The sequence below is a fragment of the Glycine soja genome, chromosome 9 (genome assembly GCF_004193775.1).
Source record: "Glycine soja cultivar W05 chromosome 9, ASM419377v2, whole genome shotgun sequence".
NCBI classification, from domain to species: domain Eukaryota; kingdom Viridiplantae; phylum Streptophyta; class Magnoliopsida; order Fabales; family Fabaceae; genus Glycine; species Glycine soja.
The window spans coordinates 21,100,130-21,244,308 of NC_041010.1; the positions used below are offsets into that span (position 1 = coordinate 21,100,130).

The 144,179-nt window shown below is 32.1% G+C and overlaps 7 protein-coding genes and 1 non-coding gene across 11 annotated transcripts; 5 read left to right on the plus strand and 3 right to left on the minus strand.

Annotated features, from left to right (window-relative positions):
- The first annotated feature begins 4,105 nt into the window (after positions 1-4,105).
- On the plus strand, positions 4,106-7,502 carry LOC114368072 (actin-like). 3 transcript variants are annotated; one of them, XM_028325422.1, is made up of 5 exons: positions 4,106-4,198; positions 4,522-4,594; positions 4,931-5,324; positions 5,964-6,577; positions 7,078-7,502. In XM_028325422.1, exons 2-5 carry the CDS (start codon positions 4,535-4,537, stop codon positions 7,141-7,143), a joined length of 1,134 nt encoding a protein of 377 aa, XP_028181223.1. In that variant the 5' UTR covers positions 4,106-4,198; positions 4,522-4,534; the 3' UTR covers positions 7,144-7,502. The 3 variants fall into 3 exon arrangements, with proteins under 3 accessions (XP_028181223.1, XP_028181224.1, XP_028181225.1); XM_028325423.1 differs by having other exon boundaries at positions 4,187-4,270; XM_028325424.1 differs by lacking the exon at positions 4,106-4,198 and adding an exon at positions 4,291-4,329.
- Positions 7,503-11,824: 4,322 nt separating this feature from the next.
- On the minus strand, positions 11,825-16,447 carry LOC114367923 (probable protein phosphatase 2C 25). The gene is made up of 4 exons (XM_028325184.1): positions 15,280-16,447; positions 13,361-13,725; positions 12,471-12,707; positions 11,825-12,332 (listed from the first exon to the last, which is right to left on the minus strand). The coding sequence occupies exons 1-4, from the start codon at positions 15,584-15,586 to the stop codon at positions 12,084-12,086; spliced, it is 1,158 nt and encodes a 385-aa protein (XP_028180985.1). The 5' UTR covers positions 15,587-16,447; the 3' UTR covers positions 11,825-12,083.
- Positions 16,448-36,383: 19,936 nt separating this feature from the next.
- Positions 36,384-39,691, plus strand: LOC114425653 (MKI67 FHA domain-interacting nucleolar phosphoprotein-like). The gene is made up of 9 exons (XM_028392597.1): positions 36,384-36,584; positions 36,760-36,863; positions 36,976-37,102; positions 37,168-37,223; positions 37,938-37,985; positions 38,093-38,190; positions 38,906-38,975; positions 39,069-39,179; positions 39,304-39,691. The coding sequence occupies exons 2-9, from the start codon at positions 36,777-36,779 to the stop codon at positions 39,349-39,351; spliced, it is 645 nt and encodes a 214-aa protein (XP_028248398.1). The 5' UTR covers positions 36,384-36,584; positions 36,760-36,776; the 3' UTR covers positions 39,352-39,691.
- Positions 39,692-45,268: 5,577 nt separating this feature from the next.
- On the plus strand, positions 45,269-48,366 carry LOC114366913. The gene is made up of 3 exons (XM_028323945.1): positions 45,269-46,595; positions 46,710-47,301; positions 47,370-48,366. The coding sequence occupies exons 1-3, from the start codon at positions 45,333-45,335 to the stop codon at positions 47,957-47,959; spliced, it is 2,445 nt and encodes an 814-aa protein (XP_028179746.1). The 5' UTR covers positions 45,269-45,332; the 3' UTR covers positions 47,960-48,366.
- Positions 48,367-64,325: 15,959 nt separating this feature from the next.
- On the minus strand, positions 64,326-66,333 carry LOC114367481. The gene is made up of 2 exons (XM_028324670.1): positions 65,947-66,333; positions 64,326-64,749 (listed from the first exon to the last, which is right to left on the minus strand). The coding sequence occupies exons 1-2, from the start codon at positions 66,187-66,189 to the stop codon at positions 64,660-64,662; spliced, it is 333 nt and encodes a 110-aa protein (XP_028180471.1). The 5' UTR covers positions 66,190-66,333; the 3' UTR covers positions 64,326-64,659.
- A 7,521-nt stretch (positions 66,334-73,854) lies between these two features.
- TRNAA-UGC lies at positions 73,855-73,927 on the plus strand. Its single transcript has one exon. It is a non-coding gene; the product is annotated as a tRNA-Ala (tRNA).
- Positions 73,928-81,069: 7,142 nt separating this feature from the next.
- Positions 81,070-88,774, plus strand: LOC114367924 (probable plastid-lipid-associated protein 13, chloroplastic). 2 transcript variants are annotated; one of them, XM_028325185.1, is made up of 7 exons: positions 81,074-81,582; positions 82,717-82,838; positions 82,905-82,988; positions 83,165-83,261; positions 86,048-86,264; positions 86,769-86,821; positions 88,383-88,774. In XM_028325185.1, exons 1-7 carry the CDS (start codon positions 81,322-81,324, stop codon positions 88,476-88,478), a joined length of 930 nt encoding a protein of 309 aa, XP_028180986.1. In that variant the 5' UTR covers positions 81,074-81,321; the 3' UTR covers positions 88,479-88,774. The 2 variants fall into 2 exon arrangements, with proteins under 2 accessions (XP_028180987.1, XP_028180986.1); XM_028325186.1 differs by lacking the exon at positions 86,769-86,821 and having other exon boundaries at positions 81,070-81,582.
- A 13,683-nt stretch (positions 88,775-102,457) lies between these two features.
- Positions 102,458-103,454, minus strand: LOC114367333 (VQ motif-containing protein 25-like). The gene has a single exon (XM_028324496.1). The coding sequence runs from the start codon at positions 103,240-103,242 to the stop codon at positions 102,631-102,633; it is 612 nt and encodes a 203-aa protein (XP_028180297.1). The 5' UTR covers positions 103,243-103,454; the 3' UTR covers positions 102,458-102,630.
- Between the last annotated feature and the right edge of the window lie 40,725 nt (positions 103,455-144,179).

Here is a 144,179-nt window from a genome sequence, read left to right on the forward strand (position 1 = left end):
TTGTTGTTATCCTTATCATGTGTTTGGATGGGGGATTTAAAAATTTCTAGAAAATTCAAATATACAACATTTTGATTGTCTTGATTTAAATTCCTTTCATTTTGTAAATATTTTGTTTGGATGAGGCAATTCAAATCAAACGAAATCCATTTCGAGTCCGGGTCGCACAGACAAGTTCCCTCCCCCACTCATGAGGTTTCTCAAAAGCAATGATGCCAGCAGAAGCAATAGAAAATCCAAATCAAGCCCAATGTTCGTAAGGAAAAAAAACACCACCACCATCGAAACCCAAACCCAGGAACCCTCTTCCCCCAAGGTCACGTGCATAGGCCAGGTCCGGGGCAAACGCCCTTCCAAACAAGGCGCCACCACCAAACGTGACTTAGCTCCCATGCGCTACCACTATCGCTCCCGCTGCTCTTGCTGTTGGATTCGAAGCCCCAACAACCACCCTTGTCGCTGCAAGCCCCTCTGACCCAACTGGCCCAACACACTTTCGAGGAACCCCAAACAGAATCCAAATTAAGTTTTCTCAGAGAAAAAATTGCTTCACTCACCAAACCGAAAAAGGTTAAGGAAGTTGAAACAGAGAGAAATTGAAAGATCGAGAGAGAGGAGTGAGTACTGTGGGTCGAGATCAGAGTTCTTGGAACCTTTGAGGAAAGACCGAGAGAGAGGAGTGAGTACGCACAAAGAGAGAAGTGGTACTGGTATGGGGGAGAAATTGAAATTCTTTGGTTTTTAAGAGAATTTCATATTACTTATTTTTTGTTAATTAAAATTCCAGATATTCAATTTCCCTTTAAATTATTATCCAAACACTAAATTTAAAATGACAGATATTCAATATTTCATTTAAAATGAATTACTCTGTTGAAAGTATTCATCCAAACACAGGATTAAAGATAAATTATTGCCTTCAATTTTGGTGTGAGTCATTTGATCCATGTGAGTGATGTTTCTTTTATCATCCTTGCATTCGAGCAAGATGAAAGTTTACAAGGAAGAAATAAAATCATGATAGAATTGTAGTGGTGGGAATACGTCCGGAGCATTCGCACAATCAGGATTCGATTAAGATAATTTTCCCTCCTAATATTATATTTGTTAAAATGTTGTCCAAATTATTTTATCAATCCTCCCTTGCTTTCCATATTGTGAGTTATGAATAGGTATTCTTGAGTGGTTGAAGATTGAAGTCAGAGTTTATAAGACAAGGATTGCATTGGTGATCAAAAGAAGAAAAAGAAGTTTTAAAGGTGTTTTCGTGTTTAGAGTGCATTCGGATGTTAGGCATATAATTGCTATCCTATGTTATTGATGGGTGTTTTCATGAGTTCGGAAGATTGAAACAATGTTTGATGGTTTAAAATTGTTGTAGGATTGATACATTAACCACTAGGATTTGAAATTTTATGTTTCGAGCATAATTTGGAACTAAAATAGTGTAATTTTTTGGTACAGCTATTCAATTGCTATACATTGAGTATAACAATTGCTTTCAAGTGACGTATCCATGATCATATATTAGCTGTTTTGCTCCATTATTTTTAATATTCTTCTAATTTTTTTTTTACTTTCAGTATACTAGCAAGTAGCATTGTGAAAATCGAATCGAACCGCATCGATCCGAGCTGATAATTGAATTGGCTATACATATCGCTTGATTTCACCTATCGCTTGATTTCACCTACATCGACTTGGCCGATTTTGACAAAAATCAATGACCCAAACACAAGTTTTACAAGTGCCTAAATATTACTTTTTGTCATTGAACTTAAATGATTATTTGTAATATGATAAATCTAAATTTAAAATATAGATATAAAGTTGTGTTGTTATGAACTTTATTTGTTATTTGAGATATTCAGTAGTTTACTATATGACAATAGAAGAAAGCCTTGTAGTTTTGAAGATGTTGGTGGTAATGCAATGTACGTCTTTGAGCAACGCAATAACATGCAATATTATTGCCATGGACAACGAAGGATCCAATCAAAGCGAAAAGAATGTGACTATGTGAGGGAGTGGGAACAAACATCCTTGTGTTTGAATGTGACAGCATGCAATCAAACACCGTACCCATCTTCTCTCGACAGCTGCTAACTGAATGATGAGTTGGCGTTTGCATAATTTCTCCCACTTCCCTCCCTCACCAAAAAGTCAAGAATCAGCATTCCAAACTCAACCAACCATGACAACCATTGATACATTGATACAGATGATACGGAGATTTGTGTTTCTTAGTTAAATGGTCATGATTTAAATTTTAATTATTTTTTAAATATAAAATAAATTATCTTTAAAGAAAATATTTATTATTTAAGATTTTTATCAAATATTTTTCATTATTTTTAATAAGAATAACTTTATTCTAATACGATGGTTACAAAAAAATTCCAAACTCAACAAAATCCTTCAAAATAACAACAACCAACATAACTTTTTTTTTCAGTAGCCCCTTGTGTCTAGTCTAAATTAATTATCCTGTTGCATTGTCGATCTATCAATATATTTTCATATATATTGAAAAAGCAAAAATATCTATTTTTTATATTTTTGTTATTAAATAAATTTTAAATAAATCTGGAATAAGACTGACATGATTTAATAAAAAAAATGTATAAAACCTTTATTTAATAATAATAATAATAACATATTGAAGAAAAAAAATAATTCATTCTAAAAGAGTTGTCATGCCAACATTATTCCTACCTCGTTCTTTTTAACAATCAGTTCAGCATCCAGCTGAGCTTGTGATATTTTGCAGTGTTGGCACCGAATCGATGAATAGAGTGTGCCCCATATGAATTTTGATAGGAGCCTTTCACGCTTAAAGCATACCATTAATATGTAAAGAAAGTTATTAAGGAATGGGAATTGTTCAATATTATTTTTCAATGATACATCTGAATCCAATTCTTTTTTTAAGTATTTATTGATTATTTATATTTAACATTTTAAAAACTTATTATAAATTTAATTTCCATCCATTATTATAGTATAAAAATGTCTACATTATCAATTTAAAAATTGCTATAAAAATATTTTTAAATTATTATTACAAAAAATAATAATAATATCATATACAGTAAATTTATAATTAAAAAATAATGTAATAAAATTTAATTGTTCATTGTATTTAAGTACTGTAATTGAATGACACGATAAATCATTTATTGTATTAAGGCACTTTAAAGTTATATTAAATATTATCAATTAATTTTAATTGAATTCATGGTTTTAATTATTAAATATTTTTATAATTGAAACCATGACATTTTTTATCATATATTATGAAATCTAAATTATAATTATATAATTTTTTCTTTTTATATTATAATTTCCCTTTTCATTTTAAATAATAATTACTTATATTTTGAAACTATTTATGTTTTTTAAAAAAATCTTGAACTAAAGCTACTTATTTTTATATTTAAATTAAAAATATACCCACAAAATCATGATACTTTAATATTAATGAAAACTGAAGTTTTCTTTAAATGCACAGTTAAAAAATTCTCATACAAACGAATGGTAGGGAAAAGTAACAATAGAATAGCTCCCACAACTTGGGAGAAAATAATTTGAGTAGAATCACTTTGCTATTTTCAGAAAGAAAATGCCTTTATTTTTCGTACAAAAAAATTTATGTTAGGAGAATAATACTCTAATTTAAAATAGAAAAACTCCAAATTCAAAAAATAATTATATAGAGCTTATAATATGGTTAGATGTAGAGAAAGAAACAATAGATTTAAAAAAAAAAACAATTTATATATTTGATCATAAAAACAAAAGATAAAAAGGAAAGATTAAAAACGAATTTAAAATTTCCCTTTTTCTAACTTAAATTTGATTTAAATTCTTTTATTTTTCTTTCTTCATCCAAATAAATTAAAGTCACGAATTTATGTATTTATTTATAAGCGGGGAAGGAAGAGAAAAAAAAGGTGCCAGCTATTTCCAACAATAAACGTGACCCGCATGGATGAGATAATTCGAAAACGAAATAGACGGCCACGATCTTCCTAAATGGCATTTGCGGTTCATTTGAGGCGCATTTCATTTGCCATAACTTTCCTTTTTTAAACCACACTGCGGGTACCTCAGCCACACAAAGCCACGTTCGTTAAAAATAGAAAGCACAACACATAAGCTACGCACACGTAGCTTCCTTCATTTCGGAAATTCTAAGGTACTCATCACATCACATTCTCCAACTTTCTTCTTTCCTTATTTCACACATTGCATCATCAATTCTTCGCAGGTGACAATTAATTCGTTAACAGTTTGCACTCAATTGTACATTAGCTTAATCTTTTTAATGTGAGACTTCGATCATGTTGAAAATGCAGCATTTTTTTGTGCGATCATCATGAATTGTTATCTTTTGATTAATCTTTTTCCTTATGTGACACATAGAATTGACATTTAATAATCTTATTGACACTAACTCTTGTTTTTAATTAGCTTCATTGTTTATATGAGAATTTTTGTAATGTTTGGTGTGTTTTGCAGCAATCAATAAAAGATGGCAGATGGTGAGGATATCCAACCTCTTGTTTGTGATAATGGAACTGGAATGGTCAAGGTAATGTATATGGATTCATTTTTGTGTTGTTTTGCTTGTTCATCTTAAAGGTATTGGTTTTGGACAAAAAAAATGCATTTCCATAGATTTTTTAGTGTTGTTCTCCAATCAGAATTTGGAGTTTTACCTCATCAATTCGTATTAACATTGATGGAACCTTTATTAGGAGGATAACTAAGCTGAAATTCTAATTCTGATCCACGAACAACATCAAAAGCACAATAGAACTGCATCTAAGTTTTGTCTTTTGGTTTTTGATGATACTAGATTTTGACCCGTGGGATACACAGAGAGAACTAATTGGGTGAGTACTTCAAATTATGTTCAATTTTGCAGGCTGGATTTGCTGGAGATGATGCTCCAAGGGCCGTGTTCCCTAGCATTGTGGGTCGTCCACGCCACACTGGTGTGATGGTTGGAATGGGGCAAAAGGATGCATATGTTGGTGATGAGGCTCAATCCAAGAGGGGTATTTTGACATTGAAATACCCAATTGAGCATGGCATAGTTAACAACTGGGATGACATGGAGAAAATCTGGCATCACACTTTCTACAACGAGCTGCGTGTGGCCCCGGAAGAGCACCCTGTTCTCCTCACAGAAGCACCACTTAATCCTAAGGCCAACCGTGAGAAAATGACACAGATTATGTTTGAGACCTTCAACACTCCAGCTATGTATGTTGCCATCCAAGCAGTGCTTTCTCTTTATGCTAGTGGCCGTACAACTGGTAAAGATTCTTCAATGTCTGTTTTTCCTTTTCTTGGTTTCTGGTAATTTGGGGCATGGTGCATGGTACTTGTATCTTTAGTGTTGTCAATTGTCATGACACTTGTATTTTATTAGAATCTCAAGATGATTTTCAAATAATATAGTTTAAATGTCCATATGAAATTGTGCGTGCTAATCAATTGAGTTTCAGTCTTTTATTTTAAACATTTTGTGGGAATTAATAATGTCATACATTTGAATGGTAGGTGTTGGGATACCAACATTGTTTGGATGTCAATTACCTATTGTGATGCCTTTGCATGCCATATCTTCATAAACAAAATTGCGATACATTCTAAGGGAGTTTCAATACATATTAAAATTGATTTTTCGGCATGGTGCATGGTATTTGGTTAGAATTTCAAGATGATTTTTTAATGAGTATATTTTAAATGGCCATTATGAAATTGTATATACTAATCAATCAAGTTTGATTTTTTTATTTATAAACATTTTGTGGGAATTAATAGAGTCATACATTCTGTTTATTTCAATACTAGTGCAGATTTTCAAGAATGTTAAGTGAGAATGAGATCTGAGGGACAATGAAATGGGTTGAAAACGTAGTTTTTAACTGTTTGAACATGCTTTCATGTAGGTATTGTTCTGGATTCTGGTGATGGTGTCAGCCACACAGTTCCAATCTATGAAGGCTATGCCCTGCCACATGCAATCCTTCGTTTGGATCTTGCGGGGCGTGACCTCACCGATGCCCTCATGAAGATCTTAACCGAGCGCGGCTACTCTTTCACCACCACTGCTGAGAGAGAAATTGTGAGAGATGTTAAGGAAAAATTGGCCTACATTGCTCTTGACTATGAGCAAGAGCTGGAAACAGCAAAGACAAGCTCAGCTGTTGAGAAGAGCTACGAGCTACCTGATGGACAGGTGATCACGATTGGCGCGGAACGGTTCCGTTGCCCTGAAGTGCTCTTCCAGCCATCCATGATTGGGATGGAGTCTCCTGGCATCCATGAGACCACATACAACTCCATCATGAAGTGTGATGTTGACATCAGGAAGGACCTCTATGGTAACATTGTGTTGAGTGGTGGCTCAACAATGTTCCCTGGCATTGCTGATAGGATGAGCAAGGAGATCACAGCATTAGCACCAAGCAGCATGAAAATTAAGGTGGTGGCACCACCAGAGAGGAAGTACAGTGTCTGGATTGGAGGCTCCATTTTGGCATCCCTCAGCACCTTCCAACAGGTACATCACTTGGCTTTGATAACATATGAATGAAATTTGTGTGGTTTTGTATTGTTGATTCTGGAAACTAATCAGGGAACTCTATTTGAAGAATAAGTAGGCACCAATAAAATTAAGGGAAAAGAAAAGGAGGAGGGAATAACCAACATAATACTCAGTTATTAAAGGGAAAGGAAACTGGTTTAAATTAAAATTGATGTGAAACAAATGTAGTTTGCAGAGGTTGATAGTGTATGGTAATTGTACAACCTTTTTTTAGCTTCCCTTCTTAAAACAAGAAGCTTCTCTAATTAACTTTTGTGAAAGCTCCTTTTGTGCTTTCTTCACTAAAAATTTACTATTATTTTCTAGGGTCTTTTTAGAATTATTTTTGGTTCAACTTCTCCTTTTTAAGAAAAGAACCAAAAAGTTGTGCTAACACTATCTTAGTACTGATCTGATGCTTTTTTCTGATAACACTTAAATGTTTTCCTGATAATTTTTTTCTTTCCTGAGAGCAGATGTGGATTGCAAAGGCAGAATATGATGAATCTGGCCCTTCAATTGTTCACAGGAAATGCTTCTAATAATGCAGAGAGTTCAGGAAATTTTAATATATACTCCGTACTACAGAAATACCATAAAGTGGTTGAGGAAGTTTTATTTTCTATTCTTTACCATTTTTTAACCATGTTTTTGTGTTTTCCTCTATTAATATGTTGGGATAAGAAGAGCGTGAAAGCAAAGCGTGATATATAAGATTCTTTTTTTTATTCATTTTCATTTTGTTGTAGAAGAGCTGTGTATTGTTATTGATTTGATTTGGTTGAATCAAATTCTCTTTTAAGTATTTTGATTAGAATAGAGGTATGTATTTTGATTTATTGTTCTGTGAACGAAGGAGTCATTGTTGTTCACGGACCGATCTTTTATTTTTATATAATAATTGATATTTGGCCAACCTTGCATGTGATAACATAATGAAAGTTATTGCAGTGCAATTTTCATTAAAAAAATAGATTATATGAGTTTAATACGATCATTCATTCACAATTCATATGTTAAAGAAATAGATTATATGAGTTTAATACGATCATTAAAAAAATAGATTATATGTGTTAAAGAAATTTTAAAAAAATGGGTCATATGGGCAGCATGAGTTTCCACCATCTTGAGTCACAATGAAGCCGTACAGAAGAATAACAACTTGCCACGTATGAAGATTAGAGAACAAGTTCACCAACCACACAGGATAAGAGATTGAGATCACAAGCCATTGGAGCTCACGATTTAGCTGTAAGAGGTAACAAAGTATAAAAGAAAATTGGTATCAAGAAAGATGAATTCGTGAAAATGAGGGCTAATATATACAATTTAGGAGGAGTAGAGTCTCTTGTTAGGATAAGAACCAAGGATTTGCCCAATGTAACTTACCAGAAATAACAAAAGCAGAACAAACAACTGAATAATGAAGAGTCATTTGCCTAACATTAACCAAAATAAAATGATAAGTTGAGCTTAATCATCCATAAATCCATTCACTATGTGTGGTTGGTATTAATTAGAAGCATGTGTATAAAATTAAAAAAACCGACGTAATCAATTGAACTAAGTGTTAAAACTTTTGTACTTACACCACTTATAATTTAATAAGTGAAGAAAAGATAGACATGTGTCATATTTAAACATATTATATATACTAGTATATTTGCGTCATTTTTATAAATTGGACGTCAAAATGTGATAATACATGTGTTCTTCAAGTCTAACCAGACACGCACTATGTAGAACATGAAATTAAATAATCTAACAATTAAATTGAAAGTTCTTAAAAATAAAAAATAATTGCTATTATTGTACTATTTTATTTTACCAAATAATATATTATTTAAAATATAAGTAAATATTCATCATTACTAAATAACATACCAACAAATATCTTATTTATATGAAATTTAATATATTTAAATACCAAATGATTGAATGTTGAATAACCAACTTGATATAAGTAAAAGTGACTTTTATCTTTTAATTAAATAGTTTAAGGTTTAAATCTTAATTAATTTTGAATATGAAATAAATTATGATAGAAGAGAAAGTTGATCATGTGTACTTAATATTTGCTTTTAACAAGGATAATTTAGTATAATATCATGATTAAAAAATATATTGAATGTTGAACTGATTAATTTATTTTATATTTTACGTAAATTTATTAAATAAGTACCTAGTATCTATTGATTCTCTAACATTAAAGTGGAAGCTTATCTTAGGGAAATGTGATAAGTCACCACCACCGTCATCACCATTTGCCATCTCTCAAATACGAGAATCACATAGATTTTAGATATAGTGACAGCTGACACAAGAAAATTGACAGCAAGGAGTGTGTACGAGAATCACATAAATTTTAGATAGAGTGACAGCTGACACAAGAAAATTGACAGGAAGGAGTGTGTGGTCTTAACAGAATCCTTATATTCATTCACAAATCACAGCATAGTATGATGATAAAAACTTACCATTTGCACGGAAAAGTATTTTGTTTAATTGGTCGATGACAGACAGTGGGCTGGAATGGAATTCCACTAGGATTAAAATGAAGCAGACAATGTACGATACCAAAGTTTCTTTGGGTACAAATGTTCTTGATAAATCATCAAAAGGACTCTAGGAATTACTTTTACAAAAAAATTTGGAGAATCTGTTTTGAAAATAATTATCAAGGGATCTTTTTTTCAAAATTCTTCGTCATTACTATAAGCGAAATAACATGTGGGTTGGCGAAATAGGCATGACAAATTCTTTCCTTTTTAATTACATAATAATTAAATTAATTTTAAATAATTACATAATAAATGAGAGTTAATATTTTTTCTTTCCATTTATGTTCAGGAAAATTAATTCTCATTTATTATGTTAATATTTTAATTTTAGTATATATTTTTTCTTTCCTTTTTAAATTTTTTTTTAATTTTAGTATATATTTTTTCTTGTTTGTCCACTGCATGCGTGCCACGTCAACCGCGAAACTCTCACCCCTATTTCGCTAATACCACCAGCGAAACCCACCGTTGCCGTGACGTGATGGGTGCCTGTTTCGTCAACCCCACTGACGAAATGTCATGTTGTCCCTACCACGTGATGTTTCGCTTCCAGTAATGACGGAAAGCTTTGAAAACAGACCTCCTTAGTAATTACTTTCAAAACAGACTCAGTTTCGAAAAAAGTTTGTAAAAGTGATTCCTTGGGTCAATTTGCCTCATCGAAACATCTTTTTTTTTTTGTTAATACATGCGAAGTTATTGAATATTTTGTGAAAATAACAATACCGGTAATAAATTTGTCACGAATTTATATATTTTTTAAAAAATATTATTTTTATTAATAATTCTTTCTCTTTTAAATGCATATTAATATAATGTCTTTTTTATTTAATTAGTAGTCTTTTTAATCTAAATGAGACAATATGAATTGTATAAATGAGGAAGTTTAAAAAGTTGAATCTTCCAAAGTAGGTAGTATTATTTTTAGAGTTTAATACCTATGCACTTATATTATAAAATAATTTTGTAATTTTATATTATTATTTAATCATAAATCATTATTTGAATTATTTTAAGATAATTATTTGAAGGCTTAAATGATTTTTTCATACTTAAAAAATAGGTTGTTTTCATATTACTACTTAAACGTTCATTTTTTTCAAGTACCTGAAATTTTTTTTGTTTCAAGGTAATATCTACCGTTAGTCTCTTTTTGTTTTATGATAACGTGACATACGAAATGTCATGTCATCAAATCACATCAATGTCACATTATTTTTTATTATTTTTAAAAAAATCTCTTTCTTCCTCTTCCCCTTTTTCTCCTTCTTCCCTTTCTTCTCGATTGCGTCACCGTCGTCCTCTACTGCCAACCGCTCCAACACACCGTCCTCCTCATCATGGAACCCAAATCTCCAACCATCTAAAGTGGATGCGAATATAGCATTCCATTTCTGTGGCTGAAAAACATCCTCGTTATCGTCATAGTCCTCAAGGGTCTCGTTGGTGTGGTGTCGGTGTTAGCGAGGAGGGAATCCCTGTTGGAGGCCTTGTGAACGATTCATAAAAGGCACATGTAGGCCTTTGAGGGAGTGAGTTTGAGTTCGATGATTAAGCGGTCAAGTTTGTTAAGGACGAGGTAGGGGAGAGGCGCTCGATCCAGCACGGGCAAAGGACAACACGGGTCTAGATGTGGATGCCCTCAATGGCGTCGACAAGGAGGAGGGCATTGTCGCTGAGTCGGGCAATGGCGGAGACCTCGTTGCAAAAGTCGATGTGGTCGAGGGAGTCGATGAGGTTCACCATATAGCAGAGGAGGATGGAGGAGCTCTTCATCGTGATAGTGCGGCGTTGCTCCTCATCCAAGTAGTCCATGAACCAAATGCAACCATTGAGCTTCAGGTGGACGACGTCGCCGCCCGTGGCAACGCAAGCAGTTTTATTAATGAAATATAATAATATGATTTTATTTAAAATAATAAATAATGACATGGCCAGATCTACCTACGTGTTTAGTGAAAGGTTTGATGGCATGACATTCAATTTGTCACATCATCATTTAACAAAATGAGACTAATAACAAATATTACTTTGAAACATAATTTTTTTTTAAGTATTTAGTTGAAAAAAATGAATGTTAGGTAATAATCTAAAAACAATCTATTTTTGAAAAACTTATTTAAATCTTATATAAAAAGTCAATAAATTTATCATATATAAATTGATTATAATTGAATGAATACATCAAACTTGTTTACGCAAGTTTTACACACTCAGTGTATAACCCTTTTCTCTCCTATCTTACTAATATCCCTGATAAATATGACTTTAAATTTTCATACAACTTTACTTCTCAATGCTTTGGAAATTGACCGAAGAAAAAAGGCATAGTGTCATGCTTGGTGTTTAGTACCCAAGATAGAAAAAGTACATTTGGAAGTGCTTCAAATTCACAAAGGAAATTTACTTGAATTTAATGTCAAAAAAATTACTTAAAGCAAATTTGACCTTTATTCTAAATCAAACAATAAAACTATAGTTTGGAACCGGGACTACATGCTTCATGCCCAAAAGTGCAAAAAGTAAAGCCATTTGAGAATTTCTTTCAAACCTCGTTATCAAAAGGGGTTCCAAAGTTGTGGACAGAAACAAGTATATTTTAGTAGTAAGAGTTAAAACCATGGTTCACGTTATCGACATTATTCAATCAAACAAGCTATAACGGTATGTAAACAATGAAGAGAAAAACATGACTTCCCTAATTTATCACCACCAGCAAACGTGTTTCCAATAGACAAGGTATAGTTTAAAACTTAAAAAAGTTAAGCAAGGAAAACCCTTGAAAAGTGAGAAGAAATGTTCAAGATAAACAACAATTAGATGTTGCAAAAATGTCTAATGAAGTATTGAATTTCTTTTAGCTTCCTTTTGGACCAATGAAGCAGCCAGTCAAGTTTGTTGGCTACAAATGAACCTTGTGATCATTCCAATCCCCGCAAATTTCTAAAATTTGATGGTCCAACTGTGTCAATAAACCCTTTGATGGACAAATCAGGAACTGTAACATTCTTGCCGCGCAACTCGTGGTCAATGAAGACAACAACCACAGTGATATCATCATGGAAGAAACGCCTAATCCCCTTTCCAATCTTCTGAAGGTCTTTATATCTCATTTCCCTTTTCCTAGCTGCCTCGTTTAAAGCTGCTTTAAGAAGTCTTCTTGCAATACCCTGATGTTCAAAAGAGTGTGTTAAAGAGTGTTATTAGCATTTATCTAAACACCAAGCAATAAGAAAAACTTAATGGCTTTTCATATCCAAGGGCAAAGATGATCGAAGGAAAAAAGACAAGTGGGAAAAGAATCGTACGATTCGTGGATTGTTATGAACAATCTCAGCAGCTTCCTGGTTTGTCAAGTGTTCCCAGAGTCCATCAGATGCAAAGATAATGAACTTATCATTAGGTTTTAACACTCTTGAACATATAGAAGGTTCTGCGGTTAGCACAGGTCGGCGGATAGGTTCAGGCAGGTGGAACCGTGGGAATGACGGATCAAATGAGAACTCTGGCCGCTTCAAATATGCATCTCCTATAGATCTGGATACCTGATCCCAGTCGTGGGGTGTACAAGAAAACTTATGTTACAATGAGCAACCCCAACCAACACAGCAGGCATCTCATTAATTGTTGTAAAATTAATTACATGAGCAAATGCAATAATTAGCAAGGAAGTGAATCAATCATGAATGCAGCTATCCTAAGTGTTTATCATATATAAAACACTTTTTGAATAAGTACTTGTCATAAATGTGCTTGTGTATAAGTTGTTCCTATAATCAAAGGAAAAATGAGATTTAAGTTGTTTTTACACAAGTCATAAGTTGTTCACATAGGATATCCTGGAGAACTTATTGAAATAAAGACGTAAACAGCTTATGGACAGATCATAGGTTATATTCGTAAGTTCTCCCAAACACTTGCAAAAATCTTGATGTCATAAGATAACAGTAAATAAGATCTTCCAAAATATGATTTATATAGACGAAAACAAGGGTATGGAAAAAAATATAAAACCATGTAACGGAAGTTGGGAGACACCTTGCTAAGAAAATCAATTCGCACAAAACCTCTGTATAGACACAAGGGAAGAATATTACATAGAAACAGAAGCAAAGACAAAACAACAAAGGCAACAACAACAACAACAACATAAACCATTAACAAAAATTGATTTCTAAAGAGAAAAGAAAAAGAAAACCTGGATGATGCCTTTAATGCGCCAGGTTCCTTGCTTCATAACTACAATTTGTGAATCTTCTGGATGCAAAGACCTGAGTTCTCGTCTAACCTCCTCTTTGCTAGCGTTGTGCTCTTTGGTCAACTGCTCAGCAATGATCTTGTTAGATCTACCTACAGAACCAATTACAGCGCGAGAGTCTCCAAGATTCGCAATATATAGCGTCCCTTTCCAGACAACACCAACCAGACAACAGGAACCCATTGCTGCTATCAATGGCTTTATTCCATAACTCCTTCGAACAAGAGTCAGAAACCCGTCCTCAGTAGCAGAAACAGCACTTCTGATAATATCTTCAGACATAGAACCATTTTCTTGAGCAACCCCTGCAATTAGATTAAATTTCAACAAAATTAAATAACTTCCAAAAGCAATGCAGTATCCAGAATATGCACAACATAAATAAAAGTAGAGGGGAAATGTGCTAGGATATGTAAAAAGATGCACAAATAAGAGAAAACAGAAACTGAGAATATGGAATTTCATAAACCATATTAATCCAGAATTAGTAGGTAAATCAATAATTCGCATGACCCTTTACTCACATCACATTATGTGTGCCAATTTTTCAAATATGTAACCCTACTCCTAGCACTCCAAATTACAACATATAATGGTCACACTAATTTCAAATGACATACTATGGTAACTTGATCGAGTGTGCGCCTTGATTGTATGAATAAAGTAATAATCTTCATTCCAAATTTTCCATCTTCTCCCATGTCACTTACACAACAAAGCAAACCATATAAAACTGTATTTACTCTGAAGTCAAAAAAAGGCATATCATTGACTGATATAAAAGAGGAAAACTCCCGCTCACACAAAAGCAAAGACAAATTGAGGAATAACTAATTAACTACATGATAATTAAAAAGGTTCAAACTTTAAAGGAAATATTTACCCTGTCCGATCTCTAGGATATGTATATATATACACATAAAATTTTAATAATAATTTCCTTCTAAAAACACCACTCAATTTTTTTTTCTTAAAAAAAGAAAGGAAACCACGTCTCTTAATCCTATCTATGACCTGAAAGCAAATTGAATTTTCCACAGTTTCCGTAGCCGCAAAAGCATGTAAAACTAAGAAACCAACAACAGAATCGGCCAGCCAGAAGAAGCACATAATCCAAATTAATGGTCCATCCAAATAATTCCAAGACCCCAAATCTCATAAGCAACCAAAAAGGTCCAAAATATCAACATTGATCAACCCTCCCCCAAATCAACGACACATCCCCCAAAACAAATCCATAAAATAAAAAATATCCTCCAAACAAACCAATTCCGCACAAGTCAGATAAGACTATTATAGGCAACAAAGTTCACTCACTCCTATTGTATTGAATGGCTCATACTCAATAATACTACTAATTAAGTTGGAATAGCGTTATGTTAGTTAATCCAAACATTCAATGGTACCCACAATATTGGTATTATTATTGTTAAAAAAAAACCTTGTATTTCTGTCCAAATATTGATAGATTTGATCTTTTTGATACAAAGAGTAACTACTTCTACTACTATAGACGATAAAACTCTCCTTCCAAATTTTTAAGAGTTGCTACCGAAGAATCTAATTGTGAGACTATCTAGAACAATCTCGGGCCAGTTGATTCACACTCTAGGAATATAATGAATTCTTAAAAACAAGGAATTAAATCTAAATGTTTATTGAACTTTGAGAACATAGATAAAAAATAAAATAAAAACACATTTTTGGCCTATTATTATTGTTCACTAGAGTTATAAGGTTGGCTTGTGAAAGAAAAAACGAGGTGGTGAGTTCAAAACCTCCGATTAACAAACAAAATACTAATAACTAATGAAAAATGAAGAATTGAGAAAGGGTGGAAAAGGAGAAGGTGGACTCACTGATGAGATTAAGGAAGAGATGATCGTTGATGAAGCGCGAGGCTTCGGCGCCGCCGTGTCCGTCGTAGACGCCGACGAAGACGGCATCGGAGCCGGTCTCGACCTGGCTGTGATCCTCGATGACCTCGTTGGCCTGAACCACCGCGTAGGAGAATTCGCCGCACGAGTGTTTTTCGAGGTCCTTCCCCCACACGAGCGCGTCGCCGATGGTGGACACGTCATCGACATCACCATCCTTGCTCATACGCGCATATCGCCGCACCGGTCTCAAGCACGCCGACACTATCCTTGCCAGCCACGAAAACATCCCACATTTCCCTCTCTCACGGATCCCCAGAATATGAAGCCGGAGAGAGAGGAATGAAGAGGTGGATGATGAAATGCACCCAGATGGGGGAGAGGGAGAAAAACGAGTTTTTTTGGTGATGGGGGGTGAGAAAGATTGGAACTTTGAAAGAAAAAACTGGTGGGTGTGGAGGGAAGAGTGAGAAATGTGACGTGAAGAGAGGAACAAGAAGGTAAATAATGAAATGTACCCAGATGGAGGAGGTGGAGAGGAACAAGATTTTTGGTGATGGGGAGGGAAAAAGATTGGAACTTTGATTGAAAAAATTGGTGGGTGGGGAGGGGAGTGAGGCAGGGTGTGGATTGGGTGTGAATTCTGATGTGAAGAGAGAGAGAGAGAATAAGAATATTTTGAAAATTGTTGGATATGGAGAGAGAGAGAGAGAGAGAGAGAGATGGGGGATTATGCTATTGGAATTTTGAAGAGGGGGAAATAATTGGAATGGGACGATCTGGTCTATTAGAGAGTGAAGAAGAAGAAAGGAGAGAGTTGTTTTTTTTTTCTTTGTCAAGAATAGTGAAGGAGAATGGTTAAATACATGGTGTTGGCGAGTTGTACATGATGAACGGTGTTTTGTTTGTTTGCTATGTCTGAAAGAAGGTTGATTTGAGATAGCGGGATTGTGTGGTAAGTGAAAGTGGGGTTGGTTAATTTTTATTATGGGAGAAAATAAGGGAAATTTGTCTCTGAAAAAGAGTGGAGAGAGGATGAAGAGGAACCTGGGGTGAGAGGAACAAGTTGAATTATGCCTCAGTTTGACTTTAAAAGTATGAATTGAAGAAGAAGAAGAAATGGCGTATCAGCTTTCCTTTTGTTGAATTTGTAGTGGAAAATGTTTTTTTTTTTTTCTTGTTCGCGTCTTAATAGGGGGATGCACAGTGGACACAGATACACGAAGGAAAGAAAGGAAATATAACATAATAAAATAGATAATATATAATGAAGAAAGTGATAAAATAAAGTATAAATTTGCCTTCAGATTTTTCTATATTTGGTCAAATTTAATTTCAATTCTTACATTTTTTAAACAGTAACTTTTATCTTTATATTTTTAAAATGTGATTAATTTTGTCAAGTCAAAGTAAATATAAGATTGTCGACGAAATTTACTACATTTCAAACATATGATTATTACTAAAGTTATTAATTTTAAAATGTAAGAACTAAAGTAAATTTTTATCAAATCTTAAAGGATCTTAAATATATTTTATTCAAAAATTAATTTAATTTAACAATAACTTACATGAGAAAGAAATATGTTTTTTATTGGTTGATAGGATTATAGACGAAATTTACTACATTTCAAAAATATGAATATTAATAAAATTATTGTTTCGAAATGTATGAATTAATGTGAATTTTCAGTAAATCTTAAAAGATCTGAAATATATTTTATTAAAAAATTAATTTAATTTATAATTGAGGAAAGTAACGATAACTTATGTGAGAAACAAGTCTTTATACTAGTTGCAAGAGATCTCTATATATAATTTTTTAAAATAAAAAGTAAAACAGAACAAAAAAAACAGTTGAAGAAAATAATGACAATAATTATATTTTAAATGTTCATAAAAGAAATGTAAAAAGTTATATATTAAAAGATAATTTAGGAATAAAAAATATATACATCCTAAGGAATATATGTCTTTGTTAATAGTTATAAATGCAAGAGTTACATTGTAAATTTATAAAATGAAAAAAAGAAAGAAAAAAATCGTTTGTGAATTGATAATTCAAAAGAAAATTAATTTATTTTATAATTGAAGAAAGTAACGATAACTTATGTGAGAAAGAAGTAATTTATATGCGAGAGTTACATTTTGAATTTATAAAATGAAAAAATAAATAGTTAACAAGAGAAAATCGTTCGTGGATTTATAATATAAAAGAATTTTGTATTCTCATTTAATTATGAATTTAAATATATTATAATTTTTTTTACTCTTATAATAACCATGTTTTTTTAAAATGAGCATAATAATTATCTTAAAAATTATATATTTTTATTGATTAATAATGTAAAATTTCTTACACTAACAATACATAAAATTGAAATTAAAAAATACTAGTAAAATTTATTTATTGAAAATACGAAAACTATTTGACATTTTTTTATTTATTACTAAAATATTTAATAATATATAATTATTTTTCTTAAAATAAAAATATTTGTGAAACTTTTTTTGTAAATTGATATTAATTTCATATTTTTAAGAAATTCAGTGACAAAAAACTCATAAAATAAGTAAACTAAAGACTGAGAATTCGTCAGACTAATATACCTTTCTTTACTCGTGTACCCAAAAAAATACCATTCTTTACTCTCATTCAAATTCTCCTTATTTGATTTTTTCTTTTCTTTCCAATGACCATTACTTTGTTTTTCCTCCTCAAATTGACAAGATTACTGTATTTAACTAATCGCTATCAATTTCATTTGGTTGAATAAAGATATTGCTGGACGGTGACCAGCTTCCAACAATTTGGCCTATTCAGATTTCACTATTCTTATTAAGAACAAGAATTTCAATTGCCAAGTCCCAAGCTCGGTCTATGGTCCATTCAGATTATTTTTTTATTCATTAACATGGAAAATTTATTAGAATATGTTGTGAAATTATATCATCTCCAATGTGAAATTTAAGTAATTTATTTTGACATCTTTATTTTATATTAATTGATTTTTATAATATCATGTCATAATTAAACAACTCAAATATATTTTATTTCATTTAATTTTAAGCCGCTTAACACGACACATAAATCATTTCTAATGATAAAAAAAATTAAAAATAAACAACTTATTATTGAACAACTAGAGTTTCAATATGTTATGAAGAAAACTTTTGCTAACAAATTCACCACGCCTTCTCTAAGTACACCGAATTAAGCACATTATTGCATGTAATAATATCTCTCACGGTATGTTTGTAAAGACAGAAAGATTTTCCGAATTTTCTATGTTGCTTGTATGCTAGCTACAATTTTGTTGCTTAGACAAATGGGTAGGCCAAAAGGGTTCGGATTCATTAAATTTTTCAGTCCAATGATTGCATATATTTTGCATGAATTATAAATTATTTGAGGTGATATTAGCATGGATGAACATTGGCCACAAGTTATGGTATTCGCCCAGTGCAATGAAAAGGGGCTAAGAAGTAAGAATGGGAGGGACACCTGTAATTGAGTAGTTGTGGCTTATAAGTTGTGCAACATGTTTGGATGGATTAAAGGAGGGAAATTGTGCATTGCCGGGGTAGAGGGCAAGTTGTTGTTTTCCAAAGGAGAATGGAAAGTCACACTTGTACACATGTGGCATGTGAAGTGGCCCTTTTTTCTTAATCCACTCCCTAACTCATACAGTTGCATTAAAGGTTTGTGGTTGCTACCTAGGAGGCAGGGACCATTTGATACCCCAAAATAATTATGTCTCTTTCTTTTCCATTGTCACATGGTTGTGGCATCTTACACCTTGTGTGGGCAATTTCACAAGGGAGGGATTGATTCATTGCTCACCCATAATAAGTCAAATTTTCAATTTTTCAACCCCGAAGTAAGGTTCACCTATGTTCTATTCTGTAATCTATACCCAATGCGTGTTTTATGCCTTAACATGCCTAGCTACAAAATAAGTAGTTGTTACTAGGATCTATTTGGTAGGATGGATACAAAATAAAGAAGGGAAAAAATTTGTTTCTATATCCCTTTTATGAATGGATGGTAACAAATTTCTGAAGAGTACTAGGTTTACATTGTATTAGTTTTACATCTTTTTTCTTAAATTTTTTAACTATTGCAGGTCTGCAACAACTTGATATCAATTTTTTTTTTTTGAGTTTTTGACAATTCATTCCGGTCTTCGAAGAATATTAAATGAAGACAAAAAAAGAAATAAAATAAAATATTAAAATTTTAGGTTATGTTTCATAAAACTATCTTATAAATTAGTTGAAAGCTTATAAGTTATAAGTTAAGAGCTGAAAGCTTATAAGTCAGTTTAATTGAAAGCATTTGATAAGACAAACTCATAAATTAACTAATAAATATTCAAATGTTATAAAAGAACATATTCAATTGTGTGTAGAGTTTAGTTAACAAAAAGGGAGATTTTTGCTTTTACAAATTGAATTGATAAAATAAAAATCAAGCAAGAAAATGAATTAATCATATAATTTTAGCCAAAAAAACATAGAATAATTCAGGAAATGATTATAAAGTTGATATAATTCAAACAATTAAAAATAGATATGAAGGTGTTTTCAGATAGCAAACAAAAAAGATAAGATAATTTTTAAATTGAATAAAAGGATAAAATATAATTTCAAATAAAATAGTAAGAATAAAATTGAGAAGAAGAAAAATAGTAACTTATAAGCTAGTTTATTCTCATTTTCCATAAGTTACTTGAAGTACTTTATGAAAAATAAGTAACTAAAATAAGTTTGTGTACCATATTATAAACTAGTTGTTGAAGTAATTAACAAGTATAAAACGACATAAAAATAATAAATTATGATTTATTTAAAAAAGATAACAAGAAAAATAAATAAATATATTGAGGATAAAAGTGGAAGATAATATAAAAAAAAATTAGAAGTCAACATTTTTAAAAAATACTACTTCAATTAGCTTTTAAAAAAACGCTCGAGGTTATGGCTATATTCAGCAAGATATTTCATTTAGTGTCTAACTTTTTTTACTAGTTGAAAAACTCATTTAGTTATTCGATAAACAAGTTTTTTTAGTAGTTTCTTAATATCTTCTAACGTTTTTTGAAACGCTACTTAAAGTTGTATTTTTTAAAATGCTAGCTTCTAACTTTTTATATTTTTTTCTTTTTTATTCTTAGTATATTTATCAAATTTCCTTATTACCTTTTTTTAAATAAATCTTGATTTTATTATTTTTATGTCATGTTATACTTTTTAGCTATTGCAGCTGCTAGTTTTATCGAATATTTATAATTTAATAAGTTAATTTTTCAACTTCTAGCTTCTAGATAATTTTTCAACTAATTTTGTCGAACATAGTCATAATACAAATATGAAAACAAATACTTTAATATAGTCATAAATAGAATAAAAAAGAATGCAAAAAGAAAGATTTTGATATATTTATTTTTCTTTTTTTCATCATCAATCATATGTAGTAAGTTCCACCTTTTTCTTTTAAGAATTTTTCTAGTTCTATTTTTCTTTCACTAGTTAGTCCACCTTTTAGTGGTTGTGTAATTCTGGTTTAATAGTAGTTAGAAAGTCTCTTTCATATTGAGGAATTTTATCTAATGGCATTTGATCACAGAATCCACTGAGAGCTGCATAAATGACTAGAATTTGTCTTTCAATTGGAAGTGGTGCATATTGAGGTCGTTTCAGTATTTCTGTATATTCAAGTTGAAAAATTAGTTTATTAACATGTTCAACAAATTAGCTGGAAGTTGAAAAGTTAATTAATAGTTAGAAACTAGTAGTTGGAAATTAAAAAGTTAACTTATTAAATTAAAAATATTTGGTAAAACTTGCTAGTGAAGTAGCTGAAAAGTATAAAACAACGAAACAAATAATAAATCATGATTTATGTTAAAAAGGTAATAAGGAAAATGAATAAATATACTGAGCATAAAAATGAAAGAAAATATAAAAGCTAGAAACTAGTGTTTTAAAAAATGTTAGACGCTATTGAGAAGCTACTAAAGAAAGCTTGTTGACCCAACAAATAAACGAGTCTTTCAGCTAGTTAAAAAAGGTATAAGTTAGCTAAAATATCTTGTTGGACATAGTCTAAATTAGAAGTGTTCGATAAAATTAACCGTTGAAATAACTGAAAAATATAAAATGACATAAAAATAAGAAAACCATGATTTATTTAAAAAAAAGATAACAAGAAAAGTGAATAAATATATTAAAGATAAAAATGAAAGAAAATATAAAAAGTTAGAAGCTAGCATTTTAGAAAACACTACTTTTTCAGCAAGTAAAAAAAGTTAAATAATATCTTGTCAAACATAACCTTAATAAGCTAGCTTAAAAGCTTTTAGCTTTCAACTAATAGCTAGTTTTGTCGAATATAGTTAGAAACTATTGAGAAGCTGTTAAAAAAAATTATCGAATAGTCAAATGAATTTTTCAACTAATAAAATAAAGCTAAAAATTAACTAAAATGTCTTGTCGAATATAACCTAAATTTTAAGAATTTTAAACCTAATTAAATCTCAACTAATTACTACAACGACTATTTTACTTTTTGCATAATTTACATTCTTATTTGGCTAAAATAAACATATGGTCTCTTAATTTATTTTTTGGTTCTAAATTGGTCATCTAAGTAATCTAACTTTTAAAAATTCTAAAATGGTCCCCTTACTTATTTAATTCATCACAAGTTAGTCCTTTTGAAATATTGATCATTTTTTTATTTTTGAACATTTTTTATTGATTCTAGAAGTGAAATTTATCTTATTAAATTCATCTATATGAAAACTATGAAAATCCACTAAAGTTCATACTAAAAAAAGACATAAGCTAGGTGAAAAATATATGAAAAATGAGTCTCGTAATAAATTGAAAATCTAAAAATCAAACATCAGTTCTTTTCTTATTATTCATGAGACTCATTTTTTATATGATTTTCACTACATTTATGGTCTATTTTGTTTCAAAGATGAGTTGATTCTTATAATTTTCATTGGTGAATCTAATGAAACAAACTCCACATATTGAATCCATCAGAAAAAGGTTTAAAATTGTGTCAAAAATAAAAAAAATGATTGATATTCTTAAAGGAATAACTTGTCATGAATTAAATATATAAAGAGATCCTTTTAGAACTTTTAAAAATTAAGGCATCAATTTAGAAGAAAAAAAATAAGATAACGAAGTATTTCTATATTTTAGCCTTCTTATTTCAAATTTACTAATTATGTTAATTATCTTTTTTAGCAATTAAATGTGGCATCGTAACATTAAAGTAACAAAGGTAATAAGATATGTATCAAAAAAGAAAAATAAAGGCAATAAAGTCGGATAAATAAATGCAGCAACAACAAAGCATGAAGAGTGAAGCTTTAAAATTGAAACACTCTCACCACACATAAAAGACATTATACACAGAATTAGGCCTTGTTATTGGAGCCATTGAATCACTTATCAAGGCATTATGCCAATTGCCATCATTCCATATGTATAGTAAAAAGTTTAGAAAATGTGAAGGCTGGGACAGTGGCCTTAATGGCCCGGTCTTATGCATGGCCTTGGGTTAACTCATTATTTCTCTTTTGAAGATGATTTTGTTCACAACATTATTGAACATCGAATATATAAATACCTTTTTGCTGGGGAATTTGAACATGGATTTGCCAAGTTATGAGGGATTAATCCATTTCCCTATACCTAACTCCTTTTAGTATCAGAAGGGTGGTTTACTGGTTATGCATTAGGAAAGTTTAACCTATTTTTATTCCTAATTCTCACTACAGTTTTTTATATTAAAATATTATTTTTCACCTTAAATCATAAGTAATATTTTAAGGTAAAAATATGTTTTTTTGTCTTGTAAGATTACCAAAATTAGGATTTAGTCTCTACAAAAAATTTCATTCGTTTTTCGTCCTCCTAAAATTAAAATATGTTAAATTTTAGCCTAGAACTAGGTTTGGACAAACCTATGTGTTTGATGAATGACACATAAATTGGTTCATTAATCAGTTGGATGTTGACACTTATTAAAATCCTAACCCTCTTTCTCTCTCCAATCCCTAATAAGTAATTTTATATGCAATGTTTTTGTCCTTCTCAACCTCTCCAATTTCACTTTGTTTCCCTTGTTCATGTTTCCTTCCACCTCTATAGTTACTAAGTGCAGAATTGAGTGTGCAACATCTTTCTTTGGGTGGCTATGCATGGAGAATCATCTAATCGAATCTTCAAACCAAACAAATCACAAAAATAGGTATAACCTCTCTTTCCTTTTCGCCAACTTCTTTTTTGGGGGATTATTACCAAATGGCAAATGTTGCTTTGCCATGTATGTGTTAAGGATGAAATTTGTGTTTGTTTTCGTTAACAAACATAATCTCACAGGTATATTCGAGGAATGCGACAATTCTTCCTTTAAAGGCCTTTTATCCTCCAAGTAGGCCTTGCCATGAGTCTATGTGTTAAACTTTATGTTTAGTTCGATTTAAAATATATGATTGCAAGTACAATCAAACAAACTATGGAAATGTATTAAGTAGGAGAAGATGTTGTCAAAAGAAAAAAAATAATATAAAAATGAGAAAAGAATGAGAAGATGTGCAATAAAGGTAAATGAAAGCAAATAAAGTTATTTGATGAAAAAAGTAAAATGTTGGAATTCAAATGGTAGTTGGAAACATTGTCTTAACCCGTCAATCCGTAAGCGTCACATGAACTTATGAGCGTTGCGTGGACTTAAGAGGATATGAGTTACATGTTTCAATCCTTGTTACTGTGGTACAAACTAGTATTTATAGACAATAATTCCTAACAATCCATAACTTCCCAAATAACTTTCATTAAATCATCATCTTCATCGTCGATGAATTTTGTCTCCAATCTTTATCCTTGATGACTTGTATCTTCAATCTCCACCGTTGATATTTTCTATTATCTTGATGTTTTTCAAATCTTTATTTCTTCTATCAGTGTACAATTATCCAAAACATTAATTTTGACACTTAGTCAAAATAGTTTATTAAAAGACTAATCTCCAATACTTTATCGAAGATCATTTTTTGACTGTCGAAAAATAACGATGTTAACAGTATGACAACTATTATTTATAGGTTTTCCCTCACTCAATATTTTATTTTATTGGGATGGAATTATCACTTCACCAAAGTTTTGCATGAGATGCATGATAAGATTATTTTTAGTGAAATGAAAATTTGTTTTTGATCAAGTGTAAATAATAGAGGAAGGAAAGAAACTATGGATAAGATGAAGAGATGCAGGACAAGGGGAAGGAGAGAGAAAGAAGACCACCACCCACAACTAGTATCGAATTACCAGTGTAATATCCCTATTTTTGTGCCTTGATAAGCTTTTAACTAAAAATAGCAAATGTTTTTGTGATAGTTAATGTTGTAAATTTTTAAATAGTGAAATGATTGTTTTGTGTATGTGATATCCTTGAATGGATACGTACTCTAGGATTTTAATTCTACGATTAACAATATGTATTTTAGGCTTAAAATGTCTTGGGCAACATCCAGTCAACTAGTCAAAGAAAAGTTAAAGTATGAGAATTATCCCATTAATGACAATTTCGTAATTATGTAATTTTTTAGACTAAAAATTATTTTGAGCCTTGAGAAAATAAGTTTAATTATAATTAAGAATTTTGATGTTTTTAGTTCAAGGAAATATTTTGATATGCATTAGTAATTAATTTATTGAGCATAATTATTGTTTTAATCATAAAAAATTCATTTCAAGCTAGATTTGAGTTATTCCAAAGGCTTTCAACTCACAAAATTATTTGTGACAATATGATTTATTTATTAGATTCAAATTAAGAAAATAAGATGGTTAGAGATGCCTAAAATGTATTTTTAATTCCACTTTGGGAATGACCAAATGACCCTTAGACCTAATTTGGATCCCCCTATATACGCTTAAGGGGACTCCCCTCACCTAGGTGTGTTGGCTATGTGAAATGGAGGGGAATGAATTTTCAATATTCTGGAAACTTATAAGGCTACTTCAAGGCAAGTTATAAATTACCAGAAGCTTGATATTTTATTTAGTATGAACACGTCGAATAGCATGCGTCATGGTATCTTGGAGGCTCAAGAAGTATTTGAAATAGGTAAGGGTGTGTTTGGTTTGAATTTTCATTTTCTGTTTTCATTTTCTGAAAACTATTTTCATTTTCAAAAGATTAGAATTCTGAAAACATGTTTGGTTTGACTTCTTGTTTTATGCTTTCAAGAAATAAAAACACTGAAAATGTGTTTTCAAAAGAAAGTGTATTTTTAGATTTGCTTAAAATTACATTCTTTGCCACCGCGTTTTCATTTTATCCAAAATGAGGTTCCTGGTTTCAACTGAAAACAAGATTTTATTGTTTCCAGTTTTTGGTTCGTTTGAAAAAATATTTTCACTGAAAATGTTTTAAAAAATTCAACCAAATGCATTTCCATCACCATTTTCTATTTATAGTGAAAATGAAAACATAAAATAGTCAAATAAAACACCCCTTAAGTATCTTGGATTGCGTTCCCTTATTTGTAGGAATAAGAAGGTTGTGTTTGCTTATGTGAAGGATAGGGTTTGGAGAAAGATTAATAAGTGGACTAGGAAGTTCCTATCAAAGGTGAGAAATGAGGTAATGATTAAATCTCTGCTTCAGGCAATACCTATGTATTGCATGGGTTCTTTCTTATTGTCGTATACCTTGATTGATGAACTACATTGCATGTTGAATGCCTTCTGCTGGGGGACAAGGAATAAATCATGAAAAGGGATAAGGTGACTGAGTTAGAGTAACCTGACAATGAAGAAGGATGAAAGGTGTGTGAGTTTTTGAGATTTGATTACTTCAACCTTGTCTTACTTGTTAAGAATGGATGGAGGCTTCTAGAAAACCTAAAATCTCTAGTTGCACATGTTCTAAAAGTTAGTTGTTTTCCAAATCAAAGTTTCCTAGAAGCCCAATTAGGTCATAGTCCTAGCTATACATGGAGGAGTATTTGGAGCGTGGGGGACTTAATTCAAATTTCCAACATATGGAAGATGGGGAGTGGAGAAAAGATCAAATTGTGGGGAGATGTATGGCTTAGGGAGAAAGGTAATAATTATCTTTGTCCATTGAATCTGAATAGGAAAGATAACCTTTGGGTCGAGGATTTTATTAATGCGGAGGACGAGGGTTGGAATAGAAATCAACTGGAAGCTTTTGTTTCACAAGAAGAGGTTCAAGTTACTCTGTCTGTGATGCTTATCATGAAGCTTGAAGTTTAATGGATATGAGCAACTTGAAGGTATAGGGAGATTGGAAGTCAATTTGGCCTTAAACAACCCCCAAAGGTTAAACGTTTTCTTTGGAGGATAAGCAAAGGTGTGTTGCCTATGAGGTTGAAACTTCAGCAAAAAGGAATCATGTGCCCTAGTGTTTGCCAACAGTGTAAGGCAGTACTAAAAATAGTTGGCACATTGTCATGGATTCTACTAAAGCTAGACAATGATGGGAGTTCGTGGGTTTACACTTGTGGGTTGACTAATTAGTTTCTCATGTGGAAGGGTGAATGACTTTGTCTTTCTCCTGTTATCCTCACAAGGGTCTAGGAAGATGTTTGAGAGTTGCATAATTTTATGGAGTCTCTAGAGGGTGCGAAATAGGTTAATATGGGAATCAATTGAAGTGGAGGGAGCTCAGGTTCTCTTTCAAGCTCACAAATGTTTAACTTAATGGAGGATGGCTTAAGAGTTTCGTGATAAATTAGAGGACCGACGTGAGAAACTCCATAGTGAGACACATTGGAAGAAGCCTAGGAATAGGTTTGTGAAGTGTAACATGGATGTGACCTTTTGCAAAGGGAAGAAGAGTATGGGGATCAACATTTATGTCAGGGATGCAAATGGTGCATTTGATGCCAAGTCAGTTGTTAAGAATTTTTGTCCTCCTACATGATTCGGTCTATAACAAGACCTTTTGGCTCTAGGCAATGACATAGATTTAGCTTTGACCAACAATCTTCATTTTTTGTGCATGTAAAAATTGCATAAATAGTTGTCTCAACTTTAACTGTACATAGTGGTCATACAATGAGACATTACACCCTTCTAGAATTCAAAGTTGTTCTAATTGGAATGCAACATCTACATATTCTCCACATCAAATTTCTTACTCGTGGTGGAACATTAACTTTCCAAATCAAACACTGTGATTTTATAATGTTTATTATAAAAAAACACTTCATGTAGCATTATTGGAATTTTATTTTATTTTATCATATTTATAAAGGATGTTAAAATTATTATCAATACATTGCATATAATACATGATGAGGTTCAAGAACAATGACATCAAAAAACTAATTATCAATATGGGTGAGTTTCAAACTTTTTTTTCTTCATAGTAAATATCACTTAATTTTGTATTATAAATAATAATTGAAATTGTTTGTTCATAACTACCTAGCACATGCAAGGACAAAGCTTTAATTTAATCACTATTATAACACTATGAGAGAGGAGGCACAAACTGAACTAACAATTAATTGGCTTAGGGAGATTCCGCAAGAAAAGTGGACTCTTACATGGGATGGTAACCAACAATGGGGACACATGACTACCAATCTTGTTGAGTCAATTAATTTGATACTTAAGAAAATACGAAATTTTCCAATATGTGCATTGGTAAAATCAACATATATAAGATGTAATACATTGTTCAACCAAAAAGGGAGAGAAGTCGCAACAATGATTACATATGGCCAAGTTTATATGCAAGTACCAGACAAGGCTATGGAAAACGCATAGAAAAAGACAAACTCTCACATTATTCTTGAGTTTGATCTTTACAACATATAATTCTTAGTCTTTAAGACAATTAACTAGATAGAGGTTTGACCCGTTAGAAATTTCATGATTAGACTGGGTAAAAAGTGATGTGACTGTGACATATTATAAAAAATGCACATGTCTTATTTTCATATTGTTGTTGCTTATAAGCATACTCACCACGAGTATAGGAATTACATACATCATGTGTATACGTTGGAAAGTGTCTCAACGTGTACAAATGATTGTTTGGCGAATTACACAATGAAGTGTATTGGTAAAGATGATAAGGAATTCTAAAGGTTGTCATGTCTCCTCTCGTATACATATCGAAATGGATATTTGAGAATCGGGTCAACCAAAACAATGTTTCATGTGTTATATCCTAAACCATTCAAAAAACAAATGCCGCCATTATTTAGGCTCAAGTCAACAACATTAAGTTTATGTCATATTGTTTGTATTTTAAAATTTTTGTTGTATTGTTTCAAACTTAAATATATTTTTTTCTATTTTTTGTAATTTTATATCTATTTTGTAATTTACATATTTATTTAAATTTCAACTTGTTTGATTAAATATGTTTTTTTTTAATTTCAATTAAGTTGTTGATTTATTATGCATTTTATTAATCAAATAAATTGAAAATATAAAGGATTTCAACTCTTGAAAAAATGATAAAACCAAAAATACGAAAAAAATAACAACATATGCAAATAATATTTAAAAAAAACATAAATACAAACAATTAATAACACCAAAAAAATTAAAATGCAAAAACAATTTAAAAACTAAGAAAAAAATACAATAGATAAGAAATCAATTCCTAGGAACCGATTTTTTAACTGGGTTTCTTAACATGCACAGTAAAATATATCAGCTACATAAATAATTATTGGGTTATATTATTTGCATAAATAATTTATTTTATGTTTTTTAAGTAAAAAATCGAATAAATTGACTAAAAGAAATTGATACATAGTTTTGAGATTTATTAAAATCATGTTATTCACTTAATGTAATAAAGCATATCATCTCTTGTCTTATTATTAAAGCAAATAAGTTCTACATAGAAATTTTTTCACTTTTTTTGCATTCAAATCTCACTAAAAAAATTCAGGTAAATCAAATAACAAATTTATATTATTGTTAAAGCAATATGTATTGATTAGTGTCCCATATATATTAAAAGACCCATGTCAATTAATGAATATATTGTTATTTTTATGCATAAATTTAGTTCCTTTTAATGATCAAATTAATTGATATTAAAAATACATCTCAATCCATTGATATATTATTGAGAATCTCTATAGTCATCAAGCACCCCATAATTATCCATCAATATGTAATACACATTGACTGATTTAGGAATTAAATTAGGGAGAAGCCGTTTCATTAATTAATATAGTGCAATAGGAGGCTTTTCACATTTAATAGAAAACACTGAACAAAAATTAGAAAAATAAATTTGAATGAAAAAAATGAAATAGAATTAAAATATAAAATTATATTAAGGGGGTGTATTGGGTTATGATTTTAAAAGATTATCTTGACATAAAAGAAACCTATGGGTTTTAAAAGAGTTTGAAAGAATGTGATGAGATTTTTAAGATTTTTTTAAAAGACTTTTATGGTTAGGATTTTTTTAGTTTGAATTTTAATGAATTTATAAAATATGAATTCATAAGATTTGAATGAAAATTATGAATTTTTAAGATTTGAAAAGACTTCATGAATTCTTAAAAAACATTTAAAATTATTGATAAAGATTCATGATTTTTTTCCATCTATCATTTTAAATAAAACTCAACTTATACAATAAACTCTAAACTTGTTACATAACAAATCAATTTCCTCAAGCATATTTACAAGCACAATAGATTCATTCCCCTTATTCCCACAATAACGATTAGACAAAAAAAAATATCTAACAATTGTTTCATACTTCATTATATATTTATCCACTTATACACACTGAACTTTTCACATTTATTAAAACTATATATTTCTCATGTTGATATATACTGACGTTCATTTATATTAATGTATAAGCATGTAATAAAGATGCCCCAAGTTCAAAGAATTGGAAAGGTATCTCATATCACATGTTCTAGGACATGTTGATTATTGGTTGAAAGAGAAAAAAAAATATATGAATATATATCATTTTCAACAAAGAGACAAGGGATTAAAGAGATTTTGTGTGATTGAAAAAGAAAAGAATGACAATTGATAAGAAAAGAAAGAAACTCTAATGAAATCTTAAGGGATTTGGATGAGATTGATTAATGTGTATTTTCTACTAAAAAGTTTTATGAAATTCATCTTAAAAAAGAATTCATCAAAATTTGTATATTTTTTAATAGCATAAAACTTTTTTTAAGCTATAAAAAATTTCAATTAAATACCAATGGATTTTATTGAATTCCTTAAAAAATCATAATAGTCTTCATTGAATACTACAAAACTTGTTTTTATTATTTAAAAATCTTGATTAAATATTTTAAAAAATTTAACAAAAAAAAGCTTTTTCAAATTGTAATTGAATACACCCCTTAATAACACCACACTTTTTTTAAGCCAATAAATTTTATAATTTTCAGCATGAAATGTAATACACGATTACTTTAAATAATTTATTAAAGTGTATAAATAAATTTTATTAATTTACCTATAAGTTAGACCATTTTATAATTATCCAAATAATAATTATATAGCAAATGTATATAGTTAAGAACTCATTTTTAATAGTTTTTTTATATCACAAATTAATAACCGTGTTAATTACTAATGAATCCAAATATTTATTTAAAGTTATATTGCACCTTTAATTCTTAACATTTGTGGTTTCTAGATCCTAAGTGTAAACGAAATGTACAAATATAATCCGGGATGAAAAATGTACAAATCCATAAAATTCAATTCTTAGATTTAGGTTTGTAGATTTACAGGTTATTAAATTTACAATTTTTTTTTCAAAATTTTGACAGCGATTAAAAATTCATTCAAGAAATTAAAAATATCAATAAATCTCATAATTTAAAATAAATAACCTGACCTTTTCTATCTTACAAAGGGGAAAGAATTTTCAAGATGAATGTCATGAATTTGAATTTTGAGAACGATGTTTAGTTCCAATATACTACAAAATATAATTCGATCTCTATGTAAAAAATTCAAGCATTCTCAAGAAAATGTATCTTTTTCATATGTAATTACTACTATATGATGAATACACATTTTTTTTATTGGTTATAATAACTATTGATAAATTGAAAGTCCCTCATATATATGTTTTTATTAATTTTGATTAATGAAATTTTTCTTTAATTATTTTTTTAAGAAAAATAAATTTTCCATAATAAATATTGTAGTTAGAGTAAGTTAAGAGCAATTCACAAATTTAAGAGAATGGTATGTGCATTGCAGGAGTTACCCAATTAGTTCTAAAAAAATGTTAGAAACATTCTCACTTAGACTTTCTTTCTAACATTTTCTGTTTGATTGACTTGAAGTTATTGAAAAACATCAATTTAGAAAAAGATACCCACTAAAATTAATAAATTTGTGTTATAAATTAATTTCAATTAATCAATTTGAAGGTTGAAATCTTGAAAATATCATATTGATTATATTTTTTTTACCATAATTAGGTCATTTGACTCCTTGATGAGTCCCTCAGGTCTCCTTGCAAACTTCAGCCCTTTGGAGCTGCTACGTGACTACTGACTAATTTTCGGTTTGAGGTTTAGTCACACTTAAAAAGTTTTTCACCTCTTTTTTCAAGAGTGTATTTTGTGGGAATCAAACTTAAGTTCTCCCCCACAAACTTAGTGAGTTATATTGGGTATACTAATTATAATTATCTTAATTAATGTAATTATATATTTTTATGAATTAATAATTATAATAACTATTCAATATATTAAAAAAATATTAATAAGTCATTGGCCTGAGTGGTACCAAACGATTTTCTTAAGAAAAGTTTTGCATTCGAGTCTTATGAATAGAAAAAAAATGATTGAGAAAGAAGATCTATTAAAAATGACCAATCATATTTTTTGACAGAAATTAATCATCCACAAAGTCTATTGATACTTTATAACAATAACATGGTAACAAAAAATATTTTTATTAAAATGTTACAGTTATTATAAAATTACCGCAACGACTTTATAATTTACCGATGTGATTTTTTTTACTAAATAATACTTATCTTATTTCATTATGAATCAAATGCCTGATAAAAAGAATCACATGATGAATAGAGTAGAGGCTAGGGAACAATGAAGCCACCCTTGCTAACTCATAAGCAACTTCATTAGCTTGCCTCTTAACAAATCATATTTCATAGGATGGATGAGTAACTACAATCTTTCTACACTCAACAATAATATTTCCCAATTTTGTCAGGTCCTCACATGCAATAGTTATGTTGTCAATTACCACTTTATAGTCTAATTCATACACCACATGATTAAATTGATTGTATCTACAAAACGAAGCGATTTTAATAGACTTCATGCTTCACCTTCTTGAATGTTCATGCATGGTTGTAAAGCTGTCATTTTGGCCTAACCCACTCGGCCTTGCATTATGGCCCTATGAGGACTTAGCCCCCTTAATGAAGGGCCCTGCAAGGCCCAAACCCACACAACCACACTTAATATGAAGCCAGGGCCAGCCCACGAGCCATGCTATTTTAAAAGTGATTTTTTTCAACTGTCCAAAAAATATATTTTTAAATCAATTTGATAGGATTAATTTCAGTCGACCTCGACTAGGTTTATTCGCAACCGATATCGACCAAAGTTATTTTTGAACAACCTCGATGGAAATTTGTTTTCCTAACTCAGTTAGATTATTTTTGGTTGACCTCAGCCAAAGTATTTTTTATCAACCTTTGTCAAGGTAGTTTTCAACTGACCTTGCTTGGGTTGTTTTTCGTTGACCTCAGTGAGGGCTATTTTCGATCAACCTTAGCCAAGGCTATTTTTGGTTGATCTCGACCAAGATTGTTTTGAAACCAACCTTGGCCATGACTATTTTCAGGCTACCTTTATCGTGGTCGTTTTTGGTTGACCTCAACTAGGGTTATGTTTGACAAACTTTGGCCAGAGTTTTTTCTGTTGACTGACAACTGCAAAATTTGAGTTTAATTGATAGTCAATTTTAGCTAAGAATAATTAAAATTTATTCACTTTTATTTTGTTTTTAATGAAATAATGAAGAATTTAATATCATTGTAATTTTTGACAAGTAGGATTCAAAAGAAGGAAATTTCAAGTGCTTCGGAGGAAACTTTATGCAAAAACTTGAAGAAAAAGTTGAAAAAGGGATAGCTCACTTAGCGCCCAAGTCAGACTCGACGCACATCTTCGCTTAGCGGGCAAGCTCAAGCTTAGCGCGAAGAAGTCCAAAGGCGTGCTTAGCGCGAAATTCCACGCTAAGCGCGTGACCGCCTCGCTAAGCCCAAACGTGTCGCGCTCAGCTTGTGATCACCTTGCTAAGTCCAGAAGGAGTGCATTGAGCACGAGGTCGTGTGGATTTTAAGCTACCTTGGGCCTATAAAAGGAGTAGGAAGAAAAGGAGAAGATACACCGAGACTCAGAGCTCTCTAATGAATACATCCAAAGCCCGAACATCTCTTATGGGGGAAACCCTCTCTTTAGCCATTCTACCATCTTCCTTTATCCACATTAATCCTTAAAGTGTAAAGTCTTTCATGGTCATGAGAGGCTAAACCCCCATTGTTGGGAGCCTAGCAACCAAATACCCTTGTAATGTAATCTTTCCTTATTATTTATTCCAATTTTTATTGTTTTTTCCTGTGCTTTATTGTTATTGTATGACTTGATCATCCTTGCATATTTTTAGAGATTAAGCATTGGGAAGTGTTTCATTTCTAAAGAACTAAGAAATGACATCTAAATAAATCATTGCTAGGGATAGAGTGATCTTGTTTTACCTATGCATACATCTCCAAACTTTATACAATTTATTGTTTTATCTTTGCAAATGGATTTGAGAGAGAGAATAAATAAATTAGGTTCTTCATCGTGAGGGATCAGGGTTGAGTATCTTAATAGATGTTGGTGAAAATTGGAATAACATTAAATAGAGAAACACCTTAGCATTGCATCAAGGGTAGTTAGGCATGCTAGACCCCAACATATCTGAATTTACCTTTAAGCATTCAAACACATTATCACCATCTTTATCTTCTATCTTTATCGTCTTTTACTTTAAGTCTTTATCTTATCTTCTACCTCTCTTTATCCTCTATTTTAAATTCCTTATCTTTCTTATCCCTTACTTTCTTTAAATTTTACATCTACAATTCCTTTCTCTTTTACTATTCTCTTGCTTAAAAATTGGGATATACACCAACTCAAGTACGAATAAAGTCCCTGTGGATTCGACACTCAAACTTTCGAGTAATTTTACTATTTGTGACAATTTGGTGCACTTGCCAATGAGTTAACATTGACCTCAACTAGGATTATTTTCTATCGACTTCGGCCAAGTTTATTTTTGGCTGACCTGGGTTGATATTGTTTTCGATCGACCTCGGCAGAGCTATTTTCGATTGAACTCGACTAGGATTATTTTCTATCAACCTCAACCAAGGTTGTTTTTGGCCAACCTCCACGGGACATTTTTTGGTTGACCGAACTAAAGTTAATTGTGGCCAACCTCGACTAGGGTTATTTTTGGTCGACCTCAGCCAAGACTATTTTCGATCGACCTCGTTTATGGTTAATTTTGGCCAACCTTGATTATGGTTATTTTCGAGCAACCTCGACTAAGGTTAATTTTAACTGAGGTTATTTTTTACCAATCTTGACTACGGTTAATTGTGTCCAATTCCAGCCAACCTCTTTTATACAAAAACAAATAACTATTATACTAAAATAGATATTTGAATTATGGGAATTGAAAAAAAGGTCTAATTTTTTTGCCGATGGATTGGCCCTAGCCCACAAGGCTTTGTGGGCTTTTTGGTCCTATGGGCCATTTATATATGTGACCCATTTGACAGCTCTATTGATGGTTGTCTCCATGATGTCATTGCTGAAATCAATATCCCTTGATCATCACGAACACATAAATAAGTTCTAGTGGTATTACAAATCATATGAAAGCTAGAATGCACATTGTATTTGAGTCATGCATGTTATGGTTTTTGCCAACCTTCATTGATACGGTTTTGAGTGTCAATTCTCCCCAGCTGACCTTTTGTCTTTGCACACTTCCAACTCTCGTGAAATTTCTCTCCTCTTTTAACCACAAACTCACTTGGGACATCCTTGTTTTTCTAGAACGGATCATTTCTTCTTCTCCTCCTCCTCCTCCATACGCTCCATAACAAGATAGTCATTTGATCTTTCCTTTCTTCTTGCAGCTTTGAAAACAAGGTGAAAAAGAATTCCTTACATGATTCAGTCTGTAACAAGACCTCTTGACTCCAGGCAATGACTTAGGTTGAGCTTTGACCAATGATCTTCATTTTTTGTGCATGTAAAAAAAGCGTGAATAGTTGTCTTAACTTTAACTTCACATAGCGGACAAACAATGAGACACTGCACGCCTTTATAATTCAAAGTTATTCTTGTTGGAATGGAGCCTCTACATATTTTTTACATCAAATTAGTCGGGCTAGAATATTTGCTTCCTAGATCAACCTATGTGATTTTATAACGTTTCTTATAAAAACATCTCATGTAACATTATTGGAATTATAATTTTTTTTATCATATTTATAAAGAATATTAAAATTATTAATAATAATTTACTATAATTATAAAATATTCCATAAAATTAAATAAATCACTTACCATATTTAATAAAACCATATTTTGTATATAATAATATATAAAAAAAATTATATACCCAATTAAAAAGAATTTATTGGATGATCATATATGAAGAAATTATGTATTTATAATAAGATTTTATAATTATCAATTTAACTTCAACTATTTCTAAATTCAAAAAGCATTTATAATTTATAATAATTAAAAATTTCAAAAAGTCAGTTACAACAAATTGTAAATAATTATAATATATATATATATATATATATATATATATATATATATTATCTTTAATTCTTTAAAAATAAAAAATAATTCCTTCACAAAATATAATTAATTAATAATGGATATTTTTTTTAGTCTGTAAGAATTATAGATACTAGCGGAACAATCGACTGAGCTAGACATATGTAATAATGATATCATGTATAATTTGATGATAATAGATTTTGTATTCTTCCTCTGAAGCCATAACCTAACCTTAAAAGGCTAAAACCTTTTGTGTTTGCGCCGCTCTAAAGCCAAGCCTGAGACTCGCGACTCACCACCACTGCTCGCCGGCCTCTAATTTTGAAAGCTTCTGCGCCTCCCACGCCATTTTTGATACTCTCTTTGGTATTGTAATTCAAAGTTATTTATTTATGTAAATGAATCAATTGTTTTAATCGTTAGGGTTTTGAGTTTTAACCTTTAACTCACCGCCGCAAAGCGAAGCAGCACAATTTCGTAGTTATATGTGGCAAATCCTTTTCTTTTGCACAATAATCTAATTTGTTCTGTAACGTTATAGTGTTCGCATAGTGAGATATGGGGAAGAAGGCGAAGAAAGCTATGAAGAAGAATTTGAAAAGGGCTTCCTTTAATAAGAATCCATCTGAGGATGCTGATTTCTTGGTACGTGAATCAATGTTGATATCATGTGCTCTCAATTTTCAATTTTCTTTTTTCTTCATTTCTTTTTTTGCGTGTAATTTGTGTGCTTAATTTTGTTGCTCTATTGGTGAAGCCCTTGGAAGGTGGCCCTGCTCGTAAGCTCGCCGGCCAGCAGAAGCCGCCGCCGCCGCCGGAGAACACCGCCACGGTTTTGTACGTCGGTCGGATCCCACATGGGTTCTATGAGAAGGAGATGGAAGGTGCATGTTTTTGGATTTTGTTACATGATTTTTGTGGTGTGTGTGCTTATCTTTGCTTTTTGTAGGTTATTTTGGGCAATTTGGAACCATTAAGAGGTTGAGAATCGCAAGAAATAAAAAGGTTTGTGGCATGCTTGTTTACTTTATATTTGCTTGTGTTTGTTGTTGTTTACATAAATTAATGAAGATCTGCAAGAAATAAAAAGGTTTGTTGCTTGCTTGTTTAATTGTTTCCTTTATATTTGTTTTTGTTGTTGTTTACATAAATTGATGATGATTTGTGGCAATCCTTGGTTATTCTAGTCTATCTACTCATGCGTAGCTGATGGTACTTATGAATTCAGTCGCCTTTTTTCTGTAGCATGTTTCATTCTGGTGTGTGAATCTGCATATGTGTGTATAATGTGTATCAGGGGAAAGAATGCACTTACAAGTGGTTAGTGTGATTAACTTTTTTCTTTCATTCTTATCCAAGCATATGGTTGTATGGTCAAAATTTGTTTTTCTTGTCTCATGCTCTGTTTAGGTGTGTGTTCTTAATTTAAGAAAATGTTCAAATTCAAATGCAAAACCTTCATATATTTATGAGTTCCTCGTCTTCAGCTCTCACTTCCTGGAATATAAAGCACATGTGAATCACTATTTTAGTATTGTTTTTTTGGTTTGGTTCTTAGCATTTGGAAGAAAGTATGTCTTTTGAGCCGTCAAGTTATTTGTTTCATTAAATATTTTGGTTCAGCAGTATTTATTTGTTGTTGAATTACCATTGCAGTGATGATTGATATTTGTTTAAGTTGATTGATACTGATCATATGTGTTTCTTGATGTTTAACAGTCTGGAAAATCAAGACATTTTGGGTTCATAGAATTTGAATCTCCCGAGGTAGGTAGTTGTTTCTGCTGACTGATTGATATGTTGTGACTTGTGGCTACTATTATGTTTGTGAAAAATCCAATTTCCTTGTTCTAATAATATGCCCCGATTTGTAGGTAGCAAAAATTGTGGCTGATACTATGCATAATTATCTCCTTTTTGAACACCTTCTCCAAGTTTATGTGATACCTCCAGAGCATGTTCATCCAAGAATGTAAGTTATTCTTAAATTTTTTTTACATATCAATTTTCTTTTAAAGATTTGTTACATGGTTTTCTTAATCCTAGGCTGTTAGTGTCTAATTGTCTATTTTCTTCTCATTTCATTTCTTTACTTTGGTATGACAAAGAGATATTTATTGAGAGTCTTGAAGAAAACACTATGGACATCAGGAGTTCCCATGAATGATTTGGGGGAGGGGCATTGGCTAGACTCAAAAATTATTTAGCACACTATAGCTTTCCATCCCCTCTGTATATCAGATAAATAGTTTTATTATCAGTTCTGTTCCATAGAACTTCTATCATGTCTTTATATTATATGCCCATTAGTTCGGTGACACTTTTGTTTAAGATGATTGTAGCCAAGATTATTATTCTGACCCCCTCCCAAACAACAAAAGAAAGAAAATAGACCTGAAAAGATGCTATGAGCAGAAACACAATAATAGCTTGGAAAATTATCATATCTCAAAATGTGCAATTACAGCCGGCTAAAAAGCCTAGCATTCATTTTTAACCAAATAACCCCACATGCCTGAAAAATGAGCAGGAATCCTGATCCTGTAAAATGACATATTTTGTAACATTAGATTGAACTATTGGCATATTATGTGTCTTGATTAAAGGTAAAACTAAGAATTAGTTTTGTATGTTGAATATCACCAAGAGTATCAAATGAATATGTGATGTTGCATTTTTGTTTGTAGATGGAGAGGATTCAATTACCATTACAAGCCATTGGATTCTGTCCAAATTGAACGGAAGCGTCATGACAAGGTATCTAGATCAATGAATAAGAAAGTATATCTTCTGGATATTGTCAGTCTGATTCTCAGTATAATGTTCTGTTCGTTGTTGTTGTCATTCCAGGATAGAACATTGGAAGAGCACAAGAAGTTGGTGGAGAAGGTTCTGAAACATGACCAAAAACGACGTAAAAGGATAGAGGCTGCTGGGATTGATTATGAATGCCCTGAGATTGTGAGACTCTTGCTTTTATCAATCTGTATTTTTTCATAAAATTAGAAAAGTCTTCTTTTTTATTTTTGCTCTCAAATTCTGTGGTTTGTTTGCTCCATTCTGAACTATATAATTGCTGTTACAGGTGGGTAACATCCAACCTGCTCCAAAGAAAATAAAGTTTGAAGACTGAGTGGGTAACCTGTCTCATCATCTTTAAAAGATGATTTTTCTGCATATCCTGAAAGGTACTAGAGAACTTAATCAAAGTGAGGTTGTTTTGTTACCTTTCTTCCCTTAGATGTGTTAGAGTAAAACTGCTACTGCTGTTTTAGGACTTAGTATTAGCATTTAACTATTGTCAAGCCTTTGCAATTTTGGGACTTAATTCTGAAACCTTGTGTTCTCAGAAATATTTTATAGAAGCATTATCCGTTTCTTAATATTTTTCCCAGGAGGGTAGATTGTTAAGATTGCCAATCTGTTGAAATTGAATTCTAAAGATAGATAAAATTCCTTGAGGGGTTTGACCACATTGTGAACTCAATTGAATATACCTTAAAATTATTTTGTGATGAAGAGAATTATCCCGCGCTGAAGAGAAGTGAAATGGTTATTGTTTGAGGAAAAACAAAATACACGTGAGAAGTAAAATGATTATTATTCAATAGAAATTTTCTAAATCCCTTATAACAGGATGGGCTTAAATAAAATGATTAATTGTAATTTGAGTTTGGTTTGTTTTCCGGACCAGAGATTTATCTTGAAAATTATCAAGCCATATTCACATCCCTCTTTTTTAATTTCTATTCTGCTTCTCTCCTTACACCCCGTTCGGCACTCAAAGACACCTCATTTTCAAACATCTTACTTTTTCTTTACACGTATTGCTTTTTTTAGTTTTTTTTTTTGTCTTTTATAACATTTTTCATGTGAGTTTGAGCACATTTATTGTTTGTTTTTTTTTTAAAATATCAATTGAATTAAATAAAAAATTCAAATAAAATGAAATTAATAAAAATAGATTCAATTATTCCTTAAACTTTTTCAAATAAAAATGAAATTAATAAAAACAGATTCAAAATTATTTCTTAAACTTTTTCAAATAAAAAATAGAAGGCTTAATTAAATTTTTTATATTTGAAATATAGTTTGTTTTAAATTATTACCTAGCATTCACTTTTTTATAATAAAGTACCTGAAAAAATTTTAGATTTCATTTTATTATCCATCATTAGTCTTAGTCTTATTTTGTTAAGTGATTATGTTGCAAACAAAGTGTCATGTTATCATACCTTGTCATTGACATCTCAGTGTCACGTCATTATTTTCTTCTTCTTCTCCAACGATAATCACCACTACCATGCCACCATCGTCGACCACACTGTGCCACCACTGTCGTCGACTGTCACCATCGCGTCGTCCAACCCCTTCCTCTTCTCCCCTTCTCCAACTGAAAACAACCCACCTCATGTTACCAATAGAAAACAACTCACCTCGTTGATTCATCTTCTCTTTTAATCGACAATGGCAACAACAACAAAATCATCAACAAGATTATCAACACAAGCGGACTCAATCGCGTCGAGGAAGGTGGTGTGAATGTGTGAGGATGCTGGTGCGATAGAGATGTAGCGACTCACTGTTAACTTATTGACAAATGTATTAATTTTATCACAAGTAGTAAAGATTAAAATGGAAGTTCAAGTGTCGAATTCACATGGACTTTGGTTGTACTTAAGTGATGCAAGCCCAATTATTAAGCAATGAGAAAAAGTAGTAGAAGAAAAGATAAGGAATTGGAAGTGTGAAATTTGGAGTAAGACAAAAAAGAAAATAACAAGAAAAATAAATAATAATCTAAATACAAAAAGATGAAGTTAGAATCTGATAATGTTGGGGCCTAATATGCCAAAATTAGTTATAGTGTAATGTAAAAGATTTTCTTTATCTAATGTGATAATGTTAAGGCCTAGCATGTCAAAATTTCTGTTTCCACCAACATCTACTAAGACACTCAACCTTGATCCCTCACGATGAAGAGTCTAATTTATCTATTATCTCCCCTAAATTCCTTTGCAAAGATTGAATAGTAAATCACACTAAGCATGGAGATGTATGCAGAGGCAAAACAAAGTCACTCTATTCCTAGCAATGAATTATTTAGATGCTTTTTCCCAGTTCATTAGAAATTACCATTTCTCAATTTATAATTCCTAAAACTAATGCATGGATGATCAGACCATACAATAACGATGAAGAGCAGAAAAGAAATAATAGAAATAGAAATTGCATTTAATAGATAATAAGAACAGTTACATTACAAGGGTGTTGGCCTGCCAGTAGGGGTGGAAATGAGCCAAGCTAAGCCAAGCTTTACTAGGCTTGAGCTCGGCTTGAGTTGAATGCGCAAGGCTTGAGTTCGGCTTGAGTTGAATGCACAAGGCTTGAGCTTGGCTCATTACTTGTCATAGACTTTTTTTAAAAGCTCGGCTCGACTTACATAAAAGCCTGGCTTGGCCTACAAGCCTATTTAAAAGCCTGCTTAAAGACGTCTTTGACCAATTAATTGTTTTAAAACCTAGTGAAATACTAACTAAAAAAAGAAACTTATAAAATTTCGTATAAGTAATGTACAAATCCAAAAATAATTAACAAAATCATATTGAATTCAAGTTGTTAAAACACAAAGTATATAAAAAGAAAATGAAAAGAAAAAGCATAATATTAAAAAAAATATGGATTAGAGATGATTTATACTAATATAGCCAAATAAAAATATTTAAATTGTCTAAAAATGTCTTTACAAAACATTCTTTTCTTTAGAAGTATTAATCTGATTGCATTATTCTTTTAACTTGAGTCTTTTTCTTTTTGAAAATTTTCCACATGCAAGTGAACTCTCTAAGCACTTTATGTCACTTCATCCTATCATTCATAATGCCACAAAAATGGTATAGATAATAGTTATTATTATTATTATTATTATTATTATTATTATTATTATTATTACTTAAACAAGTTGGCTTGTCAAGCTTAACAAGTTTTTTTTATAGTTTGACTTTGACCTTTTTATCTAAAAAAACTTTTTAAAAAGCTTGAGTTTGGCCTAGTAAACAAGTCAAGCCGAGTCGAGCCGAGCCAAAGGCCCTTAACAAGCGGCTCGACTCATTTCCATCCCTACTTGCTAGGATCCCAACAATGGAGGTTTAGCCTTTCATGGCCATGAGAAATTTTACACTTCAGGGGCTAATGTGGATGGAAGAAAGGGCTAGATGACTAAAAGAAAGAAAGAGAGGAATGACTAAAGAATGAGGGTTTCCCCTAAGGGATAGGCTTAAGCTTTGGATAGCTCTTAGACTCGGTGTTTTTTCCTTCTGCTTCCTACTCCTTTTATAGGCCTAAGGTAGCTTACTTTTCACACTGACTTCGCACTAAGCTTGCCTTTGAGCTTTCTCGTGGGCCTTCTTCGCTCTAAACCTGGATTGCACGTTGAGCGAGATTGCGCACTAAGTCTAAATTTGCCCGCTAAGCAAAAGTGTGCACTGAGCTTAGATTGCGCGCTGAGCGAGTTGTCCAATTCTTCCAACTCTTCTTCAAGGTTTTTTCTTCAATTCTTGCATCAATTTTCCTCTAAAGTACTTGAAATCTTCTTCTTTTGATTCCTGTTAATAAAAATTGAAAATATGTTAATTTCTTCATTAAAAACAATAGTAAAGTGAAGAAATTACAATCATTATTAGCCAAAATTTACTATCAAATTAACTCAAATTTCACAATTATCAACTCCCCTAAATTAAAATATTTGTTTGTTCTCAAGCAAAAGACAGGTTCTGAATGTACCAACACCTGAGATAACTGCGCAACCATTTGAAACCTTTCAATGACTGACCCTGATCTTGCATTTGTCTTGATCTTGTGATGGAAGCATGAAGGAATGCACATAGAGATGAAAAAGGTTAGCAAGTAAAAGCTTTATCAAGACAGACTTACCACACTACATTCCTCACAAGGTTAGTGTTTTCCTCAGCGTACAAGTGTCTCGGTTAAGAGTGTTTTTAATCCAACAATTGAAAATAATATTCTTAACTTTGCACTTCATCTCAGTTAATGTAATCATGCGCGCATATTGTGGATCACTAAGGACTTTTTAGGCTTGTGACGTGGCTGGGCTAACAAGGAACTCATGGTTTTTCTTTGGATTCAAAGTTAGGTTCTAAGAGAGCACACACTCAAATTTTCCTGATAACTCATGACTCATATTTCACAGCCCCAACTTCTATGTTTTCTACTCTTAAAAGCACACAAAATTTATTTGACCCTTAGTTGCTTTCACCTCTTTATTTGAAATACACTTTTTTCTCTTTTTTTTTTGAACTGACAATGACACTGATCACATGCTGCATTTACCTTTGGTTGTGTGCTGTTATTAATGTCCATGCAACAAAAATCACCCAAGAATCCTCACCCAAATTAGGGGAAAATTTGTCTTAACCCATAAGTGCTCTCCTACAACCTAAGATAGGGTAATTATTCAATATCACTTTCATTCAACTTGGGTTTCAATGACAATTTATTCACTTTAGGCTCGACAGGGTGCAAGGGATGTATTAATTCATGACAGGGTGACTATCTAGCTAAGTGACTGAAACAATTTAATACAAACAAGGCCTTGATCATTTTTACATTCTGTATATACTCAAATAGTCTAAGAATCATGCAAAATCAGGAAGTTTGAAGACAATCGTTCTCTCACAATCAAAGGTTCGCACAACTCAATGGACATTTATGAAGTACTTATCTTACCATACCATCATTTCCGTTCAGACATGCTAACATCTTCACTCTTGTGCTTTCGATTCATACTTCATCACTCACAATAACACTTGCTCACACAAGAATCATAATTTTCTCAATCAATACACAATATATCTCATTCATCAATTCATCTAGAACAAGTCGTGGCCAATTACTGATATCCTACGTCTCTATTATGAATTTTTTTATTCAATGACTGAAATTAAACTACTGGAATTAACTATTGAAATTAAAATAAAGAGTGAATAGACAATTTAGTCCCTGAGATTGTAACCACTTTGCATATTAGTCCCTGACTTAAATTTTAATTCATAATAGTCCCTAACTTTACCTCCGTTATGCAAATAAGTCCCTGCTGTTAAAATCTAATTTCCTCCGTTAGTCAAATGTCTATTTGGCAAATGTAAGCATCCAATGTGGCAGGTTTGAGTCCAAGTCAGCAATATTATGTGGCAAGGCAAGGACTGAATTGAAAAATTAGGTTTAAAAGAAATCAAAAATGAAGTAAACCCATTTTCCCTTTCACTGTTGCTCTTCCCTCCCCTGCATTCTCGTGATTGAGGGTTCGCGCTTTTTGTCAGGTTGGTGGTTTCATTCAATTCGTTTGCATTGTTTTGGTGGTTTGATTTGGGGTTTTACATGTTCGAGGGGTTTCATTTGCGGCATTGTCTTCGCGCTTCGTAGGGAGGTTTATGATCGTTTATTATTTTCGTTTATGATGCTCTGTTTTTATAGATGACAATGTTTTTGGTTTTTGATTGTGTCTTCGCGGTTTTTGACAATGTCAATGTCTTCGCGCTTTTTGAGGTAGGTTTTTTTATTTCCTAATATCTGACCATGTTTGCGGTTTCTGATTGTGTAGAATGAATGATAATATAACTTTAGTATTGCACCATGGAGGAAGATTCACTCCACGTGCCAGTGATGGAAAGGTTGAATATATAGGCGGAGAATTTGACGTTTGGGAGGATATATCTGCAGATTGCCTGAATGCATTTATCTTATATGATCTGGTGAAAGCTTGTAAGAAGTATAGTAATATAGGAGAATGTTTTTGGTTGATTGATAAGGACTTAGATTTTAATCATGGGTTAAGGAGTTGTACAACTGATGGAGATATATTACACTTAGTTAGGGATGCTTTTGAAAATGAGAATGAGATAAATGTTTATTTTCATCATGAAGTAGATCCAATTTTAGAAGAAGTCCCACAAATGTTGTACTTGGAATGTTATCCAATTCGAAAAGCTGTTGAGAATGTGGATGATTTAGATGATGTACCTGTTGCTGGCCATGAGGAAGGTAAGTTTTAATTCATCTGTACTTGGTCCGACATGGTTACCATAATTAATTAATATGATTAATTTTTACTTTATGACCATTGATGCAGATGTTGGTGCTGGAGAGCAGACAGATGCTGGTGAGCAGATGGATGCTGGTAAGCAGAGGGATGGTGATGAGCAGAGGGATACTGATGCTGGTGAGCAAAGAGATGGTAGTGAGCAGAGGGATACTGATGCTGGTGAGCAAAGAGATGGTAGTGAGCAGAGGGATGCTGAAGCTGGTGAGGAGAGAGATGCTGATGGTGAAGAGAGAGATGTTGCTGATAGTGAGGAGGAAAGGGAAGTTGACAGTGATGAGACAGATGCTGAGTGGTTTATAAATTTCTCTTGTATGTTGAATGAAGTTGAAGCTGAAGTTGAGACAGATGGTTATCATTCAGAGGAGCTTAATATCCCCATTAGTAGTGATGATGAAGATGAGGATGTTGAAGTTTATCCTCAATATAGTCAAAGTAGTGGAGTTGGTGAACAGAAGTTGGAATTAGGGATGGAGTTTGGTACTCTAGATGAATTTAAATCTGCCTTGAGGGAGTATAGCATATTGATGGGCAGGGAGTTCAAGTGGAAGAAGAATGATAAACAGAGGGCTAGAGCAAAATGCAAGAAGGCATTTTGTGATTGGGAAATCTACTGTGCAAAGAATGAAGTTAGAAACTCTTTTCAGATAAAGACATTTAAGCATAACCATAATTGCTGCAGAGAAGTGAACAACAAACAAGCAAATAGACAGTGGGTGGTCAGTAAACTTGAGGGCAAACTCAGAATGCAGCCAACCCTTAAATGTGTTGAAGCTTTGGAATATTTCAAGCAAGAGTTTGGAGTGCACATTGAAGTTACAAAGATGTGGAGAGCCATGAAAGAAGCAAAGCAATTAGTGGAAGGGAATGAGAGGAAACAATATGCCAAAGTATTTGATTATGCACATGAATTGTTGAGGAGCAATCCTGGATCAACAGTTAAGATCAACACAGTGCCAAGTCCAGAAGGTCCACCACAATTTCAGAGGCTATATATTTGTCTTGCTGGCTGTAAGAAGGGGTTTGTTGCTGGATGTAGACCATTCATAGGTCTAGATGGATGTTTCCTAAAGAGTGCATTTGGAGGAAACTTGCTCTCTGCTGTTGGGCTTGATGGCAATAACCACATCTATGTTATTGCTTATGCTGTTGTGGACATTGAGAACAAAGACAATTGGAAATGGTTTTTAACTTTGTTGCATGAAGATCTTGGGGATTACATACAGAATGGGTGGAATTTCATGTCAGACATGCAAAAGGTATGACATGGTGTGATTTGCAATTGTTATCATAAGTTAGGTATTTAATTGAAGTTAATGACATAAGTTAGGGACTAGTCCATAAGTATTTACTACTTTGCTGCAATTTTTCAGGGACTTATTCCAGCTTTACAGGAAGTCATGCCTGGTGCACCTCATAGATTTTGTGTCTTGCATCTTTGGAAAAATTTTACAAAGCAATGGAAAAGCAAGGAACTTAAAGGAATTGTGTGGCAATGTGCAAAATCCACTACTGTTGCTGAGTTTGAAGGCCATATGGCCCATTTGAAGACAATCAACTGCCAGGCTTGGGAGTATTTGAATAAATGGCCCAAACAAGCATGGACAAAAGCCCACTTCAGTACAACACCCAAGGTGGACAATATATGCAACAACACTTGTGAGGTATTCAATTCCAGAATTCTGCAGTATAGATGCAAGCCTATTATCACAATGCTTGAAGAAATTAGAAGTTATATCATGAGAACCATGGCTGCCCGCAAGGTTAAACTTTCTGGAAAACCTGGACCATTATGTCCAGTGCAGTATAAAAGACTAGAAAAAGAATTCCATTTTGCTAATCAATGGACTCCCATTTGGTGTGGTGATAACATGGGCCTGAGATATGAGGTCCACATGTGGGGGAATAAGGTTGAGGTCAATTTAGGTGAATGGACATGCACTTGTGGAGTATGGCAACTAACAGGTTGTGTTTTTTATAGTTTTTTTTCATTCCTAACCTACATGTGTGCTGATTTTACAACTTTGATGTAGGGATGCCATGCCGACATGCCATTGCAACAATAACTCACAAAGGAGGGAAGCCTGAGGACATGTGTCATGAGTGGCTGTCAATAGAAGCTTATAATAAGACATACCAGCATTTTATTGAACCAGTCCAAGGACCACAATATTGGGCCCAGACACAGTATACACACCCTGTTCCACCACATAAAAAGGTCCAAAGAGGAAGGCCAAAGAAAAATAGAAGGAGATCTGTAGATGAGGACAATGTCACAGGACATAAGCTAAAGAGGAAATTGGCTGAGTTTACATGTGGAAGGTGTGGCCAAACCAATCATAACATTAGAAGCTGTAAAAATATTGGAGTTCCTGTTAGGCCAAAGAAATATGTTGCACCATCAACTTCCAATGAGGATGACCACCTATTATCTCAAGATGAACAAGCTTTGAATGAGGCTGAAGAAGCTGCTGCTCATGTTCAACAAGATCCGGTGGAGATTAATTTATCTCAGCCTCATTTGTCACAAGATAGTGACATGGAGGTCCCTGCAACTATTGTTCCACCAATAGCAAGGAATAAGCTAGCCATAACAAGAGCCAAAAAAAAGGAAGGTTGCTGATAAAGATGATGCAGAAAACTGAAGAACCATTTTTTGTTGCATTTTGAAGGTTGCTGAAGACCCATTTTTTGTTGCGCATTTTGAAGGTTGCTGAGTTTGAAGGTTGCTGATGAAGAAAACTGAAGAAGCATTTTTTGTTGCATTTTGATATTAGGATGTGTAGTTGTATATTTTGAAAGCTTCACTGGCATGTGAAATGATGTCAAATATTAGGATGTGTAGTTGTATAGTTTGAAGGCCTACTGAACAATTGCTTCTAACTACCATGCTTTGGGATGTCAAATATTATGTGAAATTGATCTAAAGTCATGTTTCTTCTCTTTCTTTTATAAATTATACACTGTGTTGGATTTGGAGTTGGAGTAGTACAATCCATCCCAACATACATTATGAGTTGCTTCTTATTACCTAATTCTCTTTCTTTTATTAAATTATATTTAATAAACTGCAAATTTCAGCAACAAATTTCACCAACAAATTATATTTAATTGAAATGGATAATTGACAGTAGCAACAAAAGCTGCTATTACACTACAAAAGCTACTTCCTATTACAAATTCTTCAGCAAAACAACAATTGACAGTAGCAACAAAAGCTGCTATTACACTACAAAAGCTACTTCCTACTACAAATTCTTCAGCAAAACAACAATTACAATATCAAAAGCTGCTATTACACATTTTACCTAAAGTACATTCCCCCTAAAACTAACATTACAATTAAAAATGAAAAACCTAACAACACAATGTTTGTTAAATTTCTCATTTTCTTCTGCAAAGCTTCAATTTGTAGCCTCAAATCAGCCAGTACCATTGTTTCTCTTGAGACAGAAGACGAATTAGAAAGTTGGTTTTCTTCTTCAACCCATTGAAAAAATTGACAGTTATCTGGGTCTGTTTGGGGTAATGCACAAGTATAGAATAACCTTCCTGGGTTTCTCCTTGTTCTTGCAGTTCGAATAGCTGCACGTCTTCCATGGTGGCATTGCCGAATGAAACTACCAGAAAATGCACAACAACTGCCACTTGCAGACATGGACAAATCAAGTGAACAAGCAGCAGGGACTGAGCCTCAGAGTAGAAGAAGAAGAAGCAACTCAGCGTGGGAAGAAGAAGAAGAAGAAGAAGCAACCAGCAGCTTCGTAAACCCTAATTTTTTTGGGGAAGAAGAAGCAACCTTGCATGTGAGAGAGAATTTATAGATGCAGACCTCAGTGCCACGTTGGACAATCTACGTGGCACTGAATTGCCACCTATACACCTCACTAACGCCGTCACCTGAGAAATTAACGACAGGGACTATTTTGCAAAACTTATGTAAAGTTAGGGACTATTATGAATTAAAATTTAAGTCAGGGACTAATATGCAAAGTGGTTACAATCTCAGGGACTAAATTGCCTATTCACTCTTAAAATAAATTAAAATAAAGAAAAAAAAAGTTAACGAAGAAAAATAAAGAAATGAAAAGAAAAAAAAATCCTGGTCCAAATGGGCTTTAATCTTGTGTGGGCCTTGGATCCCAAGCTCTATGAGCATGACTAATGTCCGCAACATAATCATCATCAGCTTCGACATCTGCGACATCATCATCAACAACGCCAGAGGTGTCACCCCCCCTAATAGAAGGAAGTTGGACTCCCAACCAAGCAACCTGGGTAGGAATACCTCTGGTCGTGGTGAAGGCTATGCAGCATAGGGAGGAGTTGCTCCGATTGAGAAAAAGGCAGAGAAGTTTGGCCGGTAGGTGGAGGAGAGACGTCTGGAAGAGGAACCGCTGGTGGAAGAGCTGGAGTGGCTTGGTTCGTGACCTGTTTTGGCCCCAAAAGGACAGTAGAATAGTCTGCAAGATTCACCACTGGCTTGACTTCATCTTCTTCTACAAACACAAAATTCAGGTGCTCCCCAACAAGAGTAGCTTTTTGCTCAATTTCCTCCACTTTAAAACAAGTCTTGCTATGATTGGGGTGCTCAATCGCCTCAAACAAGTTGAAGGTGACTTTCTGGTCCTCCATTCTCATCTCCAAGTTTCCATTCCCTATGTCCACAACACACTTTGAAGTTAGCATGAATAGCCAACCTAGAATCAAGGGAATCTGAACATATTCTTCAATGTCCATGATTACAAAGTCCACCGAAAAAGTGAGTTGGTGGACTTTGACCAGAACGTCTTCAACTACCCCGAATGGTCTTGTGATGAAACGGTCTGCTAGATGGAGCGTCATCCTTGTAGGAGCTATCTTCAGATTTCTGATTCATTGGGACATGGACAAGGGCATCAAGTTGATGCTTGCTCCTAGGTCAATGAGAGCCTTCCCTACGGACACATCCCCAATAGAGCATGGGATGGCCATATTTCCTGGATCTTTGAGCTTACGTGGTAGCTTCCTCTGGATCACTGCACTGCAATTGCCCTCTACCACTATGCTCTCATTGTTGATATATTTCACTTTCTTTGTGAGGAAGTTCTTCAGGAATTGGGTATATGAAGACATCTGATGTAAAGCCTCTCTAAAGGGAATGGTGATCTCTAGCTTATTGAAGATGTCAAGAAAACGAGCAAAGTATCGCTCCTTATCATTCTTAGATGGCACTAAGGGATATGAAACATTCTTCACTAAGACTGAGGGTATCTCATTTCTAGCCTCTCGAGCTAACTAGCTCTTGGTTGGGACCTCATCATCACTCTCCTTAGTCTTATCTTTTTCTCCCTCTTCTCTGTTTTTCTTTTCTCCTTCCTCATCACTCACATCCTCCTCAATTCTCTTTTCCTTCTCAGCACTTTCCCTCCTAGTGAAAATTATCTTGCACTCCTCTTTGGGATTCATCTCAGCATTGGCCCCAAAGGTTCCAGTGGGTCTTTCAGCCATTTGCTTAGCTAATTGACCCATTTGTACCTCCAAATTCCTAATTGCTGAATCAGTACTCTTTTGGTGTGTCAAGGTAGTTTGCATGAACTTCGTCAACATTTCTTCCAGCTTGGTGGTTTTCTCATATAGGCTAGGCTCTTGGCTGGGAGGTTGATGAGATGAACCTCCTTGGTTGAAATTATTCCCTGGATGGGACCTCCAACCTTGGCCCTGAGAGAAATTTCCTCTCTGATTGAATCTTGGTAGTCCTCATTGATGGAATCCTTGATGATTTTGACTGCCCATGTAATTAACTTTGTTAGCTGCATCATCTTAGACCATGCATGAGCCTGACTCGTGAGTGCCACCACAGATGTTGCATCTCCCAATGTGCATGACTGAAGATGGAGAAGGTTGCACTGCACTGTTGAGGGAGATTACTCAGAGTTGCTGTAAGGGTCTCTAAGGTCTTGGCCAGGAGCTTGTTTTGAGCCAACATAGCATCTTGAGAAGTGAGCTCAAGAAGATTTTTCTTTGTAGGTGTGTAGGCTTGATCACGGAGGATGACGTGCTCACTGGCTGCCATATTCTCTATTAGCTTCATGGCTTCTTCTGGCATCGTCAGTTTAATCTTCCCATCGGCGGAGGCATCGAGGAGCTGCTTGGAATGGGGTCGCAAGCCATCAATGAAGATGTTGAGCTGGATTGACTCGCTGAACCCATGTGTAGAAGTCTTTCGGAGTAACCCATGGAAGCGATCTAGTGCTTCACTCAACAATTTGTTAGGGTGTTGGTGGAAGGATGAGATTTCCACCTTCCCCTCAGCGGTCTTGGACTCCAAGAAGTACTTCTTAAGGAACTTCTCCACCACCTTTTCTCATGTCCACAAGCTATTCTCCTTAAACAAGTGAATCCACCTTTTTGATTCACCGACCAAGGAGAAAGAGAATAGGTTGAGGCGGATGACGTCTTCTGGCACTCCTGCTATCTTCACCGTGTTGCAGATCTCAATGTATGTGGCAAAGTGTGTGTACAAATCTTCACTCGACAGACCATGGAATAGATTCCCTTGGATCAGTTGGATGAGAGAATGTGAATAAGTGATGTTGGCCGCTTGAACGTTCAGTCTGGCTATGCTGGTGAAGTACTGAGGTGTAACAGAACTAGAGTAATCTTCTAGCGTCATCCTCTGTGGACGATCTTCTGCCATGATGTGTTCTCCAGAGAAAAGATGTGAATTGGTCACAAGAGAGGGAGAGGATAATTTAGATGAGGGTCCTCTCTCTCCTTGATTAATCTGCACCTCATGTTGCTTTCTCCTTCTTCTTGTAGCGTTGTTCCTTCTGCAAGTCGTTTCGATCTCTAGATTCAAGGGAATAAGGTTTTATCTTGCAGATGTACCTCGCATACAAGAAAAAGAGACACTACCGTGCAGGTTATCATAAAATTAATTTTTTTATTTTTTTTAAAATAGAATAAAATAAGAGTGAATAAAGAAAATTTGAAAATAGTTTTTTTTGAAAAATTAAATAAAAAATTAAAGAATAAAGAATGATTGCTCTCAAATTGGGATTTGTAACAACCAAGTATGAAAATCAAAGTCCCCGACAACGATGCCAAAAACTTGTTAACTTATTGACAAATATACAATTTTATCACAAGTAGTAAAGATTAAAATGAAAGTTCAAGTATCGAATCCACAGTGACTTTGGTTGTACTTAAGTGATGCAAGTCCAATTATTAAGCAATGAGAAAAAGTAGAAAAAGAAAAGATAAGGAATTGGAAGTGTGAAATTTGAAGTAAGGCAAAGAAAAAGATAACAAGAAAAATAAATAATAATTTAAATGCGAAAAGATGAAGTCAAAATGTGATAATGTTAGGGCTTAGCATGCCAAAATTAGTTATAATGTAACGTAAAAGATTTTCTCTATATAATGAAATCCCTGTTTCCACCCACATCTACTAAGACACTCAACCCTAATCCTTCACGATGAAGAGTCTAATTTATCTATTATTTCTCCCAAATCCCTTTGCAAATATTGAATAGTAAATCATATTAAGCATGGGGATGTATGCAAAGGCAAAACAAAGTCATTATATCCCTAGCAATGAATTGTTTAGATACTCTTTCCAAGTTCTTTAGAAATTACCATTTCCCATTGTATAATCCCTAAAACTAATGGATGGATGATCAGACCATACAATAAAGATGAAGAGGAGAAAAAAAGCAATAGAAATAGAAATTGCATTTAATAGATAATAAGAATAGTTACATTGCAAGAGTATTGATCTGCTAGGCTCCCAACAATGGAGGTTTAGCCTCTCATGACCATGAGAGACTTTACACTTTAGGGGCTAATCTGAATGAAAGAATGGGTTGGATGACTAAAAGAAAGAGAAGGGAGGAATGAATAAAGAAGGAGGGTTTCCCCTAAGGGATAGGCTCAAGCTTTGGATAGCTTTAAGACTCAATGTCTTTTTCTTCTGTTTCCTACTCCTTTTATAGGCCTAAGGTAGCTTACTTTTCATGCTGACTTCGCGCTAAGCTCGCCTTTGGGCTTCCTCGTGGGCCTTCTTTGCGCTAAGACTGGGTTGCGCGCTGAGCTAGACTACGTGCTAAGCTTGAACTTGCCCACTAAGCGAGAGTGCGTGTTGAGCCTAGATTGCGCGTTGAGTGAGCAGTCCAATTCCTCCAACTCTTCTTCATGGCTTTTTCTTCAATTCTTGCATCAATTTTTCTCTAAAGTACTTGAAATCTTCTTCTTTTGACTTCTGCTAATAAAAAATTGCAAATATATTAATTTCTTCATTATTTCTTTAAAAACAATAGTAAAGTGAAGAAATTACAATCATTATCAGTCAAAATTGACTATCAAATTAACTCAGATTTAACAGTTATCACTCACATCCAAGCCCAGTCACTGTGCATGCTCACCATCACCAACCAGATCCATCTCTATGCGCACGCAACAACAACAACCCAGTCACCATCAACCACTGAATCGTCGTGCACAACTCCACCCTCACCACTTCTGTGTGGTCATCGGTGACAACAAGTGCGACGATTTTTATGGGTCTGGCGTGGGTGAGACGGGTGGAGACGACGTCATTTTGGAGGTGCTGGGTGATGTCATTGAGCATTGCAGCGAGGTTCGAGGTGTTGGGTGCTGGTTGACGACAACCTCTTGGGCGCGACAGACCATGATGACATGACATGAAGAAGGGGAGAAGTGGAGAAAGGGAAGAAGGTGATGACGTGACGTTGATGTGTGAGTGACAAGGCGTGATGACGTGACACTCTGTCTACCATGTCTTCATTTAAGAGAAGGGGACTAACGATAGATAATAAAATGAAACGTAAAACTTTTTTAGGCACTTGGAAAAAAAATATTAGATAGTAATCTGAAAACAATCTATATTTCAAATATAAAAAACTTAATTCAGCCAAAATAAAAATACACATGATTTATTATATCTTAAGAAAATTTTATTAAAAAAAGTATTTGTAAACAACATTGTCTTAACCATGAAAAAACTTAAGGTTTAGTAAATATTAAAATATTATAGATCTTAATTTACTTTTAAAAAAATTAAGATATTTCTACAAACCCAAGAAATTCATAATCTAATAAAAAATATTAAATTATATCTAAAGATCATATTCTTTTATTAAATATATGCATTCATTCTAAATTATTACTGCCTCTGGTCATGTCATATATATATATATATATAAAGAAACAAGAATAAAAGTAGTTAGATTAATTAATTGGTTATAAATTTTAATTTTATTTATTGATTATTCAATTATTTTTTAAAAGATAAATTTTTAACTAATGAGTTTATCTTATTTTGTTGATAGCTTAATTGATAGTTTAATAAAGATAACACTTTTATGAAAAAAAATCAGTTTAATCATTAGGAGCAGAAAGGAAATTTAGTAATAAAATAATAATTAAATGTTTCCTGTAATTAAGACCATGGGTTGTCTTGTCACAGGTAATATTTTTAGTACCGAAAATATTCTTCCTTGAATGAGAATGTTATTTTTGGATATTATTAAGAAAATATGTTTAATTACCTATTAAAATTGATTGAGATTATTTTTATTTTTATTTTTAGGAATAATTAAAACGTGTTTGGTTGAATTATTTTTCCCCCTGAAAATATATACTGTAATCTGTTGTAAAAATAGTTTTTTTTTAGAAACCAGCGGTCAACAATAGTTCTATTTAAAGAGGAACATTGGAGGGAATGAAAAATTATGATAATATGTAAGAATGAAATTAACGGTAAATCAAATTGTCCAAGTAATAACTGGATTTAAAAAAATTTAAGCATGTATGATGAAGAAATAATAATAAAAATACTGATGTAATGATTAATAAGAGAGTATATATAATTTTTTATTCATAAAGAGACATTCTTGTCTCATGAGAATAATTTCTCCCTCCATACAACAAACAAACGGTCTCTAAGAAAATGTAGTCCGTTGTTTCTTATATGAGTGTTAATGATCGCTTATAGGAAACACACACACACATATATTTTACGATAGTTTGTTTTTTATCCATTAAAAAAATCTACATGTCATCTTTGGAGTGTTTATAATAAAGCTCCATTATTTCTATCAGCAGCAAATTATTTTTCTGGCCTTAGTTAAAATAATTGAACTAAATTTTTAATTGAAACAAAAATAAGTGTAAATAAAAAAGTATAAAAGTACTTGTGGGTTATTTAAGGATTGCTTAAAATTATACTATTGAAGCAAAATGTATATAATTTTTTCTTTCTAAATAGCATAATGTATATGAATTGCTTAACTACGAGGTGATATTGTGAGAGCCAATTAATAAAAAATAAGAAACTCAAAATGTATTGCTTAATTTATAGGCTAAAATGTAATTTTTGTTTCCTTAATTTTTCAAATATATGATTTTAGTTTTTCTATTTTTTAATTAAGACATTTCATTTTTCAATTTTAAAAAATTTACAATTTTAGTCCATGATTTTTTAATTAAGACATTTTGTTCTTCACTCTTAAAAAATCAACAACTTTATTCTTTGTGGTTAATTTTAAACTGTTGATCTATGTATTCATAAACGTTGATCGACACATGTCTATTTATTATTCACATGACAAATGTTTCTTTTTTAAATTATTTAATTGTTAACAAGTTTAATTTATTAAAAAAAGAATTTAAAAACTAAATAGTCAAGTTTAAAATTGAAAAAGAAGACTAAAATCACAAATTTTAAAAATAGTGGAGGACAAAATGTATAAGATTGTAAATTTTTTAGAAGTGGAAGATAAAATTCATCAATTATAAAATAAAGAGACTAAAATCACATCCCTAAATTAATCAAGAAATTACCGGTTAATATCGTGTATAACCGCGACAATACAACAACAAAATGCGGAGAGTGGTGCAAATATGGTGCGTGAAAAATTTGTTTCCACATTTCAAAAAATGTCATTTAAATTTAAATTTAGTAACAGCAAATAATGAGTAACTACATACTATTAAAGATGTGGGGTAACCGCACAATTATTCTATGAATACAATATTTGTAACACATTCCATTATTTGTACTGTTTCATTTGGTTTAACATTTTGTCTATCTTTTCATCTCTCTCACTCGTCCTTTTGTTCACTTCATCTTCATTTTTTTTCATTCTATTTCCATAACATTTGAAGTCATTCTCACTATTTCTTTTTTTTTTCTTTTTCAATTCATAAAGGTTTTTCATGCTGAATTTTGGAATGAAGATCCTATGTTAGTATTATTGTAGTCATGTCAGCATCTCCCTAATTTTGCTATTTCTTTTCTTCTATAGTTCTATTGCATGTCATCAAGGTGCTTAACATTATTAAACTTTATATGAAAAACTCTCATGTGTGAACAAGGTATTCACATGAAGCTTAGACCTTGACTTTTATATTCTCTTCTGTGTGTACATGGTATTTAAGTATGAAATATCTACAAACATAAAGCTTATACTATGACTTTTGTTCTACTGTATTAAACATTAGAGATTCATGTTCATTCTTGTCCATTGAACTAAAGTTTTAGGGTTTTTTTTTTATCTGCATTGCGATTCACTAAATTAAATATGATCTTTAGATTCACTGTTTATTCATGTTACTAGGCTTTCTATATCTAAATTGTTTACTAATCTTTTGTTTTGTTTATATGAACTATTAGCTTTTCCAACTCAAAAGCTATCAATCAAGGCAAAAGAAGCTTCTTGGTATTCAAACACAATGGAATCACACCTGCAATTCAAAAAAATGTTTATTCTTCCAGAAGAGTACAAATGTTGAACATTTAGGCTGAAGAATATGCACATGAATGTCCTTTTCTAAAATTTTATTTTTCTGACTTTCCTATATAATTAATTTCATTTTTCTTTTAACTCCTCACTTCTTGGTGATAGATCGATTAATGCAAAAGGAAGCTTGAGACAAAAAGCTTGCTATAATCGGAGAATGTTAATTGGACTTTTTGTAAGGTTGATCAACCATTATATTTAACAAGAGTATAACATAAATTAAAAGTGGTTTACATATTTCTATTTTGAAACCATTGCATTTGTCTGACCAAATTTTGAACTGTGACTATATCATTTATAATGCTTGATTCTCGAAAAAAAAAATATAATGTTTGATTTTAACTTCCATCGCTTGGCACCTTAATAAAATGAATTAAAAGGTTACTAAGTTTAGAACAAAATATATATTTATTTAACTTTCGTTTTGCAGGTTTCATTTTTTCTTATTGTGCTCATCTCTTTTAATTTATGTTACACTTTTTCTCTGTTATGTTATACTCATTTACCTTATATTTAACAAGACAATATATTAACTGCATAAATTCGATTTCATTTTATGTTATACTTTTTTATTGTTTTTATAACTTTTATTTTACTAATTTCTCTTCATCTGTTTAATTTTATATTTATTTATTCGATTTATAAGGTTGTTATTGCAAATTTCTTGATTGGATTCAAGATCAATCACATAAATTACTGTTTAATAATTGTCATTTTTTAATTTTAAAATTCCAATCTACCCTACTACGTTCTTGGCTTTTCTAAATAAACCTCTATTATTTAAAATTCCATCTATTCCTCAAAATGGTGCTTGACCGAAATCAACCACATTGTTGAGTGTAAGAAGAGGTACACGTTATGATGTCACACATGTATTCTACAACACATCACATAATCAATTAGAGGAGGTAGAACAAAAGGAATGAATGTACTGTTCAAACTTATTTTATGGTTACAAGATAAATTTCACTTAGTTCCATCCATGAGCTATAACTCATTTTCAACCTTCTCTACACAATCGGCAAACCATTAGAGTTGAACACTGTCAGACTGTGCTGCACATTATTGTAACCTTCTCCCTTTTAATTTGAATACATTATATCTATAGTGGCAAAAAATAGGATGCTCATTGCAACCAAAAAATGAATAATTGGATACTTTATCATGACAATATCTTACCTTCATGTTTTAGAGTACACATCTAACATATATACTCATATACAAGTGTATGTAGAAAGTGTAAAACAAAATTCTCAATACACCTTTAGGATCCCTTTGCCATTGCAACAATCATGATTAGTTTCTCATATATTTATTGATTCTAATATTTTTTTCATGTGAAACCATGCATATATTATTTTGTTATTAGCTAGTGTTGTGTTTTCTAAAATTCTCAATCCCGTCAATGGTTTTTTTTTTTTTTGCATGCTTTCTTTATGGAATGCTCAATTACCACAACGAACCACGTCTTAGAAAGGATGGACACAAATAATAAATCAATTCAAAGAAAAATTACCTGAGTTTCACTCCATGCGGGAATTCTAATATGTCCTTTTTTTTTTCTTCGCAATTTATGCAAACCAATATGAAATTACAATAAATTTAGTTGCCTCAACAACCATGATTTGGAAAGGGTGGACAATTCTAATATTCCTTCTCTTTGTTCTGTTTCTTTTAATCTATTTAATCATATATTATTTATTCATTTAGAACATAGAAGAGGTTTTCTTCATTTTTATTCTTCGAAGTTTATGCAAATCAATATGAAATTACTAACAATTTAGTTGTCTCAGCAACCATGTTTTGGAAAGAGTGAACACACATTATAATTAGAATGGATTCAAGAGAAGATTATAAAAAAAAAATTGGCTTACTTTTTGCTTCATTTTAATTTTTTAATATTTCGTTCACTTATAATCATAATACATCCATGGATATTTGGACACACTAACATAGACTAACTTCTAGTAACAACTTGAACTCACTTAAGGTAATTAGACCCAGAGACAAATTAAACCCCAAAAGACCAAGACAAAAACTATGCAAACCCCCTTAATGTGAAGCAACCTCCTCAATATTGCAACTTATCATTAAACAAACACCAGTGCAAGTATGTAACAATTAAACATACATACATGCATGGATATATATGCACATGCACAATCAAAATGAGGAGAAAAATGAAGAGAAAACATTGACTCACTTCTTGAGGTTTGGTCGAAGCTTATTGACGCAACGAAGATGACACGACTTGCCCTTTGAAGAAGACCTTTGGATCGAATGGAGCTCCAATCTCTGTGAACATACTTCTTCACGTGGTTCATGCACCTCATCTTCTTCTGCTTCCGATGGCCCTTTCCTTATGTACTCTTCTTGCTCCTTTTTCCCGTGCATTTTTTCCACTACTCATGCAATGAAAGACAAGACCAATAACGCAACACAACACAACACAACACAACACAATGTTTTTTCTCTGACACTATTGCTTAATCAATTACCTTTTGTTGTACCCGTTAAAATATTGCTTCTCACACACTAATATAGTACTATTACTATGTTGTTCTAATGCGAATTTTCTTTGGTGATTTTACGGTTATGCATGGCAGTTATTACCTCGTTCCCACTAACTTGCCCATGTTCTCCCTCTCTTTATTATTTTTACTATATTATTAAATAATTATAATTATTACTACTAGCGCATGTGTCTTCATAGTTCTATTACGCTAAAATTAATATTTTTTTTTAATTATGCATTATTGTTTATATTAATTTTAGTTTAGCTGTTTTCTAAGAACATGTTTATTCATATGAATTATTTTCAATTAATTAATTATGTCAAAATTTTAAAATTAATGAGCCTTGTTATTTGGTACGGAACTGATCACACACAAATTATATGAAATAGGAAATGAACGGTGGTTATTTTTTTTAAAGAAAAATAAATATATATTGATATAATAATTAACATTGGATTTTATATATATATATCACTTTTATTTTAATGGGGAGTGAAGAAAAGAAGAGGCGAGGTGTGGGAAGGAATAGAAGAAGAGACACTCAACAGGGGGAAAGCTAGCCATAAGAGGTCGAAGAAAGTCACTGACTTAGTGGAAGAGAGGTTGGAATAATAACGGTGGAAAAGGTTAGTTCTTGAAGCGGTGCCACTGAACAAACTTGGATTACTTTGAAAGGTATAGTTGCTGGTGGTTTACGGAAATAATCTAATCTATTAGATTTTTTTTTCTTATTTCATTGCTTACTTTATTTTCCTTTTAAGAAATGGAATCAAAATTTAAAAATAAAATCTGCTTCTCCCCCAATTCAAATGATTTACAAGGGATGCGCAAATAGCATTTACAAAGCCAAGTAAGGAATATGGTAAGCTTTATGTTTTTCTAATTTAATTTTTTCCATCCATTTCAGTTATCAATGATTTGTGTACAGGGAATTTTTAACAGAGAATATATAGTGCAATGATTTATTTGTCATTTCATTTTTTACCAATGGCATTTTTCATAATCTAAATGTTTTAGTTGTAGATTTTTCTCTTTAAATCACTTCCTAATTAGTATAGCCGTATAGGGAATGGATAATCCTCAAGGTGCTTCTCTACATTTTAGTATCATTTCTTTCGGAGTTCTGTTGGTTTGGTTCCAATTTTCATGTTTTTTTATTGAAAAGTCTCTATCATTCTTGGTTTATTATTATTCTTTTTAAGCTTTGAAGAAAAGATTTTTATGATGCTTTCTTTTCAGGACGCAAGAGTCAGAGTTTATGCATAGCCTTTCTGAGTTCCAAACATATATAGGCAAGAAAAACTGTGGAACCATTGAAGGTAACTGGCAATTAGTTTCGAAATGTCAATTTAAAAACTTTTTATGGGTATTGAAGTTTTAATGTGCACTCCATTCACATAAGTTTGCCAACTTGACAACTTTTTATTGCGTATTTTTTTAGAAAATCTAGAGTAGAAAATCAAGATGGTTGGGTTTCTTTTATTTACAAGTTACAATTTGAGTTTATTCTTCTTTCTCTTTTCATTTAAACATGATTTTTAACTATAAAATGCTAATGAACTTCTTGATTTATTCTGCATATAACGTGGTAAAAAATTTGGCATGGAAATCTTCTACTCATCGATATGATGACTTCATTTGTTTTGCTTTGTCCTTTAATGGTTAATATTAATTTCACTTCATTGATGTTATTTTGACTTTTGATATTAACTTACCTTTGGTGTTTAGTGGGTCAAACAATGCTAGATTTAATTTATTTTTCACAGTTATTTTAAGCTTATATATTAGTAACATGACATTGTGTCATACTTTGACATATTATCGCCAACAAAAAAATATTTTATTGGCTGCGTTGCATATGCTTTTTTTTTTAATTCCTTTTATATATTGACGTTAATTTTATGCTACATTTACTATTCACATTTGACAACATCAAATAAAGAAATTACTTTTCGAGCAAAGTATAATAATTTAATGACAATAGAAATACAAATAAATAGAAATACAAATAAATAGAAATTTGTGAAATATATTTTTTATTACACAAAATTAATTTGTACTATATATCAATGTTTATTTTCTTCACATATAATTAGAAGTCAAACTAAAATCAATATATCAATATTTATCAGGGATAGCACAATAAAAATGCATAAATACAAGCATTATCGTGCCTGTGCATATGTATTTCTATTTTATTATTGTACCTTTTTATGCTAATTTTTTTCCTTATATGATTTTTAATCAAAATAAAAACTATCTAACTTTACATTCTTTTTGTATGGAATGAAATGCTTTAAAAATGACAAAAAATGTTAAAAATCAAATACACTTATTTTCAATTTTAACAAAAGATTATATTTAAATAACATGTGCAATAAATGAATGTTGTATTAAATGAATATATTACAAAAATTAAACTGAAACAATATTTCTATTTGTTAAAATACTAAATCTAACTTTGACAATAAAATAGAGAATTAAATTTAAAAACAGTAGACTAAATATATACAACATGATGAGACAAGATGATACATTTTTCTATACTTAAAATGCAAAATGAAAATAATTTTAAGCATTAATCTTTACAACTTTTCATTTTAATAGTAATTTTTTAAAATTTTAAAATGTTACTATATATCAAACCTAACATCTTATTTAAAATTAAAGAATGCCAATTGACATACATAGATAGACATAAAATAAATTACTAAATTAAAATTAATATATATGTCAATATATAATGAGAAAAATTATTATAATATATCATATTTAATGTAATAAAAATTGTGGACACACAAATACGACAACGCATGTAATACCCGTTGATCCTTGAAAATATAGTAGTTCACATTTATTTCTCTCTTAATTACTTCTTTTGTTTTATTGTTTTATTCATCTTCATCTATTTATTTCAAACATTTATTAACACCTCTCAATTTTTTTACGTAAAATAAAAAATCTCTCAATTTTTTTAATAATAAAATAATAAAATTTCAAACCACCCCACTACACACTACCAAATAAAACCACCACACACTATTCTCTTCTGTTTATTTTTTTTATTAAACCACTGTTTTTCAAAAAAAAAAAAAAAGCTACCAATTTTATTAAACATTCTCTTCTGTTTTTAAACTGTCTAATATTTTTTATTTTAAAACCTAAAAATTAACAATTTTTTAAAATAATTGTCATGAGATTGATATTTGCTAATTTCTTGATTAGTAGTTTTTTTCTTCACCTTTTTAAAGATCAACAACGTAAATTAACATTTTTATTCGCTTAGTATAATATTAAACATTTATTCTTACTAACATTTTTATTTTTTATATCCCAATAGATATGTGATAAGACATGTAAATCATTGAGAAGGATGATATAAAAGAGAAAAATACAAATCAGGAAGAAAAAACTAATGGACATCGTTCTCGAAGGTATGGAGTAAAAATATTTTAAAAAGATTATTCTATCTTCATAGTTTTTATAATTAAACTTTAATTTATTTATTAATTTATTAACTAATAACTAATTAAATTAAATTATTTCATAAAAAATAATTATGTTACATTAATTTTTATCGAATAGAGGTAATAGGATGGTTTGTACACTATGAGATTAATTTACTGTTGACATGAATTCCTATCTTTTTAAGAATAACTCAAACAATCCAATTGTAATTATCCGACAATTGTGTAAAATGAAGAGTTTTAATGGTAAGTAAATAAATCTTATCAAATAAATTTATATTATGACGTAAAACAAGACACTGGAAATAACTAATTAAATATAATTTTTTATTAAGTAGGATGGATACATCAAATGCTTTATTTGACTCAAAATTATCTACAAATGTTCAGAGAATAAAAAAAAGGTATAAAAATATAATCAAATTTGTATTTATTTTTATGTTAAATGTTTTAAAAAATATTTTTTTTCTTCTAATAGAATATTGATGTGTTTTTTACAACAGAATACAGATGTTAAAGAAGTTTATTATACATATTATAATTAATTATACATTATGTTATATATTGTCAATATTATTCACAACATTTTAAATATACTTCTAATAAAATAAATTACATATATACTTTTAATATAATTCTGAATTATTTTTATCTTTTATTTTCTTTGATAGGGTGGTTGACAGATGTGAATAATAATTAAAGAATCAAGTATTCATTCCAACGATCTATATACATTTACAACTTTTTACAACAAAAATAATTATTTTCTTAACCGGAACACATGTTATCTTTTTTTATTATTAAATTGAATTTTTTTTGTGAATTTTACTTATTTTATTAAATTGAATTACAAATAATTTAATAAAAAGAATTGAATGTTTTTTTTATAAAATTATATTATCTAATACAAAATCATGTAACTACACAAACAAATTATTTACCTCTCGCACGAGTTAAAATCTAGTTATAGTAATGAAGACTTCTAATTGTTACTATTCTTAAAAAATATTTTTCTTCTTATACTTTGCTTTCTCGGGTACTGAAAAAACTTAATATTTTATTGATATAACCGAAATAAAATAATAGAATTTAATATCGATCAATTAGAAATCATTTGATATACCTTTTAAGATATATAATTATTATAAAAAATAGTAACAACATAATTTATGATTAAATCATATATAGAGAGAGAGAGGGAGTTTGTGCTTAGATTATTTAAAATAATCAATGAATGAACCAATCCAGTATATAAGATTGTCTCTTACCTACTTTTTACACCACTCCCATTCTTCCTTTTCATGGGTAGTAGTCCTTTAATGGTTTTTTCACCATAAATGGGAAAATGTAAAAGCAATGTATTACAAGGGATGCAAAATTATAAATTTTTGAAGATGAAATGACAACATCAATTGACTTGAACTTGTTGGGACAATATATATTGAGGTGAGCTTTGATTTTCTCCTTTAGATAAAGGAATTGACATGTTCTTAAAGAGCTTGTAAATCTTTCATGGACTAAGCACCGTCCAAGATTCTAAACTATATCATTGATCAAACGCTTATGACGATGATAGTGCCTCTCAATGAAAGCTCTAGAAGCCCCTTCTATGGTTCTACGCCATGTCTGCAAGAAGCAATGAAAAAGACAAGTTATGCAAAGGTATTAAGACGTTAGAGACTTGAACACAATTATGCAAGGAAATTGATTGATTGAACCTTGCATTTTTCTTCTTCACGATTGAGACGCTTCAACAATTTTTCTAGACGAGTTTTAGAGTCTTTTTTTTTTATATATAAAAAAACATCTGTGGGCACAAGAATTTACTTTAGTTCTTATTATATTTATCTTTTTAGCTAATTTCATCCATTAATGTAGTTGCTGTTGTAATCATTCAAATTAGATTTTATGCGATTTCTGCGGACATAAACATACACATTTTAGTTTTCTGCAATTGCGAGTGACTCTATTTGTAGTCAAAATAAGATGTACACATTTAATGTTACGTGTACAATGTTCTTATGTTGTAAAATCAAGCAATTCAACTGATTAAGAAAGGATTTCAAAATTGTAAAGTTATTTTTCCTCTTTTATTTTACAATAGTTATTTTATTAATTATTCATCTTTGCATTATAGTAATTTTATTTACTAATCAAGGTGGTGTTCCATTCTTTTATATCCATAAACACAATGAATTTTTAAAGGTTAAATGATACTTTTAATCTATTATGTGTGAGTTTTTTTTTTCATTTTAGTATATTTAATTTTAAAAGTTTTATTTTAATCTTTTATGTTTTTAAAATATATATATTGTTTTGATTCTTTCTTTAAATTTTCTGTTTATTTCTGTTTAAAATGTTAGTGTTATGTTATTATTTAAATTTTAAAATAATTAATTAAAATAATAGTGACTAACAATGGTTATTATTTTTTATTTTATTTTAAAAATTATTAAAAAAAATTTATCTCCCCTAGCCTATATTCGGAACTCTAACTTTTGCGTGTAGGTTAATAACAGAGAGGGGGGTGGGATTTCCTTCTTCTTCTTTTTTTCTGAAGGGACAATATATCCTCAAACAACAACATATTTTCTAATCATGCATCCTATATTTATTAAATATATAGTAATCACCTTCACAGTCATTTTTAACATGATTATTTTGTTTTTCTCTATTTCTTATTAAATTGTAGAGAAGAAAATAAATTGCTGCAAATCCAGGCAGAACAAGACCGAAAACTATAAACCAAAATCGCTAAAAATATCGAAACAGAAAACATGCCATATTCTCATATTTATAAGTAGCCTATTGAAGGAGCCTTACCTTCTCAATTGTTCCCAACAGAGACTTGGTTCTGAAATGAGTGAGATCCCTTGCCCTGAGGTGAGCCCTCAGAAGAAGCGACCGCCGTTCCACCACGGCAGTGCCGCTACCGTCTTCCGCCGTCCTCTTTGTTTTCTTCTTCTTTGGGGCATTGTTAGAATCACCCACTTCAGCAAACTTCCTCAGAAGTTCATCGGAACTTTTCTTGGTCACATGCTGAACCCCTGTGGTGGCAATATCCATTGCTACAAGCTAAATGAAATGAGAATTAGAATGGTAATGTAATGTAATAATGTTAAATGTAGCATATATAATATATATAGTGTTATGTTGTTTTAATATGATTGTGAACTTTTTAGACTTTGGTGGATTGTATTATGAGGTGTGAATTGTTGTTGAAGTTGAAATTGGACCGTTGCTGGAGGGAACGAAATGATTGTGATTTGTGGGGTGAATAATGAGGGAGGGAAGAAAATAGAGCCGTTGGGAGTGAGTTAATTGGGCTTAATTAGCTTAGGTGTTTTATTACAATAATGATGACGATTTGTGCTTAATCGGTTGGGCTTGTGCATCGTGCAGAGCATGTGATTTGCTGAGAGCAACAATACAAAAATCTCAACTTGGTTTGGCTCCTTCATTGTTTCTTTCTGACATGCCTTTTCCAACTGTTTCACTGTTTGCAACGTACAAATTCGTTTGATCTTTAATCAACCTACTACTGCTGCTACTACTACGTAATTGTAGTATAGATTAGAGTTACGTTTCTCAACTTGATTTAGTCTATACTAGTTGGTTGAGTATGCATGTTTGAAAAAAAAATTGTGTAAAAATAATTAATTTAAAAGTGAATAATAGATTATATGAGAAAAAAATCATTTATAACATAATAAAATAGTATAAAAAAATACATTGAAAAATATTGAGATTAATTTAGAATCAATTTGAAATATCTTCATCGGTCTAATTACTTTTAATTTATGCTTAATAAAATTCTCAAGCCTTTTAGTTAATATGAAGGTAACATCTCATAAAGATTATATTCAAAACTTTTTAATTGTAAGGAAAAAGTAGTCATTTAATACACAGTTATATTAATGGACGTTAATGGCTACTACATCCTTAGCATGGGTTTTGTTTAATGGAAGTAATTGTGAATAAAAACTGAAAAGAAAGTTAAAATAACCTAAAAATAATATTTCAAATCACCTAAATTGAAATGAAACCAATAAAAGTTAGTTATTCATTCAATTGAAAGAACAATTTAGAGTTAATTAATATTCTATAATCAATCAAGGAATTCAAAGTAATACCTGATAGTAGTGACAACACATAGTTATTAATTTGGTCAACAATTTCAATGGTTGTTGTTAGGATAACTCTTGATTGTAAGAACTGTCCATTGATCCTTCAAATAAGGACATGTGCTTTGAACAATATCAATGATGGAATCATCGAAATTAGTAATAAAAATCTCTTCTGGAATATCAATGGAAGTTGATTGTGATATTTGACTATTTCCAATGTTTTGTATTCATTATGCAAACTAATTAAGTTCAGATGCAATGCAGAGTTGTCCAAGTTGTTGAACAAACACATATTTTTTATTAGAGTTAACACTTTACAATGATCCCATAGGTATGATGTATTAATGGTTGCATGGACAATACCAATATTGGATTAGTAGACAACTTGCTCGCATATACACATCTGAAACAAGATTGATATTTCAACCTAAAGGCTGCAGTATAACCAAGCAATGCATCTAGCTGTTCCGAATATATATTGGGATGATCTTCTCCAGCCTAAAAACACAGTGACACACTATAAGTAAATTTGTTTCAAATATAAGTAAATTTTAAAAATAAATGACCACTATATAAATGAGCATGTAATTACTTGAATCATTAAATCCCTTAGTTCTTGAGCTGATTGGCTGAAGATTTCAGTAAATTCACAATCCCAAAAAATGATATTTGGAGTGTCTTGTCCATAAAGTACCTAAATATTCAATTTGTACCTATTAGCACAATAGATATAATGAAATTATAAAAAGGTTAAGCCAAAAACATTACGAAAAAATAATGGTACAACCTTGCAATAGATCTTTTCATGGTATGCTCCACAGTGGCATTTGAATGGTCCATCAACATCATTTTTTTTGTTGCATTGCCTACATCCCTGATAATACCAACCTTCCTTCACAACAATAATCTTTCCCGTACGTTGTCCCAATAGTGACACAAGTAATGTCCTTGTTGAAGAGCTTTAACAAAAACCATAAATGAACACAAGAAAAAGCCACAAAATTTCAAATTGCTTTAGACAACAGTTAAAGTAAACCTCTTTAAACTTTTTAATCTCAGAAATACTCTTGATCGACACATTAAATAGAAATTTGTCTTGTTCTGTATATTGGGAGCTTCCTGAAAATTGGCTAAAAGGTTGGCTCTCAGAGAATTCAGTTGAACTCATTTTACCATGAAAAAAGTTTTGAAAATTAGATTATACAAAATATTTTTAGTTATATAGAGACCTAATTGAAATGAATATAAGTTTACCCTTGGAACTTAGTTTTGAAGTCTTCAATTCCAGGTACAACTTCATTGATCAGCAGCTTGGAAGAATACCAAGAATTTGATATCGATAAAGGATAAGTGTCTGTCATAACAATAAATGACAGAATCAGGCATTATCCAAGTATATGATATACCATAGTAATAAGAAAATAGGTAGTGTATGATTGGGTACCTGAAGTTTTCTTGATCTTTGCATTTGTCAATAAAATAATCATTGATTCGCCACTTGTCCTTTGATTATCATAATATTAAGCAAACTCTACAACATGGTCTGACCTAAGAGTACAGGAAACAACCTTGCCACTATATTGTACTTGTAAATACAATAATTGGAATGTAAACATTTGTCATGTTAACAAAATATAAAATTAATGAAGTTTGATTTAATATAAAAAATGACCTCAAATCTTTGAGATTAAACACAACTTTCTTTTTCTCAGCTTGTAGTGCCCACTGAGTAATTTGGTCTACACCACCTATTACATCTATTTATAAAAGTACATGATGTTATTTGATGGGTTATTTGTAAAATGAAAACAACTGAAAATGCAAAGTTATTAAAAAATTACCTACTAACACATCACTCTGATAATTTTCACTAAGTATCTACGAGAAACTCTTAAATCGATACACATTAACAGGGATATCTGCAAGAGGTTGCTCTATTACAATTGTTGCTCCTGTGAAATGTAGTTTGAATGGATGGTCGTTACTTTTGTATTATCTATTGTTAGAAACAACCTTGAAATTATACATGATATAAGTAGTTCCCTGTTTCAACTTTGCCTCCCATGACAACAGCTCATCTTTTCTTCCCACAACCTCAATTTTGTCACCTTATATAATAGAGAACAAAAAAAAAAGAAATATTCATTACATTAACAATTCTGCCATCTTACAACAAATAAATTATGCATGATATAAATACCTTTCCATCCATAATTATCATTTCAAAATGCCTTGGGTTATCCTAGTGTTGCACAAACCAAAGATCGGTTACTCATATAGCTAGCTTCAATGTTTCCCTTTTCCCATCTATTTCTTTGATTAGATCAAACTTGTGTGCCATAGCCTTTAATTAGATCCATGAATAACAAAGAAAGAGCATCCCAATTTAGAATTTGAGATGTTAAAGACAGAGAAATTGAAAACATAGTCAATATATACCAAATAAAAAAAAAACAAAAACCTTATAGAGTACAAATTTCAATTTGACAATAGCAACCATAGCCAGTACCAACATTGAATAAATCTTAGCAAATAATAGTTCACAGGCACTATTGTATTAATCTTTAAGCTTAGCATATATTCTTTGAGAAGTTAACAGAAACACAAATTCAGAATAAAAAACTCAACGTCAAACTTGTGGAGTAAACAGAAAAACCTTGTGGAGTACCAATTTCAATTTAGCATTAATAAAAAAACTCAACGACAAACTTGGTCAAAGAAAGAGAAATAAAAAATAAAGTATTCATCAAATTGAATTGGCCTCTGCATTCAAATTGTCTCAATCTCAATCACAATTTTTTATAAAAGTTAAACATCTAGTGATAAAGAAATATATCTTGAAGGGTTGAAGCTAAGTAAAGATAAGTGAAATCGGTTGTATCTTGCTATAGAGTTTTTTAGGGGTGGCTGCTCCCCTATCCACTACTAACTATTATGCTTAACTAGCAAGTGACACTGAAAAATATAAATAACAATACAGGTGTGGACTATATATTTATACTATTATACAATATTGTATTTCTTAAATTGAAAAGCAAATGAATGAGCTAAAAAGTAATATAAGATAAAAAAATGAATCATCGGTACGTATAAATTAAATTTGATGATGATGCAAAAGAAAAGTAGATATTATATACCAAAAGGAAAATAACAAAATCATATTATTAAAGACATAGTGTGTCGCAAAAGTTTGAGAACAAAATAAGTGTGCAATTTACAAAAATTTACAAATGTTATTTCGACATTGTTGTAAATTTATAAACATGGTCAAATCAAAACATAGATGACATTGGGATCAGGAGTAGAAGAGGTGGAAGAGGTGTCGTACGAAGCTCGGAGTAGAAGAGCAATAACATGAGAATGGAGGAAGCGAGTGTGATGACACCGCCATAGAGCGAGCGGTTGAAGAAATCCCCATTGATTTTAGGGTACACGTCGAGATTGTAGAGCTTGCTCATTATGCTGTCCATGATAATTGTGTGGATCCAAAATCAAAGATCTAATAATAAGAAAAGGAAGAAATTAGGAAATCTAACTTTTATTAACGATTCTTGTGAGTGTTTTGAAATCGGAAACACCATGTTCAATTGAGATTCTTTCGAAATTGGAACTATAATGAGGTGTTTCAAATTGAATTCAATTTTTTTCCTGGAACGGCGATACTACAATTTTGTAATCTTCTTTTCTCTTTTTTAACTCCATGTCCATGTGTTTTTAGTGAATAACAAATAAAATATTTCAATTATTTTTATTATTATAAAAAATAAAAGAAAATATTTTTTGTTAGTTGTCAATGTAAGGTCTGTGTGTTGTGTATCTTTTTAGATTCGAGATCTTTTCGTCACTTCACTATTTTCTCTACTTTTATCAACTGAATGAGACATTGTTGCTATATATAAAGTACCAAAAGAGAAGCATTGAACAAACTTAACCAAACAGTTTTGGTTAGTTAGATTTATTAGCTACCAATTATAGAACTCAAAATATCTCGTTGAATTAGATTAGTTGACTAACTAATTACATTATTTAAGATTAGTTATTTTATTTTATGTTTTATGTTTTATATAAATGAAGATAGCATTAATATAAGAAACATGAAAGCAATAAGCTAAGGAGAAAAACCAATTTTAAAACGGAGCTTATAAGGCCCCTGTGAAGCAAAATCTGTTAAATTAGAATTAAGATAAACAAAATCACACGTAGAAACAACAATACCCCCACATCTAATTAAATTTAAGCATATAACTATAACAATGATTCTATATTTAAAAGAAAGTTTCACAGTAGAAAATTTCCAGCTATGCTCCTTTGTTCTAACATAACAATCACAATCACTACCTTGTTCAAGTGCACTGTAAAAATCTCAGATGTGTAATGAAGCTTTTTAATTACACATTCATCTTTATTATCTTAACATTCACCTTCAAAAATGAAACTTTAATTAAAGATTGAAAGAAAGAAAATATATATATACCAATACATATGGCAACACATATAAGTATCTTCTTAGTTTTGAATGAATTTCACAGCAGAAAATTTTCAACATGTTCGCTTGTTCTCTCATAATTCTTTCAAAAATCCTAAGATGATAGAAGAACAATAATTTAAAAAAAAAAAAAAACTATGCAGGAAAAAAGAAACTTGAATAAACAAAACTTATTACCTCATCCATTTTTGTAATTGAGAAAAAAGAAGATTGAGGAAAAGTGAAAGAGAGAGAGAGAGAGAGAGACGTGGGTGCATTTTAGAAAAAAAGGAAGGGAAGGTAAGTAGGGTTTTTAAGTAAAGGAGAAGAGATGGAGAAGACATATATTTATTTTCCCTCCTCAAAACACTACCTAGGCATGCCATAAATGATGTGTCCCATTGACCAAAAGAGAGGAAGAAAAGAAAGATAATCGGGTTATTTCTTCAAACGGGATCAGAGTCGAGGTCAAAAATAGGGTATGAAATGAGATCTCGCACCACACTCGGAACCACAAAAAGAGAGAAAGAGAAATAGATAGAGAGAGAAGGAGAAGACATGAGAAGGAGAAGGAGAACATAAGCAAAAGTAAGGTTAGTGCATAGAAGAGAGAAGATCAGATTTTGAAATTCAAAAAGAGAGGAATGATTGAAGACCAATTTACCCCCCAAAATGGACAAGTGTCAAAAAATTAGAAAGATGATTTCAGTAATTTCAACCGCTTAGATAATTTATATATAGAGATATTAGAAGATATTAGATTTGACAAGACGAGTTGAAAAACTTAACCCCAAGTGAAAGTTGAAGGTCATCAACTAAAATTTTTAAAGCTAAATTGTTAAATTAAAAGTGTTCAATAGAAATAGTTGGGAAATGTAAAATGATTGTTGGAAATAATCTAAGTCCCACATCAGCTAAAAATAATCCCACATTAGAATATATAAGTGAGGGACAACCCTCATCCCTTGAGCTAGCTTTTGGGGTTGAGTTAGGCTTCTCACACTATAATTCTAAGATAGTATCAGAGTCAGTTTTGATCGTAGGACCACGCTTCCGCTAGCCCTCGCTTTGGGGTGACAAACACCCACCAGAGATTGACCTTTGGGGTAGTTTATAGGTGTTGGATCACTCGAGAATCTAGAATGGAGTTAAATAGATTCTTTCAAAATATTTATTAATTCTTTTTTTAATCAGATTAAAATAACCTCTTTCACTTAATCAAAATTTTCTCAAAAAATAATATAAAAAAGATCATTACAAACCAAAAAACTTTTATGATTAGAACATGTGTAAAAACAAAGTTTTATGATCCTTTGATATCAATTTGAATACCAAGATGAATTTAAGACTAAAAGTTAAGAGAATAAGAAAATTACACAAGAATTTTTATTGATTGAGTGTCATCTGAACCTATATCTAGTTGTTCTAAGTCCTCTTAAAACTTTCAATATATAGAAAAATAAGTACAAATATTATGCACACATAATTCTCTTATAAAACTGAAAACTTTCTCTTGAAACCTATAAAAGAAAGACTCATAATTGAAACTCTATCAAATTTATTTATTTTGAGAAGCAGACCCTATCTGATTTGCTTGTTAAATAAGCACTTTTAAATAAATACATATTTTAAAATTACTTATTTTAAGTTTAAACAAAGTGACCCTTAATCATAGTATTTTACACCAAGAATAATAGAGCTGAATGGTTTTTTATAAGCAAACAAGAAGATATATTAATAGAGCATGGTAAGTGCACAAAGAGGTTTATGATTTAAATGTTTATTTTTATCAATAAATATTAGTTGTTAATTATTAATTTTTTATTAGTAGGAGAAATCAATCCCGTAACTTTTTATCCCTCCCTTATATCCATTTACCACTAAATCAATCTTATAATTCTAAGTTCTGAATCGCTCCATCTAAATCTCAAACTAAATATTCATCAAAGTATACACAATATAATCCAGAAACGGCTCTTCCTATTGTAAACAAAGTGGAGAATTAATCAAACTGGACACTGAAAAGATGCTCCTATAATTTATTTTCTAATAGAGGGTATTTTAGGACTTTCCAAGTCTACTAAACAAGGAAGACGAGTAAAGTTTTGTTATGTAACTAAAAGTGTTACATAACGGCTAGGGGATGTAGCTCAAATGGTAGAGCGCTCGCTTTGCATGCGAGAGGTACGGGGTTCGATCCCCCGCATCTCCATTTTACTTTAAATTGCATATCTGATTTTGTATTTTTAGCATTTTATTATTTTTTGAATAAGTATATGTGTTTTTAGCATTTTATTATACTCAGGCTAAAGATTTAATTCTTTAAGGAAGAGACTAAAGATTTAAAAAATAAGGGTTTAAATATTTTTTATCCATAATAAATATTTAATTTTTGTATTTATTTTTTATTATTTTTATTATTATTATTATTTTATTGAGTCCTAATAAAATAATAATTTTATTTTTAATCTTTGACCCTTTTGTAGTTATTGATAAATTAATAAATTTTATATTTATTTTTTAAATAGATTTTTTCATTTTGTTAATTTATCACAGAACTAACACAAAATTTATTAATTTATCAACTATTACAATAAAATATCAAGAACTAAAAATAAAAATTTTATTTTATTATAAACTCAATGTATAACAAAAATTTATTAAAAAATAAAAAATTAAGTATTTATTATAAATAAAAACATAATTAAGGAAAAAGTATATCCATAATATTTTCTATTTAGTTGATGTAAAACTCTCTACGCTAATAGTGTATATAAATTAAGAGTTTGATAGTCATATAATATAATTGTAATTTTTTTACAATACTAAGCTTAAGCATTAAATATTAATATAACCTAAGTTTATACTCAGAATTCAAAATAAATCAATTTAGAAATAATTTTTAAAAATTATCGTTACAAAATGTAATAAATTTTAATTACATAAAACTTTAGGAATAAATAACGGTATAAAAACTTTTATAAAATTAATATATTTCAATTGAATTATAAAACAAAATGATGCATTAAAAAAAACGAGTAGGGTATGTATGAAACAGTTCTGTTTCACTAAATTGGTTCAGTTTAAGATTTTATAAATTAGAAACAATATATTTTGATGATGAACTTGGGTTATATTTTGGCTTATCTCAATTCAATATGATCTTTTTATATTCTTTTTAAAATATAATTTTTTTTATAAATTGTATATTGATATAATACTTTTAATGTAATAGATAATATTTCTATACATGATATTATATTTACTAGGGGAAATAAGCATTTTGTGTCCAAAATGTTTTTTCATTTTTTTAAAAAACAAAGATAATAGAAATTAGTAAGTGGATTGTCAAGGTAATAGTTATTATAGGGATAAAATAGTAATCATAAATGCTAAAACACTCAATTGTGTGTGTGTATATATATATATATATATATATATATATATATATATATATATATATATATATATATATATATATATATATATATCTCGTGATTTTATTTCTTCCATTTTTTAATTGAGACATTCTGTCTTTCATTTTTAAAAAATTTAATTTTAGTCCTTCTTTTCAATTTAAGACTTGCCTATGTCCTTTTTAAATTCTTTTTTTAAATAAATTAACTTCATTACCAATTAAATAATTTTTAAAAAAAATTGTCACATGGATAATAAATAAACACATGTTAGTGAAAGTTTACCAAGTACAAGGATGAATGTTTGAAATTGGTTACAAGGGCTAAATTTGTGAATTTATTTAAAGTGAGAAATAAAATATCTCAATTAAAAAAGAAAGACTAAAATTACAAATTTTTAAAAAGTGAGAGATAAAATGTCTCAATTAAAAAAAATAAGGAAACTAAAATTTCATATTTAAGAAAATAGGGGATAAAAATTACATTTTAACCTAAATATTAATATATATATATATATATATATATATATATATATATATATATATATATATATATATATATTTTAATGTAACCTATACATTTTTATTTTGTAATTTAATTATACATTATATTAAGATTGACATATAATTTTAAGAAACAAGATTAACTTAATCTTGTCCAATATATCAAGTATTAATTACGTTCAGTTTGAGTTCAACTAAATGATTCTAGTTAAATTTTGAATTTAACAAGGACACAAGTAAGCTCATCTTAATTCGTCTTCATAGACCCTAAAATATAGAGGAAGCATAAAAATATGATTTTCAAAAAGGAGTTTTAACAATCCATTCATTTTCCCTGTATGTATCTTAGTTTTTTTTGGGAGGATGACAAATATTCTTCAACAGAATTATATTTAATGTAATTGAATATTTACGACTTTGAATTTGAAATCATTGATTAATTATAAACCAATTTTATACTAATTGATGACAAATATTCTTACCATTATTATGTATCTTATTTTAATAACTTTTATTAAGAATATTAGTTGAGAATTTTTTATATAAAAAGTGAATCACTTATTGTTATTAATTTTTTCTTATTATAATCTCAATAAAAGCATTTATTTATTTATATATGTTTAACAAATATTTTCAAAATTCTCATTAGTCGTAGCAAGAAAAATTGTAAACGACTTAAAATTATAAATAAAAACGGTAAAGAAAGTTGTAAATGACAGAAAGGGTAAAAGAAATCTATAACGACTGAAAGCATTAAAGGAAAACTATAAACAATTGAAAAATGGTAAAGACAAAGATGTAAATAAAGGATAAATTAAAAAAATAAAGGCTTAAATATGTTTTTCATATCTGAAAAATAAGTCATTTTTAATTTATTGCCTAAAATTCACTTTTGCTCATCTACTTATCTGACTTTTTTTTTATGTTTCATTGTAGTACCTACCGTTAGTCTCATTTTGTTAAGTGATAATGTTACAAAAAGAGTGCTACATCATCAAACATAATCACTAACACATTAATACCACATTATTTTTATTATTGAAATTATTTTTAAAAAAATTCAATTCTCCTTCTTCTCCTTCTCCGACTGAAAAACAATGATGTTTAAAATTAAATGTCACCAACTCCAACCATAACCACTGTGCACCAACCTTTGTTGCAACCTAGTCACCACACCGCTATAATCTTTGAACCACCTTAGTCTTCGACCCCCACCCACATCAAGCTTGTCAAGCTTCAACTTTATCTCACCACGACAACATTTTATCTCACAAGATCACACTTGTCAAGCTTCAACTTTTGTTTTCAATTTCAGATTTGATGATGATTCTTATTTTCGATTTCAGATCTAAAGATGATGGTTCTTGTTGTTTTCAATTTTAGATCTAAAGATGATTCTTCTTGTTATTTTCGATTTCACATGTGAAGATGGTTCTTGTTGCTTTTATTACTCACTCTTTGTTTTCGATGGTGGATTGTTGTGGGTGAGTAAGGCATGGGTGGTTGCCATTTGCCATGTGTGACTCATGAGTTATAGGCAAAGAGATGGAAACCAATGTATGGTGGTCTTGCTTGATGGCCGGAGGGGGGAGTGTCGTTGCTGTCACGACAGTGAGGAAGAAGGAAGTAGTGAAGAATGGTCGTAAATCACACTGTTAGATGGGAGAGGAAGAGGTGGGTCTTAGGATACGAGTAGAGGAAGATTAGGGATGATGATGGTGGCGCATGATTGTTTTTCGTTGGAGGAGGGGAAAAAGGAAAATTGAAATTTTTAAATAATTTAAATAATAAAAAAATATGTGGAACTCATGTGTTAGTGATTAGGCTTGATGATGTGGCACTCTGTCTATCACGCCATCACTTAACAAAATGGGAGTAACGGTAGGTACTACAGTGAAACATAAAAAAATGTCAGGAACGTAGATGAATAAAAGTGAATTGTAGGTAGTAAATTAAAAATGATCTATTTTTCAAGTATGATGAACACATTTAAGCCAAAGATAAATGACTGAAAAAGAGTAATTTGATTGATTTGATCATGATCCTCTTTTACATCTGAGTTTGTCCTATTTGTAAAGTTTTCTAAGCAAGTGTTAGATGTTTACAGGACATGGGACGACGGGCAATGTCACTAAATATTCGTTGAGGTGGACCAATATGGGTACACATATTTCCAGACAAATCGGTTACAGTAAGACCTACTGAAACATGTATGGGTTCAGGAAAAGATTCTCCCAAATATTGGGTAGCTGTCATTATACCAAGGAAAATACTTTATGAAATAGGTGGGGTACCATAAATATAGCAAGAAAGGCTATTTCAATAGCATCATCCAAAATGCCTATATGAGCTTAATTCATTATTTAAGGGTAATAAATTAGAACCAAAGGAAAGAGGTCTTTAAGATGAAAACAAAAAAAATGCAAATGTAGGTTCCTTGTTTTGAACACAAAATATTTTTACTTCAATTTTTTGACTAAAAGTTAGTTGTTTCCTAATAACTATCCATGCTCCTAGATTTTTGGAGATCATGGATTATATGATTTTAACTTCCTAAGCTACTTATTTCTATTGAAAGTGTGGCTCCACATTTCCTAGAGCTATTGCAACCAAAACATTGTTATTTTTCATCAACAACTCTTATTTTTTAGGAATCATGGATCTATATACATTTGACCTTGGAAAAATTTCTTGCAACTATCTTCCACATTCAAATACTCCTTTAGACTTGGTCTTCCACAAAATAGGACTGATTCAACTTTTTTGTGTTAGCCGACAAAAATTAGTCGTCTGATGTCCACCGACAGAAATTAGCCGGTTAGCCGTCAGCTAACTGAAATAGTTGTTAATTGTCAGAAATGATTCTTTTAGTTGTTAGCCATTAGAAATAACTATTTTAGTCTCCAATCATCTTTAGCACTAGGACAAGTTAGAATCTGTTGATCCACATTAGTTGATGGTTGTCTATTGAATTAGCTGTTAGTCAACAATAAACGACTAGCTTCAATAGCAAACATTTTTTGTGTTAACGTGTATTATTAATATTTTCCGGTGCATTTTGTTGGGTAATCAACACTCCCTTAGAAAAATTACCCACACTCACAAAAGATCGTGAGAACACTACAAAGATTACAAGATTGTAACTCACCCTAAATTATGTATCATTCTACTATCTAGAGTACCTCACTCAATAGTTACAAGAAGTGATAATACTCTCACACAAATACATTTTTCTTTCAACAAAGTGACTTTGTTTCTCAATCTCTTTTCTCACACACTTTCTCTTCAGATGTATCTTCTCCATTAATTATCTTCTTTATTTATAGTGAAATTTGCCATCAACTATAATAAATAAGTTCTATTGGAAGTTGAAACAAAAACAACTTTCAATGCATCCATTCAAATAGGCTTCATCTAGTAAAATACAATCTTCCACTTTGAATTTAAACCATCTAAATCTTAGTGGTAAAAATTCAATTCCCATTATGCATTAAATGCAGATTATATTTTGACTTGAAATTCTACACATTTTAATCATATAATTTTAGATGATCAAACTGAATAATAAAAATTTAACACATTGGCCTATGGTAAAGGACCTAGTGGGAGAATAAAGGGTCTCCAAAGGAAGAATTGTTTCCTTCCTCGAATTTGTATGAAATTATGTTTATTGACAAAAGCAAGGGCAAAATTTCACCTTCAACACTTATATAAGCAACCATTGCTTAACAACATTATATCATAATTAACATATTTTTCAAGTATTATAACACACACAAAATTATGTTAAGCATTAACTTTAGCAATCTTAGCATTGAAGTAATTTTTTTTGTAGATTGTTTAAATTTGGGTCAATTTGCTTAAAGTTAAAAAAGTAATTTAACCCAAAGGATTGACATAGTGGTGTATGGTCTTGTTGCGCTCACATGAGTGAGAACGATTTATTTAGTAAGAGAACCCATGTTTGATTCTCATTGTGTATTAAATTTTCTTCGACCAACGAGAATCAAACTTTGAGCGAGATTAGTCTATGACCTAGTGGGTTGGAGGATATATGTAGTCTCTGACTCAAGACAAAAAAAAAAAAGTAATTTTAAAATTAGTGATTTTTAGAATTTTTTTTAGTAAGCATATAGAATTTGCTTATTAAAATAAGCAAAAAAAAAATTAAGTAGAAGAAGTTTAGACAAACACATTAAAAATATAGAAAAACTGCTTATTTTATTAAAATAAGTGTTTTTTCAACAAATACATTTGGTAAATGTTATTTTTGATCCATTATGTTTTGTGTTGTTTTACTTTGATACATTAAATTTTAAAAGTTTCATTTTGGTCCTTTATGTTTTTGAAGTTTTCACTTTGATCCTTTATGTTTTTGAAGTTTTCACTTTGATCCTTTATGTTTTTGAAAGTTTCATTTTGATTTTTTCTTCTGGTTTACATTAGCAAACGTTCATGTTCTATTAATTTTTAAATTCTTAAATAATTTTAAATAGTGGCGGCTAAAAACTGAAAGAAGACCCAAAATTACCATTGTGACATCAAATTTGATGCTTCTCATCACTTTCAACACCCAAATTTTTTTATCTATGTTGGTAGTGAGTTGCGATGTGACTATGGGGTGGTGGGATGATGTTGTTTGATGAATTGAGGTTGCGAATTTGAGTTGTTTGTTGATGATGGTTGTAGTGTTGCAGATATTAGTAGATTTTATTGGATGGTGGTTATAGTGATCTATTGTGGTGGTTATGGAGTTTGTGGAAGATGACAAAGGTTAAAAAAATAGGTGATTGAATGCATTTTAAAGATAATGATAATTTTTAGCTATAACTATTTTTAGTTAATTATTTTAAAATTTAAAGAATACTAATATTTGCTAATGCAAATAAGAAAAAAAAATGAAATAAAAAACATAAATGATTAAACAAAAATAACAAAAATATAAAAAGACAAAAGTATCATTTAGCCAATAAATTTAAACAAACTATTCCTCTACATGATGTAAGATTCACAAAATTAAGATAAAAAACTCATTTATTCAATATGGATTGCATTATATTTCCCTTTGTTATTAATTATGATTATTTTTATCAATTTATTTATCCTTTTTTTATAAGATCTTATAATTTCTAGATATATTAATTATTTTTTTCTATATATTCTTACTTAATTATTTTTTCTTCAAACATCAATAAGAAACAATTAAGCGAATAGAAAGATACAAATAATAATTTTAGAATAATAACAATTGAAATAAACTTATAATTTGTTACTAAATTAGTTATTTTTTTATTGAATTAATTATTTTTATTAAAAGACATGAAATAATTAAAATAATCTTATAATTTGAACGGCAGATGTTCCGAGTCATCATTAACATGCTTTTATTAAATAAACAAATACATTAATCTATGCGACGATCGTCGACCAGACACCAAAACCAGAAACCAACGTGGCGTTTGGTCGGGATTAGGACAAAGGAAGGTAAAGTCGAAAACTTTCCAGTAAAAAACCGGTGCGATTCGCCCATTCCATTCGTGTTGCTTATCAGTATTTTACTATTGTTTTTTCAACTCACGATTCTTGAGTGATGACAAATTGAAGAAGCACTACCATTAGTCTTAAACTCTTAATTAAAGAGACACACCATTCATTCATTCATTCATTCACTCATTTCATTTCAAACAATGTCAATGGCTGCTTCAGCTTCTTCCCATGCTTGTGTTTCCCCAATCGCCACATGCATCCCTTCTTCCTCTTCCAAATTCTCTTCTTCTTCTTCTTCTTCTTCTTATTGTTCTTGGCTGACACTTTCTTCGCCCCAAAGAGTTGGCTCAAATAAGAGATGGGGATGCAGAGCCATGGTTCAGCAAGCCGTTCAGGGTGCTCCTGCTGCGTATGCCAAAGAAATGGAACGACTTTCCGCCAAAGAATCGCTTCTTCTCGCTGTGAGCCTCTTTCTGTTGATTCTATTTCCCATTTGCGTTTTCTGGGACCTACCCATTTGTTTTGGCCCTTTGTTTTGCGTTTTTGTTGGTAAATAATCGAGCTTGCTACTGTTTTGGATAATGGGTGTGGCTCTGTCTGGACCCCACGCTACCCCCTTTTCATGTTTGTTAGTTTTCTTGTTCTTTATTCTGTGGTTACGAGGTTTTAAATTGCGGTTGCGGTTCTGTTGTGATTCTTAATATGGCAGAGAAATGCTTTGTAGATACCCGGAAACCATGATGTTGTGGCTATAATTGAGGTTGCAGACAGTGTTTTTTAAGACATTGGAGGAATAATTGGGGAGAATGAAAATTATCGACATGTGTGGATACTGGCTTGGTGTTATATCATGCATCGGCATCATGATTAGTGTGTATTGGGATTAGGGGGCCTAGGTTTGTTGAAAATTTTCGTTCATGTCATTTTGATTCCAAAACCAATGCTTTTCTGGTTTATATTTGTTTCGTGATTTACTTATGCTAAGCGAATTTCTGGTTTATATTTGTTTCACAATTACTTATGCTAAGAGAAAGAAAAAAAATATGTTGCTGTGCTATGTGGAGTAGTGGAAAACTAGAAGATAGTGTTTGTTTTTTATTTCTTATTTTCCTGGCTTGATGCTTGATGTTTGTGACCAAAGAGGCCTTATTTTTTCTACCAACGGAAAGCCCCAATTAGTATTCTTTTTGTATTATATGTATAAATATAAATTTTCTTTTGGATATTTTAAAAAATATACGTTACAATCCTTTGTGTATTTTGGTGTTTCTAATCATCCATTCATTTTTTATGAATCCCTTATTTATGTTATTTATGTTAATATATGTATGCTAATTCATACAAATACAAATGATATTGAAAATTTAAAAATGGTTGGTCTTTTACGCCGCTTCAAGACAGGATGTATCAGTGAATAGCATATGCCAATGAACCTAGTTACCTGCTACTGCTAGAGAGAAAGTTGCAAACAAATAATGAAACAAACAATGACAGGATTTACTTAAATACAAAAAAAGAGAGTAATTTGCTAATGTTGTTTTTGCAAATCATCAAGCTTAGACTAGAATATACTTACTCTGGAGACATCCTGTCAGTTTAAAGATGCAGGGGGTTTCGAGGCCTTGGTCTCTGGGAAGACTACTGAATGGCAAAAGATTGATGTGAATGAAAGGATAACTGGTCTTGAGAGGCTCAATCCAACACCTCGCCCCACAACGTGAGTTACTGAGAGTGCCCTTGTCTATGCTTCTGTATAAGATGTTCATGCAATTTTATGCTACAGGTCACCCTTCTTGGAGGGGCGATGGAACTTTGAGTGGTTTGGTTCTGGAAGTCCAGGCTTGTTTGCTGCTAGGTTTATATTTGAGTGAGTTTTCTCTTTGAACATTTGCTTTTATCTTGTCAATTATTGTGCCTCCTCTTGGGACTTTAGATTGACCCCTTTTAATTATAAAGAATATAAAGTTTTTTATATTTGCAATTAAATTTGGGTTGATCTCATTGGTGAGTAACAATGCTCTTATGTACTTTATATCTGTGCAGAATCTTTCCTTCAACTTTGGCTAATTTGTCAAAAATGGATTTTGTTATTAAGGATGGAAATGCGAAGATTACTGCGAACATGAGATTATTAAACTCGGTATACCTCTGAGTTTGCCATTTTTTTATGCATGCACAAATCTTATTTAGCATTCATGAAGCATTGCAAATTTCATTACTAATTTTCTATGTTTAATGCTTTTCACCCTTTCCAATTGTTGTGAACCAACTATCTAGAAAAGCTTAAGTTGGTAGGTGAAGCCACATAAGTGGTTTTATATTACATACCTAACATGCTCCCTCACATAAGAGGCCTTTGGGCCTGAAACGTGAACAATGTATAGGCTCACATACCTTCCGACTCTTCACTAGAGGAATGTCGACAGCAAGGATAAAATTCTAGACCACTTGGTAATATACCATGTTATGAAGCAACTATCCTAAAAGCTTAAGTTGTTAGGTGAAGATTTTTGAACTAAAACTCAAATTTTTCTTTAACATAGCATGGTTGTCTAATTATGTATTTGGATCATAGCAATCATGCGTTTTCACCTCTTGATGCTTGTGGATGAACAATATCTAGTTAATATATATCGCTTCTATCAATACCATATAGTGCTGCTGCTGAGCAGCCATAATGCTACTGAAAATTATAGATACAAGATACATAATTTATACTATACCCATAGAAATGCTTAAAAATAAAATATAAAATTATCCAAAATTACAGATATATCCATAATTAATACCAAAAATCTCATAGTCTAACACCCAATCACCATTAATTTAAGCTATAATTGACAATGTGAGAAATGAAGACTGAGGAGATAGGAATGAAGTTAAAGGGAAACATAGGAAGATGATGGAATTTATAATAAAAAAACTGAAGGCTGCAATAGAAAAATTAGTGGAATGTGATGAACCATGAAATGTGAAAAACAAAGTTCATCTGAGAAAAAAAAGATATCTTGGATATGTTATAGTTAAGTTGCACAAGTTATGAAACACCCTGTTATCTACACTGTTTTTTGAACTTCAAAATAGAGTTGGAGGTGAGATTTGCCAGAAAACGAATGGCCTTGGTCAGGAAAGGAGTGAGTTGGGCAAAATGCGGCGAGTTTGGCTGAAATATGAGTCATCTGTCAAGGTTTGGCTGGGAAATGGAGGGGCTGAGGTGTGAACAGGGAATAGCTGCATGATTTGAGTGCTATTCCACTGCCATTTTGGATTCTATCTGCACAATGCAAAACGCTATGCTATGAGTTTCTTGTAGCAACCACTGCCAGCATCCATAGCACTTTGCGACAGCACTATAGCGCTACTATTGCTAGCATCCATAGCACTTTGCGACAGCACTATAGCGCTACTATTGCTAGCATCCATAGCACTGAACATAATAATGGTACTTATGTGATTGAATTTTGAAATACTACTATGGGGTCTTGTGTAATTAATGTTTGTAAGACCAGGAAGGAAACAATACATCTCCCTGAAAGCCAAAGTAATGTCTCTCTAAAAACACTTTAAGCATTTACTCCAATTTAGTGAAAATAACTTGGTTGAAGATCATTGGCTTATATATCTCTAAATCACTACCTCTTTGTAATGTTTTCTATCATTTCTCTGATGACATAGATGTAAGCCTAGCAGCAATTGATCTACTCACTCCTATATTATAAATTGGAATACACAACTTAGAGAGTGATATTTTACTCTCTCAATTAGACATTTTCAATATCTTCTCTTCTCTTCTCTCCTTTGACTATGCATTTCTCACACTGCCCCATAACTAGTAAAAAAATAATTCTCTCAACCATCTTAAACTACCATCCTTTTGTCTTTATATGTATATTTGATCTCTTCTTAACCATCTATCTCTTTCAATCTACTCTCTTTTCTCTCTATCTCTAAATTGAATTTAAATAGTTTTGTAAAAGAAATTGTTAATAGTTAAAAACAACCTTATATCACAAGTTAAGTTGTTCATTATAAATCCAAATTATTATAATTTATGTATTCAAACATATTCATTATAAATATTAAAAATTATTTATTATATGCTACAATACTACATATATATGAAAAAAAATTATTTCTTATGATTTTTCTTTATTTAAAAGAATTTATCATATTCAATGTAGGTTAAAATACTAGTTGGGAAAAAATGATAGCCATACAAGTGGATTTGATATAGTTTACCCTAGTCTCTACTTGAGCGAGTGGGGCATGCACTAAATGTCCTTAATAATTTAAAGGATAAATTTGTTTGTTTATGGGAAGTGGGAAAATAGTAAAGCACCAGAAAAAAAAAAGAGGAATTGGGAGAAACAATCTTGGTTACACTAGCTACACAATCTTACTTTCTCTTAATATATTTTCTTTATAAATAAACTTTCACTTATAACCTCAATTTTTGATTAATTGAAACAATTAAACATTGAAAAGTAGTTGGGACTTTTTTCTGGATAATTTTAGAAAAGGATGGAAAATTACCTTGATTTTACATAATAATGGACGTGCCAATAGAAGAGTAAACTGCTTTCTTTGTTCTGTCTATTTAATAGAATGCCCTTTTCTGTTTACCATATTCCACTTTTAATCCAGAAACTTGTATTATTGTCCTTTCTCTTTTGGACATACTTGAAAGAGTGTCGCCTTGTGTTAAGTAGTAGTAAGTAAGTTAGTTTGAGGAATCCATTTATTTTTTAAATTTCAAGTTTAGTAGGTATTTTTCTTAAAAGCTATGATAATACCTAGTACCTACACAACATATTATTGTACACCTTATATGGCATATTTTAAATTGTCTTCTTTGCAGATTGTGTTTGTGTCATTATTACTCCCTCCCTTAGTGTTATTGACTATTAACTTTTTGATCAAATGTAGATAGAAAACAAAGTCATTCTCTCAACCAAATTATCTGTGGAGGGGCCACTTAGAATGAAAGAAGAGTATGTTGAAGGGGTTTTCGTGACACCAACAATTATTGAAGAGAGAGTACCAGAACAGCTTAAAGGGGCACTTGGGCAGGCAGCTAATGCTTTACAACAACTTCCTGCCCCTATACGCGATCCTGTTGCTAGTGGGCTGAAAGTTCCTCTAAGTAAGCTACTGCTAATTTTCTATACTCCACGTCTCAACAAGTCCTCTGACTGAAGTATTATAGTAGAAATGCACAATCTTTTGAATTTTGGTTTCATTTCACTTTGCACTGCCAGTATAATATGCTGAAAAGTGAAAACCTGAAATCTATAGAAGCAATAGGTTGGGAAATACCTTATCTCTATGAAAAGCAATATGTTAAAAGATACACGCTGCTTGTTTCCAAAAGAGAAAAAAAAGGTACTTGTGGCTTGGATTGAAATTGATAGAGATATCTGAGAACAAGTGTGAGATGTCTTATGTTGGTACTTGGTAGATGTTCACTGTTACATTATCTAATAATTTATTAATTTTACTCATAAAATATATGTGCACAAACATAGGATATGCAAGAAATTATGTATTTGACTTATGGTTACAATATGTGTATATAAGTGTACAATCAATTTACACTTCTATTCAAATGTCATTGTGAAAACCACTCTAAATTTTCTTATGTACGAAGGTGGAAGCTTTCAGAGACTCTTCATGATTTCTTATCTCGATGAGGAGATACTTGTAAGTTTAACATACTCTCATTTTCTGGAATAAGTTTTAGATAAAACTGATGCATGTATGCCCTTGTGGATGACAATTCTCACAGAGCTAATGTGAAATCTCAAATTTTGATGCATACACTAAGAAACACATATAAGAGTAATACTACTACTGATATAAGTACAATATGGGGATATGGGGAAGTTTTGGAATTAGAAGTTCCAAATATACATTGTCAAAGTTGTTATATATGTATGTGTATAAAGTCTTCTGCAACTTAAGTTTTTCTGATTGGAATTGTAGATATATTTTACTTGCACTGCCAAATTGGAGCATAGTAACACATTCACGTGGTAGAGAATAAAATGTGTTTTAAACCTTTGATCATACTGGGTTGTGAGTTATGACCTTTGTTTGCAGCATGTCTCATGCTTTTAGGTGAAAAGTAACACATACTAATTTTCCAGAAAAAGGGAAGAAAGTAGTACTTATTTAGTCATGCTAAATTGTTTAATGCCTCTTGAGGAGCTTCTGGCATCTTGTGAACATCTTCAATATCTGGCAGGGTTGCTTTTCCTCACTGACATTTTGCATGATTAAAGCTGAGAGCCAAATGAGGCTCAGGGTGTATTCAGTCTTGAAGGGAAGGCCTGAATAATGATAATATGTTAATTATATTATATTATCAAATGATATGCTAGTTGCATTAATTTTTTTTGGTGCTTTTTATACGTACTTCACTTGCTAAAATTGTTTTAGACATAGATAATTCTTATCATCAGCATCCTCTTAATTTTTATAGATTGATGAAAGTTTCTAAATTATAGTGATAGGAACTAATGTAAATTGCTTGTTACTTTCAAGTTGCTCTTCTAGTGTGTCTGTGTCTGTGATAGGGAATTGGGTATTATGGGGTGTCCTAACTCCCACATCAAGTAGTATGAGATGCATGGTATTTTAATGGCCTGATTCTCCTCCCTTTACAACTTGCTTTTAGCAAGTATTTGGGTGCTTTTCAATTGGTATCAGAATTGGTTGACGGTGTTTTGGAAAGGGCTACTTACAACAAAGTTCACTTAAAAGGTTGAGTGAAGCGTCTAGAATGTAGTTGATAGGATGTCGGCTCTCAAGGGGTGGTTCTATGATTAGGATTCAACTGCTGTTCTCTACTTTTCTTTTTTAGTTTTTATATTAGTTGTTGGTGCAGCGGTAAAGTTGTGCCTTGGTGACTTGTTGGTCATGGGTTCGAATCCGGAAACAGTCTCTTTGCATATGCAAGGGTAAGGCTGCGTACATTATCCCTCCCCCATACCTTCGCATAGCGAAGAGCCTCTGGACAATGGGGTATGAAGTTTTTTTATATTAGTTGTTCCTTGTGAGGTCAATTAAAGGGTAGCCATATATATTAAGGGGGTCTAACTCAGTTGGTTGAGTAAGGTGTAGAGTGTTGTAAACTTTTTGGTACCGCAATCAATTCCTACAAATAAAAAAAGGGTATTCATATACAATACTATTTTTATCTACAAATAATTGAATCAAAACATTGTTATATCCGAATATTTATTCTGGTTTTGATGCACAGATAATAAGGAACACGGCCGGGATTCCTGAAGTTTTAACGAGGTTGGATGCAGCACCGTCTATCTTGGGAGATTCAAGTCCAGAGTATGAAAGCTAGGAAATGGGAAGTGAAATTTTGTCCCAGCTTAATCATGTTGATGAATCAAATTCTTGTTCCTCTCAGCAGCCATGGACAGCTTCTGTTTCTTTCTCACTGAAAACTCCTTTTGGTTTTTCTACAGAGGGTAGAATGTGAATATGGGTTGAAGCCTGACAAAAATTCTTACAAAACCTTGTATTTCATTCTTAGTTTCACAACAAAGTGGTTCTTTGATGTAGAAATTGCATAATGCTACTCATGCAACCCCCAATAGTGAAATAAAATGCAAAATATATCTCTGCCTGTGATCCATATAGATATTCCATAGAAATTCTCTGGCCTTTATTTTTGTTGTCTTATTTTTAATTTATTTCTGGCTGAAACAACCAGTTGGGTCAGTGCATGTGATTCTAGAAAAAAATAAATAAATTTTATACTAACATCTATTTTGTTTGTCTTCTCTTCATATGCTATCCAACCCATGATATGTCGTATGAAATGCAAATCCAAGAGGAACCAAAACAAACACAAACAAAGTCGGTGCATTTATATATATATATATATATAAAGGAAATATTGATGGTGCTAATCACTTTTTGGTCTTTATTTTTGCAAGATGATTATGCCCTTAATAAATAAAAACAACTACACAATTTTTTTTTAAAAAAAATCTTCTATTTTTTCTCCACTTATTTTTGGGAAACCTTTTTTCTAAATTTTACACACTCTCACTAATGGTGGACTTTTTACACAAAGTCTTAAGTTATATTATTCTTTTTTATTTTCATCTTATTTGTTTGTATTGGTTGTTTATGCTGTTTTTCTGTAATAGGATTCTAGAATATTTAAAAGGTGCTGAAATTCTTGACTTTAATGTATACCAATAATTTGTTTAACCCAAGGTATTTTGAATGTCATCATAATTTGCCTAACTTAATCAAGGTAAGTTAATTTCCATTTGAAATTGCCCACTTAAGGTTTTTTTTTATGTTCTTAAAGTTGATTTTTTGTTTTTTGTTTTGGCTTGAAATTATTCTTGAGGTCATTGGTGGGCATTTATTCAGAAAATAGAGAACATTACAAAGATCAAAACTTTATGGAGAATGAATAAGATTGCTATTTTTTTCATCTCATCTTTTTTTTTTACTTATGGTTTTCATTTACTGATTGTTTTTTCTTCCGTTTCTTGAATTTTTTTATAATTCTTTCTTAAATGTACGCATGAATTAAGTGTCATGTACCAGATATAGAAATTTAGTTCTTCAATTAAAATTTTATTTAATTTTGCTTTATTAAATGTAAGACTCCTATATTTCTTCTACACATGTTTAATTTCTCTCTTTTTTTCTTTCTACAGTTTAATGGCTCAATTTGCGAGGCCAAGAGATACAAAACAATGTCAAATGCTAATTCTTTTATTTATAAGCGTCATTTTCTTATCATCTGATGTTAGTTTTGTTAGTAAGAATTTTAACAAATGATTTTTTCCTTCCCCACCAAACCAATATTATAAGTGTCATGTAATTGAGTATGAGTATAATAAGAGAATCGTGTGTATAGAATTTTTATGCAATGTAAATTATTATCATTTATCTTTAATGGGGAAGTTTGGACATTATTATACAGGCATAATGTATTATGGATGTAAGTATTAGTAGTTGTATATAACATACAATGCATAGAAAAGGTGTATATCAAATGGATAGTTTATATTATATACCATCTTTATAATCTGTCATTTTTTAGAATCTTTGTAATTTGTCTTTACAACTATATTATTAAGTAATTATTTTTTAATAAATTAAGAAATTATTTAATGGTTGAGGTTTGGACATTGTGATAGTAACAATAATCCTAATGACAACAGGCCCACACGTGCACACAGGAAACCAACATACCTGCAAGACTATATCTAAGTTGGTCCCTTGTAGTGGTCCTTGCCGACAACTCTAGCATTTCTGTTATTTTGCTTTTTGCATTCTGTTATTCCTGTCTAGTAGCTTGGTGCCTTTCTGTTATGGCCCAAGTATCAATATCCATTAGTGTATTCACTATAAATACCATGATCAATGAAGAAATAAAGGCAAGGAAGAATTTGAGTAAACTTACTATTAGTGTAGTCTGGTAGTTTAGCTGGTGTACCTATCATCTTTGGTCCGACCTGTCCTGTCTCTCCCAGCATGCCTGACCACAATACTAGGCAGGCTACCGTAGAGAGACTCGAGGAGGCCGTGCTTCGCCTCACTTAGAGCCAACAATCCCTTTCACAGAACCATGCATCTCTCGCCCAAGCACAAATGACAATGGATTCCAAAATCGAGGATCGTAGCTGGAGATGTTGTGTTGATTACAGGGCATTGAACGCGATCACCATCAAGGATCGTTTTCCAATGCCAACCATTGACGAACTCTTGGATGAATCAGCCAATGCTTCTTGTTTCTCCAAATTGGACCTCCGTCAAGGCTTCCATCAAATCCCCATGGCATCCACCGACATCCATAAGACCGCATTCTGCACTCACCAGGGACATTACGAATACAAAGTGATTCCCTTCAGTCTTTCCAACGCACCGACAACATTTCAGGCAACTATGAATCAGTTGTTTAAGTCGTTCATCTGTCGGTTTGTTGCAGCCTTCTTCGACGATATTCTCGTCTATAGCCCCACCTTGGAGACACATCTTGAACATTTGTAGGCAGTTCTCGAAGCTCTCGCTCAACACCACTTTCTGTTGCATCGCAACAAATTTTTGTTTGGTCAATCCCAATTACACTATCTGGGCCATGTGGTTTCAGCAGCAGGGGTGGCCCCTAACCCTTCCAAAATTAGTGCCATGGTGGACTGGCCACTTCCTCACATCGCTTCCGAGTTACGTGGTTTCTTGGGCCTCACCGGCTTTTATCGGCATTTCATTCGCCAGTACGCCGCCATTACCAGGCCTTTAACTACCTTACTGTGCAAAGATCAATTTTATTGGTCAGATGAAGCTACCCACTCATTCCTTCACCTTAAGGAAGCGATGATACAGGCTCCGGTGTTGGTCCTGCCGGACTTCTCATTGCCCTTCATCCTTGAAACAAATGCCTCTGCTACGGCTATGGGCGCCATTCTCCAACAGCGCTCACACCCAATCGCTTTTTATAGTAAGGTGTTCTGCCCACGCCTCCAACATGCATCCACATACATTCGCGAGCTTCATGCCATTACCTCGGCAGTTCGGAAATGGCGCCACTACCTTCTCGGGTACCCTTTCATCATCATCACGGACCACAAGAGCCTCAAAGACCTCATGTCTCAGGTCTTACAAACACCAGAACAACAACATTACCTATCCAAGCTTCTCAGATTTGATTATTCTATCCAATACCGGCCTGGTTCGAAGAATGTGGCCACATATGCTTTGTCCCGGGTCCCCGTCTCGGGCACCACGCACTTCTCCTTATCAATGGTGAATTTTGAAATCCTTGAGCAATTGCGTCTCTCCCTCCAAGACAACCATGATTTTCAGGAGCTGTCAAGTCGTATTACAGCTGATCCCGATGACCATGCTGATTTCGCTGTTCGCCGTGGCTTAATCTTCCATAAACAGAAAATTTGGCTTCCTCCAGCACATCCTTTCATCCCTCTACTATTGGAAGAATTCCATTCTACACCCGTGGGGGGCCATTTGGCTTTTGCTAAGACCTTACGCCGACTACAAGATAATTTCACCTGGCCCACCATGCACAGCGATGTCCGCCACTTCGTCTCCACCTGTCTTACCTGCCAGAAGGTGAAATACGAGACCACTAAACTAGCTGGACTCCTCCATCCCCTTCCTATTCCCTCCACCATCTGGGAAGATTTGTCCATGGATTTCATCATCGGACTTCCGCCGTCCCAAGGATTCTCGGTTATTCTCGTTGTTGTTGATCGTTTTACCAAGGGGGCTCACTTTGGCGCTTTGCCTTCATCTTGCAGTGCCCATAAAGTTGCTTCGTTTTTCATTGATATCGTGTGTAAACTACACGAGTTTCCAAGGAGTATCGTGACTGATCGTGATCGTATTTTCGTTAGCCATTTTTGGCATGAGTTTTTCCGCCTCTCCGGCACTAAGCTCTGGCTCAGCACTGCCTACCACCCCAAGACAGACGGCCAAACTGAGGTCCTGAATCGAGTGCTCGAACAGTACCTGCGGGCGTTTGTACACGATAAACCATCACAATGGTTTTCCTTCCTTTCTCTTGCAGAATGGTCCTATAACACCTCTGTTCATTCCGCCACTGGTGTATCTCCCTTTGAGGCCACTTTTGGTAAACCGCCACCCTCACTTCCCAGTTACTTAGCAGGTGGGACTCTTCTATTGAAGCTGTGGACTCCATTTTAGCTTCACGGACTCAGCTCCATGCAGTGCTCCAATGTCGTCTTGCTAAAGCTCAGGCTGCCATGAAGAAACAAGCAGATTCTCATCGCAGGGACGTCCAGTTCAATGTCGGAGATTGGGTTTTTGTGCGCCTGCGTCCATATCGGCAAACATCTCTTCAGCCTCACTACACCAAACTCTTCAAGCACTTCTATGGTCCATTCTGCATTCAGGAACATATCGGTATGATGGCTTATCGTCTTCAATTACCTTCAGCCTCCAAAATCCACCCCGTGTTTCATGTTTCACTTCTAAAACCGTACAAGGGGCCCACTCCTGTAACATTGGATCCTCTGCTTTAGTCAGACAATCATCCTGTCATCACACCCCTTTCTATCTTAGATTGGAAGTGGGATCATAGCCTGGATCCACTAGTACAAAAGGTCTTGGTCCAATGGGCAGGCCTCGCTCCAGAAGATACTTCTTGGGAGGATTGGAGTTCTATTTGCACCACCTACAACCTTGGGGACAAGGTTGTTCCTCCAGGTGTGGGTATTGATAGTAACAATAATCCTAATGACAACAGGCCCACACGTGCACACAGGAAACCAACATACTTGCAAGACTATATCTGAGTTGCTCCCTTGTAGTGGTCCTTGCCGATAGCTCTAGCATTTATGTTATTTTGCTTTTTGCATTCTGTTATTCCTGTCTAGTAGCTTTGTGCCTTTCTATTATGGCCCAAGTATCAATATCCATCATTGTATTCACTATAAATACCATGATCAATGAAGAAATAAAGGTAAGGAATAATTTGAGTAAACTTACTATTAGTGTAGTTTGGTAGTTTCGCTGGTGTCCCTATATTGTCGTATACACATATACTTTATAATTGTTATAATGTCCAGTTTCTTTAAATAAAAGAAATAGTACAGATTATTATGAACCCCTATTCATTTGATGAATAATAATATTTGCACACAAAAGGTTACACTGTTTTCATTTTCACATTACTTTTTAGATAATAGATAATCAAATATACACATTCCTATATGTTCCCTCTAACTTTAATTTCCTGAATAAAAAGTAAATATGATGTAAAATGTATTTAGAAAATATATATAAACATGTATTTAGAAAATTATTAAATCAAAATGGCAGTGTATAATAAAAGAAAAACTCTACTAAAAAAAGTAAAATGTTATAATATGTTAAATATAATAAAAAAATAAAGCTAGTTGAATAGAAATACGAACACACATGAGACTGAATTTTCATGCATTCTAATAATACATGTCCGATTATGGTTTCTTATTAGGTGGGTTAATGCTAGAAACACGTTTGGCTAGAATTTCAACCATAATGTATTATGATTTAATGAAGTATGACTTAATGCTAGAAGACACACTGGAACGATCCGGGATACTACCTGCATCAACTGCTTTCTGTCTCCACTTTTCTAAGACTATTTTACCCTTGATAAATATTAAATATTACGTACATATTAATCAATTCTCTTTTGTTTCCATATTTTTTTGGCTACCCTTTGCCCTTCTCTTCAACTGTTAGTTCAACCCCACAATTTTGATTTTGTAACTTCCTTATCCATGACCCACATTCTAATTTTGCAACCGCCTCACCCATTATCTATACCAATATATAAAGGAGATATAATTTTGTCTAACATTATACATATTAAATTGATCCACTAACCAAAATCAACTAACTGCCCACTAACCACTCTCTACTATTTTATTTATATCTCTTCTCTCATTTTGATTTACCCAACTATTTGTATGATACAATTATCTATTTACACAGAGACAAGAAATTGAAAATGCAAATTAAAGAAGGGTTGTCATATAGGGGGGAACAGGTACTACAAAGTTAACTTTCTCTACCATTGCAAATGGTGTAAGTAGGGTAAAAAGTCTTAAGGAATTAAACATTTATCCCCATTTTTTTTATTTCAACTCATTCTTTTTTATATCTTATTTCTTTTGTTTGTTACTAATTATTGTTTTAATTAATTTAATAGACTTTTCATGGGATATGTAGTTGGAGACTGTCATTGTCAATGAGGAGACAATTTATGGAAAAGGGAGAGAGATAATATTTTTTCAAAGTCAAGATTATTGTGGTTTTCCTATGACAATTAACTATTTTTATTTTTAGTTGTGCTATCCAGTTTGTTTTTAAATTTTTCCATCAGGAGTATGTCATTCATTGAACAAAATTCATAAATTATAATTAGAAACTATTGTATCATATTAATGAAGTACCTAAAACATACTAGAAGGGGGTTAGAGAATATAATGAATAAAAACTTAATCTTTCGAAAACTTTTAAAAGTTTTTCTCAAACAAATAATTACTGATGAGTTTGTCCAAGGGGTTCGAAATCAATTTGTGCTTAGAAAATTAGTTCACAAAACTTGGGTACAATAGTGTAGGAGTAACTCATAGAAAATAACTAGTTACATAGAAGCAGTAAAGAAAAAACAAAGGTTTTATACTGGTTCACCTCAACTATTGAGTTGCATTTAGTTCTCCTTCTAACCTTGAAGGGTTTCACTAATCAATTCTTCGATTACAACCAAGTATTCTTTATGTCACTTCTGACTATAACGAGTACTCCTTAGGCCACTCCTGACACTACACTTAATCTCTCCATGAGATTTAAGACCTAAGTATTCTTTGTCACTAAGCCACTCTTAGTTTTCACAAGCAATATATGTTTGATAGAAAATGTATTCTTAATCACACAAAGAGTGTTTACATAGTAAGCTCGAATACAAAGAAACTCGCTAACTTAACAAAGCTAAGATTCACTCAATTTTCTCAAGTTTCCTTCGTCCAGTAAAACTAATAGCGTTAAAACACTTGTTCATTTTGTCTCGGATTATTTTCTTATGATTCGACAGACTATAACACAGACATCTTCAAGCTTTATATAGACTTCAGAGCTTTGATCCGTTGAGAGATCCCAGTTAGTCATTGTCTAATAGCTTTGATGCTTGACACGAGGCTGCTACTATGCAGAGAGAGAGTGTGGGGGCCACAAACACTTTATGCAACATATTTTCAGAGAAGTACAATCTTCCAGTGTCCTCTAGTACTCAGAGTTGACTTTAAGCGTACAAATCGAAAGAAATGTTAACAACATAAGATAAAAGAAATTAAAAATGTCAAGACAAAACAATTTAAACCTTCCCATTTGTGCACTATAGCACGAGTTTCTTATTAAACCTATGGAAGTTACTTTATGATGATTATTTTTAGTACTCGAGGATCGAATAACTGTTCCATTGCGTTTGTACTGTGAGTCAAGTGCTAAAACACTTGTCTTCTCAAGACTGGACGCTGAAGAAGTATTGTCCAATGAATGATACTTTGGCTATCATCCAGAGATTTTTTGTTCATGCTTTTCTGCTAGTATCTTAAAGATAGATGAAAATGTAGCTTAAACATGAAATATTAATACATAAAATATATACTTTAACAATTAATTTTTGACGCAATAATACAATATAAATATGGACACACAGGCACGACAATGCCTGTGTTTTTGCTATTTAGTGTGTGTGTGTCTCTTTATATATATATATAGAGAGAGAGAGAACATATCTTTTGAGAAAAAACATCTTATATAAAATTGAAAGAATTAAATCTGAACCGTATAATTATAAATAAATTATTGAGATTTATATATATGCGTGAAAATCATCATCAAAATATATATGAAAATAGGTAATTATTAAGAGTGTAAAATAATTTCATAATTATTCAATCACAATTCATTATATATCATAAATTTATTAATTTTTATAATACTTTAAAGGAAATATCAATAATGATTACATTTTTATATAAAACTATTTTACTTTTGAAAATGTATGATGATCGTTAAATTCTATATTATTCATTTCATGGTTGATTTGGACTTTCAAGTTCAAGTAAAGTAACAAAACGGGCCCAGGTCCTTGGCACTCTTTTTACAAAAGTGGTATGGTATGAGAAGAAACCACGTGTTAGGTAAAAGTCAAGTACTCGTGTGTGAAAACTGAAAACTTGTGAAAACAAATATTATTATAATTTTTCTTTAGAAAAAAGAAATGGAAAAGTTTTAATCCTAAGAAATGGATCCATTTTTTTTTACCTTACAAACTTCCAAAGAAGACCGTCACCTCCCTCTATCACACTCTCTAGAGGAGCGGGGCAGGTTATGCTGTGAGTAGAAAAGTAGAATCGAAAGGTACTATTAAAAATAATTCATGCAGACACGGTACTAATCGTTGACAAAATATGCATTGTAATCTAAAGATTGTGTTTCTTACTTTGGGGATTTGACTCACTACTCGATTTGGATTCATATTTGTACCACTAAGGACAAGAAAGTTTTTCTAATCAAGTGTTTTGTATTTTTTTTTGTTAAAAATTGATATAACTGAGATACACCTCTAATATTACGGGATAAGGTATAAATCACATGTTGAAACTTTTAATAGAACTATAGAAGTCTATGCAAAGAATTATTGCACAAACTTAAATCAAAAATAATTTCTCCAACTGTAGTTAACAAATAAGTAGCCCCTGAACATTAAAAGATCTCCTTAAACAAATTGTCCTGCAAACAAAATTTAGTATGTTGAAAAGAAATCCAACCTATATATGGCTATATCCGTATTTTTCTATGTCAAGTTTTAAGGCAGTAATATTTCTAGAATTTATTGAATTTGGGACCCTTAAAGTCAAATGAGGTTTTAGCAAAGCTGATCGATCAATGTGATCAGTGGTTAAGAAAGTTCTTTTATGTGTATGATTTAATTACACTTGAGTGTATTTAATTAAATAAATATTTTAAAAATTAATATCTATCTCATACTTTTATATATATATTTTTTCAATTCATTTATATATATATATATATATATATATATATATATTTTATTACTTTAAAGCAAAGGGATCATAAATAAATATAGTAAATACTGGGTAAACAAGAACGCGTTGTTTGTGTTTTGGCGTTAGGCTGTTTGACGGAATTGTGCTCTTCATCGCTTTACTCTAACTTAAGTTCCACTCGGTAACAAGTTGCTCCACTATATGGGGGTGTTCACATTTTGGGCAATGAGAACATTTTTAACGACGAATAATAATAACACGTCGTTTGATATAAAAATAAATAAATTTTATGTTGTCATAATGATCTGTCTTATCTTTCACCTAGAACCACAAGTTGCTCTAAGGTCAAGTTGAATCTCAACCAACTCTCAAAGAATTCTCAACAGATGTCAATATTAAAAGTACGACCATAGCTAGTTTTTCATGGGAAAATGATACTAATTTTTTTTTCTAAGCGTATGATTATAAAGGAGTATCTTAGTCGGTCAACGTGATATTTTAAACTTATCTAAAGAATTTATTGGCATGAACTATCCTTTCTCAACAATTGATTTCTTCATACTGATCAAAATTTAAACTTCTGACTACATATTTAAAGAATTGAAACTCCAATCACTTGAAACTAACCGTTATTGGTAAATGATACTGATTAAGATATTAGAATATGTGTATGTGAATACAATATTTATGATAAAAAATATTTTTATTTAACAGTTTTAATTTTTAAATCCTTTAACAGATGTTTTTAAAACACTCCTTAACACTTGATAAAGAATATAACATCAGTTCGTGCAAGGGTGTCATGGGCAAAAAAAAAATAAAAATAAAAAAGAAGGAAATATGTACATTAGTTTTTGGAAAACTCCATTTTCTTATGAAAAATAGCAAAACTGATCCATACACTAATAACATTCAGCAAAAAAAAATTCTATGCACTAATAATAAAATGGTAATTAATTACAAATTATTATATATCTATTATAAATTTATTAAATTTTATAACAATTATCTTTAAAATGTAACAAGATTTCTAATTGATTATTATATAATATTTTCCTTAAAAAATTACATAATAATACTTCACACTCATAATGCATAGAAATTAAATTATGTATTTTAAATTAAATTAATTGTATGAAATTATTCAATTCAATCAATTGGACTAAACAAGAGTGAGCCTCGATCAGATGTCTTTCTAGATCAGAACTTAATCCGATTTATATATATTGGAAAAAGATTTCTATATATATATATACAAACATTTAAGTGTATATGCTTCCTTGCATCAAAATAATAGTATATAACTAATTGGTTTCTCAGCCTCCACACGATCTTCTCATCCTTCCTCCCTCCATATTCACGTTTATTTGAATACTCTGTTTTTATAATGTGATGATTGTCACACCATGTGACATACTATATATATACTAAAAAAATAATAAGAACACATTGTATGATACATTTTTTAGTAGAATTTCCTTTGTTGGTTAAAATTAATTTAAAATGATTAAATTTTATGTGTCTCACTATATTTAATTGATTGAAAAATAAATTTAATTTTGTAGTAATTTTTAATAAATTTTAACCAATAAAAGAGAATATATTTAAAAAAATATGGTAGAGAGTTCGATCTTAACACTCTTTTACTTCAAAATAATTACAATGTAATATACTTCTTACGTCCAAAAATAAGTACCCTCCTAAAAGTTAAAATATAAATAAATGAAAAATAATAATAATTTTATAACTAGCCTTATTAAATAGATACAAGTGAGCAGTATTAATTTTATGTTGAAATTAAAACTAAAGTAAAATTTATTGGGGTATTAATAAAAAAAATTTAATATTATATTAAAAATAAACATAACACTTATTTTGAATTTTTTATAAATAAACACTTATTTTAGGATGAAGGTTGTAGTTAAATATGAGTCACTTAAATATTAAATGGTGACAAAAATAATGGAAACTAAATGAAAATATATTTATAAGAACAATATATAAGTCAAATTTGATACTAATATATATATATATATATATAAGATAATACTTTCTTACTTTTTCACTTTCCATATCTAACTAATTAAGAGACATGGGTTTCTTTATTTAGTACTAAAAGATATGACTTTCCTGATCGAGTTTCATATTTAGGATAATTCTCCATTTCATAACACTATTGTATAGGAGGGCATAGTAGTATGATGTCCAAATTTACTTTAAAATACTATTTTCCTCAAATATTTACTTATTTGAGTGTAAGTGTGTGTTGCCATTATTCAAGCTCGAGTAACATCAACAAGACAAGTTTTGGTTCATTTAGTTGTCCACCCAAATTTTACGTAAGAACACCAACAAAACCTGTTTAATTCACTTACTTTTTTCTTTTGAATTTTACTTCTACCAATTTTTGATATTATATTTTTTGTAAACACACATATTTTTTTCATAATAAGATTTTTTTTCATAACTAAGGATTAACAAAAAAATTTAAACTCTGCATTGATTAAAAGACACAAACTATTATAATTTATGTCAATTGTTGTTGATTAATAAGTTATATTAAAGGAATAAATATATTTCAAAATCAAATTTAACCATGGATATATTAATGACTCAATTTGATGTAATGATTTACAATAATAAAATAAAAAATGCTTATACTTTTTTCCCCTTCGCATTTCTATATTTAAATATATGTAAGTAATGATATTTTGGGATTTCTAACTTATCTGAAGTAAAAATAAGTTAAGCAATTCAATTATATTTGATTGATATGCAATTTTTTTTACATATATTTTAAAATGATTGGTTGTAGATATATATTAATTATTTCAATCAAATGTGAGAGAATTATTTAACCCTATTTGTAGTTGTTACATTATATTACAACCCAGTCATTTTAAGACAAACAATTGTGACAAAAATAAAAGAATCCCCTTATAAATAGATATATGGAACGAAATGGGGTTAATTACAAGCACACAGATTTTGAAGATTCATGGTAATAATTGGCTTCAAAACCCTTTATTTCCCTTAGTAATAAAAAAATAATGAAATTCGATCCTATATATATAGTAGCTAGATAAGGACATGATATCAATCTAAAACCATCCCTTTAATTTTGTTTTGGTACATAATGTAATATCTTCATATTTTTAACTTCTCTATGGTAAGAAAATATCTAGAATAACAAAGTAATGCATTTTTTTAAATTAAATACTTCATTATAGCTAACTCACTTTAAATTAAAAAAATATATCTTTAATTTATATTTTATACACACTTTATTATTATAGAAAAATCAAAATCAACGACCTCCCGAATAACGTTATATTAACTTATTAAGAAGGGTTTTTAAAAACGTAGTCATTTTAAAATGGTCGATGTGATGTACTTCAGCCATGTGCACTCCTTTTAAGTTTTAAAACCCTAGTTGGTGTTCCAAGTTGGGTACGACTGGATATATATGGATGCGTAAGATTAGAGAATGCTTACTGAACTGGAATAGCTAGCTTACCAGAACTACATGTCTGGTTTTTTAATTTAGAAATGACATTTGTACATAAAAAATTTCACATCATTCTTAATACTCAACTTCTCTTTAATTTGTTTTATTTTTATATCTTTTTTTTTCTTCTTCTTATTTTTCTTTTTATTTTTCATCACATCATTTATTACATTTATTAATTAATTTCTTTTTTCTTTTTCTTTTATTTTTTTCTCTCTATTTTTGTTTTCCCTTCACTCATACACCCTAAAATTAGGACATATACATTTAACTTTTTTCCTATTTCTTTTTCCCTCGAACAAGTAGCAGAGCGTAAAAATTTTGTATGGTTTTATAAGTGCAAATATTTTTCTCCCTATATATGAATAATTCTTGGAAGATAATGGTACATAGAAAACCATGCATTTGGACCTGAAATATCATTGTTAATTCTAGCAAGAAAAGCAATACATAATGTTTGTCGTTCCTTGGTTCTTTTGCTTGCTAAGTAATCCAAAAACTCATCCTTTGTTTGCTTTTATGATTTTTAAATGGAAAAAATGTGTAATGGAGAGAAGTTCATTGAAGATTAGAGACTTCTCCAGTGTAGTATTAAAAATTGTTGTGAATCTCACTATTTCTTTTCTTTTCATTAGAGCAGATATTTTGAGTAGAAATAAACTCAAATCTTTTGAATATTCAATTTATCCTTTATACAGTATACTATTTTTAATAATAAATTAAATTATGTTTTATCCAAAAATAAATTCAACAATATATTACTTTATATAAGGATAAAAAATGTTGTGAACGTTATCCTTTAATTAATTAGAAAAAAGTCTGGTATATGTGTCTGTCGAGGAATGTATAGCCTGAACGATCTGGCTCAGATCCTTAATAGAACACAGAGAATTGAACAAACCAAATTTCACTCTCATGAGACTATTAGGATAGGTTTGATTTAGAGGAGAAAAATAAAATAAAAAAAATAGAAGAATTTTTTTAAAATTAAAATAAAATATAAAAAATGTGAATCCTACCAAATATAATACAAAATTTCTTTAGTATATTATTCCCTTTCTTTCAAACAAATACAGCCTAATATTCTTCTATTCCTCATAAAAGTGAATCAAATTAATGTGCCCATATTAGTTAATGATATGTATATTCAGCTTGAAAGTCTTTGATTTTTCTGGTCTCTCGGAAGTGAAACAAATACATATCTAATTAAGCATGGGAGAAATCAAAATTTGGAGAAGGAAATGGAAATGAAACTGATAAGTCAGCCATTCTATATGTCATAAGAAAGCCAAATTAACATTTCATAATCAAACAAAAAAAGCTATATTCATATGAATCATCACCAAATTGAAGAAAGACATATCTCTCTAGCTATATATATGATATGATCTAAGTAACGTATATAAATATCTATCCTATAGAAGCTGAGATTCTTCTAACCCTTGCATCATGTGATTCCCATCCAAAGGAAGCAAAGGAAACCCACCAATCTCAGAAATGAACCCTTCCAAATCAGAGAACCCACCCAAGTATCCTCCAGAAGAATTACTTTGATCATCACTGCAACAAACCCCATTAACCTCTTCTTTGACTTTGTCTCTTATTGTCACATCCAATCCCCAACAATACCCACCATTGTTATTATTATTGTTATTATTATTAATTTTCACTGTGTTGTTGTGATGATCCTCTGACATGCCACTCTCACTCGAATAAGATTCTAATTCCTCTCTTTTTGCCACAACCCTTGTTCTTGCAATTGCCTTGTTCTTCTTGTTGTTGCAAAAGTACTTCAAATTTTCTCCACTTGGTTTCCCAGTTAGCTTCTGCACAAGCTCCCTGAAGTTCTCCACATCCGTTTTTATGATCTCGGGTGCAAATATGTGGATTATGCGAATCTTTGGTTTGGTTTTGGATATCATGTGGGAACCTTTGTGCATGGCTAGGGAAGAAGAAGGTGTGTGTGAATTATTGGCCATGCATGTGTGAGTAGTGTTGTGTTTCCTCATGAGCCTCATGTTTTCCATGCCAAATTAGAACAAGCTAGAGGCACGTAGAAGAGAAAATTGGAAGTGGGGTTTTGGTTTGGTTAATTTGTGTGATTGTTAAAGAGAAAGAAGAAAGGGAATCACATATTTATAGGTGCATAGCATAAGGCATGGATATGCAAAAGGAGAAGAAGAACAAATAAAAAAAAGAGAAATTTTGGAAAGGGAACAAAACAAATAATATGGAGCTGTGTCCGTTGGGAGCAAGGATTAGATGAATATCCTTGTCTGACAAATGCAAAGAGAGAGACTCAATAAAGTAATCGGAACTCAATGCGTGGTCCCCAGATTTTTCCCACTTTTGATTTCTATAATTACAAAGGAGAGAGAGAAATGTTGTTAATGACTATGTATGTGTGTATTTTATTTATTGTGCATCTTACCTTGAGGGAGGGAGAATGCATGTGAACACATTTTCTTATTCAATTACCTTCCCTGAAATAGCATAGCATTCCACGTAGGTGCAAACTGTTAGTCTTTAATTAAAAAAATAAATAAATTGCTTATGATCTCAGTCATATAATTTGATTTTTATTTTTATTTTTTTAAGGATTATCAACTCTCAAAGAAGATACTACTTTAATTCCAAGGTGGCAAATAGTGGGTCAAGAATAAATAATAATATGAATAGTCAAATTGATTTCTTCCCCAAAACTTTGTCTGGCAACTGTTTTGAGGAGGGAAACGTTATTACACGTTTTGAGGCAAAAGTTTTGGAGGAGATATTAATTTATTATTGAAATGAAAATGATATACAAACGGTCTAATTAATACAAACGATGTGTAAATATCATCACTACTATTATGTGTGGTATATATAATCTTAGAGTATCTATAATGCATAATTATTTAAATGAGTAATTTATTATAATTTTGTATGATGTTACAATTTCATATACATTTAAATACTTTACATGAAATTTATTTTAATGTTAAGATTATTAAAGCGAATGATTAATTTAATTTTTTGAATTCTATGATACTTAAAAAATATTTTATTTGATATAAATTTGTTAAGTAATAAGAAATGCCATGTCAATTTTCATTTGCTTTGGTTGGAAAAAATTGTTAAATAACATTACTTAAAATTAAACAACTCATGTAATTACTGAATGCTCTTGATTAGCAACAAATAAAGAACTATCTAGAACTAGCTAATGAAAATCATTCATTAATATTAAAGGTTTTTTTTTATAAAAAAAACTAACACATTAGATGTGTTAATTAAGTATTTTACATATATAATATTCAGATATTAATAATTTTAGACAAAATGACTGCATCATAAGTTATTCTGAATTTACTTTTTATAACATATAGTGTGATTCATATTAACTCCGTTTAAGTTATTATTACCGTAGTGTGACTAATTAATTTTATCTAGCAATATTCTTCCTTAGCTAGGTAGCTATTATATTATATAGAGTACATAGCCATTATTTTTTGTTCTTTCATCTTCATGTTCTTGCAGAATTATCTGTTCATGACCTCAATATACTACACTTGCCAATTCAAGTCCCTAGCTTCCACTATAAAATTACTAAAATGTTATAAGTCAATATAGCATGTTTTAAAGGGCACTGTAAAAGGTTTATGCAATAAGAGGATGAGAAAATAATGTGTTGCTCTTGCATATACAGATACTCAACAGCAACCCCAATAAAGTCAAATATTCTTTTAAATTATAGCTTATTTACACAGAAGCCCAAAATTTCTTTACTAGCGTATGCTATGCATGTGTGATATATATTCTATATATGTTACAAATTATATACTCTTTTACACTTAACAAAAATGCCATATACTAATGGACATCTTTAGTGACAAACAAAATTATACAACCCGTTTAAGAAATTATTCAAATCGTTTCTTTAAGATTATATATATATATATATATATATATATATATGGTACAGCTAGATTTGGCTAGTATACATGAAATTTCGTTTGAAAGAATGGGGTTAGGTATATTGTTACACGAAATCTGTGTGGTTGGAATATTGAACCCCACATGTCAATACTTGCACAAATTAACAACAGCTCAGATGTACGTAATACGCGTTGCAGAGGGGCAAACTGTGCAGCTTTTTACTACTTTCTTCTCTTTTGGATCTCTTCCTCGCAAATACTATCTCACTCTGCTCTAATTTCATTGGGCATGTCCCTTTTCGCTTTTACTCTTTCATTTTTTTTAAAGATGATATTAGTATAAAATAAAAAACGATGATTAATTTTTTAAAAAACTTTAAACACACATAAGATTTAAGATTATGAATATTCTTTTTTCAAAACGGTCTATTTCATTATTCGCTTTCCCTCTCTTGACGTGCAAACTAAATTATAAAATTATATTCATATTTTTATTAAAGAAAATAAAATGCAAATTAAATATTGTATATGCATATCAGTTCTTTTTTTATATAGTTGAGTGGCTATTTATAATTTTGTAAGCCATTAGCTTAATTTTTTTTTTTTGAACGAGGTAAAGGAACATCCACAACTTGGATCTTTCATTATGTGTCTCTTATTCTTATGTATGGTGTCTCAGTCACTCATTCATAAAGATAAAGATCTAAGTTCAAGCGTTGCCACTTGTCTTAATTTAATGAATTTGATGGAACAGCCAGAATTAGATAATAGTCTTGCCGTCTCTATGTGGCTATGTCGCTCCTCGGTTATTGAACTTTTCGAACTGCTCATATACAATCATAATCTCACAAGCTCCAAGTGCTATATAAGCACATTTTTCTTATTCATTTCAGCCGGAGTTTTGGCCCTTTCTAGTTGACACTGGATATGAATCGTATGATTTCTTTATTCATAAAACAGCTGTATTAATTGGTAAAAATATTTTTCTATTATATTATATATACTGAAAAGTGGTTATACATATATAGAAGGTCTAATGGACCCCTAATTTTTAAATACAAAAGAAAACAATCCGTGTATAACAAACAAATTTATCTGTAAAAAAAAAAACAAATTTACAGAATGTTTACTCATATATCGTTACGTTTCTGCTAATCTTTTGTGGTTAAGATTAAAGAATTAAAAGTTAATTTTTAATTTAAAATTGTAATTTTAATATCATCAAATACATTTTTTTGTCATTTTTAATAAAAATATTTATTAATTTCTGAACCATTACTTTTTAAAGAATGGATAGCAAGTAAATTATATTTCTTGTTTTTAAGAGATGTTTATTTTTTACTCTTTTATATATTGAGAGAACAATATATATTATACTTTCCATTTTAATAAAATTAATCCTTTTAATTATATGGAATATGTTTAATTATGCTTCCAATTATTGAAATTAGGGATAAATTCGTTTTTTCCCTCCAAATTGAAAAAGAAAATATTTTAGTTGCTCAAATTTGAAAAATTATATTTTTTAGTTCCTAATCATTAACAACGTTAACAAAAATACTGACATGGCTAATATAGTAACCACGCAATTAGCAATTGTCACATGAATTTTAATATGACATGTTGGGGAAGCGAGTTTTCATGTATTGCTTTTGTTGTGTCACCTTTACCAAATTCATCATTTATTCCTAGTTCTATTATCACATTTGAAGGTTATCTTAATATAATTAATTAATTTTTAATTTTTTTATTAATTGAAAAGCTCATTTTACTATTCATAAATAAGTTTTTTTAATAGTTTTTAAGGAGGTATTTGGTGTGATTGTTTTCTGTTTTAATTTTCACTGAAAACAGAACACGATGATGAAAATGTGTTTGGCTGTATTTTTGAAAACATTTTCAGTGAAACTGAAAACAGGAAACAACTAGAAAATTGAAACAATAAATTTTCGTTTTCAGTGTTTTCAGTTGAGAATAAAAATCTCATTTCGGGTAAAATGAAATTACGGTGACAATGAATGTAATTTTAAGAAAATATAAAAATACAAAAAGATAAAAAGTTAATATATCATAAATTTTCAGTATTTTTATTTCATGAAAACAAAAAACAAGAAGTGAAAACAAACATGTTTTCAGAATTCTAATCTTTTGAAAATGAAAACAGAAAATGAAAATGTAAATCAAACACACCCTAATATTTTTTGAAATGCTAGTTGTTGAAATAACATTTTTTTTTAAAATTTTAGTTTTTAGTTTCTAGTTTTTTATATTTTCTTATTTTTATCTTTAATATATTTATCAAAAATTTTCTGCTTATTTTTTTAAATAAATAATAATTTTATTATTTTTTAGTCATTTTTATATTTTCAATTATTTTAACCGTTAGTTTTACTGTAGGTATAATTTAATAAACTACTTTTTCAACTTCTAATTAAATTTTTAACTAGTTTTGTTGAATATATCCTAAGTTGAGGTTCATGCATTTAACTGTATTTTGGCATAGCTATTGCTATTGTTCAATGTTTCCTTAGTCGATACCTATGATTTTACAACTATATGGTGTAGTTCGATCTTCATTCCTTGTGATTTTTCCTTGCTAACCTAACTTGTTTTCAGGTGTTGTCTTTAAGTTTGTCCACAAGGATGGCATACCCTAAAACTGAGTTGCATAAGAAAGGGTAGTTTCTTTTATGTTCTTTTGGCTTTTCGGTCATCATTAAAGACATGATGATTAATGCTAAGAAATTACTTGCTTTAGTGAGTGTTACTGATATTTGGTTCTTAGGCTAGCGACTCATTGAACACCTCGGGAAGAAGGCTTATGGGATTAATAGAGAGGAAGGATTAGTGGCCGTGGGTGGATTGTCAATTATTTTCCCTCTTACGACAATCAATTGACCTAAATTGGTGGTATTTTTTTGGCCTTACAAAACATGTTATGATATTTAGCAAAAGGTGAAAAATGTTTTTGCTAAGTGATATCTAAAGGTTGTATGAGCTCGTTTGTAATTTACAAACTCTCAACATTATTGATAATGATGTGATTTTTTCATTGAGTTGAACTTAGGAAACATTTACTTCACGGGATCATCTTACATTTTTTAAAATACGAACATAAGAATGTTTATTTTTATGTTTGTTAGGAGGTTATTAGAAAACATTCTCATATATCTTTCATTCTTTGAAAAATTACATTTTCATGTTTACATATTTTTTATTCCCATACTAATGAAGCAGGAAAGTTATAATCCCATAGGAATGTGACAAATTATTTCCTAACTACACTATAATTTCTATTTTATTTTATTTTGTTTATTATTTTAAAACTTTAAAAATATTACATGAATGTAAAAAATTAACTAAGCACAATTTTTATATATGTTAAGGAATAACATTCTCAACTACAATATTGCCGAGGATGTAATTCCCCGGAATACAAAATGATTCTATAAAACAAACGACCCCTTAGTACACAATTAATGAGCTCAACATGATGTTTGGTAAGTGACGACTATCAACAAGTGCTAAGCAAAATTAATATGTTCACAATCAGGGTAGAGTCAAGATTTTTATATAAAGGAGACTAATATAAAAAAAACCACTAGTTAGAAAAAAATATTTAAAATTTTACATCACATTTATATAACTAATATTACTATTTTCTTATGAACAAGTGCAATTAACTAACACATAAGCGTTTAAAGACCGGTGACAAAAGAAGAAAAAAGGAGAAAATTTTCATTTAAATTAAGTGAAAGAAAATTTTATTATAATCAAAGTATATTATTCAAAATATTTTAAAAATAGAAACAAAGGGCGTATTTATATATAAAAAAAGGGTTAAGCACACGTTGGGATTTTGAGTCTACAATGAGTCAAAAATAGAATCACAATATTCATCCTTCATATCCTTAACAAGGACTATGAGTATAGGAATCCTAAAATTCCTATGATGGGAAAACACATAACTCGGTTGCTTTAAGTTTCTTCATTGATGACGCATTTTCAAACACTATATCTTAATTGATTGTAGAAGTCGAGGATGTGGTTCAGGTTTTGATCGTACTATAGGGGTAAATGGAGGCAAATTTACTGTACAGGACTTGTTTTAGAAACAATTTATCAAACGGGGTCTGTTTTAAAACAAATTGCAAAGGGGGTCTGTTGTTGAGGTGGGTGCCGCCATTGTTATTGGCGTGAAGCTTGTAACGCCACTGGCAATGGCGGGAACAAGGATGCCGCCATTGGCAGCAGCGGGATGGGGTATGACTCAGCCTAAACCGCCAGTACGAATGGCGGGACAGGCTGAGTAGGAGAGAGAGAGGAGCATGTAACGCCATTGGGGTTGGCGGGACAGGGGTAGAGAGAGTACCGCCATTGGTACTGGCGGGACATGCCAACGTGGGCAGTCCCGCCATTAGCTCCAGCGTAACACGTTGATGGGACTGAAGGGACGTAATGCAGGCTTCTGAAATGCAATCTGAATGGTTTTTTTGTGATACAGGCTAGGGTTCACATGCAAGCTGAATCATTTTTTTTTATGCAGGCTAGGGTTCACATGCAATCTGAATCATTTTTTTGTGATACAGGCTAGTTCACATGCACCCACTTCTTGCTTTAGAGGAGAGTAGGACACTGTATTGGATAGGGTAATCAGAAATCTTGCTTTAGAGGAGACTAGGACACTGTATTGGATAAGGCAATCAGAAATCACATGCATGGCATGTTAAAGATTAGGGCTAGGCAAGTAAGTAGGAAGTGACGTGCATACAAATTTACTTTAATAATAGCGTGTAAATTTACTTTGCACATAGCTTTTTTGGTAAAAAATTTCTTTAAATAGAGCAAACTTGTAATCACTCAGAATGCAAAAATTTGACATTGAAGAGAGTATCAAATAGTGTGTGAAAGAGGAAGAAAGATTTTCGTTTGGACATTGAAGAGAGTATCAAATAGTGTGAAAGAGGAAGAAAGATTTTCGTTAAGTTTGCTGATTCTATTGTAAGGATGTTTTATATTTATTTAAATTAAGTTTTCTTTCGTTTTGTTTATTTATCATGTACAAATTTTTTATTTTGAAGTAACAAATATTATGGTTAGAATGAAATTTGAAGCTCAAATTTAAGTGTATTAATTTTGTAAATTACGTTTTAAATTTAAAAATTATTAGTAGTAATTATTTGTAAGTCTTTTTGTTAATGGTTTTTGCGTCTGAAGTATTATTTGACATATAATTTAATTTAAGACAAAAACTAATTACATGCTATTTGTTAAGTATTTTGTGGTTTGTCCTGAGTACGAAGTTTCACTTGTAATAAAATGTAGTATAAGTTAACAAAAAGAAATTGTAATTTTAATTATAAAAACAATAAGAAAAATATTACCAATTTTAAAAGTCCCCGTCATTTAAATTTACTAACATAAAAACTAGCATGGGAATAACAATTTTTCGTTACTATATTTATTAGTAATTTATTGATTTTTAATAATCTTAAAAGAACTTTACTTGGATTTTTAGATTATTTTATACTTTATGGTAAATAAGAAAAATATTGAGACAACAAACTAGCACTAGATCAGGTCTAATACTTCTCCAGTTTTCGAAAAATAATAGGTGAATATTTTATCTCTCCAAGCAATCACTAGGACAGAATATTAAAAAATATAGTTGAATTAATTCTTTAACACTCACTAATTTTGTATCTCTTTGTTTTTATGACATATATAATATTAGTTATTATACTTGAATTGTATATATTTCTTTTATCTCTTTGTCTCACTAAGTTTCAAATTAGTTGTTCACCGAGTATTTTTTTGCCTTACATATACGTGCATGTAGTTAGTTAATTAATTAACCATTGAGAATATTCACTGGACATGGAGAACAATTAGACCTTATTTGTCTCCCCTCCACTCCTATATATAGAGAGTATACTTTCCTACTAATTTTCTCATATGTATATATATGACATATCCTTCATTACCGAGCATATCTCATTTGAGTTAAGTAAGTTGTTCTCGTCAATTAGTATTGAAAAACGGCTTCGAAGATACAAATATTGGGGCGCCTAGGCGTGTTGGCCATGTTCCGTCTGAAATTTTTTTAAGTCTAATCCTTTCATTTATAACCCTTCCATTTTGTGTCTGTCTGGAATTTTTTTGAAGTTGAGGAATTTTCCATAAATTATTTAATTAGAGTAATTTTTTATAGAATAAAATATGAATGTGTAGTTTAAGTTTAATAGAGGAAACAAATAAATATTTTATATTTGTATCATCGACAAAATATTTAGTTGAAGTAATGATTTTATTTGTTAGACTAAAATTTGAAGGTAAAGTTTAAGTGAATTAATTTTTTAATTAGAATTTTTATTATAAAATTAGTATCAGTAATTATTTATTTTAAAACTACTATTGTTATGATTAATTATTTTTAATTTTGATCATGTAGGTATATCATGAATTTAATTATTACAGTGTTGTATTTCAACGGAAGAGTATATGAAGACAATGATGGTTTAATATTTAAAGGCAGTAAAAAGGCCATTCAAATTAAACGCGAAATTAGTTTCGATGCTTTGAAAAAAAAATGGAGATAAGGTAAAGTTAGAAAATAATGAAATTATTTCTACTATAAGTTGTAGATTTTTAGTTTCAAGAAAATATGTTGCGTTGCAAATTTGTGATGACGAAGATGTTGAAACTATGATTGAAAGTTTTCAACAACAACAACAAATGTCAGTTCTAGAATTGTACGTAGAAAAGGATGTTGTTGGTGGTTCGATGTTTCATGCTGCAAATTCTGTTACGTCATGTGGACGTAATGTATCTCATCATGAGTCGGAACTGCCAAGAAATATAAGCAATTTACATGATGATGAAGAAGATGATGATGATTATATTGCATCTAACTCATACGTTGAAGAGTCTTTCGATGAAGATGATAGTGATGATGGAATATCTGATACAGACGATGAAGTCACTAACATCGTTGAACCAGTTTCAATTGTTCACCCAACCGAAGGTAAATGTTTGTGAAATACAAAATTAGTTAAATACATCTATGTTTTTATGAGAATTGTATTTAATGGTAACTAAATAGGAGTAGTTTTTTGACATGATTTTTTTTAAAATTATTAGGTGTACCACAAATTCAAAATCCATTTTGGAATGATGCTATGCATTATAATAATATCAATTGGAGTCATCCGGACGAGGAGGACATTTGTGGTCTGGACATGCCAACGACTTTTAATGTTGGACAAGAATTATATGTTGGCATGGATTTTGACAGTAAAGATGCGGTCAAAAATGCACTGAAACAATATGTGATGAAGGTGCATCAAACTTTTAAGGTTGTTGAAACGAAATCACACAAATATATCGTTTGTTGCCCCAACAACACCGAAGAGTCTCCTTGCCCTTTTTATATGAGGGCAATTTTATCCAAAAAAACTGATGCATGGAAAGTGACACAATGGGGTGGACCGCACACATGTCTAAATATGACTATGACACAAGACCATGAGAAGCTTGATTCAAATTTAATTACGACTTGCATAGTAGGTACGTTTTTTATGTTCATATTATCCTAGTTTTGTGTTATTTGTTATTTTAATTTGTAATTTTATTTTATTATTTGAATTACAGGCATGATCAGAGAAGATCCATCAATAAAAATTTCTTTGATTCAAGACAGGATAAATAGTGAATTTTCCTATAAGGTTTCATACAGAAAAGCATGGATGGCCAAACAAAAGGCGATTGCAATTGAATATGGCGATTGGGAAGAGTCATATGCGAAACTCTCGTCATGGCTAACACACATGCAAAATCATTCTCCTGGCTCTTACTTTCAAATACTACATGACGATTTTATTGTTGGTAATAGGGTGAGTCGCGAACATCGTCAGTTTCATAGAGTATTTTGGACATTTGGTCAATGCAAATAGGCTTTTAAGTACTGTAAGCCAATCATACAAGTTGACGACACACATTTATAGGGCAAATACCGTGGGACCCTGTTAATGGCCACATCACAAGATGGAAATGGTGGTGTTCTTCCTCTAGCATTCGCCGTGGTCGAAGGCGAGACGCTAACAGCATGGTCATGGTTTTTGGCCCACTTGCGTGAACACGTCACAGATAAGAATGGAATTTGTCTAATATCTGATCATCACGCGAGTATAAAGTCTGTTGTTGCTAACGAACATCTTGGTTGGCAACCTCCCCACGATTATCATGTGTACTGCGTCCGACACATAGCCAGTAATTTCAATCGCAAATTCAACAACGCGAAACAAAAAGAGATGTTCAAGAAATTGGGTAAGGTTTATTTTATACATTAATTTAATTTGAGTTTGATGTCTACGTACAACTTTTGATGATAACAAATTTGATGCAGCGTACACTCCTTGCAAGCATGTGTTTGATCAAAACTTAGAAAAATTTCGTTAATTGAGTCCAGCCATAACAAGATGGATTGATCGCATTTCAAAGGAAAAATGGAGCATGGCTTACGATACATCTGGACGACGATATGGTCACATGACAACCAACCTATCAGAATGTGTGAATAAGGTGTTGAAAGATTGTCGCAACATTCCAATAACAGGGTTGGTCAAGTCAACATATAGTAGGTGCCGAAAGTACTTTGTTGATTGTGGTCGCCAAGCCCAAAGACAATTAAGAGAAGGCCAAGTTTATTGTTCTAAGCTTGTTACAGAACTTAGGAAAAATCAAGAACAAGCTTGTTCGCACATCGTTCGCGTGTATGATATCCACTCGACAAGGTTTGAAGTTGAGGAGACCTTCAATCCTATAACGCAACGTGGCGGACAAAAGTGGGCAGTTAACTTGAATGACCATTATTGTCAATGCGGAAGGTATTCTGCGCTTCACTATCCATGTTCACACATTATTGCAACTTGTGGTTACGTGAGCATGAACTACTACCAATATATAGATGTTGTTTACACCAATGAGCACATCTTATAAGCATACTCCGCACAGTGGTGGCCTCTTGGGAATGAAGCGGCAATTCCTCCTTCTGATGAGGCATGGGCACTAATCCCTGACCCAACTACAATTCGTGCGAAAGGTCAGCCAAAATCAACAAGGATAAGGAATGAGATGGATTGGGTTGAACCATCTGACCATCGACAAAAATGTAGTAGATGTGGAGCTGAAGGGCACAATAGGCGCCGATGTCCAATGCAATCTGACCGTGAGAGTAATTCATTTAATTGATTTATGTATGTTACATGACTGACTTGTATTGCTTTAGGTTTTGTTCAATGTATTTACTTGTTGGTCTTCAATGAAATCGTCAGTTACTTTTTGTTGAATGTGTGCTTCTAATGAAATAAAATTACATTTAGAAGTTGAAATAAATGGAGTGGATCAATCAAGGTTGAGTGATATTGGTGTTGATCGTTAGTTAGAATGACAAACTATGGACTTAGTCATTATGGTTTAGTGTTTAAGTATTATGGTTTAGTGTTTAGGGTCTAAGCCTTAGGTTTTAGTATTTAGAATTTTGGATTTAAGGGTTTAGGGTTAAGGGGTTTGGGTTTAGGGTTAAAAATTGAGTGTTTAGGGTTTGGGGTTAAGAATTTAGTGTTTAGTTTTTATATTTTATGGTTGAGGGTTTAGATTTTATATTTTAGTGTTAGGGGTTTAAAAGGTATGGTTATGGGATTAGGGTTTACTTTTTATGTTTTAAGGGTTAGTGTTTAGTTTTTTATTTTAAGGGTTAGGGTTTAGTTTTTTTTATTTTAATGGTTAGAGTTTGTTTTTTATTTTAAGGGTTAGGGCTAAGTTTTTATGTTTTAGGGGTTAGACCTAATTTTTTTTATTTTAGTGTTAGAGCTAAGTTTTTTTATTTTTAGGGGTTAGGGCTAATTTTTTTATTTCAAGGGTTAGGGTTAGTTCGTATTTTTAGGGGTTAGGGTTTAGTTCTTATTTGTTAGGGGTTAGGGCTAAGTTTTTTTATTTTAAGTTTAGGGTTAATTTTTTTATTTTAGGGGTTAGGGTTAGTTCTTATATTGTAGGGTTAGGGTTTAGTTCTTATTTGTTAGGGATTAGGGCTAAGTTTTTTTATTTTAGGGGTTAGGGCTAATTTTTTTATTTCAAGGGTTAGGGTTAGTTCATATTTTTTAGGGGTTAGGGTTTAGTTCTTATTTGTTAGGGGTTAGGGCTAAGTTTTTTATTTTAAGTTTAGGGCTAATTTTTTTATTTTAGGGGTTAGGGTTAGTTCTTATATTGTAGGGGTTAGGGTTTAGTTCTTATTTGTTAGGGATTAGGGCTAAGTTTTTTTATTTTATGGGTAGGGTTATTTTTTTATTTTAGGGGGTAGGGTTAGTTCTTATTTATTAGGGGTTAAGGTTTAGTTCTTTTTTGTTAGGGGTTAGGGCTAAGTTTTTTTTTATTTTAGGGTTAAGGCTAATTTTTTTATTATAGGGGTTAGGGCTAAGTTTTTTATTTGAAGGGTTAGGGTTTATTTCTTATTATTTAGGGGTTAGGGTTTACTTCTTATTTAGTAGGGGTTAGGGTTGAGTTCTTAAGTGTTAGGGGTTAGGGCTAATTTTTTTATTTTAGGGTTAGGGCTAATTTTTTTATTATAGGGGTTAGGACTAAGTTTTTTATTTGAAGGGTTAGGGTTTAGTTCTTATTATTTAGGGGTTAGGGTTTACTTCTTATTTAGTAGGGGTTAAGGTTGAGTTCTTATTTGTTAGGGGTTAGGGCTAAGTTTTTTTATTTTAGGGTTATGGCTAATTTTTTTATTTTAGGGGTTAGGGCTAAGTTTTTTATTTGAAGGGTAAGGGTTTAGTTCTTATTATTTAGGGGTTAGGGTTTACTTCTTATTTATTAGGGGTTAGGGTTTACTTCTTATTTGTTATGGGTTAGGGCTAAGTTTTTTATTTTAGGGTTAGGGCTAATTTTTTTATTTTAGGGGCTAGGGCTAAGTATTTTATTTGAATGGTTAGGGTTTAGTTCTTATTATTTAGGGGTTAGGGTTTAGTTCTTATTTGTTAGGGGTTAGGGCTAAGTTTTTTTATTTTAGGGTTAGGGCTAATTTTTTTATTTTAGGGGTTAGGGCTAAGTATTTTATTTGAATGGTTAGGGTTTAGTTCTTATTATTTAGGGGTTAGGGGTTAGTTCTTATTTGTTAGGGGTTAGGGTTTAGTTCTTATTTGTTAGGGGTTAGGGTTTAGTTCTTATTTGTTAGGGGTTAGTGCTAACTTTTTTTATTTTAAGGGTTAGGGCTAATTTTTTTATTTTAGGGGTTAGGGCTATGTTCTTATATTTTAGGGGTTAGGGTTAGGTTTTTTATTTGAAGGGTAAGGGTTTAGTTCTTATTTTTTAGGGTAATAAAATTACATTTAGAAGTTGAAATAAAATTACTTTTTTTTAATGTGTACTTCTAATGAAATAAAATTACATTTAGAAGTTGAAATAAATGGAGTGGATCAATCGAGGTTGAGTGACATTGGTGTTGATCGTTAGTTACCAACATTAGTTATTTTTATTTTAAGCGTTAGGGTTTAGTTTTTATATTGTAAGGGTTAGGGTTTAGTTTTGAACATTTTAGGGCTAATTGCTTATATTTTATGGGTTAGGGCTAAGTTCTTATATTTTAGGGGTTAGGATTAGGGTTTTTAGTTGAAGGGTAAGGGTTTAGTTCTTATTTTTTAGGGTTAGGCTTAGTTTTTTATTTTAGGGGTAGGGTTTAGTTGTCAACATTTTAGGGGTTAGGGTTAGGTTTTTTATTTTAAGGGTTAGGGTTTAGTTTTTTTATTTTTTAGGGTTAGGCTTAGTTTTTTATTTTAGGGTTAGGGGTTAGTTTTGAACATTTTAGGGCTAAGTGCTTATATTTTTAGGGTTAGGGTTAGTTTTTTTATTTTAGGGTTACGAGTTAGTTCTGAACATTTTAGGGCTAAGTGCTTATATTTTATGGGTTAGGGTTTAGTTCTGAACATTTTAGGGCTAATTGCTTATATTTTAGGGGTTAGGGTTAGGTTTTTTATTTTAAGGGTTAGGGGTTAGTTTTTATGTTTTATGGGTTAGGGTTTAGTTCACATTGATGTTCATCGTTACTTAGAAACATTAGTTTTTTTCCTTTTGGCTACATTAGTTATTTGGTTTAGGGTTCATTGATTATTATAGTTTGATACGCGACATAAATTGTATCCATGAGTAAGCCTTAATAAACTAAATTACGTGTGAAATTCAAATGACAAATATACAACAAAGCCTTAATAAACGGAGACATGCAAATCATTCATTTTGGTGTCCGTGATGCCGTGAGGGTGTGCCACATGGTCGATCCCATCGTCGTGCTTGGCGATCAGGATTTCTTCTGCCCCGATGCCTCCCCGCTTCTTCTTCGTCAGCCTCCGCAGAAAATGCGTGGCGCAAATCAACACCGAGTAAGTCACCCGTATTAGGTATTTGTCCCGGTACATTCCATTGTGTTCCTAATAGGGCATTAGATGTTGGAATTGGGCCATGATATTGCTGTGAAGGGGTCATTGTGGGCCATGAAAAATGAGTTTGTGTTTCCACAACACCACCGAACGATTGCTGGCTTGCAGAAGTATCAGTGTGATGACCCTGAAAAGGATACTGATACATTTGTGTCGGATACTCAGCAAATGTTTGTGGCGTGTAATACATTCCATGGCCACGCTCCGCCATTTGTTGGGAATAGTCTTCCGCTTCAACAGTATCCCTTCGTCTGTCTATGCCCTGAGTTACAACACTTGACTGAAGTATGTGAAACTGTTGTGCGGGAAATTGATGCTCTGATGCGGGACCATGTGACACTGGCTCAGTGACTCTCTCTTGCTCTTCGGATAAAATTGTAATTTTTTCCACATAAGGCATGAGATCATCAACTGTCCATGTATTCCTCCCTTGAGGAGACACCATGTATTGTAATGTCTCTGCAACTTCAGCCTGCAATTATAAGGGTCAGAAAATTAATGGCCATCATTAAAAAAAAGTTCAAGTTAAATATTCAAAAAAATTAAAAAAATACCAATGTAGCCGTCTTTGCATTTTGTGGGTCAACAAACATCTTTGTCTTTCGCCTATACCAGACCATGTAGTCCGAGTTAAAGCTCAATAGGCCTTCTTGTCGGGGATAAGCGTCGACCCTAAATGCATGGCGATTATTCCACTGATGAATCATTGGGGCGAACAATTGCCCCCAATTTTCGTCATGTTTCCCTTTTAATGTTATGCCATGAATGTTTAAGGGTTGTGAAGGAGACTCTGGAATTGGTTGTTGCATCCCAAATTGTCTCAACACTCTGTCCGGTTGGTGCCACTCAATAACTTGGAAACAAATTAGTGGCACCACCGCGTACCACGCGAGACTTCCGACTAAACAAACGGGAGGCAACAATGATATAACGGTTGATGGGTAAGGCTCCCACACAAACTGCATATAACAACATAGATGTGAACAATGTAGTAAAATAAGACATATAATTTTTTATTTTACAAATACAATAGCATGGTTCTTACCTCATGACGTTTCATAATATCTAACTTGCGACGAAAAACTTTCACATCATCATTGCCGATATGTTGGTTTCCACGTCGCAGCCACCTACAAAGAATAAAATTTAATATACCCTAAAACCATTTATTCTATTGAAATGAAAGACGCTGTTAAAAAAGACTGACTTGTGCCCCAGTGGTGTATTTTCTACTTGGGAAGGAGTCCTCTTTGGAGCCAAGGTTGGACATCGTTCCCATGCCCACAATTGTAGTAAGATGCACATACCTCCGATTGATTTAGTTTTATAATCGGTGGCACTGCACATCTCTCTATATAGAAAACCAAGTACGGCAGCTCCCCATACATATCTGCCACATTCTTCAAAGTCACGTAAAAATTGAAGGTACCTTAGCGAAACTCTATTACTAGTTTTGTCAACGAGCAAGACACCTCCAATGAATCTCAGTATCCATGCACGGGCAAACCTTCGTACTTGTTCTTCGTCGTCGTCATTATTTATTTGTGCAAAATGGTGAGCCAGCCAACTTAATTTAACCACACTACCTTTAATTTCATCTTCTTGTGGTCCGACTCCCAATAATTCCTCACATAAATCAGCCCAATCAAGATTTGTTGGACCGATCAATGGTAAACCATCCACACTTATACCTAACAATACAGAGACGTCTTGTAGAGTAATAGTACACTCTCTGCATCTCATGTGGAACGTATGTGTTTCCGGCCTCCATCTTTCTATCAGAGCACTAATTAATGAGACATTTATTTTTAAGTATCTCATCTTGATAATCCAGCAGAAACCAGATTGTTGAAGAAAAGGAAAAATTTGCTCTGGAATTTGTTCTTCCCCTTGATACATGGGGACAACTCGTCTGATATGTAATTTCCTTTCTTCTTCCCCATTCCAAACATGTTCTGAAACAACATGCTTAGGTTGCATCCATAATACATCAGTATCGATGGGGCCAGACTTAATGTTGATATGTGATGAACATGATGATGAAGATGCCATTGCTACTACAAAATAAAATATAATACATGTGAAGAAAACTTTAATTTATTAGTAAACTTTAAATATATAACAATAAATTTGTAAAAAATCAAACTAACCAATTTTTAATATATTCTATACATAAATTAAAATACATGTGAAGAAAACTTTAATTTATTAGTAATTTTTTTTCTACAATTAACAAATAAATAATTGAATAAAATATGGACTAACAAATTATTTATAATACAAACAAATATTGAAATGCAAAAAATCATTTCAACAATATATATACAAAAATAATAATAATGTACAATGTATCATATATTTAATCACGTAAATTTTCTAAAACAAATAATATTAACCTACAAATTAAAACTAACAAATAATATATATAGTATTCTAACTAAAAATAATTAACTCAAATAATATTAAATTATCAACTCATTTATTTAAAATACAAAATTATAATACTAAAAAGATAAATTTACGTGTGTTAAGTGTCTAATATTACAATTATTTATTTAAGTGTCAAATATTTAATATTACAAAAACTAAAAATTTACGTGTGTCTAAAATTTACAAATATATACCTAAAGTTAATATTAACTTGTGCCTAATACTAAAAAATCTAATATTACGTGTGTCATCCTAAAGTATCATGCATGTATATATATTTATTAGGCTAAAGTATCATCCGTCTAAATATATACCTAATATTACAAAAGCTAATATCACATATATAAAATTTAAGAATATATACAACAACTAAATATATATATATATATATACACATAATATTTTTATACTAACTAAACAAATATATAATATTTTCATACTAAGTAACCAAATAATATTTTCAGCCAAATATTATTTTCAACCAAATATATACAACCAAATATATACAATAACTAAATAAAATTTTCAACCAAATATTATTTCAGCCAAATATTATTTTCAACCAAATATATACAATAACCAAATAATATCTAACAATATATACAATAACTAAATAAAATTTTCATTCTAACTAACCAAATAATATTTTCATACTAACTAACCTAACATTGGAATATCTATTAATACGTAAAAAAATACCTACCGATACTAACTAATTTAAACTTAGAACTTTTGATAATAATAACTAACCTACTATTTACATACTAACTAACTTAGAATATTTCTTAATACTAACTAATTAAAATTTATAATATATATTAACAGATTTACTTTAAAAATACTTACCAGGAATTTATGTCCAAGATAAGAGTAAGGGCACACTTGAACGATGGAAGCACAACAACAACAAGCACCAAATTTGAAAGAAATTTGAACCACGAGCACGCAAGCACAATAAGCTCTCACAATAAGCTCTCACACAAAAGAAAGAAAGAGAAAGAGAACTCAATAAGGTGGAGAAATGTAAGTGTAAACAATGAACTTCAACCATTTTTTTTTATAGCTGAAAACTTAACCCTAACGTTCAAAATTTTTTAACGTTCACATGCAATATAGTAGGCTTTTCAGAACTGCAAACCCTAACTGCAAGCCTACAAGCCTACCTATCTTCTAAACACTGCAAGCCTTGAAGCCTTCAACGTGTTCCGCAGGAGGCAGTGGCGGGACTGCCCACGTTGGCATGCCCCGCCAGTACCAGTGGTGGCATGGCTCCCTCTCTCCTCGTCAGCCATGTCCCGCCAGGACGAATGGCGGGATGGGTGCCCATCTCTCTCCTAGTCACCATGTCCCGCCAGGAGGAATGGCGGTATGCATTGAGGCCGCTGTTGCCAATGGCGGTACAAGCTCTCCCGTCGGCAGCAATGACGGCATTCACGTCCATAACAGACCCTGCCTGTAATTTGTTTTAAAACGAACCCTGTTTAACAAATTGTTTCTAAAATAAGCCCTGTACAGTAAATTAGCCGGTAAATGGAAATACCATTGATTGGCGCTACTCCTTGTATGGTTTCTCAAGCAAGATTACTAATTTTCTCAATCTTTGACCTCAACTTTAGAGCTAAAGGTTGAATCTAAAAATAAGTACAAGGCATATTTCAAATTTAAAGTAGTTTTACAAGCTCCCTTATTCGCCATTATTGTTCATATTGGTAATTCGACACTTTCTCATTCTACGCCTAATGCGGACATTATGTTTTCGATTCTGGTGCCTTTTATCACCTACTTAACTAGTAATCTCTCCTTTTCCCCAAACTTATCATCACTCAAAACCCCACATATTATATCATTATTGCATATGGGTCCAAAGTGAGAACCATAGATATCAGTAGAATTTAGTTATTTCCCTCACTGTCTTGCCCATTTAATTTAAATTAATCTTTCGTAGGATATAGGTATTATGCTATCTTTATTGATGATTTTTCTAGATTTATTTAACAAAAAATCATTCCAAGTTATCCAAAATTTTATATCATAAATGAAGACATATCTCAATAAGGTAATTTGTATTTTGTGTAGTGACAATTCATTTATGATTTCACTCTGATCATGTATCCATCTAGTTATCCTCACATGCAACTCAACAAAAAAATCTTGTTGGAAGGAAACATAAACAAAAATATTGAGGACATTACTCAAACTCTTTTGCTGTGTTAATTCACCTTCAAAATTTTGTGGTGATGTTATAATGGGTATTTAATAAATTGAATGTCATCTTCTATCTAGCCCAACCAAACTCCTTATTCCATGACATATCCTTAGGACCCTCTTTACACTTTTTTTGTTGTTGGTGGTGTATTTGTTTTGTTGTAATCTTGCTCTAAGTTGTGATATATAAAATGTTCACTTATGCCATCAAATGTAACCTTTTTGTATTATGCTTGCGTTAAAAAATAATGTACGTTATCTTTGTAACTCACCCACTATGCATTGAGTTTATACCTAGATTAAGAAAAATTGTATTATGCTTGCGTTAAAAAATAATGTACGTTATCTTTGTAACTCACCCACTATGCATTGAGTTTATACCTAGATTAAGAAAAAAAAACACGTCTCTAAGTAAAGTAAAAAAAATATCATTAATCATACAAGAATTTATAGTGCAATTTACATATTACACATTACCTAGTAACAACTAACAAGGAAAATCTAAAAAATCAAACCTAAGTTATAGCTGCAGTGTGAACACAGTACTCATACACATTCCTATTTTGTTTTGGCCAAAATTTAGTTCAAAATTCTAAATAGTAGTTTAAGAATTTTTCAAATAAACTTCTGTATTATATAAAGCAGAAAATAGACTAATGTCCCAACCCAACAAGCCATTATAAGAAGAAAATGATTGAAACGAATGATATGAATTATGAAAGAAGAGTAGTTAGGCTTGAAGAATGAGAAACACAAATAAAGGATCATCCGTACGTGATGGCAAGTCTGAAATGCCAACCGTGTGATCTTTAACATGATCTCGTAATATCTGTAATCATCACACACACCCCACACGAGTCTCAATCTGAGGGACCACAACCACATACGCGTATTCCAAAATTAATATCGAATAATTAGCCACATGGGCGACGTGTGTGAACGAAGGAAGCAATGTTATGTGCGTGCGAGTCTGTTGTTTGACGTGGTTCCATGTTCACTCTTCGTGCCGTTGCACTTGCTACCTCTCTCCCAAAAAAATTATTAGGTGATTCACGATTATTAAGTCATTCATAACCTTAATGAATAATCATGAAACATATATATAATTAAAGAAATATTTATTAAATTAAATATATACTTAATAATTAATTATGTTATTCTTTAATTTAAAGAATCTTAATGAATATAAAAATATTAGGTTATTTATGTTACATAATTATTGGTTTGAGATTTTGATCGAGCATCTAATATTCTCTTTTCTCTTTCTGGACCACTGCTTCCGTGCTTCGCGCCTTAGCTGGATTCTATTCACTTCTCCTAACGTGCAGTGTGCACCACTGCACCACTCTCCATTTTCAGTCATAGGGATACAATGGAAATATTTTGATTGAAATGTTTTTTTTTAATATGTTTTTTTTTTGTTTTTATATAAATGACTGATTTTTTTAATTTTTTATTTTGATCTCAATATTTTTAAATATTTTTAACTCTAAGGAGATATAAGAAGGGTGAAGAAAGGAGAGAAGAGATGGTGAGTTTGAATCTCTTTGACGAAAAATTATAATAAAACTAACAAAGTAACATATTGTTGATAAATAAAAACTTTTTTAACTCTAATGAAAATTTTTAACAAATTTTAGAACTAAAAACGAAATATAAAAAATTACTATGAACCAAAACAAAAATCCTATTATTTATGAATAATAAAAAACATATTCAAGTCTGTTTTCTTAAAATCAAGTTTTTTTTTCTATGACATCACTGTATTCCTAACAGCAAATAAACTTAAAAAAACAATTCATTCAATTCAAGGTAAAATTTTATGAGAAAATAATATGTCCTCATGTTGTAAAAAGTTTTTATAATATGGTTAATTTAATTACAAACTAATATATATATATATATATATATATATATATATATAAATTCCTTTTATAATAATTATCTTAAAAGTATATTAATAATATTTTTTAGTTAGTTGATAATGTAATTTTTTTTATACTTATACTGGACTAAACAATTACCAGGTACCTAACTTAAGTTGACTACTATGTTTGGGCCTTATGGCCATGTAGATTCAAAGTGGCAAACCCTATTGGAGAAACTTATAGGCTTTTGCTATATCTAGTCTCCTTATTTATTTAGCACACCTCCCTTACTATCATAAATAATTTATATACCTAAAATATCCTTATTATTTCAGAAAGTAGATTCTAGAATGATGTTTAAATTTTTGTATTTTGGAAAATACTTTTCAGAATATAGAAATTTAAACATTATGTAATACACAACATTAAGTTCTAGGAAGTACAATTTGGAATACTATTTAAATTTTTGTGTTCTAGAAAGTACTTATCTGAAAGTTATTTTTTTCTTCAAAAAGTATTTTTCAAATTTTAATGAAAAAACATTTTGCATTTATTTCAAAATCTAAAAAGACAATCATCTCAATAAAGTGACACACAAAGAAAGCATTCTAATGTGTCTATGTCTCACCTCTTGAACCTCTAACCAAATTACACAACATGTGCAAACTATGTATGGAGATCTGAAACTTGTAAGCATTTTCCCTAATTTTGTGACAATAGAATAAAGCTATCAAATCAATAAAATCAAGAAAGTGAGGGGGAAAGGAATATTAAAGCAAGATATCAAATTGGAGTAACAAATGGAGTGAAAGAAGAAGAATTCTAATGAAAGAGAGGGGGAATATTTTGTTTCCATGGAAGGAGTGCATTATGGGGGGGTGGGGGGGGGGGGGGGGGGTGGGAGTGTGACCATATAGAGAAAGAAGAGGATAGGAAGTGTACTTAGAAAAAAAAGGAAGTGGTTATAGCAGGGCTAGTTTGTATTGTAACCCATAATTTTTCTCTAAGGTCCTTGATTCTTTTATTACTCTCTTAATATAACAATTCTCACCAAATTTAATCTACAAAAAGTTCTTGAATTGGCTATATTTATTTTTATCAAAAACTAGTTATTAATTTTAAAAATGTCTTGGACTTGCATGGGAGTAGACATGTAAATTTCTTTCTTATCTTCTCTTCATAATCTATTACTTGGCAGTTTAGAGGGTGGAGACTTATGTTGGATTTTCCTTGTAGTTACTTTATGGTCCAATTTTTCTTCATACAAATATGTTCAAGGGAAATCCTATTCGCCAGAAAGTGCACTGGATCGTCAAATATTTAAAATTAAAACGGATAAATTCAAGTATCGAACTCAGGGAACTAGTATTAGTTAGGGTTAAATTCAGAAATAAGGCATTGTTGAAAGAAACATTGATAATTGATGGTTTATAACAGATTTAAACTAAGTCTAAGCTAAAAACAGTAAAAATGCAAGTAAATATTATTGACAGCAGTAGGTAAAAGTGTTGGGTCTTTCTAACAAACAAGCTGATGTATATAAAGATGTTTCTCTAATCAATCATGCTTTTGTATTCTATGTTGTAGCCTAAATTACTAAACCTCGATCCCTAGTTAGGCTGAATCAATCCAAGCTTCGTCCTCAGATCCCTCTTGTTGGACTAGGCTTAATTTAGACAGCTCTCGTAGGTTAAGACTAACTAAAACTAAGCTTCGTCCTCAGATCCCTCTTGCTGGACTAGGCTCAGCTAAAATAGCTTGCGGAAGTTTAGACTAATTTAACCTAAGCTTTGTCCTTAGATCCCTCTTATTGGACTAGACTCAGACCAAACAACATTATTATAACAGTATATTTAAAACCAAAACTTAATCCGTAGATCCCTTATTTAAGACTAAGTTTCAATCCTGCTTCCATCAAGTTCTAAGGCAATAGTACAAGAGCATGCAATCTTTAAGCATTGAAAGAAGCATTGAACACAGAAAACACAATCAATTAGATATAAAGTAATTACATTAGTTGTTCCTTAGAAATCCCCAATAAGGGTATTTAGCCAGCCATTACAGAAAAACCCTAACAATAATGAGATTAAGAGTAGAGAATAACTGCTCCTTACACAATAAGGGGGATCCTTCCTCCTCTTCTCAACATTTCACAATCACTCTACAACTCACTAATCTCTCTCTAATTACAAATGCTAGGTCTTCTCTGCAAAAGCTGCTCCTCTTGCTGCCTTAAGAGCTCTTTTCTTGAAATAGGCATTGTGGTGTGCTTTGGAATTCTTTGCAAAAGCTGTCTCCTCATTACGTACCCTAATTCTGCATAAGATAGGCTTTAAATAGGCTCTGAATCTGCGACATTGCGCTTAGCGCCACCCTCGCGCTTAGCGCGAGTAAGTGGATTTGAGCTTAGCGTCAGCCATGCGCTGAGCCTGGTTGAAGACAACTACTGCGCTTAGCGCACTGATCTCGCGCTTAGCGCGTGACCTTGATACTAATGCTCTACCAGATTCTTCTATCGCACTAAGCGTGCTGAAGCTGCACTTAGCGATGGATGCGCGCTTAGGCTAACTGATGAGCTTTTAGCACTTCATGACTTAACCTCTTTTTAACCTGAAATTACACAGATTTCATCATTAAATCCAATGGAAATATTCTAGAGATCGCTTTAACAATAAAACAAGATTTATTTACAAAATTACTACAAAATAACCATAAATTGGGGAACTATACAAATTTTGGAAAATGTTTTCTATACAAAAGTTAGTCGTATAAGACGACTAACAAACTCCCCCAAATTTACAGTTTTGCTTGTCCTCAAGCAAAGAAAGAACAGTTCACTTGTCCTCAAGTGACAAACTACAATGGTCACTCAAAAAAATGGTATTTGCTTCACAGAGAAATTGAACCATATGAACTGAATATCATGGAATGCTTTAATCAATTGCTTTTCACAAACATGCAACTTTTTAAAGATAGGAACATACACATTGGAGTCACAACTGAAATAAGCTAATAAGGATGACAGAAATCAAGGAAGGATCATCAACCAAAACCTCACAGTCATTGTTTCACTCAAGCTCAAGTGTTTAGGCTCATTCCATCATAAACAACTAACACAAGTCCCAACCTTTGCATTTCATCTCATATCATACAACAATGAACACACAAAATGAATCCGAAGGACTTTCTAGGCTTGTAATGGGGTTAGGCTGCCAACAAATCATGGTTTTTCTAGGATTCTAAAGCTTAGGTTCTAGGAGAGCATTCATCCATAGATAAACCTTCACTTTTTCATTCATTCCCACCCCATACTTGCCTTTTATTTAGGCACTCAGCTTTCATTCATGGAATTACAACATACACACTTATTAATTTCATTTGTACTTATAGTTGATTTTTTTAACACAGAAACAATATGTGTAAATACAAAAATAGTGTGTGTATGCTATTTACTTTGACCATTTCGATTCTTACCCAGTATCTCCCCCAAATTTGGAACAAATTTACCTTGAACCACACTTCTTGTGGATGATGCTCTCCTACAACTTAATACAAGGTAGCAGGAGATAACACTGTATAGGTTTAGGGTTCAATCAATCAATAATTCATTTAGCTCAAACTAGGTGCAAGGGATAAATCATTCAAGCACGTGGTCAGCTTTTTGGCTAAGTGGCTATCACAATCAAACACGACCTTCATCATCCTCAATTTCATGCATTCAGTCCATACTTTGGAGATTCATGCAAAAATCAGTACTAAATGATAGTCATTTCTCTCAAAATTTAAGGATCACACTCTCACCGGGATACGGTCAATGCATTCCTTCACAATCAATCTGACAAACTGACTAACATTTTCAGTCATACTTCCAATCACATGCTCATTCTCTTCTAATGGTTGCAAGCTTGATCAAAACAAACATCTAATCATTCCAATCCACTCAATTCATACATTTGCTCAATCAATTCATTCACAAACACTCATTTCATACAAAACAATCCACTGATATCAAATTCAACCAGTTCACTGTTCAAACAAGCTTTTTGTACAAGTAGTCAAACAACTACACTACGACTGAAATTTAAATAACTAAAATTTAAAGAACTGAAACATAAAGACTGAAATTTAAATGATTGAACATAAATAATAAAATAACTGAAATAAACTAAATTGTTCAGAATGCACAAATTTAAATGTCCTGCTCTTGTGATTGCTCCTATGCATGCTCATTAAGATCCAACACTTGAGCAGCTAGTGAATCCTGAGAGATAGGCTGCTCTAGCTCAGATGCTGGTGCAGATGGCATGGAATCATCAGGTATGGGTGCTGGAGTTGGCTCTGGAATCTAGTCTGTGGAAGTCTCCTCCTCTTGAGCCCTGTGTACATCTGCATCATAATAAAAGGGCTCAGGATGGGTGAGCTCATCCTCCCCTTCTGTTGCTGCTGCTGGCTCCTCTGGCTCAGGCTCCTGGGCTGCGGAGGCCCTACCCCCTCCAGGAGGAGAAGGCTGGGCTCCCAGCCAGGCCACCTGCGTGTCAAACTTATCCATGCTCATGATGGATGGCAGGCCCAAGCCCTGAAGGCTCTGCATGATAATGGTCTGCCCCATGTGTAAGCTCTGGAGCATGGAATGAAGCATATGTGGTGTAAATAAAAAATCCGAGGGTCCAAAAGATAAAGGAGCTGGAAGTGGTATCTGAGTAGATGGAGCATGAAGTGGTATTTGAGTAGATAGAGCAGGAATGACTGGAGTCTGTGCCGGAGTCGAAATAAGAGGTGCTAGAGCTATGGAAGAAGAAGGAGTTGTTGTCTCTGGTGCTGCTGAAGTAGTGGCGACCTCTGATCTCTTACCCCTGGCCTTCCTCAGCCCTCTAAATGTCACTGTTGGATCATCTAGATTCCAACAATTCTTCTTAATATATGCCAAGTTAATGGTAGGGCTCAGGTTCTCCAAGGATCTAGAATCTGATTGGACTCCTCTGGCCTTGCATAGAGTTGTGATCAAGGCAGGGAATCCAAGTCTGGATGAATCATGTTGTGCAGTAAGAGAGATCTGGTGGGATATGAGGTACCCCACATTCATATCCATCTTTATAATGATGCCATAGATTAACTTGGCTCTGTCTATTGTGACATCAGATGTGTGGGAGGTAGGAATCAAGTTAGAGAAGGAAAGAACACTCCATGTCTAAGATAAAGTGGTCATGTTCTTCCTTAATATCTTCAACGACTGACCATCGGCGTTTAGCTCGAATCCCCTCCCTGGGATACAAAGCTTGGCAGCCAACTCCTGAGGATCAGGCCTTAGGAGTATTCAGAAAGGTATTAAGAGTATCTCTAAGTTTCGCCTGAATTCTTTTTGTGTCTCTCTTCTCCCTTTTCCAAAAGAACAAAGGACTAACCGCCTGAATTCTTTTGTGTCTCCCTTCTCCCTTTTCAAAGAATTCAATAAGACACAGCCTGAATTATTTTGTGTCTCCCTTCTCCCTTCTCCCTTCTCCCTTCTCCCTTTTCAAATAATTACAATATATTGGTAATCGATTACCAGTGTATCTGAACGTTGAAAATTCAAATTCAATTGTGAAGAGTCACATCCTTTTATAAAATGCTTTATGTAATTGATTACATGGTTTTGGTAATCGATTACCAGTGACAAGTTTTGAATAAAAAGTCAAGAGATGTAACTCTTCCTATGGTTTTCAGGATTTTTCTCAAGGTTATAACTCTTCCAATGGTTTTCTTGACAAGACATGAAGAGTCTATAAAAGCAAGACCTTGACTTGCATTTCAATAACTTTTACAACTTTTTAGAACAACTTTTGAGAAATCTTGAAACCTTTGATACTCATCTTTCTTCTTCTTCCTTTGCCAAAAGCTTTCTAAGTTTTCTGGTTTCCAAAACTTGTTCTTTCACAGAAAAGAAAAGTGTGCTATGTCTTTTCATTCTCTTCTCCCTTTGCCAAAAAGAATTCAACAAGTACTAATCGCCTGAATTCTTTTTGTGTCTCTCTTCTCCCTTTTGAAAAAGAACAAAGGACTAACCGCCTGAATTCTTTTGTGTCTCCCTTCTCCCTTTTCAAAGAATTCAATAAGACACAGTCTTAGAATTCTTTTGATTCTTCCCTTTCCCTTAAACAAAAGATTTCAAAGGACTAACCGCCTGAGATATCTTTTGTTTCCCCTTTACAAAGTTTCAAAGGACTAACCGCCTGAGAACTTTGTCTTAACACATTGGAGGGTACATCCTTTGTGGTACAAGTAGAGGGTGCATCTACTTGGGTTGTTGTAACTGAGAACAAGAGAGGGTACATCTCTTGTGGATCAGTTCAAGTGGAGGGTACATCCACTTGGTTGTTCAAAGAGAATAAGGGAGGGTACATCCCTTGTGGATCTTTGCTTGTAAAGGTTTTTACAAGGTTGAAAGAAATCTCAAGGACTGCAGGTTGCTTGGGGACTGGATGTAGGCACGGGTTGTTGCCGAACCAGTATAAATTCTTGTGTTTGTCTTCTTCTTCCCTACACTCTTTAATTTCCGCTGTGCACTTTTAATTATCGCTTTTACTTTTGGTTAAGTTTCCCCCTCTTCCATAATCACTGGGGTCTTCAGAAAGGTATTAAGAGTATCTTCATGAAATTTCACCAAATGACCTCTCACCCTCACCTTCTTAGGTGATTTATCCTCAGGGCCATAGAGGTTCGCATAAAATTCCTTCACAATGGCAACATCGATGCTTCCATCAGCAAAACTAGTCAGCTCCTCATCCCAGTGTCTTCTCTCGAGTTCCTCCTTGAACTCATCAAACTCAGTGTAATATACTACTACATTTCTCTCTGGTAGTAGTTTCCTAGGCACCATAATATCGGTATATCTCTCCCAAGCTTCTTGAAAGGTGAATCTAGATCGATCATATCTGACTTGTGAATGTGTAGAAGGAGCCTTTCTTTTCTTAGATGCCATCTGCAAAATATAAGATAAAACACAAGAGATTAGCATAGGTTAGTTTCAACAAAAATAGAAAAATAAAACTAAAATTTTGACTGGGTGCTTAGCGTAGTAGGCTGAGCTTAGCGCTCCTTATAAAATGTTATTCATGGGCTAAGCGCAGCAAACTCGCGCTTAGCCTAAAGACACAAAAAATAATTGGGAACTGAGTGCGGCTATTACGTCATGCACTGTATGTCCATGATAATCTTAGGAACTTTCAGGAATAATTGGGAAACAGTAATTGTTTATTTCAAACAAAGTTTATTTTCTTGTCATTGGTATTACATTATTAACTTATAAGTTAACATCGGTTTTGTATAAAAACCGATGTCAACTATCAACATTCATACACTTTTTTTGGTGTAATTCGTATTATATAACATCAGTTATTTAGATAATCACTGTTGTAAATTTTACATTAACATCGATTGTAAAAAACTAATGTTAACAATAATACTTTCAACATCGGTTAAAAACCGATGTATAAAGTCATAAATAACTGATGTAGAAAGTGTATTTTCTAATAGTGATGATAGATCTAGACAAACGCACGCGAGACCATTATCAAACATCTTTTTTTTTATTTTTTAAAATTTTATTATATTTATAAAATAATAACTCTTTATGAATTATAGGAAGAAACACTACTAAAAAAAAGGCTTTCTACATCGCTCCATTAACATCGGTTATTTCGAAAACTGATGTTAACAAAAGCGCGGTGACATTTTTGTAATTAAATGGAGGTATTTAACATCGGTTTTAGCAAAACCGATGTTAACTACTTCATGTTAACATCGGTTATTCAAAAAACCGATGTTAACATGATGTTAAGATGAATATGGTAACATCGGTTTTGGCAAAACCGATGTTAACTTCATAGAGTTAACATCGGTTTTGAGAAAACCGATGTTAAGGAGTTGATCTTAACATCGGTTTTTTAAAAAAATGATGTAACCTATTTGATGTTAACATCGGTTTTGCCAAAACCGATGTTAGCTATATTCAGTTAACATCGGTTATCCTTAAAAAACCGATGTTGTTATGTTTATAAGTTAAAACGTTGACATTTCACAACCCGCGCGCTCGAAAACCTTGCACTCGCTCTTCTCTTTCTCCTCATGCTTGAAATCGCTCTTCTCTTTCTCCTCCCGCCTGAAATCTGCTAGAAATCGCTCCCTCGACACCTACATTGTCCCACATTGTTTTCAATACTGCCGGAAACCCCTCGCTTGAACCCACAGAACCCCCTACACTGCTCTTGGAATTGTGGCTTGAAGGAAACCCTATACACTCCTCCGCTAGGTACTAGGGTGCTGAAACACTTGTGGGTGCTCAAAGCTCAAAGCTTTCTCCGTGAGGTACGTAGGTCAACTTCGTGTTCTTTGTGGGTTGTTGTACCTGTGTGCACGATGGTAGAAGTATGTTAAGTTTGAGTGGGTGTTCATGTTTTATAGTTTTTTTATGCTAAGTTGCTACTTTTATTGATTTGTCTCTGCTTTTTTTCTGTGTGCATCCCATACCCAGCACAAGGCCGCATAAACCCAATGCTCTAGCTAGCAAAACTGTTGATTTCAGTTACACTTAGATGCTCCACATTCTCAATAAACTACCCAAGGTACTCTTCTCACCAATGATGTTGGTCTAGTTCTATTATGGCTATTATGTGATGTATATTGCATTCTATTTTTTTTTTGGATTTGAATTCAATAATTTTCATAGAATAGAATGGCAAGTGTTTTGAAATCTTTGTTTTCAACCTTGTTTGACTGATTTTTGAATGATAAAACATGTATAATTTTATTCCACTGGCACGGGTGATAAGTGTTGAGATATATTTCTTTATTAGGTTGAATTTAAAAAATTCAGATCTAATATTAACTGAAACTTGTATGGATTTAATGTTTAGAAGGAAAAAGTTAATATTTGACACATTAGGGCTAGGTTTGGACTTGAAACTAGAAGCCCTGGATCAACGACTACTGTACTTGTTCCCCTTTTTGTTGAATCACTCTAGTCCTTAGCACCTGGTATGGCTGCAGTGTAATGGATGGTAGAAGTATGCTAAGTTTGAGTGGGTGTTCATGCTTTATAGTTTATTCCCTTTGCCCTTGCACCAACTCTACATACACTTGCAAGGTATTTGTTTTTAGCTTATTTTAGGATCCAATTGCAAGGTATGGGACTTGACTCCCACATTGGAAGTATGGGATTCCAATATGGGATTTATAAGGCCTTGGGCTCTCAAACTACAATAGCTAGCTTTTATGGTGTGGTTCCCCCAAGGTTCTTACCTAAAAACAATGGAGCCTATCTCCTTAAAAGAACAAAAACTGCAAAAAATAAAAGATAGATCTATAGTTCTGTAGATGCACAGAACCTGTAGCCCAAACACATTCCCTTTTCCTCCCAAATTGATGCCTACCCTGGTGTCTCTGTCTTTCACTAGAGTTCTGCCAATTTGTTCTTGCTTCACATGTGATTTGATGCCCCTAAATTCATTTGCCTATACCAACTCCATGTTGGAGCAGTTTGTTCATGCACAGGAACGAGTTGGCATGCAGCAAAAGTACAATTAAAGTTTTTCATCCACACTATAGTATATGTTTAAATACTATTAAGTATATAGATGAATTGACTTGACTGCATATATAATTTGTTTCAGTTTAATATGGATTCAAAGAATTATTACAAAATATTGAGTTACAAAATATGGATTCAAAGAATTGACTTGACTGGGATTGTAGTCAACAACTTCCAAAGCCAGTATAACCAGCCTTCTCAATGGCATCTATGAGTAAAACAAGCCCCTCCCTGTTATCTTGAACATTGGGAGCAAATCCTCCTTCATCTCCAACATAAGGATTTCATGTTAGGTGGTAGTGGTTTTGAACTTGATGTAGTAGGATGATGGGGTACTAGAAGCAAAAAAATTGGTAAACTTGTCCTCTTCCAATTGCTTGATTGGCTTGTAAGATTCAAATTCACAAGTTGGTGGTAGTTCAAATAAAAGGTTTGAACAAAAGTCTTATTCCAATGGGTCCTCAAGTGGGAATTGGATCCATGGGGTGGCCTCTTCTTGATCCAAGTTTCTTGAGTTTCCATAGGGACCACTAGACCTTAATGTTGAATGATCAGTTTTCTGCGCCTGTCTCAAGTTAGATGAATTCCCAAGTGATCAGTTTTCTGCGCTTGTCTCAAGTTAGATGGATTCCCAAGTGGCTTCCTATGTGTTTGGTTGTGCCTCACTACTTGCCCATTTTGCCATAGGAGCTGTACAAGTTCTTGGTCTGGCCTGTATAATTGACCACATAGAGAATTATAATCAAGGAAAGTTAATAGGGACATTATATATCCTGCTTTGATAGAGATAGATAACACACACCCTATGAGCTTTGTTTGGTTGGTGAGACATGCATCAGTCTCAAAATCCCAACCTGGAATACTGTTCTTCATGGTTCACCAAACCAGTTATTTGTTTGAACAAGAGAGGAGAGAGAACTTTAGACTTAGAGCAGACTTTATAAGCAGAGTAAAATAGAATAATCTGCATAGTTCAGCTAATTGAGTAATCAAATAAGCATATAGAATTTTTGAAGTGAAAGAAAAAAATAATAAAGAAAGAAAGCCTTTGGGTCAAGTGTATGCAACTTGACTTGCCAAGGGGGGAAAACCAATGAAATGGTGGATTTTGCCATTGTGATCAATTGTGTGAAAAAATAAAGCAAGGAATGTTTAAACTCAAAGAGACCCAGATAGGAAAATTATTTTCCTATTATTACAGTTGAAAGTACATGCAAAAATTGATTAACAAGAACAGAAAAAGAAGAAAACAATAAAGAAATAGAAGAACTAAAAAAAATACCAAAATTTTAATCCCAACAAAGTGGGAAAAAATTGACAGAGTCAGTGTTTGTCTCTGCTTTGTCATTGTTTGGGTAAGCTATGATAGTGAAATTTATATATAACAAACTTAAAAAATGATATTCTGAAACTATGGAAACTATGGATGTCCTAATTGGACTCCTTGTGGTTGCTATTGACCTATTGTAAGGTCCTCTCCACCCTGAAAGATCATTAAATCCCCCTTCTGAGCCATTTCCTCATCCTCCTTGTGTTCTGAACTCTGAATGTCTTTACTCTCATTATACTTTGGCACCATTCTCTTGCAATAAAACAAATAAACGACAACAAACACTAAAAAAGTAGCTGAAGCTTGTCCAAGCACTAGTTACTCAGGTCATTTGTTTATCTTTCAAAAGCAAAATCAGAATTGGAACACCCCCTATGGTTCCAATTGCCACTCTCAAAAGCAAAATCAGAATTGGAACACCCCCTTTGGTTCTAATTGCCACTCTTAAAAGCAAACTCAGATTTGGAACACCCCCTTTGGTTCCAATTGCCACTATCAAAATCAGAATTGGAACATGGCTTTTGGTTCCAATTGCCACCCTCAATAGCAAAATCAGATTTGGAACACCCCCTTTGGTTCCAATTGCCACCCTCAATAGCAACCCAAATTCTCCTGTGTTCTGTATTTCTCCCTTTTCATTTATGGATAAATCTCGGTTTGTCTTGCTAATTTGCATCAGTTGTTGTTTTCTTCACCACAATGTCTCTGGTTCTAGATCATTGAATCACCTTCTAGAACTTTGTTTTCTGTCTCCAAACATTGCAACAAGTCACTACCGTAGTCAAGACCACTACCCTGGGTAATTCCACCTTTATTGTCCAAGAAAGGGATTCTGCTTCATCGAATTCTGACACACTCCCTCCATGCTCTTCTTGAAATGCTCAATGGGGACTAAACTCTTTATTCAGCAGCATATGTTTATTGAGCATGTGCTCCAACTCTAAAATGCTGGCCTTGCACAAACGAGATTGCAATCCACTATAATTGAATACCCCATTCATAAACACCTCTTTGTTCAACGACTCAATTGATTCTAGTGTTGTTGTAGTTTCTTCATCAACAGTTGCAACATCTGTTTGATCTCTTCAACTCCCTCAATCTTCTTGACTTCTGAAAGCTAAGAACAACATTTGCTGGCCACCTCTCTTGACTCCAGGATCCCATCCTTGTCTTTGGAATTTGAATCCAGCAGGTTGGACCAATTTGTTACCAAATAAAGATTTGACTGATTGGACCAAAAATAGAATAACACTCCCTCCAAGGATTCCCCTTCACAAAGGATTACTCATTTTACAAAGAGCAAGTGCTCAATTTGCAAACTATATAGAACGGAATGGACCTCTTCCTTTCAACCATAGTTTTTGTGCCACAAACCCCCTCTAATTGACTAACTAATATCCTAACAAACATTTTCCCTCTCTCCTAACTCCTAACAAAGTATCAATAATTTTAAAAAGAAAATTTCAACCAAAAGACTACAAGGATAAAAATAAAACATTCTTTGCTGAGTCAATTATGTAACCTGAATACCAATTACAAAGTTGATATGGATAAAAATAAAACACTAATGGTTCAAAACTTCAGTTTGAATGAAAGGATGGTGGATGCTAGTGCATGTGTACAACTGATCAGTCTTTGCTCTAAATGATTAACCTAATTTTAAATCAATAATTAGATCATTACAGGTAACTTTATATACTTATATTGTATGCTAGAGCCTATAGATCAAAAAGTTGACTAATCTGATTTTTGATAGTGTGAAAAGCATGTATAACATCTCCAAATTAAAACTCAGAGCTAAAGCACTTTCAGATTCTACAACTTAATGACTAATTTTAAGGATGTATTCAATCTAAAATGTGAAATCATCATAAGGATTTTATAAGTCTAAATAACAAACATATGCATATAACTATCAAATGGGAACCAGACACATTGTGGTGTAGAAGGAAAGTGTTACTGTGTCATATTGATCAATGTGTGTTCTTGTATATTGTCTTGTTGAATAAATATCATGTCTTAAATCCTCCTGACCATTTTTCATTGATAACAAATACTATTTTACAATAAGTGATATTGTACAATTTTTTCTTTCTTTCTTTTGACTGTTGCGCTGGAAATTGAACAGTGAAGTTCTTCTGTCACAATCATTGATTTTCCTTTCATTTCGATGGAAGCCTAACTAATACGCTGCCACTGAATTGCCAGTAAGAAAAATTGGTCTATTAGTGAAAACAAATTTTCCAAGTGTACCTTAGTTAATTTGTTCAGAGTTGTGAAAAATGAATAGTTTTTAACTTGAGTTATTCCTATTTTAAGTTTTCAAATATGCTTGCATGATTGTATTTGTATGAGGATTATATTCTTTTTTTTTAATATAAATTTTGGCAAGCTGAACAGTAGTCAGTGTAATGTTGGTATTTTATGGGCAGTGTAGTTATTTTTTTTTTGGAAGGCAGAAATATAAAGAAAGAAAAATAATAATGCTTATTGGAGAATAAGATAGGAGATTCAACTGTGGTCAAGATGAGTGAGAAAAATAATAATGCTGATGTCGGCGATTGCATGATTCTTGATGACCATGAAGGAGAAGAGCATTGTTGTGGCAAAGGAACAAATGTGAGGAGTGTTTCTTTTTTGCCAATAAGCCAAGAGAAGATAGGAGATTCGACTAAAGTTGTGATAAAACAAGACATGAAGGGAGGAGAGCATAAATATGGGTTTAACAATAATAAACGTGAGAAGCTAGAGAAGGTAAGGGTGGTGGATGATGAAACTGGAGACAAACATGAGTTGTATGAAGTCCTAAGGATGCCATCTAGAACAAAAAACCGATGCCTCAAGTTTTTTACTGAGGACAGGAGGGGTATTATAAACATCGTTTTCTACATCTACCAGACACCAAATCCAAAGGAAATTGTTCAAATAAAAATAGTGTCTTATCACTCTTGTAGTTATGTTCTTTGCGATTGCTCTGTGGCACTTGATTTGCATGGTATCCATGTTAAATTTTCTGTATAAAGCATGAAAACTAACACATCCATAGATATTAATTTAATGGTTATTATATCGAGTTTCAGACTACGAAATAGCATAATTACTGAAGTTTTCGTCTTTGATTTCTCTTGTGTTCTCATCTTTTAATGTGATTGGTAATGTTAAAACTGAAATTGTTTTCATGCATACAACTTATCATTTTTCATTAACTTTCCAGAACTAACGGTCATACTTAATTGCTTATTAATTTCAACTTTCTTAGATGTGAGATTGTGCGCATCTGGTGATGTTTACATTAAGATTTTTTTTTAATTAATACTAACTATAATTCATTATGTCATTATCATTTTGGAGTACTTCTAGAAAGAAAGGCAAAAAAACTAGCAAACAATGATTGATCCCACTTTGACATCCTTTAAATCCCATGGAAATCTAGCTTTGAGTGCACACTATGTAATCTTCACCTCTCTACGACTATTGTTATTTGTGCTACACAATAATTTTCTTTCATGTCTTGAAACAAATTTAAAGCACAAGTGTCACAAGACATCATCAACCTCAATTTATCAGACTTTTGATTTATTAGACTTTTTCACTACTATTACATCTTATCCTGTTTTGAATCACAATTAAAAAGCACAAGTAAATCACTTATGACTTATCCTCTTTTGATTAATCCTTTTTTGAAAGCACACACACACACACACACACACACACACACACACACACACACACACACACACACACACACACACACACACACACACACACACAAAGAAAGAGACACACACACACACCTACAATAATAAAGCATGAGCACCCCCGAAACCCACTATTCTAGATAACTTACATAAAGAACTCTTGATGTTGATATTTGTCTGTAATCAAAATTTACATTTTGTATGTTGTTGTATGTTATTGTATAAAGGATCATGGCTTCTCCACCTGCCTCCCCTCCTCCTCCTCCTCTTTCTCCTCCTCCTCCTGATCCTTCCGACACATCGGCTTCGCCGTCTGCCATGAAGCGGACACACAAAGCCTCCCGTCTACGATCGTTGTCTACTATACCACCTGGTGCTGAGAGACCAGTGGTCCATGTTGATCCTGCTACCGGCAAGACCGACGGTCCCCACAAGAAGAAATTAAGAACATATTTGGGGATTGTGGCGCGTGATAAGATGGACGTCACCTACGAGAACTGGAAGGATGTCCCTACTGCTCAGAAGCACTTGATTTGGGAGGATATTCAGGTATTTTTCTTTTCTTATTTGATGTTGTTTAATGAATAGCCAAAAAATACATTATTGTAACAAATAAACCTTATTTGATGTTGTCAGGTGGAATTTGAAATCCCAGAGGCTTTTGACAGTAGGATGAAAAGGAAGTTATTTCAGACCGGGGGCGAGAGATGGAGGCAGTTTAAATCAGACCTCACGAGAAAATGGGCCCTTGCAGCCGATCAGGACGGTGTGGAGGACACTGTTTGTGAGAAATACGGCATCAGCAAGGAAAAATGGGCCCAGTTTTGCTAGACTCGCAGAGATCCTTCTTGGGAGGTATGTTCCTTGCCATTTAAGTTGTTTTTCAAAAAACATTAACTTGTTATACTTCATTCTAGCAATTTGAAATATTATTGTTTTATTTTTGCAGGAATTGCGCAAAAAGGCACAGACCATCCAGAAACAGAACATTGCCCCCCCACGGTTTGTCTCGTGGGGGTTATGAATATTTGGAGTAGAAGCTCCTGGCTAAGAAGACGAAGAAGAAGTTGGAGGAAGTTGCATAGTCAGGAAGCTGCACAGTCAAGAAGCGTTGATGGCATCATCGACCCTCCATCCCCGGTCAGACGCCACGTGAAGTGGAAGATGGCCCGCACGAAGAAAACAGGGGAGATGACGACTGAGGCCGCAAAGGAAATCACTGAGAAGATCGTAAGCCATTTTCAACTAACCATTAGAATTATATTTCAATATTTTGTGAATGCCATGTACAACTGTGTGTTTTCTGTGCAGGATTCCTTTGAGGAGCAGGTGACACAGGGATCCTTCGTCCCCCATGGACGTCAGGATGTTCTCACCGCTGCTATTAGACGTCCAGAGCACCCTAGACGTGTCCATGTTGCTGGAGCCGGGGTCACCATCAAACAATACTTTGGATCGGCTCCACGGAGGTTACAGATGCAAATGCTCTAGTTCCTGTACCCATTGATGAGGTTTCCTTAGTGGGGCAGGAACTTCACACCTTCCTTGCTTGGCCGACACATCTGGTCAAGTCTTTATCACAGCAGGTACTTTACTCTTACTATATGTTTTTTCTTTTTAAATTAATTCATTCAGTGTGCCTCAAATTAGGCCATTTAACTTTGTTTCATGAACACGTATCTGTGTCTCTGACAAAACCACCTCCAAAGCCCGATCCGCAGGTCGATGATCCGCTTTATCTGATGACATTGACCATGGGATGCCACCGTGTTTAGGGTCTTTAATCCAGATTTACTGCTCTACATAAAGCACGAAGACCTCTCCAAAATCGCACACAGTGGTCAATATCTTAGCATATCAGTATTACAGTTGTGGATTATATAAGTCATTTTATATTACTTTTAATTGCCTAAGTTATTGCTTTCAATTCATAAATATTTAACTTTGACTTAACATAAATAGGCATGTCACTGAAACAAGTATGCGAGCGGGGAAATTTGATATCTATGGATTCCTTGAGCCACAGTCCATTCAGAGGTTTGGGCAATCGCAGTTTGAGTCTGAAAGTTACATAAAGACTTTGATGCAGAGTTCAAAACGCGATGTCTATCTTGGAGCCTACCTAAATGGGTAAGTCACACAAAATAACTGAATTTAATTAATGTTTATTAATATACTAACCCATATTTGTCTCTACTGCAGCAGGCACTGGCAGATGGTGGTCATCCTGCCCAAGGAACACTTAGTTGTCTGGTTTTGTTCATTGCATAACAGGCCAGACAACTACCTTAAGGGGATTATTAACAGGTTAGTGTTCTTTTCAATACATTTGCATTGAAATACCTCAACAACACCACTTTTTAATTGTTACTCGCATGGAACAATGCTTTAAAAGGTCTTGATGATGCTCCACAGCCTAAATCAAAGGCTCCTGCTAGGTGGATTGTTGTCAAGGTACGTCATTTACATAAAACTTCCACTTATATATATTTCTTATGTGTATGTGCACTAGTTGTTTAATTAATATCCAAATTTCATTATGTATTTAGTGTAATAGACAAAAAGGAAGTACTGAGTGCGGCTACTATGTCATGCACTGGATGTCCACCATCATTTTAGGAACTTTTAGGAATAACTGGGAAGCGGTACGCTTATTTTAAACAAATTCGATTTTTTTATAATTTGTATCACATTATTAACTTATTATGATTTATTTCATCATGCAGTATTTTAAGGATCCTAGACCATTGGAGCCAGAGAGATTAAAGGCGTTGCGGATCCAGTGGGCACAGTATTATCTCCGAGTTAGAGATCAGACCTAGCATTTAGGGACATTAAGTTTAGCTTAGTTTACTTTGGTTTAACATTTTTGACATTTCCTATGTAATTTGAACATTGAATTCATTTGTTGATTGTTATTTATGATAAATCAATTATTAGATGTTTATTATGATTAAAACTGCTTGAAAGCAAAATAAAATGTTTATTTGCTGTGAATTGGGTATGAAATTGCATTTTACAGGTACAATTTTGGGTTAATTGTAAAAACAGAAAGTTTATATAAAAAAACTTGAAAACAACATCGGTTATTAACAAAAATCGATGTTAATATAGTAAACAACATCGATTATTTACAAAAACCGATGTCAACATGGACCTTAACATCGGTTATGCTAGAAAACCAATGTCAACGTTTACATATTAACATCGGTTATTTATAAATAACCGATGTTAACGTTTGTATATTAACATCGGTTATCTATAAATAACCGATGTTATATACAAAAAACTACAGCAAAATAAGTGTATGCATCATCAACGTTGACATCGATTTTCTACTAAAATCGATGTTAATGTAATATATTAACATCGGTTTTGGTAGAAAACCGATGTTAATATATTTCATTAACATCGCTTTTGCTAGAAAATCGATGTCAATATATAACATTAACATCGATTTTACTACAAAACCGATGTCAACGTTCATCATGCATACACTTTTTTTGTTATAGTTCATTGTGTATAACATCAGCTATTTAGAAAAACGATGTTATCATATTTATTTTAACATCAGTTTTTGAAAACCGATGTTAACAATAATACATTCAACATCGGTTTTAGAACCGATGTAGAATGTCGTAAATAACTGATGTTGAGAGTGTAATTTCTAATAGTGAAATAATAATTGATTATGAATTACAGGAAGAATTTGAGGCTAGACTATCTCAAGCTAGGTTTGATGTTGCATCCAATGTTGTGAATCACAACTCACTCCTTTAGACCCTATTGAAGAACAAAGACTCGAGAGTCGATGTTGGGTTGCGGCTGCGAGACCAAAGCGTAAAGGACACCTTTATGGTACTGGAGATCTTGCTCATACTTACAAATGTGGAAATGACATCTTCATGCAGCATACGCAAGGATCTTCCAGTCGCATTGAAGATGCTGCAGAGATTAACCTACTGAGGGAGGAGTTGCATCAATCAAAGGAGGAGATGCGTGTTTTTCATGTCAGTTGTCCTTCAGTTCCGACCTTCTAAAGCGTGGAACATTATTCATCAACAACAACAAACTCACCAACAGCATTAGGACCAACAACAGAACCAACACTAGGCAGATGACCAGCACGAACATGATGACCAACAAAGACACTCTCCTGATGATTACTTTGATTACTGACTAAGCAACACAAAATTACTATTGACAATCGGCATTGAAGTCTTGCATTTTTTATCTTTTACATTTGCTTTCATTTTAACTGAATGATTTATTTGTCTGCGTTTTGGATTTATCAATTTTACTATTTCTTAATTATAAGTATGCATTAAATTTAAATTTTTATGGTAAATAATTAAATTCATAACATAATTGCTGAATTGTCAATCATAAATGATAAAAGAACAAAAATAATTGAAATAATAAATTATTTATAAAATTAAATTTTCGACGGATTTTCCATCGGAAATAATTCATGGGAAATTTCTGTCGTAAAATCTGTCGGAAATAATCTGTGAAAAATTTCCGACAGACAAATTTGTCGGAAATTTCCAACGAAAAATCTATTGGAAATAATCCGTGAGAAATTTCCGACAGACACTTTCTTTCGGAAATTTCTCACGAAAACTCACGGATTATTTTCGTGAGAAATTTCTGACAGATAACAAATAATCCGTCGTTTAAAATTTCTTACGACCTTTTTTCGACAGATTTTTGTTCGTCAGAAATTGACAGTTAGCGACGGATTCTGGCCGTCGGAAAATGCTTCTTTTTTGTAGTGGAGGCTTTAAAAATAAGTGTTTTTGTTTCTCTAAGTACTAATCCTCTTTATTTTCTTACATATAATATGTTTGTAAATCCACAACCCTTTTTGCAGAATATTGTTGGTGCACGTTGGTTTCTCAGTAGCCACAAAATTCATGCTTGGTTTGCATATATATAATATATTTGAGGTCTATGAAAAACAAGAAAAGCAAAAACAAAATTCCACTTTCTTTTTGGTATATATTGTGGTGTGTGACTCAAAATCACAAATGACACAAGTGAGAAGACTTTAAATTGGTGTTGTCATAACTGTTTTCAGTTATTGTAACTGAATTGGTTTTGGCACCAAAGCATAGCTAGAGTGTACATATATATTCTTGATCATGCAATGCAGTATGTGGTTTTTTAGGGGAGTGGCTGAAAAACAGAGAAGCTGAAAAACTACAGAAATCAGAGAGTTCAAAAGGGAGGTAGTGAGCTAGGTGATTGAGAGAGGTTTTGTTGAAAGAGAAACCAAGAGAGATCAAAGCTAGCTGCTGCTTGTATTGAACTTGTAATTTCATGATCAATGTGAAGATGATGATGAGCTGCATTTTCCCGTGGATGTAGGCACATTGTCGAACCACGTAAATCTTTGGGTTCTTGCTCTGTTGTGTATTGCTTTGCTGTGTTTTCTGTGTTTTTCTTGTTTTTGATCTTGTG

Excerpts from the sequence above, each read along its gene's own strand:
- LOC114367481 (XM_028324670.1), bottom strand. The coding sequence starts at position 66,189 with ATGGATATTGCCACCACAGGGGTTCAGCATGTGACCAAGAAAAGTTCC. Across the intron at positions 64,750-65,946 it reads TGTTGGGAACAATTGAGAAG|ACATGGCGTAGAACCATAGA; the intron begins GTAAGGCTCCTT and ends TGCTTCTTGCAG.
- LOC114367924 (XM_028325185.1), top strand. The coding sequence starts at position 81,322 with ATGTCAATGGCTGCTTCAGCTTCTTCCCATGCTTGTGTTTCCCCAATC. Across the intron at positions 82,839-82,904 it reads CCAACACCTCGCCCCACAAC|GTCACCCTTCTTGGAGGGGC; the intron begins GTGAGTTACTGA and ends TTTATGCTACAG. Across the intron at positions 86,265-86,768 it reads TGGGCTGAAAGTTCCTCTAA|GTGGAAGCTTTCAGAGACTC; the intron begins GTAAGCTACTGC and ends TTATGTACGAAG.
- LOC114368072 (XM_028325422.1), top strand. The coding sequence starts at position 4,535 with ATGGCAGATGGTGAGGATATCCAACCTCTTGTTTGTGATAATGGAACT. Across the intron at positions 5,325-5,963 it reads TGCTAGTGGCCGTACAACTG|GTATTGTTCTGGATTCTGGT; the intron begins GTAAAGATTCTT and ends GCTTTCATGTAG. Across the intron at positions 6,578-7,077 it reads CCCTCAGCACCTTCCAACAG|ATGTGGATTGCAAAGGCAGA; the intron begins GTACATCACTTG and ends TCCTGAGAGCAG.
- LOC114367333 (XM_028324496.1), bottom strand. The coding sequence starts at position 103,242 with ATGGAAAACATGAGGCTCATGAGGAAACACAACACTACTCACACATGC.
- LOC114366913 (XM_028323945.1), top strand. The coding sequence starts at position 45,333 with ATGATTAATTTTTACTTTATGACCATTGATGCAGATGTTGGTGCTGGA. Across the intron at positions 46,596-46,709 it reads TCATGTCAGACATGCAAAAG|GGACTTATTCCAGCTTTACA; the intron begins GTATGACATGGT and ends GCAATTTTTCAG. Across the intron at positions 47,302-47,369 it reads TGGAGTATGGCAACTAACAG|GGATGCCATGCCGACATGCC; the intron begins GTTGTGTTTTTT and ends ACTTTGATGTAG.
- LOC114367923 (XM_028325184.1), bottom strand. The coding sequence starts at position 15,586 with ATGTTTTCGTGGCTGGCAAGGATAGTGTCGGCGTGCTTGAGACCGGTG. Across the intron at positions 13,726-15,279 it reads TCTCTTCCTTAATCTCATCA|GGGTTGCTCAAGAAAATGGT; the intron begins GTGAGTCCACCT and ends ATCTAATTGCAG. Across the intron at positions 12,333-12,470 it reads TTCATAACAATCCACGAATC|GGTATTGCAAGAAGACTTCT; the intron begins GTACGATTCTTT and ends TTTGAACATCAG.
- LOC114425653 (XM_028392597.1), top strand. The coding sequence starts at position 36,777 with ATGGGGAAGAAGGCGAAGAAAGCTATGAAGAAGAATTTGAAAAGGGCT. Across the intron at positions 37,103-37,167 it reads CTATGAGAAGGAGATGGAAG|GTTATTTTGGGCAATTTGGA; the intron begins GTGCATGTTTTT and ends TGCTTTTTGTAG. Across the intron at positions 39,180-39,303 it reads ATTATGAATGCCCTGAGATT|GTGGGTAACATCCAACCTGC; the intron begins GTGAGACTCTTG and ends TTGCTGTTACAG.